Here is a 144,179-nt window from a genome sequence, read left to right on the forward strand (position 1 = left end):
TAGGACTGAGAACAAATTAATTTCTGGACATTCTGATGCATTTATAAGTATAAATTCTTCATGATACCATGTTCAATTCCCACTATGACTAACTTATGTATCTGATATCTGACTTCTACTCATCTAACTTTAATCTTCAACATATTCTCCAGGTAGTTTCATGGAATATGATTGCTATATGCCAGTGGTTCTTAACAGGAGGCAATTTTGCCATATATACATTATTGTATGCATATATACATTAATGCATATATACATTATTGTATTTCCTTAAATTCTCATTTTTCTAAAAAACTGTTATCCCAGTTTCTTTCCTACCGTTCTTCCATCACCTTTTTGTATCCACAAGTTACCATGGGAATAGTTATTTTGTTATCATGATTCTGTCTTCCTAGTTTGGGGATGATCCACTGACCACAGGTGGGCACAATCATTGCTTTTGGTTTGGGGATCCAGACAGACATTCAAGACAGGTTCTTCTTAGTGTCCTTAGTGGCTCAAGTTTTTATTTTTTTATTTATTTTACTTTTTTAAATGTTTATTTTTGAGAGAGACAGACAGAGTGTGAGCAGGGGAGGGGCAGAGAGAGATGGAGACAGAATCCGAAGCAGGTTCTGAACTGTCAAATAGAACCTGATGCAGGGTTCAAACCCACAAGCCATGAGATCATGACCTACGCCAAAGTCAGACGCTTAGGAGCGCCATCAAGTTTTAATATGTAAATCTCTGAGGCTGTTTAGCAGACTGTATGGAAAGAAAGAATGGATACAAACAGAAGCAATGAAAGACTGACTGTTGTCCCTGATACCTGGTTTTATCCCCACCTTTCACATGTATTGGTTTTTTTCCAGAATATATCCTCTTTTTAGCCAATAAGTTTTCCTAGGTTATTTTGAGTTGGATTCTGTAACTGATTCCATGGGTAGGATATTCTTACTATAAAGTTATTTTCATTAAAATGTTCATTATTCTGAAACAGCATGAACAATAATGGCACTAAAACTCAAATCCTTCATAGAGGTCCTTCATAGCATTATATGGTCAAAGGAATAGAGTGTCTTTTTAAGTTTTATTTCCTAAGTCTTGGTTCTCGATATCATCTCCAGCTCTCCCAAAACCACACCCTATGTTCTTAGAACATTTACTTTTATCTTTATTACACAAGTTACAGGTTGACTCCCTACATAAGGGATCATTAGCGTGAATCCCAGGGGTGTCAGGGAAAATTACTCTTATTCAATTTCCATGGCACTGAGTTTCAGGAATGTACTTTGACCAGGATGTTCTGGCCCAAATAGTCTTGAGTGGTGAATGAGCATTCAGTTCATTCCTTAAAGTACCATGTATTCTATTACACATTGTAAAACTTAGACTGTTGAAATGTCCTTGGCAATAGCCAGCAAATGTCTATACTACATTATGTGTAGTATATACTTACCCTTGGTTTAGTTAAGGGTTGGTTTAGTTAAGGGTTGAAAAAGTGTGAAAGACTCACTACACTCCACCAATAAACATTGACATAACATTAGTGATCCAATGCTATCTTGAGTCCTTCATTTAATTGGTCCAGGATCAAGTGTGTCATTCCTTAAAACCAGATAAAGGTAAAGATTGTTGGTTCCTCGACTTCCCATAGCAGTGAGTTACAGGGAGGGTGGTAATAGACACTACACAAAGGGAGCCTAGGGAAGAGCAAGAATGAGTAAAGAATGTTCACCAGGAACAACATACAGAATGGGAATGGGAAAGAAACCGGAGTCATAAGGGCTTGGCGACTGTAGAAGGGGTAGGACATGCAATTATTTAGGATAGCCATGAACTTTTTCTACATAATTCAACATAATGTTGCTGAGAAATCAGGTTGGCCAGCATTGGTAGGTTGGGGTAGAGTGGAGGGCATTGGACAGTGCCTTTTCTTTCCCTTCCCTAGCAGAAGGAATTGCCAAAAGCACATGCCCACTCAAATACAAAGTACCACCTGACTGAGGGAAATAGATTACGGACAGTATTAGACAAGATCTCTAAAAATATTTAAAATCTGAGGAACACTAATGATATTCCTGTTATTAAACAGATTGGATAGGGGTGCCTGGGTGGCTAAGTCAGTTAAGCGTCCAACTTTAGCTCAGGTCATGATCTCACAGGTTCATGAGTTTGAGCCCCATGTCGGGCTCTGTGCTGACAGCTCGGAGCCTGAAGCCTACTTCAGATTCTGTGTCTCCCTCTCTCTCCTCCCCTCCCCAGCTCGCTCTCTCTCTCTCAAAAATAAACATTTAAAAAAATGTAAACAGATTGGATAGACTTCATCATTGGAGCGAGACCTCTGATGGGAGGCTGTATGCTTATATGGTGTTCTATTCCTGTGGCACTCAGGAAACCCACACACGATGATGTTAGCTAAGACTCTCGAGGGCAGTAAAGTCACACTCATACCCAGGAAAGATGTCATACTAAGTGTCTATTTCAATGAGAATGAACCACTGGCTTTTCCAGGATGGAAGGAGTCCAATGTAGTCAACTTGCCAGCAAGTGGCAGTTGGTCTCCTCAAACAATAGTGCCATGTTAGGGACTCAGAATTCACCTCCGTTGTTGGTAGAATCTACATACAGAGGTACTTGGAGCAACACCGATAAATGAAAGTCCATGCAAATGGACCAACGTGTGGCATCCATGCGTTCCATTTGTCTGCCCATCATGCTAACTCTGCATGGGGAGAGGACAAAGTCTAGATAATCTCAACTGATAAATTATTTCATCTACTTGGTCATTCAATGCCTCTGGTGGGCAATAATCTGTAAAAAATTTCTGCACACCATTCCCACTCCCTTGTTTCCATTCACATGCCTCTGCCCCAGACCTTCTTATTTCTCCCCGTTCCATCCTTTTCCTTCTAAACTCCTAACCTCTGGCTATATATTTGCTGCTGTCCATGTGTCCATATTGATTCTCATCTCAAGGCACTTGTGTTTCCATACAAAGTGGATGGTCAGATGTACTACCCTGAAGATTTTCTCTCACTGCTGACTTTCAAAGCCAATCCCTGTGTATGGCTGTAATGCAGCCATTGTCCATTTTCAGCTTGCACCCATATCTTGGACCAACTGATCGATAAATTAAGATTTTACTTTTAAAAATTACCTTTATTTTTAGGTACAAGACCCCTCTCAATATAGTCACAGGTGTGAACTGAGACAGGGATGTTGGTATAACTGATGGGTGAAATTGAGGTCTAGGTTATCTGCTCATGTAGCTTACTCTTGCCCTGTGGTTCCACTTGGATTCAATCACATGATAATGCTTTGGTTCAGTGTCAGCTCAGATCATGTGTCCAGCAGTTTCCCAAATATGTGGATATTCCCCCTTTGCAAATATATACTCATTCAAGTAAATGTCCCTGGGTCCCTTTTGGAAAGTACTAGGAAAATCTTTAAAGTGCATACTAGTGGCCTCCTAGGAACTCAGCCACCTCTTCAGTGGTTTCCCCATGTAAAAAATGGCTCAGTTCCAGTACCTAAGCAAGGGATCATGTTTTCTTACCACTTGCTTCATTGGATCACTACTGAAACCAACTGTGCCATTTCAGATCCTCCTGAAGCCAACGTCAAGACAGAATTATGGGCACACGGGTGGCTCAGTTGCTTAAGCTTCCAACCCTTTATTTCAGCTCAGGTTATGATCTCATGGTTGGTGGGATCAAGTCCCACATGGAACTGACAGCACAGAGCCTGCTTGGGATTCTCTCTCTCCTTCTCTCTCTGCCCCTCCTCTGCTCACATGGGCACCTATGCATGCTCTCTCTCGCTCTCTCTCGCTCTCTAAACTCTCTCAAAAATAAAAAAAATAAAAACAAAAAACTTAAAAGACAAAACTGAAGTATAAGAGGTTTATTAGTTGATTCCTGTAAAACTTGAAGTATCAAAGAATATACTATGGGAAGGAGGGGATAAAAGAGTATAGTGGAGAAACCTGATAAACCCTCCCTCAGACACAAGGTTGACATCAACAGGGATAAGTCATGTTAATATTATGTATCTTTGATATGATATGATGAAAATGGCATTTTATCTTTGTGATCTTCTCAAAAGCATAGAATCCCAGTCAAATCATGAGAAAAATATCAGACAAATCAAATTAAGGGATATTCTATAAAATACTGACCAGTTCGCCTAAAAACTTTCAAAACTTTCTTTATTTCATCAAAAATAAGGAAAACCTGAGAAACCATCAGAACCAAGAGGAGTCTAAGTTTAGACGAATGACTGTTAAATGTAATATGGTATTCTGAACAGGATCCTGGAACATAGGGCATTAGGTGAAAACTAAGAAAATCTGAATAAAGTATGTACCTTAGTTAATGAAAATGTGTTGATATGCATTCATTGATCGTGTCAAACATACTTAAGATGTTAATAACAGGGGAAAGTGGGTGTGAGGTCTTTGGGAACTTTGTATGATCTTCATATTTTTTTCTGTAAATCTAAAATTGTTCTAAAACACGGTTTTTAAGAAAATAAAAAATATGATATATGAAAATTACATAAAATTCAAATTGCAGTATCTATAAATAAAGTTTTATTAGAATACAGAAACACACACAAAGGGCCAGAAGAGCAGGAGTAGATAGGGAAAGACTTCAGACTATAATGCATATCTGACACCTGTGAAATTCAGTCAGAAAGAGGCTCAGACTGCAATGTAACCCAGAAAATCTGAGCCCACAAAGGCAGGGAGCTATGGTACGAAAATCCCCTATGTAAATCTTTTGTGTTAGGAGAAGTATGTGTTGGGCAGTGTGTCAGAATTTTAATCTGAAATTAAACCAGAGGATATGAAATGGAAAATCCCATGCATGTCCCCTCAGGAACACAAAATTTAAGGAGTAAGAGACTGCTTTCCCATAAATGAATGATTTACAGAAAACTCATATTATTGGAATTTGCTTTTTTTAAAAATGTATGTTTATTTATTTGAGAGAGGGGGGGAGGGGGAGGGGCAGAGAGAGAGGGAGAAAGAATTCCAAGCAGGCTCCAAGCTCAGTGCAGAACCCAACATGGGGCTTGATCTCATGATGGAACAAATCAGTAACAAAGTCTGTTAGGAATCCCAGAGCTCATTGTTGGTGAGGAGGGTATGAGTCAGTAGGAGAACCTGCTGCTGCCGCCATGGAGCAAGTGACAGAGGGTTCTTTACGTGGGAACCTTAGAATAGTCAAAGCTGAAAGGCATAGGAGAGTTTAACAACTCAGACCCTGAGGGACACAGTAGGAAATTGTACTTCTGGAAGAAGGCTGGGGAGGGCTACAGGGAAGAACATTGTGCTTTTAGACCTAATGATCTTTGATCCACCTATTCACCACTTTCCCTTTGAAATACAGCCATAGACATTCTCCAGGGTTGAATGCCTTGGCTGAGACTTTGCCTACTCATAACGATCTCCAATAACTTTAAGATCAAAGATTCCAGTAAGAACCTGGGCATTGTCAGAAAAGCATTTGAATAAAAAACAGGCAGCTCATCAAAGTGACCCAATTAAATGGAAATGACACATTTGGAAACCTGTCTGTAAGTAGGGGAAGCCACCTCCCCGGGGCCAAGACAGTCCCCAAAAGATGATTTACTTCTAAAACTGAAAGCTTTTTCCCCACCAGATGAGTTTTTATGTTCAGAAAGAAAAAGAAAGATGGAACTTGATTTGTGGATGGCAATGCTTGACTGAGGGAGGAGATATGTTTCTGAAAGAATGCCAGCTAACAGAAAATTTCTAGTAAAAGAAAAAGAGGTGAGCAATCAGCCAAATGGACAGTTATATACAGTGTGGCTAATACACTTACTGAGATTGATTGATTGATAGATATGATAGATAATGACTCAGTCAATGACCAGTCGTCTAACCATTTGTTTTGGCAAGTGAGACACATGGATTCAGACTTTAAAATACCATCATTTGAATGCTGGACTTAAAAAAAAGCCATGAGCTTTTTTTCTTAAAATATAGATTACTCACATGTGGTTGAAAAACCCATCAGTCACATTCAAAGGAGAAAAATGCTAGTGACTGAAAAAACAAGATATATTTATTTGTGCAAGCTTTGACAGGTTTAGGTCCCTGAGATGAGTGTACATGAAGTTGTAAACCAAGTTTCAATAGACACATTTCCAGGACTTGCTCTTGTTTCCTGTCCAGCTTATAATTTACTGAAGACATGTTTACATTTTAGTCCTTAAACAGACCCCCAAGTTACATGGCTCATCACCCATGGGAATAATAAGTTACAACGAGTTTTTCTCTGCTATTGACAATTTTAGGGGTTTTGACTTTGTGACTGAGGCCTTGTCAAAAACAAGAAAGGCTAAAAGACAAGATTACCCACAAATATAAACCCAAACTTAGATATCAGCCCATCAGGGAATAGCATTTTATAGCACAGACCGTACAAAACACAAAGGAGCAAGAAATTTAATATGAACTGAGCCTCTCAACAATTCATATCGACCACAAAGCAGAGGAATAAACAGAAATTTAAATGGACACTTTAAGTAATTGAAGCTGCCTTGATCTTATAACTAGCATGGTGACCTTTAACAGGTGTTCTTAATTTTATCTGATTGATTTACTAACCCTCCTATTATATCTTCTAGAAGGAGAATAGAAAGCCCTTGCACATCACAGGACAGGAATTAGACCTCTTGCTCAACCGCCAGGCACTGAAAGCTGTAAAGAGGCACCACTAAATCTACATGGAATCAGGAAATGTTACAGGCCACTGCACCCCCTCCTTAATTAACTACACCCAGTCCCTTTAAAGCCCTCTTGGCTAGGCAGAAACCGTGGAGCTGGCTTTTGGACCAGAGTCTGCCTTCTCCCCAGGTGGCCAGTCTCCTGAATAAAGCTCATAGTCCTTTCCAACCAACACGGGCTCTTGGGTACTGAGCAACAGGCAGAACTTGGGTTCCACAACACAATTACTAGACAAAGCAGGTGGGCGGAGAAGGTGCATTGTGATGTAGTATTGAGTAATATCCCAGATTAAAAGATGTGTTTCAATTCATGTTGCAGGGCTATAAAGGTAGATCACCAGGTGAATGGTTTCTAAGAAAGGGAGTTGGCAAGATGGGATAAAGAGGAAGGATGCAGCTCTCTGAATAACTTCTCCAGAGGTAACTTACTTTTCTGGCTCCTACACAAAGCAGAAACTAGCTATCTCCATTGTGTCCGCAGTCTGAAACAGATACCACCTGCCCCTCCTCCTTCTTCTTTGTACTTGGAGTGTGGAAGTGAAGCCATAGATGCAGCAGCAGTCCTGTGACCTTGAAATAAGAAGCATGAGTGGAAAATCCACATGCTAAGGATGACGGAACAGGAAAATAGAAAGAGCTGGAAATAGTCACATCATGTTGCTACTGCACCAGTCCTACACTTCCGACCTTCAGACTTCTTATTATTATTTTAGAAAAATTATATCCCAGCCACCTGGGTGGCTCAGTCGCTTAAGTGGCTGACTCTTGATTTGGGCTCAGGTCATAGTCTGGCAGTTCATGAGTTCAAGCCCCATGTGACTAACAGTGGGGGCCTGCTTGGGATTCTCTCTTTTTCCCTCTTTCTCTCTGCCTCTCCCTGCCTCTCTCTCTCTCACTCTCTCAAAATAAATAAAGTTAAAAGAAAATCTCTTAAAGTATACCCCGTTGTAGTTAAGTTACTGTGGATGAGTTGTTGTGCAACTATCCTTCTCTTCAAAAACAACCTCAAAACACTGAAATTCAAAATACAGCAGAGAGAGGAAACAAAAATTGCCAATATCAGAAATAAAACAAGGGATACAACTAGAGATCCTAGGGGAGAAATTAGAAGGACAATAAATGCAAACAATGAATAACTTTTTGTCAATAGATTCAACAATTTGGTTGGAATGAACAAATCATTGAGTGAGTCCACTTCAAAACCAACATGAGAATAAAGAACAAATCTAAGTAGCCTCCCATTAAAAACAAAACAAAACAAAAAAACAAGAAAGGTCTGAAATTGTGTGTTGCCTGCAAACTAACAAGCTTGTCAACCAGTTTCAAGGATATTGAAAGAAAATACAGTACTCGTGGGTCAGATACAAAGGTCAATATTTTACTCAACAATGGTTATGAATTAAAGCTTTTAAAAACATTTTTGTTTCTTAAATTGTATTTATATTTAAGAAATCAAATAGTCCGATAAAACCTGAAATAAAAATATAGTTGCCCCTGGAACCAGAGCTGACAGAACATGCTGAAGATGCTTTAGCAAAGAAACTGCAAAAAGAAAACAACAAAAAAAGTTAAGACCTAGAACATTCAAAGGAAACACCAAAACCGCTGTTGAACCCACCATTTCCTTTGAGTTGAACAAGTTCAAAATCATTTTCTTCTCAGAATTGAGAAATTACCTAGGCTAAAAGTCTACAGCTACTTGAATAGTGTAAACATTAATTAAGTCAATGCTATGATTATATTGGTTACATTATCTCTTCGAGCATTTATATCTTGTATTCCTACCTGAAACACTTGGGTTATGTTTAGATACCTAAGAGTTTCTAGTGCTCAGGTATGTGACAAGTTTAACTTATGCATGATTAAATCTAGCAGCATTATACAACACAGTGTAAGTACTTCATAAACACCAGCATTAATCTTTTAACATTTATTTTTGTATGTGTATAGATTTAGAAAATGTATTTATCCTTTTTGTATTTATAATAATTTTTAAAGTTTAGCCATCACAATTAAGATAAATTGGTTTCGTGGGACACCTACATGGCTCAGTCTGTTAAGCACCCAACTTCGGCTCAGGTCATGATCTCAGTCTGCGAGTTCACATCGGGCTGTGTGTTGACAGCTCAGAGCCTGGAGCCTGCTTCAGATTCTGTGTCTCCCCCTCTCAGCCCCTCCCCTGTTCATGCTTTGTCTCTATCTGCCTCACAAAAATAAATAAATGTTAAAAAAAGTTTTTTAATAAATATTTTTTAAAAAAGATAAACTGGTTTCAGAAAAGGATTGTTTAAAGGAAATATACTTTATTTTTTAATGTTTATTTATTTTGAGAGAGATAGAGAGCAGGGGAGGGGCAGAGAGAGAGAGAGAGAGAGAGAGAGAGAGAATCCCATGTAGGCTCCATGCTGTCAGCACAGAACCCGATGCAGGGCTCGATCCCTTGAACCATGAGATCATGACTTGAGCCATGTCTCAGTTGCTTAACTAAATGAGTCACCCAGGCATCCCTAAAGTAAATATACTTTAAATGAGAACCAAAAATTCTAAATAAAATGTGGCAAAAATTATTTAAATGGAGTTTTATTTTGAAAAATGAAAGTAGTGAAAATTTGGAAATTGAGCTTGTTTTTCTCATATTTAACAAATATTTAACTGAGAACTGCAACTATGGACTAATTCTTAGAAAAAAAAGATCAGCATAATTTTTCAGGAAAGTTATATGGTACAAAAGAACAGCATATTTCACTTCACATTAGACTTTCAAAGTAGAGAGGATCATTTTAAAAAATAAAGTACAGTAAAACCTTGGTTTGTGAGCATAATTCATTCTGGAAACATGCTTGTAATCGAAAGCACTCGTATATCAAAGTGAATTTCAAGAACCAATGACTCAGTTGTGATCATGTGACATTCAGTGTCGCGTACTACTCTATTGCAAGACATCGCTCATTTATCAAGTTAAAATTTATTAGAAATGTTTCCTCGTCTTGCAGAACACTCGCAGAACAAGTTAACCACACACATACTGATATATCAGAGCTCTTCAGAGTTCTTCATCAATTTTCTCAAGAATTCTTACGATCCTTTGACATTTAAATTGTTCTCTTTTTACAGACGAATAGTCATTATTTTTTCACTTGTTCTCCTTCAAATGTTATAAGTAATTTAACCCTAGACAACATTTTATTTGTCAATATCTTTTGAATAAATTCCTGAAGTCCTAAATCTTTTGCAAGAATTGCAATTTCATATTGCAATTGCATCGTATTGTAGCATGTTACCAGCATTGCACAATTAACAAGACACTTACAAAGGTGTTGACTCTTCCTGCAAGGATTAGGTGTTAGTGATAATGGAATAGGAATATTTGAATTGGAAATAATTGTGTGTAAATTTATAAACAAGTTTTTGTGTATGTTTCATGATTGCTTTAGCTGTCCTTTGCCACCTTGTAATTGTGCTGATTTGAATGTGAATATTTTCACAATGAGGATGTGTATATTTTAATTGTTTTACAAGAATATTTTAGGACAGAATCTATAGTATCTTCTAATAATGGAGCAAGGTAGCATTGTCACCAATATCCTTTTAATCCTATTCTCATATTGATAAGAAACTTGAATTTAGTATGTAGATTTCAGAATTATAAAAATTGGACAATTCCTGTAAGTACAGGTTTATACACAGAGTTCCTGGTTGAAAGTATTCCTAGACTCCACTAGGATGGAGTGTTAGTGTGTTAGTCACTATATTCATACTGTATATCATGGAGTATTTAAAACATTATTAATAGAAATATAATGCAAGCCACACATATTATTTTAAATATTTTTGTAGGTATATTAAAAAAAATAAAAAGAATCAGGCAAAATTAATTTTACTAACAGACTTTATTAATCCAAATTATCCAAAATATTATTTCAACATTCAATCAATATTAAGAATATTAAAGAGAGGGGCACCTGGGTGGCTCAGTTGGTTGAGCGTCCGACTTCAGCTCAGGGCATGATCTCACAGCTCGTGAGTTCGAACCCCGCATCGGGCTCTATGCTGACAGCTCAGAGTCTGGAGCCTGCTTCGGATTCTGTGTCTTCCTCTCTCTCTGCCGCTAACCCATTTGCATTCTGTCTCTGTCTCTCTCAAAAATAAATAAACATTAAAAAAATTTTTTAATAAAAAAAGAATGTTAAAGAGAAATTTTACATCCTTTGTTTTACATAAAGTCTTTAAACTGCAGTATGTATTTTATACTTAGAACACAATTCAATTTAACCTAGCTACATCTCAAGGGCTCAGTAAGCCCCACGTGACTAATGGCTATGACACTAGACAGCACAAATTTAAAGACTGAGACCTTGCAAGTGCCTCAGCTCTAGAGCACATCCTGTCCAATATCCCACCAGGCTTCTGCTTACTTAATGTGATTTGAAGTGAGGATTCTGAATCAGAGGGCATTCTGACGAAATGTTTGCACCCTCTCCAGATTCACACATTGAAGCCCTAACTCCCAATGTGATGGTATTAAGAGGAGGGGCCTTGAGGAAGTAACTAAGTTTAGATGAGGTCATGAAGGTGGAGCCTCATGATAGGACTAGTGTCTTTATAAGAACAGGAAGAAACCAGAATTCTCTCTCTTGCTCTCATTCTCTGCACTATGTGATGACAGAGTGAGAAGGCATTCCTCTGCGGCAAGCCGGAAAGAGGCCCTCACCAGGAACCGAAGCAGCCTGCACACAGATGGTGGCTTGTCCCACCAGTAAAGTTTTGTTGTTTAAAGCACTCAGTCTGTATTTTGTTATAACGGCCTGAGAGGACTAAGGCAGAGGGAGAGACAGTAAGAGGTGATATAATGCAGCCAGTTCGCCTCATAATTTAGCAGAAAAGGAAGACATGTGTGTAAAGGGAATAAGAGAGCACAGAGGAAAGGAAGGTCAGAAAATGCAGCAGAGAAAAGGCAACATTTGAGTTGAGCCTTAAGGGATGAGTAGCAGTTTGACAAAGAAAGGAGTAAGAAAATGACAGTTGAGTCAAAAGGAACAGAAACACTGAGTCAGAGAGGAACTTGGCATGTGGTGCCTGCTGAGAAGCTTAATGAAGCCAAAGTACAGGAGAGCAGCTCTCCAGGGTGGGTAGGTGGCTTGAGGATTGTGAAAGGTTTGGATAAACCACTGCAAAAAAAAAAATAATAATAATAATAATAATAAAAGTAACTGGTTTAAAATGCTGAGGAACAAAAAAAACATTGATGTTGCCCAGCAGCACGGGTTTTCTACTTTCTGTAGTTCTACTTAGTAGAAATCAAACCAACACACATTTTTGGTCAAGGATTGGCTGACCAAGCTCACAGGGAGATCCTAAAGTGAGGCTATGGGAGATACTGGTGTGAACATGCTTATGATTCCTGATCATTGGTGCCTAGGTTAGATAGAAAAAAGGAACAAACAGGTTAGAGGGTGGGGGAGGTGATGGGTGAGAGAGTAAGATGAGAAGCTTCAGAGTCACCAAAAGCACAGCGAGCAGATTTAGTAGCAGGGACTGTGCCAGCGCTTGAGAGGTGGGAGGCAGAAGATTGTAGGAATTTGGAGGTAGGGTATTTCAGTTGGAGTTTGGAAGCAGAGTAGCTCTAGCTGCTACATCTATGTGAGTGATGTGTTAAAATCAATGAAGTAGAGTTGGCTAAAGAAGTTTGTGGGCAGGGTGTTAGATATCCAAACAGAGACTACCACTATGGACCACACATAGTCCACATCTTCAAGGGTTGTAGGGGGCATCTGAGGATGATGAGGGTAAGAATGGAATTCAATGCAAATGAATGTCACGTACTTAGAAAATCTTACTGAGGAAGGAAAGCTCATGTAGCGATGGTCCAGAAGCAGCAGTAGAAAACTAGGAGAATTTTGGCTCCACCGTCCTAAGATACAGGAAATGAGAGTGAATGAGTGCCTTCAGCCTAAGTACTTTGCCAGAGATGAGATGTCATTAGGACAAAGAGAAGCTATGTGGTGAAAAAGAGTGGTTCTCAAACTTTGCCTGTAGCCTAGAAACACTAGGGAGAGATGATTAAAAGCACAGGAGAATTGTCGTGGTGCGGGCCACCTAATGCACAAGGTGTATGAGTCATTGGTACAAAGAAGAGAGATAACCCTTAGTTTAATTCACTTCTTTCATTTACTCACTGTGAGCTTGAGCAAGTTACTTAACACTGAGGCTCAATTTCCTCATCAAAAATTTAGCTGTACGAGACATACTTTCCAGGATCACAATGAGGTAAACATTAACTCAGAACATGGTAGGCCATGATATGCCACGCCATGAAAAGTACACGACCATGGATCTCTGTCTTGTGAAGGGACCATAGTGACCTAGCGGAAGATAGCCATCTTCTTTGTGTAAGTGAAATGGTCCGGGATATGACTATCAGGCTTCTCAGGCTTGGACAAGATAAAAGCCAAAGGGCAGAATGTGCAGGCATGTTGCTATGGTAACTTCATACCAGCTGTCTCAGCCTCTCCTCCTGAGAGCTGGTCTTCCTGCACACAATTTGCAGTTTGTGCAAAGATCTTTGTTGGTTTCCGGAGAGGCTGGTAATATAACTGCTGTAGCCTGTGAAGCACTCTCTGATGGAGTCCCTGCAGAGAGGCCCTGAAGCCGCTTGATGGTATGCACAGTGACAACTTCCTTTTTGCTTTATTCAAATCAGAACAGCATCACTCCATAGAGAAGCAGAAAAGGTAGACCCAGGCAGATTTTTATGCTGAAACTCAGGTCATATTTGGACTCTTACTGAACAAAGAAATGCAGAGAATACGAACCTTCAGTAATGTTTTTCTCGGAAATATGCCCGTGCTAAGGAAAGTTTTTAGAAATATGTATAGAAAGACAAGTTTAGCAATGCTTAAGAGTTTAGAAATGCATGTTACTAATTCTCATGGTAACACCTTTGAGTCCATATTTTTAAAATGACTACTCTGTTTAAGTTTGAGCAGAATTGATTCCAGTGCTTGTAAATTGGTTTGGATGTTGTCTCTCTCGTTATACCAAAGGCAAAATTTAGAAGTTCCACTGTGACTTCCTTTGGAAAAAACTGTTCCTTGAGGTTTGTGTGGCTAAAGCTGAAGTTCGGAAGTGATAAACTAACATCTAACGTACAAAAGGATAGAGAACAGGAAGTACTTAAGTTACATGCATTAACAAGACACTCTTCTTGATGAGACTTGGTTAGACTCCTCTAAGCTGTCCTCTTGACTAGACCTCAACCTTACCCCTACCCCCTATCCTTGCCAGACCAGCATAGCCCAGTTTTATCAACAGTCCTGTCAGTTGAGAGTGTTGGGGAGCAAGAATTCTGTCCCCTTCAAGGTCTTTCTAGCTTACTAAGAATCAGGGGTACCTGGGTGGTTCAGTTGGTTAAGCATCTGACTCTTGGTTTCAGCTCAGGTCATGATCTCATGGTTCATGTATTCAAGCCCTGTGTCTTGGGATTCTCTCTCTTTCCCTCTCTCTCTGCTCCTCCCCTGTTCACTCTCTCTCTCAAAACAAATTGAAATTTTAAAAAGGAATCTAAGAGATTCTCTGAGACAGACTAACAGGAGAAAATCAAATTTAGTAATGTATGTGAAGGGAATCCACATAGACATGGAAATTCCAAAAGCAGTCAGGCAAAATGAGGTATTTATGTCACCTTGAACTAAGGAGAAGGGGGGAGGGGTCTAGGACCTCAGAGGAAAGGAATGCACTTCACAAGGTGATAAGAAGAAGGAGGACTTGGGTGTAAATTTTAAAAATAATAAGTAAGTAAATAAATAAATAAGAATTTTAAAAAGTTAGAATAAATAAATAATTCCCACCACCCACCACCCCCCCCAAAAAAAAGAAGAAGGAAGAGGAGGAAGAAATGTTTGGTAATTAGATGTTTGCCCTTCCACACAGATGGTTCACTCAAGTACAAATTATCTCTGCTAATAAACCTCTATTCTGGAAAAGACCCCCATTTTAGATGCTTCTATTTTGTTAAGGGAGGGGCAAATGGTCTTGATTGCTTGCAGGTCAAAATAATCTTTACAACGAAGTGGCCTTCCCTTGGCCCCGGCAAGAGAAAATCTCCCTCACCCTTGATATATGATTACCCTCAATATCTAATCAAATTTCTCACCTCTCACCCTTGATATCTGATAAGTCTGGCCTGCTCTTTATATTTTTTCATCCACTAACGCCTCCCCCACATCCAACTCTGCTTCCTGTCTGTAAATCCCCAGCTGCCTTTATTGTTTTCAGAACTGAGCCCAGTTCTATACTGGGGCCTCTTTTCCCCTTTTGCAATAGTTTCTGAATAAAATCTACCTTTACTGCTTTAACTAGTGTCTAGCTCTGATTCTTTCAGACAATACGCTCAACCAGGTTCATATATATACATTGTTCCAATATTTAGGGTAATATATGATCTCAGTGCCCACATGATGGTGTCAGAAGTATAAATTAATACAAGTTCTAAGAGGGTAATTGGACACTCCATATTTGAAATCTTAAAAACACTCATACCTCATTATCCAGTAATTCTATTTCTAGGAATCAATCCTAATAAATTTGGAATAGGCCTTATGTATAAATATAATCATGGCAGTGTTATTTATAATAAAGAAAAAATGAAAACAACCTAAATATCCAGCAATAAAAGTACAATGCATTAATTTGAGAAAACACTGTACAGTCCTCAAAATGTTTATGAAGAATTACAACAGCCAAAAATATACTTATGAAATGATAGTAAGTAGAGAAAAATAAGCAAGATACGAAGTTGCATAAAACTATGCCTTCATTTAACAAATAAATCTCTGAATATATATAATTTTATATATATATATATATATATATATATATATATATATATATATAGTAAAACACTGGATTGCAAGTAACTTGTTCTGCAAGTATTCTGCAAGACAAGCAAATATTTCTAATAAATTTTAACTTGTTAAATGAATGATATCTTGCAATATGAGTAGTAAGTGACGCCAGATGTCAAATGATCACAATTGAGTCAATGGTTTTTCTCTCTCCCCCTCCCTCCCTCCCTCTCTTTCTCTCTCTCTCTCTCTCTCACTGCGGGATTGTGGGTGATTGCCTCCCATGCTCGGATGCTCGGTCTCAGGCCACAGTGTTTGGCAGAAATCAGTGATTTTTCAGAACATTGGCAAGTGCCCACAACTGGCATTAGTGTATTTTTTGTCACTTCAAAGCACAAGAGTAAGCTTTTCCATCCAAGAGTAAGCTTAGGAATGCTTTGCTTCATTCTAGGTCAGGCTGCCTGCAGATATAGACCCTTTCCTCTGTTGCCTTATTGCCAGTTACACTAAAAACAGTATATGACAAAAGTTTATTAATACTGTACTGTGCCAACATCCATGCAAGTGTATACGATGGCTTCCATGCAGGAAAAGATGCCATTGAGCCAATAGATAACAGTGATTCCATTAGTGATCATGAAAGTCATCCTACACAATAAACCTCCTCTCTCTGGTCTCCCTCACACCAGTCACAAAGGTTTTCAAAGGTAAGTGCAGGTTAACTTATTTTTCTATATATATTGTATTTTCTTCATTATTTTATATTATATTATGTATTGTAATCATTTTTTTTTAATTTTTTTTTAACGTTTATTTATTTTTGAGACAGAGAGAGACAGAGCATGAACGGGGGAGGGTCAGAGAGAGAGGGAGGCACAGAATCTGAAACAGGCTCCAGGCTCTGAGCAGTCAGCACAGAGCCCAACGCAGGGCTCGAACTCACATACCGAGAGATCGTGACCTGAGCCGAAGTCAGACGCTTAACCGACTGAGCCACCCAGGCGCCCCTGTATTGTAATCATTTTTATATGAATATTTTTGGATTGCGGAATGAACCATCTGCATTTCCATTATTTCTTATGGGGAAATTCGCTTTGATATATGAGTGCTTTGGATTACAAACATGTTTCCAGAATGAATTATGTTCGCAAACCAAGGTTTTACTGTATTTTAAAAACATACATATGTATATGAAACATTGAAAGTACCCCAAAATGTTAAAAAAAGGGGATCTTCTGAGAGGTTTTTTTCTTTCTCCTCAAAAAGTCAAGATTCTTAGTTGCAAACAAAAGAAGTCATTCTGACAAAGTTAAGCAGCAAAGGCACTTATAAGAAATTGACAGGGTGATTGAGGGCACTGAAAACACAGTCTGCAGGCAAAACTTCTCAGAGCAATGCCTAGGTCTGGCTGATAAGAAAACCATCACCACTGTTGCTGTCAAGTAACAAATGCCACCAGCAGGACACAACTGTTGGCTGTCAGAAATTCTAGAAAGCTACCACCTTTTAAACCGCAACCCCCCAGAAGCTGTACATGTCTGTTGCTAATCACCCAGCAAAAAACAAACAAACAAAGGAAACAAGGTGGAGGCTATTTCTTCAAGTTGCTCAACTCCAAATCAAAGTCATGGAGGGTTTTGACATAACTGACTTAGATTATAAAGGGATACTTCTGACTGCTGGCAGGAAAGTATAATGTAGGGGCAGAGGAGAAAGCAAGGAGACTACTGAGGAAGGTAGTGCAATAATCCAGGTTGGAGGTGAAGAGAGGCTGATTGAAAAGGGAGTGGTGAGAAGTGGATGAATTCCAGATCTACTTCAAAGATGAGTCCATCAGATTTACTAATGGAGTACATACATGTGAGGAGTGAAACAGGAATCAAGGGAGACTCCAAGATTTTGTCCTGAGAATTTGGAGACTGAGTTGTAATGTACTGAGATGGGAAAGATCGTGTATGGAGATGACAAGCAGCAGCTGAATACATGACAGGAGCTCAAGGCTGGAGATAGAAATATAGAAAATATTTTTGCATAGTGGCTAGTACCTCTTGAACAGTGGGTAGGGATTTCCTGTTGGGGCCAAGTACAATCTGGACATACCTGGGCATGTTTGGTTGAAATCCCATTTTCTTAAAAATATTTTTTAAATGTTTATTTATTTTTAAGAGAGAGAGAGAGACAGAGCATGAACAAGGGAAGGGCAGAGAGAGACAGAGATACAGAATCTGAAGCAGGCTCCAGGCTCTGAGCTGTCAGCACAGAACCCAATGCGGGGCTTAAACCCATGAACCAAGAGATCATGACTTGAGCTGAAGTCAGACACCTAACCGACTGAGCCACCCAGGTACCCCTGAAATCCTATTTTCATGAAGACTAGGGAGCCCTCCAAGAGGGCACTTAGGTTGAGTTGGAACCAATGGAAAATTATTTAGACTTTGACAGCGAGAAAAGATTATGAACAGCATGGGGACTATGATTTGGATTCATCTTTTAATCTAAACCCCGTAGGAACACAGAGAGGGTGTAAATAAAATCTAAAAGGCACCTGGGCATAGAGCACTGCCCTGGGATCCACCCTGATGGCCTGGTTCCTTTGTGGAATGGTGGCCACGCAAGAGAAAAGACCAGAAAAGTAGCACGTGCCTAGAAAAGTAGCACAAACTATTGGTGGAAATGGATTCATTCACCAGCTAATGTAAAACAAACACTTGGACACCATCTTATGGACGGTTTTGCAAGACTTTTTGGTTCTATGTTAGGTAGTAAGGACAAGAAACCAGGGTGTGTTACCAACCTAACGATGCAGTTGGCTCTGCTAGGGTAAAAAAAAAAAACTGGTTAGAGTATGAATTTTTACTAATAAAGAGTTGAGGAAGAGGCACCTGGGTGGCTCAGTCAGTTAAGCATCTGACTTAGGCTCAGGTCATGATCTCACAGTTTGTGAGTTCAAGCCCCATGTCGGGCTCTGTGCTATCAGCAGAGTCTGGAGCCAGCTTCCGATTCTGTGTCTCCTTCTCTCTCTGCCCCTCTCCTACTCATACTCTGTCTCTGTCTGTCTCTCAAAAATGAATAAACGTTAAAAAAATATTTTTAAGGAGTTGAGGAAAATGAAGGAATTCAGAATATTTTTCCAAAATGTGCCACTTTGGCATGTGGACTATTTTGAGCTGAAAACAATCAAGACCTGTGGTCTCAGGGAAAAATTTTGACCCTCCATTAGCTGCCTAGAAAAATAACATAACAACCATACTCTTGTTTACTGTGCCTTTCCTAGTAACCTCTCATAACTGGCTTTCCCCTCCCCAGTCTTTGGTCTTTACTGGAAGATGGTGTTTAAGGCAGTGGCTTGGGCCATTTTAGGGAGCTACTCAGTTTTCCTGGGTATCTTTCATGTGTACAGGAGGTATACATGTTATTAAACTTCTGCTTATTTTCCAGTGTTAATCTGTCTTTTTATTATAGGAGGTATCTCAGCCAAGAATTTAGAAGGGTAGTGGGGAAATAAATCTTCCTTCTTCATAGTTCCAAGAAAAGTTTCAAGATAGTTATAATTATTCTTGAATACACAAAGATAATTCACCCAGTCCTGAGAACTGCACATAACCTCAAGCCCCCAATCATCCAAGCTAGGCAAAAGAAATGAAAGTAAAAATAAACTTTATAAAGTTACAGGTTTCAAGAAGGCAATTTTTAAAAATTTTTATTTATTTTTTGAGAGAGAGAGACACATACAGAGCGTGAGCAGGGGACAGGCAGAGAGAAAGGGAGACACAGAATCTGAAGCAGGCTCCAGGCTTCGCACTGTCAGCATAGAGCCCGATGTGGGGCTTGAACTCACAAACTGTGGGATCACAATCTGAGCTAAAGTTGGTGCTTAACTGACTGAGCCACCCAGGCACCCCAAAGAAGGCAAATTATATTTTGAAAGTGTATCTTCAATTGTTGAGTAGAGAAAAGAAATATATTTTTTTAAAAAAAGAGAGAGAGAGAAAGAAAGTGGCATTTGCCTACCATTTTCCATTTAATCTCCAAAGTTGTTTAAAAACTAATTATAAAATATCAATTTGGGTGAGTCCATTCATTTTAAAATTAGGAAAATAAATAATTTAGTCTATCCAAATGAATATCAAATGCAGTGGCATAAAAAATCAGAAGATAAAGAATTTATTAAGAAACAAATTAACACCATTCTGAATAATTTGCATCAAAATCCACAGTGAATCTATAGCATAATTCTTATACTGTCAAGATATATTTTTTAAGCAATTAGCCTATCTAAAGGTAATGCTATAAAGTATGAAAATGTTCTAGGTTAAACTTAGTCTCAGTTGTACCTATGGGAAGCATATATGCATGCCTAAGTTATTAAAGGGAAGTAATAATAATAGTTAATAGATACAGTACTTATGTGTGTGTTGCACGCAGTAAACATTTTTTTAACGGAGTCCATTTTTTTAAGTTTATGTATTTTGAGAGAAAGAGAGAGTATGAGTGAGGGAGGGGCAGACAGAGAGGGAGAGAGAGAATCCCAAGCAGGCTGTGCACTGTCAGCACAGAGCCCGATGTGGGGCTCGATCCCACAAACAGTGAGATCATGATCTGAGTGGAAATCAAGAGTCAGATGCTTAACAAGCCGAGCCATCCATGCACCCCAAACACTGTTTTTTTTACAAATAATTTCTTATCAATTCAATGAAGTATGTTATTACTATCCCATTTTTTTGAAGATAAGGAAGTCAAGGCACAGAAAAGTAAAAATGCTCAGTCATTTAGCCAGTATATAGGAATTGATTTGAACACGGACAGCTTAAAGAAATTGTGCTCTTCACTGCAAGTAGGATTTGCAATCAGGCAGACCCTATATTAATATCAAGTGAGGGCAGGAGACCGAGGCCTCTGTAAGACAGCTGTACTCGGCTCTTGCTCTCCACCTTATTCATGCAATGGCTGGAGGGCATGTTTAACCTTCCTACAAACCATCCATCTTGAACAGTGTTCATTTTGCCAATGGAAATTATTCGTAAACATCCTTATACTAATTAACAAACTCTCGGGTGTCAATTTTCATAACCGTATCTAAAATACTAAGAGCACCTTTGGAGTCTGGATTCCTGATTAGAGTGCTTCAGTGCTAACTAATTGTTCCTAGGATTTGGATTAGACTTAACTTGTACACACTAGCGTACATAAAACCGGCTTATACCAAGTTATTATTGTGTGAGGTATTGTGAGAAGTAAGGGAGATGATTCATTTTCAGAAATACCAAATAAAAGCTGTGTTGTCTAGTTAACAGTAGGTTTACAACCTTTTGGAAATTTATATGAACACCCCCCCCCCCATAATGGAGTCCCCTATTTTAGACACTTCACTCCCTGGTTCTTCTTCCCTTCTCCATTTCTCAGGCTTATTTTCAAGGGCTTTGCAATGAGCATGCACCAAAGAACAAAGGGAGGGCGTACTGAAAGTCGCTGCGTCACCTCAGGGAATGTACATTTGTTCCAGTCAGACTACTTTTTGCCTTCCATGGGCACAGGCGATGTCCAGGAAAGGCTGTAACCTCTGTAGTACTCAGCCAATGAAGAACCAGGGGAGGGACTTGCATGCCAAGAGACAAATTGTCTGCTATAACTGCCCTGAGTGTGCCTATCCATTAGACACCCACTCTTGCCATAACATTGATTAAAGCCTCGCTTCACTGAAGTCCAAGTCTCCCCGTCCCTCCTTTCATTGGGTCAATAGGCTTATTATTTGCTTTTTTTTTTCATTGTTCTTTTTATTTATTTAAATCCAAGTTAGTTAACATATACTATAATAATGATTTAAGGAATAGAATTTAGTGATTCGTCACTTACATAGAACACCCAGTGCTAACCCCAACAAGTGCCCTCCTAATGCCCATAACCCATTTAGCCCATCCCCCGACCCAACACTCCACCAGCAACTCTCAGTTTATTCTCTGTATTTAAAGTCTCTTATGGTTTGTCTCCCTCTCTGTTTTTATGTATTTTTGCTTCTCTTCCCCTATGTTCATCTATTTTGTTTCTTAAGTTCCACATATGAGGGAAATCATGATATTTGTCTTTCTCTGACTCATTTTGCTTAGCATAATACACTCTAGTTCCATCCATGTTGTTGCAAAAGGCAAGATTCCATTCTTTTTGATCATCAAGTAATATTCCATTATATATATATATATATATATATATATATATATATACACCAATCTTCTTTATCTATTCATCGGTCAATGGACAATTGGGCTCTTTCCATAATTTGGCTATTGTCGATAGTGCTGCTAGAAACATTGGGGTGCATGTTTCTCTTCAAATAAGCACTGTTGTGTCCTTTGGATAAATATCTAGTAGTGCAATTACTGGATCATAGGGTAGTTCTATATCTTAATTTTTTGAGGAATCTCCATACTGTTTTCCAGAGTGGCTGCACCAGTTTGCATTCCCATCAGCAGTGCAAAAGGGTTCCTCTTTCTCCGCATCCTTGCCAATGTCTGTTGTTGCCTGAATTGTTAATGTTAGCCATTCTGACAGGCATGAGGTGGTATCTCATTGTGGTTTTGATTTGTATTTCCCTGATGATGAGTGATGTTGAGCATTTTTTCATGTGTCGGTTGGCCATCTGGATGTCTTCTTTGGAGAAGTGTCTATTCATGTCTTTTGCCCATTTCTTCACTGGATTATTTAGTTTTTGGGTGTTGAGTTTGATAAGTTCTTTACAGATTTTGGATACCAGCCCTTTATCTGATATGTCATTTGCAAATATCTTCTCCCATTCCATCTGTTGTCTTTTAGTTTTGCTGATTGTTTCCTTCACTGTGCAGAAGCTTTTTATCTTGATGAGGTCCCAGTAGTTCATTTTTGCTTTTGTTTCCCTTGCCTCTGGAGACATGTTGAGTAAGAAGGTGCTGCAGCCAAGGTCAAAAAGATTGTTGCCTGATTTCTCCTCTAGGATTCTGATGGCTTCCTGTGTTACATTTAGGTCATCCATTTTAAGTTTATTTTTGTGTAAGGTGTAAGAAAGTGGTCCAGGTTCATTCTGCATGTCACTGTCCAGTTTTCCCAGCACCATTTGCTGAAGAGGCTATCTTTGTTCCATTGGATAGTATTTCCTGCTTTGTCAAAGATGAGTTGGCCATACATCTCTGGGTCCATTTCTGGGTTCTCTACTCTTTTCCATTAATTCATGTGTCTGTTTTTGTGCCAGTACTATAATGTCTTGATGACTACAGCTTTGTAATACAGCTTGAAGTCTGGAATTATGATGCCTCCAGGTTTGGTTTTCTTTTTCAATATTGCTTTGGCTATTCCTGGTCTTTTCTAGCTCCATACAAATTTTAGGATTGTTTGTTCTAGCTCTGTGAAGAATGCTGATGTTATTTTGATAAGATAGGGACTGCAATGAATATGTAGATTGCTTTCGGTAGTATTGACATTTTAACAATATTTGTTTTCCGATCCATGAGCATGGAATGTTTTTCCATATTGTTGTATCTTCTTCAATTTCTTTCATAAGCTTTCTATAGTTTTCAGTGTATAGATTTTTCACCTCTTTGGTTAGGTTTACTCCTGGGTATTTTATGTGTTTTTTTGGTGCAATTGTAAATGGGATCAATTCCTTTATTTCTCTTTCTACTGCTTCATTATTGGTGTGTAGAAATGCAACAGATTTCTCTACATTAATTTTATATCCTGCCACTTTGCTGAATTCATGCATCAGTTCCAGCAGTTTTTTGGTGGAGTCTTTTGGGTTTTCCACATAGAGTATCATGTTGTCTGTGAAGAGTGAAAGTTTGACTTCCTCCTTGTGGATTTGGATGCCTTTCATTTCCTTGTGTTGTCTGATTACTGAGGCTACAACTTCCAACACTATGTTGAATAACAGTGGTGAGAGTGACCATCCCTGTCATATTCCTGAACTTAGGGGGAAAGTTCTCAGGTTTTCCCTATTGAGGATTATATTAGCTGTGGGTCTTTCATATATGGCTTTTATAATCTTGAGGTATGTTCCTTCTACCCCTACTTTCTTGAGGGTTTTTATCAAGAAGAAATGCTATATTTTGTCAAATGCTTTTTCTGCATCCATTGAGAGGATCATGTGGTTCTTATCCTTTCTTTTTTAATGTGATGTATCACATTGATTGATTTATGGGTATTGAACCAGCTCTGCGTCCTAGGAATAAATCCCACTTGATCGTGGTGAATAATTATTTTAATGTATTGTTGGATCCGGTTTGCTAGTATCTTGCTGAGAATTTTTGCATCCATATTCTTCAGGGAAATTGGTCTGTAGTTCTGCTTTTTAAGGGGGTTTGGTTTTGGAATAAAGGTAATGCTGGCATTGTAGAATGAGTTTGGATTTTTTCCTTCCATTTCTATTTTTTGGAACAGCTTCAAAAGAATAGGTGTTAACTCTTCTTTAAATGTTTGGTAGAATTCCCCTGGAAAGCCCTCCAGCCCTGGACTCTTGTTTGTTGGGAGATTTTTGGTTACTGATTCAATTTCTTTAGTGGTTATGGGTCTGTTCAAATTTTCTATTCTTCCTGTTTCAATTTTGGTAGTTTATATGTTTCTAGGAAGTTGTCCATTTCTTCCAGATTGCCCAACTTGTTGGCATGTAGTTGCTCATAATATTCTCTTATTATTGATTGTATTTCTGTGGTGTTAGTTGTGATCTCTCCTCTTTCATTAGTGATTTTATTTATTTGGATCCTTTCCTTTTTCTTTTTGATCAGTCTGGCTAGGGATTAATCAATTTTGTTAATTCTTTCAAAGAACCATCTCCTGGATTCATTGATCTGTTCTGTTTGATTTTGATATCATTGATTTCAGCTCTAATCTTTATTATTTCCCTTCTTCTGCTGATTTGGGGCTTTGTTTGCTGATCTTTCTCCAGTTCTTTTAGGTGTAAGGTTAAGTTGTGTATTTGAGACCTATCTTCCTTCTTTAGGAAGGCCTAGATTGCTGTATACTTCCCTCTTATGACTGCTTTTGCTGCATCTAGAAGTTTTGGGCTGTCGTGTTTCCATTTTCATTGGCTTCCATGTACTTTTTAATTTCCTCTTTAATTTCTTGGTTAACCCATTCATTCTTTAGTAGGAAGTTCTTTTATCTCCAAGTATTCATGGTCTTTCTAAATTTTTTCAAGTTTCATAGCATTGTGGTCTGAAAATATGCAAGGTATGATCTCAATCTTTTTATACTTGTTGAGGGCTGATTTGTGACCTAGTATGTGATCTATTTTGGAGAATGTTCCATGTGCACTAGAGAAGAATGTGTATTATGCTGCTTTAGGATAAAATGTTCTGAAAATATCTGTTAAATCCATCTGGTCCAGTGTGTCATTCAAAGCCATTGTTTCCTTGTTGATTTTCTGCTTACATGATCTGTCCATTGTTGTAACTAGGATGTTGAAGTTCCCTACTATTATGGTATTATTATCAATGAGTTTCTTTATGTTTGTGATTAATTGATTTGTATATTTGGGATTCCATGTTGGAGGCATAAATATTTACAATTGTTAGACCTTCTTGGTGGATAGTCCCCTTAATTATGATATAATGCCCTTCTTCATCTCTTGTTACAGTCTTTATTTTAAAATATAGTTTGTCTGATATAAGTATGGCTACTCCAGCTTTCTTTAGATGACCATTGGGATGATAAATGGTTCTCCATCCCCTTACTTTCAATCTTCAGGTGTCTTTAAGTCTAAAATGAGTCTCTTGTAAGCAGCATATGGATGGTGTTGTTTTCTTTTCCATTCTGATACCATATGTCTTTTGATTGGAGGATTTTGTCCATTGACATTTAGAGTGAGTACTGAAATGTATGAATTTAGTGCCATTGTGTTGCCTGTAGAGTTGGTGTTTTTGGTGGTGTTCTCAGGTCCTTTCTAGTCTTTGTTGCTTTTGGTTTTGTTTTGTTTAATTTTGCCTTTTCTCCACTCAAAGAGTTCCCCTTAAAATTTCTTACAGGGCTGGTTTAGTGGTCATGATCTCTTTTAGTTTTTGTTTTTCTGGGAAACTTTTTCTCTCCTTCTATTTTGAATGACAGACTTGCTGGATGAAGAATTATTGGCTACATATTTTCCAATTCAGCACGTTGAATATATCCTGCCACTCCTTTTCTGCCCTCTCAAGTTTCTGTGAATAGGTCTGCTGTGAGCTTGATCTGTCTTCCCTTATAGGTTAAAGGCTTTTTCCCCTTGCTGCTTTCATAATTCTTTCCTTGTATGTATATTTTGTGAATTTACTATGATATGCCTTGGTGATGGTTGGTTTTTGTTGAATCTAATGGGAGTTCTCTCTGCTTCTTGCATTTTGATGTCTGTGCCCTTCCTCAGATTAGGAAAGTTTTCTGACATAATTTGCTCACATAAATCTTCTGCTTCTTTTTCTCTCTCTTCACCTTCTGGGACTCCTATAATTTGGATGTTATTTTTTTAATAAGTTACTGAGTTCTCTAAGTCTTGTATCATGATCTGTAGCCTAGGTTTCCCTCTTTTTTTCTGCTTCATTATTCTCCATATTTTTTTCTTCTATATCACTCATTCACTGCTCTGCTTTGTCCAGCCTTACCATCATGGCATCCAGTCGAGATTGCATCACAGTTATAGCATTTTTAATTTCAGCCTGGCTAGATTTTATTTCTTTAATCTCCACAGAAAGGGATTCTCTGGTGTCTTCTATGTTTTTTTCAATGCAAGCTAGTATTCTTATTATCGTGGTTCTAAATTCTAGTTCAGACATTTTATATCTGTGTTGATTAAGTCCCTGGCTTTCATTTCTTCCTGTTCTTTCTTTTGGGGTGAATTCCTTCATTTTGTCATTTTGGAGGAAGAAAAAATAATAAAATTAAAAATTAAAATTAAAAAATTAAAAATAAAACAAAAAATCAAATAAAGGAAGCTGGATCCCAGGTATGTTTTGGTCTGCTTGTTGAAAGAGGCTTGATAGAATAGAGAAGAAAGAGAAAGGAAAGAAGAAAAAACAGTAAGAAAAAAATGTTTTAAATTACAGAATAAAATAAATGAAATAGAATAAAAAGTTAAAAATAAAAAATAAAGTAAAAAAATAAAAATTTTTTAACTAAGAAAGAGAAAGAAAAGAAAGAATGAAAAAAGAAAACTTTAAGCAAATACAGAAGCAAAGAAAATGAACAAATAATCGAACCAGTGAGCAGAATGAAATGTGAATGGTTACATCCAGTATCTCCTAGAACTGAAACTATGAAGCACTCTATGGTCCATATACTAAGCAGGTAGAGTGACTTGCAATGGTCTTCTGGGGGGTGTGCTTAGAGGGCACTGTTAGGCAGGGCTTAGTGTAATGGTTCTGTTCTCCACTAGGTGGCGCTACTTAGCTCACTGAGGTGGATCAGTGTACGTGTGCCCATGCACCGGTACCTGAGAGGTGGAAATGGCTTTACCCAGCTTCCTAGTCACTGGCGTAGGAACTTCATGCTCCCACACACCTTGGATCAAGCACCTCTACTTTGTCTCAGGTTTCTATCCACTCCCCACCTATAACAGTGGGCTTATTTCTGGCAATTTGGGGGCTTGGCCGAGATTAACGTCAGCGGGCAGGGTCCAGGTCCTCTTGTGAGAGGGGAGACGTGTCCCACCTCAGTTTGGGTGGCCTTTTTGCAAGAGGGCCCCTGGCCCTTGGGGGATTCGTGGAACTCAGGAACTTTTTTTACCTATGGAGATAGAAGAAGTGATGCTGGGTGTAGCCTATGGCAGCGACCTGGTAATTCTGTGCAGGGACTAAGGTAGGCAAGTTAGCCTATAAGTATTACCTTGGGAGTCCGGAAATCCTCAGAGGCTGAGTGTGTTTGACTGAGACGTATCCTAGATATAAAGCGAATACTGAGTCTTGAGTATCCTAGATACAAAGGGAATGCTGAGTCTTGATCCAAGGTTCCCTTCTCCTGCAAGGGAAACATCTGGAGACAGACGAAGCGGGTTCTGGAGAGTTCAGGAAACCTCCATTAAGGGTGGTTGAACATCCCAGAGAAACTCAGAAGCAGGAACTAGCCTGGTCAAGGATGGGGAACAGAAATTCTAGTATTAGGGGTAAGAGAAGAGACACCCAGAAAGAGGTGGGGACTCTTCAGATTCCCCCAGATAGTCCACTGGGACAAATGTTACAGTACTGGGAGGACGCTCCTTGTCTACTGGTTTGTGTCCAAATCTGAGGAAAGAACTGGAACAATGTGGGAAGGACATAGAGAACTTCCCTCTTCCCTCCAGGGGCTCAGGAAAGGGTTCTAGGTTATTCTCATTAAGGGAGGTCCCTTTGGGACAGGTAGAAATTGGCTTTGTCAGTGCCCCCCTCACCAGTTCTGAGGTAAGGAATTTCAAGAAGGAAATAAAACCACTGTTGGAAGCTCTATTGGGCTTGGCAGATCAGGTTGATCAGTTCTGGGGACCTAATGTTTATTCTTGGGCTGAGCTGATGTTTATCACAAATATCTTATTTACCGAAGAGGAAAGAGGAATTATCATGAGGGCTGCAATGTCTATTTTGGAAAGAGAGCACCCACCCAGCCTGGGTGTTAGGCGAGCTCAACAAAGCTGGTTGTAGACCTGGTTGGGATGACCATGATCCTGGGGACAGGGTTAGGATGCAGGATCTAAGAGAGCTAATAAAGGGATCAGGGAATCAGCTCCAAGATATCAGGATGTCGCCAAAGCTTTTGAGATATAGCAAGAGAAGGAGGAAACCCCAACTACTGTCTTACAGAGGCTTAGGGATCAAATGAGGAAATATTCAGGCCTCTACATTCAGAGAACCTATTGGGCAGGGTCTCCTGAAGGTTAATTTTGTCACTAGAAGTTGGCCTGATATTGCCAGAAAGTGCAGAAGACGGATGGATGGAATGAGAAGCAAATGGAAGGATTGCTCAGGGAGGCACAAAAGATATTTGTAAAGAGGGATTATTATGCCCAGAATTCGTGATCCCCAAATACCGCCAGGGAGCCGAGTCCGATGCAAAAGCAAAAGAGCCTTTATTCGAGCTAGCTCGAGCTCAATCCACTACCTGCACCAACGCAGCGGTGAGATCCCGGGGAGAGAGAGTGAGTTTCAAAAGCACAAAGGTTTTATAGGGGTCTAAGGGCAGTTGGTGAGGTAATGGCTGTGGCCTCAGCTGATTGGCTGGGGAAGGGTCGGAGTCCTGTTATGCAGGTCGCTGGGTGTGTTTTGATCAGGAAGTTTGAACGGGTGAGCGGGAGGTTACTCAAGGGGAGGAGGCGTGGTCTAGGTGAAGGACACAGAACAAGATGGAGTCCACTGGCGTAGGCCCGCCCTTTCAGGATGAGGAGAAACAAAAACAGAAAGCAAAGATGATGGTAACAACTGTGGAGGAGATGATTGAAAGGAAAGGAGGAAATAGAGGAGGGGGGAGGGGGGAAGGGGGAATGACGAGGAAAACAAAGGCTAGAGAGATGTAACTTAAATAAATCTCCTTGCAGATTGCAGCCCACTGATAAACACCTGAAACATGCAGAGCATGACCCTCCTCGAGGCTGCCTTAGTGCCTCAATGTCATTTTATTACCTAGGCTTACTAAAGGTCAAATAAGCTCGTGTTATCTCTGTTGCAATTTGTTAGCAAAAAGACTTAAAATGATGGCCAATTCTATTTATTTATATTGAGAGAGACAGCATGAGTGGGGGAGGAGCAGAGAGAAGGGGAGACAGAGAATCCCAAACAGGCTCCATGCTCTCAGCGTGTCAGGGAAATCAAAGAGCAATGTCCTGGGTTAGAAGATTATAGGGAACGCATTGCAAAGCAGAAAACTGCTTTTTGGCCTTGCTGAAAACAGCGGCCTTGCTTTGCTTATCTAGTTAGTGTATATCTACGGGTTAGTTAATGTATATCTATGGGTTAGGTCCTGCCTGTGTTCATAAATTCCTTAGACTATGTTATCTCATGGGATATTTTATCCTGCCTTGTTTTTCTGCATGCTTTCTATACATTCTTACTGGCACGTAGCCCACTGATGTATTGTGCAATGTTTCCCTAAATGCAGACTCAATGAATACGGGAGCTTGGGAGCAGCTGGGGGAAACTTCCCTTAGCCTCCCTCTCACCTCTCTTGACTTGAATGGAGTTTTGAGTAGTCCTTTCTGCTCTCCTCAGCTTTACTGGACAAAGCCCGAAGCCGAATCCACAACTGGTGACACTGACGCAATAGTGATAGACTTGAGAGGAAGATTTTCAGGGGGCAGAATGGACACATTCAGGCAAAGAAAGTGAAATTGTCCAGACTTCTGACAGCCCACATCGCGGTAAGGGACAGCAGTACCCTCTTGGGATAGCTGCCAACGTGTCTAGTTTTCAGTGAGAATATTTTTCTCTTTCTCTACCATGGGCCAAAAAATGCCAAAGGAACAGCTATTATATTTAAAAACTTTACAGCAGCTTTTAAAGGCAGCTCATTGTATGGTTACAAAAGATCAATTAAGTAAATTGTTATGAGCAATAAGAGATGCCTGTTCCTGGTTCCTCAACCATGGTACAGTTGATTTGGATCTATGGGAGCTAGTGGGAAAAAATCTAACAAGAAAACTTGAAAAAGGAGAGAAGCTTCCTGATTCCATTTTAGTGACCTGGAGTTTAGTCCGTACAGCATTATGTCACTTACGTGTATCTCCAGAGAAGGAACAAATTAAGAAAGAAAGCCTAACACCCACCTCTCCTATGACACCTCCTACTATGGATGATGACCCCTCCACCGCCCCTTCTGTGCCTACTCCTCCCAATCATTCATTCATTCATTCATTCATTCATTTTCCTGGTTAATGACTATGATAATTGGAGCCAACTGTGGTTAGTGTACCTCAGGACAGGGACTTTAAGGAATATCTCCAAGCAGCTGCTGAAACCCCATTTGGTTCAGGGAAATTCCCTGTCTTCTCTGGCCTGACATGGATTGCCTAATTCCACTAGCTGATGGAAAACAAAACAAAACAAAACCTGGCGTCTGCTCCTCTGAGCTGACAGGCTTTAGGACCCGGAGACGTCTTTCTCTGCTCTCTGGGCATTTATCTGCTTCCAGACTTCTTGGCCAAACCTCACTGACTCATCCTTCCCCTCCCCCTTCTGTTTCTGCAGCATCTGGGGTGCGGCCCCTGCATAACTGGTTCCTATCCCACCCTCAGTGCCTCAGGCACCACTAGTTCCTCCTCCTACCCTCCTGTCCGGGAGCAAAGAGCACCCCCTTGGGCCCCCCCACTTCATATTCCCCACCAGCATTCCAGGTAAAAATTAACCATGGAGAACAAATTGTCTTAAGTGGACCCAAGTAAACCGTATTCAGTGTTTAAGATAATTTAAGTTTGTTGGGTTTTGATAGACCTGTTTATCAGCATTAAATATGGAATTTATTTTATCTAGGTTTGCTGAAAGTCAAGTAAGCTTGTGTTATCTCTGTTGCAATTTCTTAGCAAAAGGATGACTTAAAATAATGGTTAATTTTGTCTGTCTCAAAGTTGTCATGGGTAATTGTGGAGATAGCTTTCAGTCCTTGGTAACCAGACGTTAAAGTTTTGTTTGCACAATAAATGGGATTGAATTCATTGGCTATCTAATGAGATAAAAGGCTAAAGCACTGATGACTAGATGTAGGTTTGTGCTTTTGACTTATTGCAGAGAAACTAAGACTATTTGGGTCTGATAAACATGCTTCATACTTTATTAAAATTTTACTATGGAAAACCTGCATTGCGCTCACTTGATAAACTTACCATCTGAAAAAAATTCTGATATAACAGTTCTCAATTGGTTACTGATGAAGTTTTGGGGTGATAATGGGGTGGTCTAGAGCCGAGAGTCAAGAAAGAATTCTTGAACACCTCTTTGGTGCAAAAAGGTTATTTTATTAAAGCATGGGGACAGGACCCATGGGTAGGAAGAGCTGCACTGGGGTTTGACAGGTAATTCATTATATACCCTCAGGTTGGGAGGGGGTCAGGGATAGAGTAAGTCTCTACGGAATTTTGGAAGCAAGGTTTCCAGGACCTTGAGGGGCTAGCTGTTGCTAGGGAAACTCCACTAATTACAGTTTAATATCACCTTAGTTATGAGACCCTTCAGATGTATATTAGGGGACCATAAGCTTGGAGTATGATTGCCAGCATATATTTTGGGGCAGTTGAGATACAGGAAGTAGATTTACAGGATCCTCCCATTTGGGACACTGTTAACCTAAGGTTCTCTTTTGCCCCCAGCAAAGTGTCATCATTGAGTCAGCTGAGCTCCTAGAGAGAGGTCACTCTGCCAGTTTCAAGGACTTGTCAATGGGCAGTAGGCAGTAAGGGAATTTAATTTTTCATTTACCTTAGTTTCTCACATCAGCATGGCAAGCACTTCAACCCCTTTCCTTTGTTCTTGGGTAGCCGGGAATGTCACACATATTACACCTGGGGTGGGGGGGGGGGGAGGGGAGTGTGTGTGCCAGCCTGTATTTTACCCTCAGCTTGCCCCACACTCCCTCATCAGTTATGAAGTTTTCATTGGAGACTAAGGTTTCTAAGAACTAAAATTCTGCTAAGTGTACTAAAGACTGATGGAAATAAGGAAAGCAATTCCATATGTAGAAAAGTAGGAGATATGTAAGAAAGATATAAAGAATGGAAATACACTTTTTTGTTGAAGGTAAAAGAAAGTAATTTTGTCCTAAATGAGACTCGTTGTTTGGAGAGAAATGGCTTGGGACAAAATCTGAATGCAAAGGAAAGTTGTAGAAGGTTCGTGAAGGGAAATCTTTGGAAAGGAATTGTATGTGTGGTCAGGATGGACTAACGTTGAAATGAATAGATTTTAAAAGTACACTGGTATAAGATTCAAATTCTGCTTTTCTCTGTGTTCAAGAGACTAAGTTTTCTTGGACTGTTGATCTGCTCTTGATAAGAAAATGTAAACAAAGTTGTTCGTTTTTTTTCTCTTTTGTCTGCTGGGAAAACCAAAGCTTATGTTTTGTCTTTTTCAGGTCTTTATTTAGTTAAAACTTCTCTATGTTAAAGGAGCTAAGTTTTGCTAACAACCATATAACTCTACTGGACAAGCTATTATAGAATGTACACATGCCACTTTAAAACAAATGCTTCACAGGTGCACCTGGGTGATTCGGTCAGTTAAACGTTCAGTTTCAGCTCAGGTCATGATCTCATGGTTTGTGGGTTCGAGCCCCATGTCTGTCTCTGTGCTGACAGCTAGGAGCCTGTAGCCTGCTTTGGATTCTGTGTCTCCCTCTCTCTGACCCTCCTACGCTTACACTCTGTCTCTCCCTCTCTCTTTCTCTCAAAATAAATAAACATTAAATTAAAAAAAAATTGCTTCACAAACAAAAAAGGGTGAAACTGCACAATGACCCCCCACCTTGGAATTCACTGTATAAAGCCTTACACACTCTAAATTTTTTAAATTGTGATTCCCATGGCCTCACAGCTGCTGAATGGCATTTTGCGCCACATCTCCTGGCTCAAGTATCAGAGCCTAAGTGCTACTTAAAGATATACAAGGCAATAATTCATGGAAAGGACCCTATGAACTGATAACATGGGGATGGGGACATGCATGTGTTCTCCCATCAGGACCGCACTGGGCACGTGCCCATCTGATCAAACCATACCATGATTTGGAAGGATCAGCCTTTCAACCCGCTTCCTCAGATGGCCGATTTGTCTTTGTAAGGGGAGACCATGCCCACAAACAACCAAGGCAAGTGATGTCACCTGGGGACAACTTAAGAAGCTTGATCAATATGTCAGTGAGGTCATAGGCCGTGTCTGAGCGCCACCAACCCCAGAAAACAGATTTTTAGCATATTTAGCTGTAGTTTCTCAAAACTCGGCTAATGTAATGATTTGCTGAATCTTTTTCTTTATCCGGACCACTACTGCTTTTTCCTCACTGTATTGGGTTCATATCATAGACCCCCCTTTATTTAAGCTGTTTACATGGTGGGATGCAGACCGTCCACTAACCAGTAATGATTCTTTTTGGACTGGAGGCATCTGGCTTCTGCCAAAAGTCCCTCTTACTAAATGGAGAGATTGGTTAAAGCTGAATACTTCTGTTCCTTTTGTGTCCTTAATGAAGTTTTGGGATGATGGTAGGGTGGTCTGGAGCTGACGGCCAAGAAAGAATTGTTGAAGTCTTTGGTGCAAAAGGTGATTTTATTAAAGCACGGGGACAGGACCCGTGGGCAGAAGAGCTGTATGGGGTCATGATGGGTAACTCATTACATACCCTCAGGTTGGGCGGGGGTCAGGGATAGAGTAAGTCTCTGAGGAATCTTGGAAGCAAGGTTTCCAGGACCTTGAGGGGCTAGCTGTTGCTAGGGAAACTCCATTTATTACTGTTTAGTAAAACCTCGGTCATGAGACCCTTCAGATGTGTATTGAGGGCCATAAGCTTGGAGTATGATTGCCAGCATCTATCTTGGGGCAGTTGAGATAAAGGAAGTTTCTAAAGGAATTTTTATATGTCAAAGTAGACTTACGGGATCCTGGGTGTCAGGATAATGTTAAGCTAAGATTCCCTTTTACCCCTAGAAAGTGTCATCATTGAGGCAGCTGAGCTCCTAGAGGGAAGTCACTCTGCCAGTTTCAAGGACTTGTCAATGGGCTGTAGGCAGTAAAGAAATTTAATTTTTCATTTGTCTTAGTCTCCCACATCACCATGGCAAGTACTTAAACCCCTTTTCTCTGTTCTTGAGTAGCCAGGAGTGTCCAAGGAATATCACACATAATCCACCTAGGGGTGGATGGGGTGATGTTAGCCTGTGCTTTGCTGTCAGCTTGCCCCATATCATCATCACATTTCCCTCCTTTTTGTGTAACCTGGATGTTTGAAAACCTTCTGGATGTTTAAAAATCACAGCACAGATGTATCTTCACCACGTGCCTAAAACACAGGACCACAAGGCAAATTTGACATTCATTTCAGTAGCCTCCTTCGCTACATCCACCTCCACCAAGGAATCTCATCCACTTCTCCCCACTGATCATTGCCACATAAAGAAGATATGGCCCCCTTGTGGCTCTTCAGTCATCTAGCAGCCCTGCCGGACCTCCCTTGCCCATAAAGAGGAATTTTTTTCAAAATCTTACTCTCATTAACTAGGGTCCTAAAGGACACAACCTCAGTGGGCAAACCAATTGGGTTTTCAGAACCTCACAGCTTCTCCATCCTTTGCACTGATGGTGGACTTTCAGGGCCAATATTAAGAATTGAAAACAGGTTCACATAACCTGTGGCATCACAACTTACAGCGTCTTAGCCTTCCTGTTTTGTTATGCCATCTCCCTCACAGGCATTATGCTAATAGTAATGGTACCTTTCATATGAATCTCACACAGATTGTCCCAGACAGCGTCGTGATCTGTACACCTCATCCCTATGTTTTCATAATTTCCACTAAGCCGGTTAATACAAGATTCAACAACCCATATTGTTTTTGAAGTACCTCCTCTGGCTTGGTACACAGCCTGTAGCAGCCATTATAACATCACCAAACTTTCTGTCTCGCCTATGTTTATCTTAAAAGGATAGCCTCAAATTTGGTTGCCGGTAAATCTAACAGGGCCCTGGGAAGGGTGCAACGGTATTGCTGAATTAGCCCAAGCCATTTCTAAGTGGAGACCTAAAAGATTTGTTGGATGGCTCATTGCCTTCCTTATCTCATAGGTTGTCATCTTAACCATAGCCTCTGTTGCCGAGGTCTCCCTGACAAAGTCTATCCGCAATGCTAAAGTAGTCAATCACGTAATGACTGATATCACCAAGGCAATGACTACTCAAAGGCAGGTTGCTAACAGTATTAGGCAAGACGACAAGCTGCTGAAGCAGCCCTCGAATGCTTGGGGGACCGCCAACAGGCACTTGTTGATCATCAAAGTATACAATGTGACTGGCGACATAACAAACTTTGTGTCACTCTCTTACAATATAATATGTCTCAGCACTCCTGGGAGTTAGTGAAAAAACACCTGCAAGGAGCTTCTTCCCCCAATTTACAATCTGAGATTAATGCTCTGTCTTCCCAGCTACATCAAAACCATTAGATATTCAACAGGAAACACAGATACAAGTTGAACAGGAGTTATCTGACAATGTGAAATGGTTAAATCCAACCAACTGGTTCCATGACCTCAATTTATTTGGATTATTGGAGCTCTCCACTTATTAATCTTTTTTGTCTTTCTCATAGCCCTGTGAATGATCTACACCTTAGTGGCCTCCTCATGACATCGTGAACAATGACTGGTTACCCTCCTCAATTTTCATTTATTTGAGGCCTCTTCAAACAAAAAGTACAGGGATACTCGATAATCCTTTAGCATTTTATCTATGAAGCCTTTATCAGCAGTGTATATCAGTTAATTTGTGTACGATTATAAAGATCCCATGGTTCTCCAAAATAAAAATAGTTCTAGGGTGTTCTTTTTTCCGATTACTATATGCTTACTGTAAAAAAAAAAAAAAAAATTCCACAATAAAGAAGAGGAAGGAAGTAAAGAAAAAATCTAAACTGCCACCATTCAGAGAGATTAACACTGAAAACAAGTTTCTTTCTTAACACACATGCGTACTTTTCAAGGACACGATGGCAAAGACCAGGGTAAGAACAGGAAAGACTCAGCCAAGTTGTAAGCCTTCTTGAAAAGAAGCAGAAGCTTGCATTTGCTCCTTGCTAAAAGTTCCTGTTCTGAGCAAACCCTCTTCTGTGGGCTTTTGTTGTGGAGACCTCTTTGTTTGTGAAAATTAAGAAGTGTTGAGGGTTGTAGCTCAGAAGGGCTAATTTGCCTGGCATAATAATGTAAAAAGAGTCTCTAAGGGCAGACATTCCCTTTTGCTTGTTATTTTCAAGAAATTAGAGAAAAAATTGATTAGTTCTTTTCAATACCAAGATAATATTGCTTATTCTTGGGAGTTGTATGTGTGCAATGGGGATTGCACAAGCAATCACAAAATGTCACTAAATTTCCTTGTTTGCAAGGTCTCATTTTTCTTGTTCTGGTGTTCAAAACTCAGACAATCTAGCTCACAGAGACTCAGAAGAAGGTGGGAAGCAGTCCCAGGCCTGCATCTCACCTCAAGCTGCAGGAATGTCTCACTGTTGACTACCTTGATCAAAAGGTTACCTCTGAGCCCTAGACAAGAAGTCTTAGGTCAATGTAATGGAATGAAATGCTGGTACCAATTAGGCAGCCTGGACACAATTGAGATTATTTATGAGTATTTTGTGAGGTTATCGGGGGTGGGCAATACATTCACCTCAGAGTTCTATAATGTTTCCTTTTAAGAGTTTCCATCAAAAATAATCACCCCAAACCTGTTCCATTCTCCACATCTCTTGGTTTTCTTAAACACGATTGTTTCTAAAACCAGATCACACCCCAACTACAGCTAAAAAAACAAACGAAAAAACCCTTCTATAACTTCTCATTCGATTCGTGATAAAATCCAAATCATTGGCAGAAGCCAGCAAGTTCTCCCTGATCTGCCTCTTACTGCTGTCTCTGTCGTGAAAGCACTATTTGGATTCTAAATTCCATGAGAACCATGTACCATGTTTCCTACCAGCCATACTTGAAGACCATCTCTGTAGAGACAGACAACGTGCAGTGGCTCTTTCTCTATTTTGTTTCCAACTTCACAGCTGGATATGAGACAGAGAAGCTGAAGAGACCCCATGGGGAAAAAAACAAAAAAAAAGCCATTTTTTTTCCTTTGCTTCTTTTCCAGTTTCTATTCTTGCTAGGACCTGCACCCACATTCTTCTCTACACATGCCTTGTAATGCAAATAGCCTATGTTCTCCTTTGTTTTTTTAAAGTAGGCTCTATGCCCAACATGAGGCTTGAACTCACAACCCTGAAATCAATAGTCATATTCACTACAGACCGAGCCATCCAGGCTACATATGTCTTCCTTGTAAGGGACAAAGAGATAATAATATGTTTGGAGTCTCCCAGCACAATAAATCTAAGGAGTGATGAGGCAGGATCATCATAAACATTCTCTAAGACTACTGACTCCAAACACCTTGGTGCCAAGACCCATGACTTCAGGGAATGAGTGACTTATGAAGGACACCCGGACTCTGTCCTGGTTCTGACCAGTTCCTAGAAGCCTAAGAGGACACAGATCATAATTGACCGTACCTGACCATAATTGACCATATGGTACCTGACCATAATTGACAGTAAAAACCCCAGACCCTAAGCAAAGGTGAGACTCATGCTCTTTTCCTTTCCTGGATACTCTGTCCGAATCTCTCTCCATATATATATATATATATATATATATATATATATATATCTTCAATAAACTCTACTTTCACCTCCTGCTGGCCCACATCTGATGTCCACCTTTCTCAAGCCAAGGACCCTCTGGGTCCTTGGACCCAGCCTGCCTGCAGCAGATATATGGTTCCTATTCTCCAATTCCCTTCACTTCCTTAATTTTTTTTTTTCACTTCAACTCCAGTCTGATTCCAGCTCAGCAAAGACCTCACTGCTATTGTAGGAAGCCATTTCAACCCGTGTCAGAATGGGGTAAGCATCCTCCATAAGTCCTCAGCCTCTGGTGCTTCCCTCCACCCAGACCTTCAACTGTCCCTGGGCTTGTCACCACCCCACAGCTCCTGCTTCTCTTGGCTCCTTGAGGGCAGCGTGTTTATCTCCTATTACTAAACTGAATACCCAGTGCAGACATTTAATATGTGTTAATATATTGGCTAGTTCATTAGATCCTCCCAAATCCTCTCTGATTAAGGGGCTAGAAAAAGTTTTATTTGCTTCATTCAGTAAATAGGCAGCTGCAACTAGTGAGGAACAGAACTTAAACTAAAATCTGAAATTGAGACCAGTGCTCTCTCTACTATTCTCTCTCTCTGCCCTCTCTTTGCCATGGTTACACACACACACACACACCACTGTGAATGAATTCTAGGTCAAGTTAAGATGTTAGCCAGATATTCCAACCACTGTACTGATATGACTCTAAACAAGTTTGAAAAGCATTTTGCAAGACATTTATGGAAGTAAGAGATATGTTTTTATTTAACCACCAGAACCTCCATAAAAATTGAGATTGTTATTTCTGGAGATTCCAGAATTTCCTTTGAAAGTATCCCCCCTAACTCGAAAGAAAGTCTGATGCAGCCTCGTAAATATCTATGTTGTAATAGGTGCTGTGTCACTGAGAACCACTGAAACGGCAGGGTTAAGAGCACAAAAGTGGCAGCAAACCATATATGGCGAAACCCATTTCTTTAAACTTGTGATGAACTCAAGTTCTGCTTTCCATTTTCTCAAAGCTGAAATCAGCCACGCTTTGTCAAACTGAGAGAGGCACACGCATTCAGAACCTTCACTGGCTCCGGTTTCCAGCCTCCGAGGGCTCCATGCCAAACAGACTGAGCATGCGGGCCACACTTGCCATGACAGCCTGGATGGTTTCCTTAGTTTCCAGCTATGAAAACACAGCAATTAGTTTGCCAGGTATCGAAAATGAAGATTTCATCAAAGACTGTGTTCGATTTCATAACAAGTTCCGATCAGAAGTGAATCCAACAGCCAGTGATATGCTATACATGGTAAGGAAAATATCAGTATTTGTGATAGAAGTAAGCTAACGTGTGTTGATTTTAGAGGTCAGTCCTTGCTAATCCTAAATGCCTTTTTGTTCCCGTTGTGATTAACGTGTGCAGTAAATTCACAATCTGTGATCAAAACGAATCCGGTTTAGCTCTGTTGACTCATCTTTTCTAAGCAAGCTCAGCAAGTACATTTTACTCCTCTTTTTAAATGCTTCCTTTCCTCCGGTCAGAAGATGTTACTTTTTTTTTTTTTTTTTTTTTTTTTGGTCACTTTCTTCCCTGTTAATTTTTTGAGGGCTTTTTTTTGTTTGTTTATCTCTAAGTTTACTTTTCTGTTGTTGCTGGCAGAGCATATTGACTTTCTCTGGAAGGCAGCATGGCATCTCAGGAAAGGATAGGATTTTGAATCAGCCAGGCATGGGTTTGAATGCCAGCTCTGTGGCTGTGAGCTAGTTTTTAATCTTTCTGAGCTCCTCAGGATACGGGCTGTTGTGTTTATTTAATTATATATACCATGTGAAACACAGCCTTAAGTATTCTGCACATAACAGGCCCTCAGTGAAATGCTGATCTGTGTCCCTCATTTAGATTCTAAATTCCACAAAACAAAATCATCAAGTTTCCCAGTGGCCTTATTCAACACTGGGAGACCACACGTACAGGGAGGACCCTTCTCTATTCAGTCATCGCCATTATCATGCCTCATTCCCCCCTTCAAATTCTCACTTTGCTCATTCCAGTTACATTTTTTGGTAACAGTTTTCATTCTTTTTGAAAGAATCTTTATTCAGGAGGCCGGCCACCTGGGGAGAAGGCAGACTCTGGTCCAAAAGCCAGCTCCACGGTTTCTGCCTAGCCAAGAAGGCTTTAAAGGGACTGGGCGTGGTTAATTAGGGAGGGGGTGCGGTGGCCTGTAACGTTTCCTGATTCCGTGTAGGTTCAGTGGTGCCTCTTTACAGCTTTCAGTGCCTGGCGGTTGAGCAAGAGGTCTAATTCCTGTCTGTGATGGGTGAGGGCTTTCTGCTCTCTCATTAACTGTATGATGCCACATAACACTCTGGTCATCAGTTCCTCATCTTCCAGTGTCTGTACTGATCCCTCTCCAAATCTTTTTCCTCATTGTAGTTGAAAGATCTTTACAAAACCCAATTTTCATTCTGGACCCTCCTACTGTTTAACGTTTCTTTTTGCAGACTTGGGACCCAGCGCTAGCGCGAGTTGCGCAAACATGGGCAAGAAACTGTCAGTTTGTACACAACGTTCAGCTGCATTCAAGCTACAAGCTGCATCCAAATTTCTCCTCTCTGGGAGAAAACATCTGGGCTGGGTCTCTATCCCTGTTTTCTGCATCTTCAGCCATCACAAACTGGTACAATGAAGTTCAGTACTACGACTTCAGGACTCAGAAATGCACCAAAGTCTGTGGCCATTACACTCAGGTAAGTATCTGCCTGCTCCATATTCTCTTGAAACTATCTCTTCAAAGGCAAAGAGAAAACTGGAATCTGGTGTTAAGAAAATATAGAGTAAGCTGGTGTGCCTGTACATGTCAGAGAGTAGAGCTTACAAGCTTACCTAAAAAATAAAAAAAATGGAGCAGACTTCAATAGCAGAAGGGGTGGTGCTTGAAGAGGTTAGTTACGTGTTTAAATGCAAAAGGTGAGGCTCACCAATCTGGACAGACTTTGAATATTTTGGTAACAGCTGCCTGCCTGGGGCACTTTGTTCCATTTGTGAGCAATCAGAGGACTTTATGAGTGAATGGATTTTCAGGTATGCGTCCTCTATAAAATTTGAGGCAGTTGATTGGGGTCTATAAAATTGGGAGAAACAAGCCTCTCAGACAGAAGCATCAATTCCATAGCCTCCTATTCCTTCAAACATGAACCGAGAGCCTGTGATGGGTCACACAAGGAAGAGAAAAACAATGGTGAGGCCAACATGTAAATTTGTGTAAACCATTCTGTGGCTATTCCGCCCCCATTGAGATTTTTTTTTTCACTCAGGTTGGTTTTGGTTTCCTAGCCCTAAGGCATGTTTGCAACGTGATGTCAACAAGTCCCTAGGGTAGCATGTCTATCGTCTTACTATCCTGCCTCCTGATCCTGGTCACATTTCATTTATTTACTTTTCTTCCTGGCAGTCCTTGTCAAGCCAATAAGTAAGGGTGCTGAACCTATGTCTGACTGCTTCTTATATACAAAAATGTGCTGAAGTGAGGAATGAGGGTACAAACATTTCTAACAAGGCAGTTAACTTGGAATAATAGGTGTTTTTAAAGAGCAAAATGTTGTTGGAAAAAGTCTCAGGGCAGCTCAGCCTCATAGAGCCTCTGATCACGCTGGTGTTATTACAGGTGAAACAAGTTTGGCACAGATATTTACTATTATGATGTGAGGGGAAGGGCGGATTTCAGTGAAATTTTCATCTCTAGATTATTATAGGCAAGAATGAGCTATCAAACCACCCGCAATATTGGTCCCTTTCCTGAAAATATGAGTTAGGTTTCCCCTAGACTCATCCCATAAACAATTAATCTTGGCTTATGTTTACAAAAAATTTTAACCAGAAAAGTGATTCCATCAGAATCCCAAAAGTCCTAGAAGGCAAGAAAGCTAAATCCAGTTTGCCCACAAGCGGCACTGGTACCATTAAACATTGCACCATTTACATTTTTTTTTTAACTTTATTATCTATTTTGAGAGAGAGACAGCATGAGCAGGGGAGGGGTAGAGAGAGAGAGAATCCCAAGCAGGCTCCACACTGTCAGCACAGCCTGATAGGGGCCTTAAACCCATGAAACCGTGAGATCATGATCTGAGCTGAGATAAAGAGTCGAACACTTAATCGACTGAGCCACCCAGGCGCCCCAACATTGCACTGTTTAAGTCTCCAAAAATAATTGTCAGTTTGAGGGTACGGACTCTCATTCAGTGTTTAAGCTTCTATCATATGCCAGGCACTGTGTAAGGCACTCACTGATCATATGTCTTAGTGCAGATTCCTGCAAAACAGAGCCTGGAACAATAGCTTATGTCCTACCGCTTTATTTTTTTAATGTTTATTTGTTTTGAGACAGAAAGCACACAAGCAGAGAGAGGGGGGAGAGAAAATCCCAAGCAGGGTCTCTACTATCAGAGCAGAGACCTGTGTGGGGCTCTACTCATGAATCAAGAGATGCTGACCTGAGCCAAAATCAAGAGTGGGATGCTTAACCAACTGAGCCACCCAGGTGCCCCAGTCCTAACACTTAATTGAGGAGTACAATCATCAAGAAGTAAAAGTGAGGAGAAATGGGGGTGGTACAAGGAATGAGGGACACAGATGGCAATGACCCCTGATCTTTAGGAATTGACCTTCCTTGGGGAGAGACCAATGTGTAAGTGGCTGTAATACAATGCATTGTTGGTGTAATTTGGAGAAACTGACAAGTTGCTATGTGAGCAAAGAGGGCAGAGCAACTTATCTGGCCAAAGGGAGGTATGGAGACATAGGAGTTATTCACACAGCAGGAGCCATATCACTTGGTTCTTGAAAACTAACGGAGAGCTTATCAAATGAAAAAGAAAAGGAGAAGAACTCCAGGCAAAACTGAAAAGGGGTACAAGGTAGACAGTGTGTACAAATGAGCCTTGTACTTCAGAAGCATGGCTAGTAGCTCACCACAACAAATACGCAAAGATCTAAAGACTGTCATATCGGCCACAGACTCCTGAACCATGCAGTTAAGACACTCCATGTCCATCCTTCCAGGGACTCAAAACAAGAGGAGGAAACTTGATTTTACATCCGTCACATAGACCTGAGATTTCAGAGATGGCCCTCCCCAAATTAGCTGGGCTTATTTGTAAATGTTCCCTTTCCATATAGGACAAAAAAAGGAGAGCTAACATTTCAGATATGAGAAAATTCATTTCCTTACATACAGGTATCAGAGCCCAAGCTGAGTGATTCCTAATCTGCTCTCGCAAAGAGACCACTACATTCTACCCCCAATTCTGAAAAGCAAGCCTTTTCCTGGAGAGGAAGTCCAGGGACCCCATGGGTCAGACATAATGCATCCACAGCAACCATTTTTTTTTTAAATGTTTATTTATTTTTGAGAGACAGAGTCCAAGCAGGGGAGGGGCAGAAAGAGAGGGAGACACAGAATCTGAAGCAGGCTCCAGGGCCTAAGCTGTCAGCACAGAGCCAAATGGGAGGCTGGAACCCACGAACCATGAGATCACGACCAGAGGTTTAAGCAACTGAGCCACCTAGGTGCCCCCGCAGCAACCACTTTTAAGTGAGTGTGGTACTCAGCTCTCCGTGGTTAAAGAAACCATTCAAATCTTATCACAAACCTGTCAGAGAACCACTGTCATCCATAGATGAGACAACAGGCTCAGAGAAGTTAGGAAGTTGTTTTCCCACATCTTACGTGCCCACTTGTGTAGACCTAACCTCAGCTGGTCCACCTTAGACCCCCTGAAAACAAACCCTAGTCCCCCTGCATGGTCCCATTTCTGCTCCAACAAGATGAGAGAAACTATCATGAACCAGGAGAAACAAGTCAAACTAAAAGCATAAATATGCATTGGTGGGAAAGGAACTGTCCACCTAAAGAAGAAGGTGATTCTGGGGTGCCTGAATGGTTCAGTCTGTCTACAGCTCAGGTCATGATCTCAGTTCGTGAGATGGAGCCCCACTTGGGGCTCTGTGCTGTCAGCACAGAGCCTGCACGGGATCCTCTGTCTCCCTTTCTCTGCTCCTCTCCCCCCACTTCAAAAATAAACATTAAAAAAAGAGAAGAAGGTGGTTCATAGAACCGCTACAGCAGATGATAAAAAACTTCAGTTCTCCTTAAAGAAGTTAGGGGTGAATGCTATCTCCGGTATTGAAGAAGTGAATATGTTCACAAACCAAGGAATGGCGATCCACTTCCATGAGCCTAAAGTTCAGGCATCTGGGGCAGTAAACACTTTCACATTCCAGGCCATACTGAGACCAAGCAGTTGACAGAAATTCTGCCCAGTATCTTAAACCAACTTGGTGCAGTCTGGCTAGTTTGGGAAGACCAGCTGAAGCTCTGCCCACACAGTCCCTGGACAGAAAAGCACCACTCGCTACCGGAGAGGAGGAGGAGAATGAAGTTCTAGATCTTGTGGAGAATTTTGATGAAGCTTCCAAGAAGGAAGCAAACTGAACGGAGTCAACTTCTGAAGATAGAGCTTGAAGAAGTTACTGGGAGCTGCTATTTTGTACTATGACTGCTTTTTAGAATTCTGTTCATGGATCTGATAAAATCTAGATCTCTAATATTTTTAAGCCCAAGCCCCTTGGACAGCGTAGCATTTTTTAGTTTTTGCTTATACACAATTCATTCTTTGCAGCTAATTAAGCTGAAGAGGCCTGAGAATAAAGTTTGAAACAAGGTTAATAAAGTTTTTTTGCCGGGGTGCTTGGGTGGCTCAGTCAGTTGGGCGTCCGACTTCAGCTCAGGTCATGATCTCACAGTCTGTAAGTTCGAGCCCCGTGTCGGGCTCTGTGCTGACAGCTCAGAGCCTGGAGCTTGTTTCGGAGTCTGTGTGTCTCTCTCTCTGACCCTCCCCTGTTGATGCTCTGTCTCTCTCTGTCTCAAAAATAAACATTAAAAATAAGGGGTTTTTTTTGCCTAGTTAAAAAAAAAAGAAGAAGAAGAAGGATTTGTTTGCCCAGTGTCACAAAACTAATAAGAGGAAGAGCTGGGATCCAGATATCAGTTATGTTGTAAGGATTAAGTAATGGAATGTTTGTAAGTTATAATAAAGTGCTGCTACTTAGGCATTAAACAAAGGTTAGATCTCCTCCATGAGCTGGTTTTCCGCCAATTATATAGGAAGAACACTTTGACAGCTTGGTTAAAGATGCCTTTACATTAAAATTTGATGTTTTCATCCTTGTAAGAAATCTTTTGGGAGATTCAAGACTACTCAGTTGCCATTGTAAATTCTTGCTAGAAATTACCTCAAGTGGCTATTAAAATAGCCCACTTATCCTCATCTTCTATTAATAAAAAACAAGCTATTTTCAGATTTTGGCTGGTGAGGGGTGATTGTACAGAGTAAAGATAATAGATTTAGATCCAATCATTATCTCCTAAAGATGTGATATTTCTTGGCACATGAGGTCCACACATTAGCTTTGTCTTCACTAGAGATAGATTTGCACTAAGAATTTTGGTATATTAATATGGGAGATTAGATATTTTATTGCTGGCAGCTCACCTTTATAACATTTGGTAACAGAATGGTTTGACTTAAGTGTTTGGGCGGGGCAGCAGTTTAGGTGTGGTAGTGCTGAGAATGCCCACTAGATGGCACCATTGATCGCATTTTTGGTTTTAGCCCTACCTCCCCGACCAACCGCTACCCGCTTATTTTTACACTGTTACAGACCAATAAAGTGGGACATGTTTCACAGTTTCTCTACCTGGTTTTATATATGTTGCAGCGTTACCATACTCCTGATAATAGTGCCTGATAATGAGTCGGATGGACTCATACTGAGACTTGAAAGATGGTGGGAAGGGGGTGTTAACTCCAAAGGAGTGACATACCTGCCCCTAGTAGGTTCCCCAGATGTGCCGTTTTTGTTAGAAAGGCTTTTGTTAGAAAAGCAGGCTTTCCCTGCTTCTGCTAGAAGGGAAAACAGCATCTTGCTCAGGGCATGGATTGCCCTCATAGTACTTTGTGGTCAAGTAGAAGTACGTTCCAACTTCCACCAATAAAAATAGAGGCAATACTTCTTTAGTGATGTGTTAAACATGATGTTGCACGTAAAGTGCTTAACATTACCTTGGCACCAAGTAAATTCCCAATAATCAGTAGTTCTCATTATTTTTTTTATAATTAGGTTTATTTTTTTTTTTACCATATTTAAAGAAATGAAAGCACACAATAGGAATCTGCCTGAAACAAGAGAGTTTTCAAAGATTTTAAAACAAGAAAATTAGTAGAGAATAAAACATGAACATTTGCTGACTGCTTGCCATGTGCCAGCAGCTGTTCTAAGCACTTTACTATCCCATTTAAAATGTCAAAATAAGCCTTAGAGTTGAGAGCGTTATCCTCACTAAATAGTCGAGGAAGCAAAGGGCAAGGTCGCACAGTGAGTGGCCAAGCTGGAATATGAACTCAGTCTTTGTGGCCCCAGAGCCCACAAGTTGAAGCCAGAATCTGAGTGTCCATACAGCCTTTAAAAAAAATTTTTTTTAACGTTTTTTTTTGTTTGTTTTTTTATTTGAGAGACAGAGACAGAGTGCAAGCCGGGAGGGACAGAGATAGAGGGAGACACAGAATCCAAAGCAGGCTCCAGGCTGTGAGCTGTCAGCACAGAGCCCATCGTGGGGCTCCAACTCACAGACCACGAAATCATGACCTGAGCCAAAGTCCGATTTTTTGTTTTTGTTTTTTTTAATGTTTATTCTTGAGAGAGAGGCAGAGTACAAGTGGAAGAAGGGCAGAGAGAGGGAGACACAGAATCTGAAGCAGGGTCCAGGCCCTGAGCTGTCAGCACAGAGCCCCATGTGGGGCTTGAACCCATGAACTGTGAGATCATGACCTGAGCTGAACTCAGATGCTTAGCTGAGCCACCCAAGTGCCCTGTCAATGTCCATAAAGGTTTTAACAAGAGACCAACTTGAATGGATAACTAAACTGTGGGACATCCATGCAATCAAGAAGTGAACCCAACAGTATGAATGGGTCTCAAATACTTATGCTCAGTGAAAGATGCCAGAGTGAAAAAAAACTTTTAAACTGACCCCATTTATATAAAATTCTGGGAAAAAGCAAAAGTAGAGAGACAGAGAACAGATTAGTGATTGTCAGGGGGTGGGGGTAGGAGCCAACCACAAAGGAACACAAGGGAACTTTCTGGGGTGATGGAAATATTCTAGGTCTTGAATATGGCGGTGGCTACACAACTATGTTTTTATCAAAATTCATGGAACTGTACACCTAAAAAGGATGGACTTTATTGTGTTAATTACAAGTTGACTTTAAAGAAGAAAACACCAATGAAAACAAAATGGTAACTAACACTGCATGCCCTTGGAAAAAAAGAGACTGGAAAAGAAAAGTAAAAGACAGTAAAACAAAAGAAACAGCATTAAAGGTGTGTGTGTGGGAAGCCCAAAGATATAGAATACTTGAGATAAAACAAACCCCGGAGAAAGTGCTCAAAGACCAAAGGAGAAAAAATAAATACAAAATGATTGATAGTGGTGATAGTAAAAGGAATACAGACAACATTGCACCCAATTAGCATGCATAATAATCACCTGAGGAACTTGTTAAAATATAGATTTTGTTCTTTCTTAGGGCTAAGTAATATTCCTATATATGTAATACATTTTCCTGAAGAAGAAATTCTGGTATTTGCAACAACATGGATGGACCTAGAGGGTATTATGCTAGTGAAATAAGTCAGGCCAAGAAAGGCAAATACCATATGGTCTCACATATATGTGGAATCTAAACAAGAAACAAACTCTTAGAAAGAGAGAAAAGACTAGTGGTTGTTGGGGAGACAAATGAGTAAATGTGGTCAAAAGCTCAAACTTACAGTTATAAAATAACTAAGTCCTGGGGATGTAAAGTACAGCATGTCAACTATAGTTAACATCATATTGTATATTTGAGAGTTCCTAAGAGAGTAAGTCTTAAAAGTTCTCATCACAAGAAAAAAAATTTGTAACTATATGGTGATGGATGTGTCAAATAACAAAAGTTCAACCAAGTAAAATTTAAAGATCTAATTGGTTTTATGAACTAATCCATGAATCAGGTAGCATCCCATCTAGCAAGTAGAGGGGAGCTTTAAAGGGCTATAGAAAGGGAAAGGTGTTTTTAAAAATATATATATATATATATATATTTATTTGGGTTGGGGGCGGGGAAGAGAGTGAGGAGGAGAGAGAGTGTCAGGCAGGCTTGCATCAGTACAGAGCTCGACGTGGGGCTCGATCCCACAAACCGTGAGATCATGACCTGAGCCAAAGTCAAGAGTTGGATGCTCAACTGACTGAGCCACCCCGGCACCCAAAGGAGTGCATTTAATTGCTGGCTTATCTCTAGTGTCTAGATACTAGCTCTTTAAACAGCTTTTTTCGTTAGGCTCCATTGACACCAAACACTCTTGGTTAAGACGAGCTATGTAATTTGTGGGGCCAGGTGCAAAATGAAAATGTAAAGTCCCTTGTTCAAAAGTCAGGGGGAAAATGCCACTAAATGTGGGAAAATAGGTGACAACGTTGAACTAAATCAAGTATGGAGTCTTCCCACTGTGGAGTCCAGGGTGACAGCATAGGCCCCTCTCCCTGAAGAAGCTGGCTCTGTTCTTGGTTTTCCTCCTGTGCCACTCACCACCCTTTTTCCATCTAGCCTTGATCTAGATAATAATCTAGAGACGGTCACATTCAGCAGCAAAGTCACTCTGCACTTGGATGTTTAATTAGGCGTCTCAAAGGGAATGGGACTTGAACGGAAGCCCTGTCCATATTCCCACCCACCCTGCTCCTTCCCTTCCCCCATCTCAGTAAATGTTACTCAGGCCCCAAATGTTCCGTCTCACCTCACACTCAAGGCAAAAGCAAAGCCTTTCAGCGGTACCTAGAGCTAAAGCATGAACGTGACGGATTCCCAGGAACCCGCGACCGCCACCCAAGTGTGGGTCACCGTCTTCTCTTGCTTGCACCCCTGGAACAGCCTCCCAAATGCCCTCCCTCTTTCTTCCCTTGCTCTTCTCAGTCCATTTACTTCATGACAACCAAGTGATCTTTCTGACGCAAAAAGGAGCCTGTGCTCACTTGCCTACGAGATTCCCCACGACCTGCCCATCTGCCTCCTTCCTTAATGCCAACGACTCTCCCCACTCACTGGATCCCAGCTCTGCCTGCTTCTTTCTGCCACTGTCACCGCCGCGCTGTCCCACCTCAGGGCCTCTGTGCCGCTGCTGTCTCCACATGGAAGGCTCTTCCTCCCACGTTGCGGTCTCCTGCGAGGTCATCCCCAGCGCTGCCCCCTGCAGGCCTCAGCTCCAAGGCCTCCTCCAGCGCCCCTTCTCTGGGCTCTCAGGATGGGCCCCCCACCCCAGCACTCTCTATTTTATTTTATTTCAAATGCCAAAATGATCTTAGTATCATTTATATGTTTATTTCACACACCCACACCCCAATAATAATTACAAGTCTTGTTTCTGAGTTCTCAGCACCTAGGAGTCCCCTGGTAATAACTGCTCCACCTAAACAAGAGTGAACACACCTCACCGCGTTTATGAAGTCCTAATCATACTCCAATGTTCACTTTATCGTCTCTCTCTCTCGCTACAAATCCTTATTTCAGGTTGTTTGGGCGGCTAGTTACAAAGTGGGCTGTGCAGTACAGTATTGTCCCAGCGTTCATGGCACCAGTATTTCCCACGGAGCGCTTTTCATATGCAACTACGGACCAGGGTAAGTACCCAAATCGATTCTTCTAAGAAAAACTTCTTAAATCTATTTTAGAAGTATTAATCTTCATTACAGAAAATTGGGATAATAAAGAAAAGGTAAAAAAGAAAATTAATATCCCCTTAATTCCTCTAACCTAGAGATCTACTCCATTAACATCTGGTACATTTTTTAAAAAAATATACATGTGTGTTTGTGTGTCTTTGTGCACCCCTTACAAATGCTATATAAATACACACACAACATATATGTTTAGAGTGGCAACACTAAAATGTTTGCAGGGACATAGATTAATTGGAAATGATAATGATACCACGGAATAGGAGGACTGATGTTACTCTATTGGTTTATTAAAAACTTGGCATGTTTTACAGAATTTTCAAAGCAAAAATAAATTGAGAATTAAATTTCTCAATTTATGTAATTTATTTCATTTACTTCTGAAAGTTTTGTTTTTGAAACGGATACAATTTTTCTCCCTTTGGAAAACAGAGTAGACCCATGATATGCCACCTACCACCTTTCTTTTCTTTTCTTTCTTTTTTTTTTTTTTTTTTTTTTTTTTTTTTTTTTTTTTTTTTTTTTTTACCATTTATTCATTTTTGAGAGATACAGAGCATGAGTGGGGAAGGGGCAGAGAGAGGGGGACACAGAATCCGAAACAGGCTCCAGGCTCTGAGGTGTCAGCACAGAGCCCAATGAGGGCTGGAACTCTTGAACTGCCAGATCAGGACCTGAGCCAAAGTCGGACACTCAACGCTCAACCAGCTGAGCCACCCAGGCGCCCCTCCCCCCACCTTTCTTTAAACTTCTATATGTATGCTTATGCATCAAACACATTATTTCGAAAATGGATATCATACTGGAAATGCACAGTTTCTACTTTTTACTTAAAATTATACCATGAGCATTTTCCACATCATTAAAATTTTAAACGTGGTATCAATAATTATAAAAATATGAGAGTACTGTTTCATGAGGATGATGCCAAAGGTGAAGAAGGAAGTCCCTGCCCCTCCCAAAGCCAAAGCAAAGGCTTTGAAGACCAAGAAAGTGGTGCTGAAAGACATTCACAGGCACTTAAAAAAAGATCCACATGTCTGCTACCTTCCAATGGCCCGAGACACTGAGTCTCCGAATGCAGCCCAAGTATCTTTGAACAAGTGCTCCCGGGAGAAACAAGCTTGACCACTATGTCATCATCAAGTTCCCCCAACTACCAAGTCGACCATGAAGAAAGTAGAAGACAAAACACTTGTGTTCATTGTGGTGCCACCAAGCATCAGATCAGACAGGCTGTGAAGAAGCTCTATGACATTGACATGGCCAAGGTCAACATCCTGATCAGGCCCAATGGAGAGAAGGCATATGTTTGACTGGCTCCTGACTATGATGCTTTGGATGTTCTCAACAAAATTGTGATCATGTAAACTGAATCCAGCTGGTTAAATATAAATATAAATCTTTTCACCATAAAAAAAAAAAATGAGAGTAATACTGATAAAATATTTACCATATGTTAAGCACTTTTCTAAGTGCTTCATACATATTAACTTACTTAATCTTCATGAAAAGTCTTGAGATGGGTCCTGTTACCATCCCTGTTTGGCAGATAAGAAAACTGAGGCACTGAGGAGTGAGTAGTCTACCAGGGTTCCACAGTTGGTGACACTATGTCATAATGTCTGTGGACTGGACATAGTGTCTATGTTACTGGACTGTGACCTGGGCTGTCTGGCTTCTGAGTCTGTGCTTAGGTGGTCACATGACAGCTCATCCTATTGAAGAAGTTAGATTGTTGTCTGCATTTTCTTTTAATATTAGATGAACAACCTTGAATGTAAGTCTTCAGTCACATCTATTTCCCTACAATTTCTAGAAATAGTATACTAAGTAAAAGGTGTGAACATCTTTATGTTTTTAAAAGTGCTTATGGCCAAATTATTCTACACTATTATTATATCAATTTATGCTTCTTCATTAGTACTGGATATTATAATTTTTTAGTATTTGCTAATTTGAAAGAAACTGTTATTTTATGTTTCTTTTGCATCTCTTTGACCACTGGTGATTATAAATTTTCACCTGATTTCTTATTTACATTCCTTCTTTTGTGAACCATATGGTCTGCTCATTTTTCTACCAGAGTCATTTTCTTAATGATTTATGGTAGTTGTTTATATTTTAAAGCTTTAACTCTTTGCCATATATACACCAATCTTTTTCTTTAATTTGTTGCCCTAGAATTATGTTTGGATTTTACCAATCTTTGGGATTCCAGAAGATGTTAGAGGAAGCCTCTCTTTCTTTCTCTGAAATAATGTTCTGAAGAAACGCTGGATAGTCTGATTGAGTGTAGGTGGGGTAAAAGGATTAAAAGCAGGTGTCATTCAGAAGAGAATAGCTTTGACCTAAAATCCCTAAGTCAGAAAACAAGGAAAACCTAGGAAAAACTAGCCAAAGCCATTAAATCAATCAATGGTGACTCTTCATGACATTTATATAGCTTAATGGTTACGATACAGGGTCTTGAGAACCCACCACCTTGGTTCACTTGACCTTGGACAAGTTACTTAACCTCTCTGAATCTGTTTCCTCTGTAAAAAATCGGGATAATAATAGCACCAGCTACTTATCAAGTAGCTATGAAAATTAAACAAGAAAGTTATGTAAAACACCAACTATATCTAATACCTGGCAATGGTATTACATTATTTGAGATTATAGAGAAGTATTCATAGTTACTATTGTTGTTATAATAAAAAGGCACAAATGGAAATTCTCCTGGTTTAGCCTGACTCTATTTGCCTTTTAGTGTTATAAACAAGAAGTTGTAAAGCTTATAACCGGTTTTAATGCTTCTATAGAGTTAACATTCATTTATTCATACAAATAAGTGGATTCATACAATCATCCAACAAATATTTGTTTACTGAGATGCAAAGGAGAACCAGCCAGACACAGTCCCTGCTTTTATGGAATTTCTATTTCTATGGAATATCTATGGGGCAGATAGACAATAAACTGCATTATGATAGGAGTAATGAAGGAAATACAATATGATACTGTAATCAACACTATCAATTGGCAGGACCCTTTGTTGGATAAAATGATGTATTTAAGCACAGGCATGAAGATTAGAAAGGAACCAGACTCATGAAGAACTTCAGGAACAGATGTCTGCTGCAGAAAACACCTGAAAAGCTTCTGTGGAAAGGATGCAAAAACAGATCAGGGTGCTTGCACCACTGAATCAGATGAAACAGGGAAGGAGGCAGTTCAGCCCTTGCAAGGCGGTGTAGGCCATGGTAAATTTAACTTTATTCACATCCCAAGAGGAATCATCCAAGTATTTTCAGCAAGGGAGTGACAAGACCTGCCTTACATTTGGAGATCACTCTGAATGACATGTGGGAAATGGATTGGAGGCCATAAGGGAGGAGCACAGAGACCAGTTAGGGATGTCCTCATTATCTTCTGCCTTCTCAGCTTGTTTTCCTCCTTCCATGTACAAAAAGTCACATAATTAGCCCACATAATTCTAGGAAGTCCAGTATCCTCTCCATATTTCTGAGATTTCCTAAGAGTGGGGTGCGGGGTGCTTAATTCTCCAGTCACCTGTAACTCAATCTCTGGAGTCATTCATTGCCCAGACCGGTTTTGGCCCCTCCTCCTAGCTGCTACGGGTCATTCTGATCTGCATTTTTCACATACACAACTCTCTCTTCAAGCCCCTGGGCCCCTCTGAGCAAGGCTATCTTGTGATTAGTGGGAGAAAGGATTACAGCACAGAAGAGGAAATGACAACCTTGACTATCTAGTATCTACAGGGTACGAATATACCCTTTGAGAACCCTTACTCATATTTATCTTTTTCTTTAAAGATCTTCTCTCAGGGGGCCTGGCTGCTCAGTCAGTAGAGCATGAGACCCAGGGTCCTGAGTTCGAGTCCCACGTTGGCCAAAGAGATTACTCAAAAAAAAAAAAAAAAAAAAAAAAGTCTTTTCCTCAGTCCCAGGGCCCCAACCCTTTCTCCCTCAGGCTGCCAGGGGAAACACTAAAACTTCCTGCTTCTTTATGGACAGAATACATCAGGGCCCTTTGTGTCAATTGTTCCTATCCAGACAAATCCAGGCCTTTCCAGTAGCATGTTTCTCCCAGTATGAATTGTGCCATTTCCCTAGAATTCACAACTGCTTTTTGTTTTTAGCCAGTTTTTGAAGTAGTAATTTCTCCCTCTTGATAGTTTTCACAATTCAACAAAGAATGAAATAGCATAAATGATTTTATTCTAGAACTTGCCCTCTCAAAGAGTATGGTGCTCTTTAACAATGAAAATATCCCCAGATTAATGTGCACTTTGGGCAATTATTATCAGAATCACTATATTCCTTTGACTGTTTCCCACAGTGTAAAGCAAGCATGAGAGTAAACAGAGTTTCTAAAACAACCTAAATTAATTTGGAGCCAAATAAGATTAGAACACATATTTTGGGTTGGAAAGGAGGTGTTAATGAAAGTAATGTGTCCTTAACTTTGGTTCTTAACCAAAGTTTCTTAAAGGTGTTTCTAAAAAAAGTTTCTAAAGTATTAGGGGAGGGGAGTTGAGTCCATGAACTGGGATTAGAAAAGTTACATCTTTATTTTCACTAACCTCTACTGAAACTATTTTGGGGTGCCTGGGTGGCTCAGTCAGTTAAGTGTCCAACTTCAGCTCACGTCATGATCTCACAGGTCGTGGGTTCAGGCCCTGCATCGGGGTCTGTGCTGACAGCTGTGAGCCTGGAGCCTGCTTCAAATTCTGTGTCTCCCTCTCTCCCTCCCCGTCCCCTGCTCATGCGCTCGCTCTCTCTCTCTCTCAAAAATAAAAAACAATAAACATTAAAAAAAACATTTCATTATGAATGAAGACAACACTTCAGTCGTATCAGCAGTGTGTATGACTCTGTTAGTACTACTTCTATCTTTGTAAATATCAGATATTTTCATATCACATTCTACTCGCAGCAGATAACTCAAAATATGGTTTTAATCTTCATTAAAGTTACTGATTATTAAACTTCTTGCTAGGTCTTATTTAATACTTAATAGGGAAGCACATGTTGTTCTATCACAAACTATGGAGGCTTGCTAAACTGAGAAGAGCAAATGTGGGTCATGATACCTTAGGATGGACAGTGTTTTGGATGGTGGTGTATACAGGCCAGATAGTAAGTAGAGGGAGTGTTGCCCTGGAGTCAGACAAATCTAGGTTTTATTGTGACTCGGATATGTGTACGCTGTAATTTTTAATTTCTTAGAGCTTTAGTTTCCTTATGTGTCAAATAAAGAAAACTTCCAGAATTGTAATAATTAAATGAAATGATGTAGGTGAAGACACAGGTTCACAGACATAGTCCCATGGAGGGAACTCTGCAAATATGAACAGGCTTCTATTTCCGCTTCCCTCACCAACCCTCTGAATCTGTGGACTTCCATCCTGCAGAAAAGATGAGTAGTAAATTTCATTGCAACAACAAAAACCCACCTCTCCTAATGGACAGCTTTTTTCTACTTTATAGACAATACAGAAGTTGGCCATACAGAGAAGGGTCCACCTGCAGTGCCTGCCCCAATGATGACAAGTGTTTGGATAATCTCTGCAGTGAGTAAAAGGAAAACTCTACCAATAATACAATGTGTTTGAAACTATTAGAACCTTCTACAGAGCTAAGAATGCAAATATTTGCTTTCTCCTAATAGCTGTTTTCATGGAAGTTGGCATCAGGCAGCAATCAAACCAATGGCTTACTGTCCTAGTAATGAACATATATTTAAGGTGAACTTAGGGAAGCAAAGAATAGCCTTCTTCTGTAGCTCTAATCATTACCACAAAAAGTGACTAAGAAGATAGGAGCTGTAGACCCAAGGTTTGCTGAACTTCAGCAAGATCAAAACAACTGATTTGTAAACACTGAGTTGTCATCTTCAATCCCAGTACAGCAATGCTTTTTTGATCAGCTTTCTGAGCCAGTCATCTCTCTCCCAGTTCGACCATCCTTTATTTCATTCACAGCAGTTTTGTTAAGAGAATTTAGTAAAGTGCAGCCTCTATGCGAGAAACATCTCCTCAGAGTATCAACATATCAACTGAATATTTCCTTTCGTGTTGCTACAACACTACAAAGCATATTATTTTTTTCCAAGTGAGGCAGTATAAAGTAGGAGTTAGAACCACACATTTTATTTTAAGTTTATTTTTATTTTGAGAGGGAGATAGAGAGCAAGCAGGGGAGGGGCAGAGAGGGAGACAGAATCCTAAGCAGGCTCTGCGCTGCAAGCACAGAGCCTGATGCGGGGCTTGAATTCAGGAGCCACGAGATCATGATCTGAGTCGAAGTCAAGAGTCAGACACTTAACCAACTGAGAGCCACCCAGGCGCCCTAGAACCACACATTTTAAAAACCACATGCCCAAGTTCAATTTCCAGTTCCACCACCGTGACCTGGGGCAACTGAACAGATTTCCTCAGCAATAGAATGTAGATGGTGGGGCCTCTTCACAGGTTTGGTGAATCAAATCAATGAAAAAAGAAGAAAACACTTCTATTTAGAACAACAGCCTAGTATACAGTAGCACTCAATAAATATTATCTATTATCCACAAATACATCCTCCCAAACTCAACTCCCAAATGTTGAGTTGACTGTTGGTGTTTTCTTTATCCCCAAACTTTGAGACTTTTTATGCCCATGAACGATTCTCATGATGCTTCTTTAAAATCTGTGGTGAAAACTGAGACAATTATTTTAAATTATTTAAAGAGTAATTTAATTGTTGCCACTGGTTCACTGTCTTTCCTGCTGGATTCTAAATTCCAAACAAGTAGGAATTAAGCGTAATTCACTTATACCCTAGTCTGGCTGGCAAATAAGCACTAATCTGGATGTATGTTTCCTTAAAAAAATCCTTCCTTCTCTTTAAAAATCTAGATAATTAGTAACAACACCTCCACAATGACAAGAAAAGCTCCTTTTGGCTTTTTAGCTTTTCATTTTAGATGTATCTTGAAATGGCCTCTGAAACTTCAGAAAATTAAGGCTGTGGTCCAATAATGAAAAGCTCCTGGGCTCTTAATAAAGGGAAAACGTGCTAATTTGCATGGGGGTAAGGGTTAGAGGACAGAAGCTTTCATTTAACAGGGGCGCCTGGGTGGCTCAGTTGGTAGAGCAGACTGCTCAGGTCATGATCTTGAGGTTTGTGGGTTCGGGCCCCGCGTCAGGCTCTGTGCTGACAGCGCAGAGCCTGGAGCCTGCTTCAGATTCTATGTCTTTCTTTCTCTGCCCCTCCCCCGCTTGCATTCTGTCTCTCAAAAAAAAAAACATTAAAAAAATAAAAGCTTTTAACAGATTCCATCTTTGACAAATTATGGTAAATATTGGAGGAAAAAATTCCTTTCTGGTCCTTTAGGTACTGTTGGCAGGTTCAGTAAATACCCATAGAGGCCAAATCAGCATGGTTTTTACATAATGTGCTGGGTATATCAGTGGTACACGGGATGATTTTAGCTAGTGCATGAATGTCCATTTGTCTCGATATTCAAGAGTTGAATATTTAACATTTAAAAAACGTATATGTAAGAAAAAATATAACTAGCACAGCACATCCTTGATTTCATGGTATTAACTGCCAAAAAAGGTAGAGCAGCAGCAGCTTCCTTGTAATTCACCAGACAAAGCCCAAGCAGGGATGCTTACAAGTACCCAGAAGTACTTGCCAGAGTCCCACAGAATTCAACAGCAGCTGGCATACAACTGGCATGGAAACGTCATCTATTTAATAAAAAAAAGTATCATGAAGGCTGAGGCAGAGGTAGAATTTTCTACCTAGTGCTCTGAATGTCAAAATCTGAATAAAGCTCAGTAAAAGGAGAGGAATAATTATGACAGGAGAGCCAGATCCCTATTGACAATTTAATGACATATTGGAACGGCAGAGAGCGAGGTCACTGTCTCTTTATTACTGACTGATCATAAATAGTATCATTCTTCTCAGGAAAGAACATTATTTCCAGGAAAATATTTTGATACATTGCTCACATTGACTGTTCCTAATATGTAATTCTTTATTTTTAAATTCTCATGGTTTAATTTTCATTTTAATTGTATTTATTATCTGCTAGTTGTGGTATGTAAAATGATTTTCCACTTATAGTAGTATATAAAAAGTTTATAAAGTCAACTTAAAAATGTCAAATTAGTATAGTACAAAAAAATCTTAATGTTTAAAAAACACTGCAATAAAGTCAAAGCAACGGTTAATGGTTATAAATAGCAACTTGGCTTTTTAAAATACAATTTTAAACGTATGTATTCTTTCTTTCTTCTGACTCCACAGTTAACCCACAACGAGACAAAGTCACACGTATGTATACAAATCTTTTAACTGTTCCATTAGATCGATGTGAATTTATTACTGCATTATGAGAAACAACATTTAAGAGCACATCTGATGTTTGTTTCACAGGTTACTACTCTATTGTGTATCCTGACTGGCCAGTATCTGTGCGCAACAGGAACTTATCTCTCTTTCTCATTGTTAGTCCACCAATCCTAATACTGGGTGTCATAATGACCATTTGGGTCAAGCACAGATACCCTCAGTTCTTTTGAACTAAATCCAGAAAAAAACCGCAACTCATTCATGTATGGCTTTAAAAAAAATAAGTTGGTTGTATTTATTTCTTATTTTAAAATATTTCAGAAAAAAATGTTGCAATAAACCCTTCATCAAAAAAAAAAAGTCTCAACTTCCTAACTCTAGAATAAACTCATTTTTACTTCCCACTTATCTGTGAATAAGAATTGTTTTCAGGCTGCCACAGCTGTGACTTTCAGTAAGTAACTCAGCCCGTGTATGTCTCAGCTTCTAAAACTACAAAATGAATGTGCTAGATTTAGGTGATTCTAAACGACTCCACTGGCCCTCATTAGTAAAAACATTTCTACTTAACTTGCTGCATGCAGCTTCCATGCTAAACATCTGGTTTTCCCCACTCTCTTGCAATTTGAGGTCTTTGGTTTCCCATTTTCCCAGACTCAAAAGAGTAATTAAGGGATTTAAGAGGCTTCTGCTTTTGCTTTTTGCTTATGGGTTGTTTAATCTTAAACATAATATAAAGTAAGATTATAAAAAGAAACCTCATGTTTACTCATTATCATTAGAGACAGCACCGCAAAATCTGCATTTATTTTCCTCAAAACCAAGTTGTGGGACGTGATTATATGTAAAGACTAAACAGTGGCAGCAAATACTGGATTTGATGGATAATTACAATAGCCACATTCTAAAAAGATCGTTATATAAACAACCTAAAAAATTACACCTTATATGCTTAGGCAAAACATGCCAAAACAGAAAAGGCGCATGGTATACAAGGACATACATGCCACTATGCAGCATTAAAATTAAAAACTCACACACAGAGAATACAATAATTTGTATTTATAAAGAAACAGCTGTTTATATAAACACTGAGTTGAAGAATGACACAAACTAGAAAAATATGATCAGGGTATTCTTCTCACACATAAGGCTACGAACATCCTAGTATCTCAAAATCCTTTACAAAAGGAGATAGCTTAATGAGTTCTAGTTCAGGGGGTTTATTTAGTGTTACTTTTTCTTCTTCTTTTTTTTTTCATCTGTTTCCATTTTAAGCTTAACTTCTTCAGCTGAAAGAGCTCCCAGTTTCTTATTCTTTGCTTTCTTAACCTTTTCCTTGATGGCGGCCACATCAATTTTATTTTCGGTAGAAGCTAGACAAATTAAAAACAACATATGTAATTCTTTATGCTTTACCAAATAAAACATAAAGAATATGTATTTGGTATAGTAACTTCAGAGTACTGTAATAAGTGAAAGGTCATGTTGTAAAATATAAAGCACCTGCCTAAAGGAATGTTAGACATTTAAGAGAAAAAAATCATAAAATAAATTCCTTTATAAGTACATTAATGAAAGTACACATGAAAATGGCATTATAGTTTAGCTGAACAAATCACTGAATTCAACAATATTAAAACTTCATTTTTCCCCCTAAATTGTACTTGAGATTGGATTATTTTTACTTATATTCTTTCCCATATTTTGGAACTTTAGAGTACTCATTAATATGCCAATTTCCAATTCTGCACACTAAAATACTTTGAAATTATATTTCAATAAGAATATTACCACGTAGCCCTTCCAGCTTGAATAATTTTAATTAACTAATCATGAAGCTTTAGGTCAAATCTACTTCAATACCACACATAAAAACTCAAAAATAAAGTTTTCCAAGTATTAGTTCAATGAATGACTAGTAGTATTTCATTTAACAAGATTTTGGTAATAAAGACAATAATCTGAGCATATTTGGAGATCCTCCTAACAGAATCCAACCATCAATGCCAAAAGCCTGAACAACAAAGACAAAGGAGGAGACAAAAATGCAACTTTTCCTCACCATGTAAAGGACAGTGTTCAGAGCATAAGAGAATCACCAGCTAAAATATCATCAGACAAACTTCCCAGCAACTTGAGGAGCAGAGACTTAAAGCCTCCACTACAGTGAAACAGCTACATTTTAAATCATCATAAACTGAGATTAAACTGGCTACTGAACAACGTCCTAAGCAGAAAACTCACAGGCTGAGCAAACTGCAAATTCTAATGCTTATGACATTTTTAACTTTTATATAACCAGTGACGTACATAGAAGAATACAGTATTTTTAAAGCAGGAAACTAAAATAGTAACGTCATGTCTGGTCTTGACCAATAGGTCATGTACAACAATGCCAGTGACTTCCCTCCCCTCACTGTGCCACTGGCTACTTTGGAAAATTACTTAGGGAAGAGTACAGGTGTTACTAGTGGGAAAGAGAACACAGAAGAGGGCAGGATGGATCAAATGAGACTAGGAATGGAGAAGAGAAGATAGAACACTGTTTTCACAGAGTGTCTTTTTAACAGCCCCTAAGACCTTCCTACTACTTTGATGGTGTCCTTTAGCCCAAGGTGATCAGAAATCCGTCGTTAATAATATAGGAATCAAACTTTAAGCCACAGATCACATAAGTAAAGAGAAGAAAAGCATAACTTCTGATAAGCTCTTTCTGAGAGGTATGATAACAGAGCTTGGGGACCTCATTGCTTTCGTAACTTTGATCTCTACAGAGGATTCACTGCCCTGGTTTAGAGCTTTCACAATGAAGAGTCCTCCTCCAGCACAATCAGAGGTTAGGAGAGGACTGTCAATCTGGAGACTCTGAAATAGGCATCAGCTGCTAATAAATTATAAAACACTTCAGTGGTCTCCTGTCCCTAGGATTAATGATTAATGAAGCAGCAAGAGAACTGATGAAAGATGGTTATTTCTTTAGTTAGCATTCAAAGAGATTCAGACAAATTCATATGGGTTTACTTTTCAAAAACAGACTTTCATATCACATCAAGAATTGGAAAACGAGCACTTACCTTCCTTCGGTTTCACAACTGGTTTTTCTTTAGGTGGAATAAAAGCTTTGTTTCTTTCCTCTTGTCTCTTACTGAGAGCTTCTGCTTGTTTAGCCTGCGTTATTAATAAAAAAAAATACATTAGAGAACACAATTTATAGTTAAGTAGGAATTTAAGTTTCTGTGAATTGTACTATCAATGTTGTGAGCTAGACAGAGTCTTACCTTTATGGCTTCCATTTTCTGTCGCTTCTTTTGACTTGCCTTCAGAAAGTATTCACCACTAGCCAATTCTTTATCAATCTGTTGAAATCAGTATTTACAATTACATGAGAAATAAGGTAGATGAGAAATCATTTCCTAAAAAAGGCACAGTGTCCTTGAGGTGAAGACAGTGAAGTCAAAAATCTGACTAATTCATAAAGGCAGTGACATGAAAAGGAAATATACTCTAAGCTAAAGGAAACACATGCAAAAAGCACAGGGATAGGAAAGGAGGTGATGTGTTCATGGAATATACAGCAGGCTGTTTCAACACAGAAGGGAATGTGTCTACATGCTGAGAACAAAGAACTAGTAGAGAGGAAAGACTTTAAGATATAGCCAAGAGAGTGAATTATGAAGTAAGATCCCTTAGGAGACAGGTGAAGACAGAATTCAAAGAACAGGTAAAGAAAGGACTGGGTACAGATGGGAAAAAAAAAAAAATTACAGGTGAGAGAAAAGGAAGTTGAAGGAGTTCTCACCTGATGGTCTTAAATACTTCCATAAACTGAAATGCAGGGTCATCAGCTAGGAGTGGGAGGGGTGCTTCAAGAATTAAGAGGATGCACAGAACTACCAGACAACAGTGAGGACCTATCTGAGGCTGGAAACGTGAATTTATAGTGGATAGAGTCCAAAGAGAAGACTTTTTCCAGCTGTGTTCAGTAGCCACATTATGGGAAAGAAAACAAATTTTAGAACTGATTAAGTTTGAGGGTTTTGCTGGACAACTATGATAGAAGGAAAAGGCAGTATGAAGGAAACAGTGATGGTCAAGATAGAAAAGGAAATTTGGGGGAAAAAAAGGAGCCAGAAAACAGCTGCTAAAATGAGAGACATTCATAATTTAGAAAAAGGATAGATATTATCACTTAAAGACTTCAAAACTGAGCAGTCACATAGCATGTGGTCATAAGAATGGTGCTGACGCAGAGTGAGAGCATTAAGGGTTAAATCATTAAATGTGTGTATCCATGGGAAGTGCAGGGACTGGAATGGCTGCAGGGACACAAGTGACACCAACCACTCATACCGTGAAGCCGCCACTCCACCCCACGCACTCAGCTCAAAATAAGCCTATTTACACTTACCTTTAGTTTCTTATACCTATACGCACCCAAACACATACACACTCACATACAGAAAGTCCACCTAAATTACTCTCCATGAAGTTTCTGACAAAACAGATTAAAATGGTTTCCCCCGTCATGTGAAGAAATTCAACATTTAATACTGACCTGACTTTCTGGCTGTGGTGGCGGGAAGGGTGTATACTCTTTCTTGACAGTTTTCTTCTTTGGTTCCTTGCGTTTATTCACATTTTTGTGCTTGAACTGTGGCAAAAATCTTTCCCAACTTTGTGATCTTAATTCAGAATCTTTTGCCAACTCTCGTTTAATCATTAAGGTCTTTAGTCATGACAATATATGAACAAAGTAAGAATTTTTAATTTTATAAGCCATATATTTGTCAAACCAAGACATTATAAATACTGTTCCTATAAATAACAAAATTAAAAAGAGGAGTTCTTAATCTCCACAGGAGCAAACCAATTCCATAAAAAAATAAGTAATCTAAAAGTAAGCTTCAGAAAACCATTAGAAATTTAGATTAAGAAATGCAGAACCAGTTTTTAAAAAATTTTAAAAAAGCTTTATGGACAGCTGGGTGGCTCAGTCGGTTGAGTGTCCAATTTCAGCTCAGGTCACGATCTCACAGTTCGTGAGTTCGAGCCCTGCATCGGGCTCACTGCTATCAGCACAGAACCTGCTTCAGATCCTCTGTCTCCCTCTCTCTCTCTGCACCCTCCCCCCCGACTTGCGCTTTCCCCCTCAAAAATGAATACACATTTTTTTTAATTAAAAAAAAAGAAATGCAGAACTGTTAAAATAATTGAGATGAAAATGAGACTAATCTAATTCAGCTTTTCAACCATTAATTCATTAAAACCCTTAAAATTCAACTTTAATAGTAGCAGGGAGAGTTAGTTAATTAGTAATGTCCCCTGAAAGCAGGAAGCTTTTGGTAGTACTTTAATTATCACAGGAAAAGAAAAAAGTAAACTTTCTCATGATCAGACAAAACCCATTTCTCCCACTCCATTGACTTCTGCACACATTGGAACATCCAAGGAAGGAAACCAGGTATCAGATACAAAACTAGCTCTATTTTTAATGTCCCAAAGTAACTCAAAATCATTCCTTCACCCCAATTTACTAGTGACTTCTTAAATATATGTATTTTTTATTCTTTTAAGTGCTTATTTATTTTTGAGAGTGTGAGAGAGAGAGAGAGAGAGAGAGAGAGAGTGAGCGAGCACGAGCAGGGGAGGGGCAGAGACAGGGAGACACAGAATCTGAAGCAGGCTCCAGGGCCTGAGCTCTCAGCACAGAGCTCAACGCGGGGCTTGAACCCAAGAACCCTGAGATCATGACCTGAGCCAAAGTTGGATGGTTAACCAACTGAACCACGCCAGGCACCCCTAAGAGTGACTTAACTTCATCAAATTTAAGTGGACTGCTTAATAAATACCCCTCATAGTCCCTTACAGCATGATTAAATTTCCAAGTACCATCACGAATCCTGTGCGCACAGGGATGTAACAGATCTCTCTCAAAGAGTTTATAATTTTGACTGTTAAATTAAGAAAAAAAGTTTTAATCCAATCTGAAATATTCCAGACTCTATTTAACAGAAAAAGGCAGGATACTGAAAGATCACATCTTTAAATATAGTAATAAGCCCATAATCCAAGAAAATCTGATATTTATCATCTACGACCATTTCTATGAAGCTTATTTCCTCTGTATAAGAACTATGTCATGTGTTTGAGTATCCCCTTCAACAGTTTTCAGACTGTAGGCCAGAGACCTAAGCCTCCAAAGATGTAACAACAGGACTGGGTAGAGTTGAGTAGGCTGAACTATCTCTAATCTACCCCAAATAGTTCTGTTCATCTGTTTTGTGCATTAGGCTTCCATAGAAGATTTAATTTCAAGAAAGGTTTCTGTAGCTAAAATAAGTCTGACAACCACTGTTATAATAATATATAATTAACACTCACCTTAATGTTATAAATTGGATGAATATTCTTCATAGTATCTAGGACTACTTTTCGTACCTGAAATTTGCAAAGAAAAATCAATTAGTCACTTACAAAGATTTTAATAAACTAAATGGAAGGGGATTAATATACTGCAACATATCCTACGGACTAGGCAACGGCTACCAAACTGAATACAGGAGGTCCTTCAACTGCTGAGTGACTTCTAGATTCTTCATAACAGTAAAACTCTCTTAGATACAATGAAGTGTCTCAACTTTACAGCTAAAATGTAACATATAGAATTAATACAGCAACATTTTGGAACTGTGTAGTTTAGGGGAGAAGGCTAGATTTAGAGTCAGAAAATGTGGCCTCAAATAATGGGAAGGGAACGTCACTTAATTGTCCTGTTCCAGCTTTCTCATTTGTAATACGTAAATAATATGGAAATACAATTTTATAGCTTTGCTGTGAAAACTAAATAATATATTTAGATTTTACAAAATTATACAGTATTTAATATATTTAAGTTCCTACTGCCACATGAGAAAAGGGCAGATAATTTATGAGAAAGATGTTCAACAGAATTGCTAATAAAAGTCCTGGAAAGGGAACAATACTTCACAGCAGACAGCAAACGGAGTTAACAGAAATGTGTATCTGCTCCACAGATTTTCTCATAACATTCAATTTGATAAGTTAAAAAAAAGTTCATCAATACATTAAATAAACATTACACTAAAATTCAAATAAAACAAAATATATTTTAAAGGAAAAGAAGTGTATTTAGAATCTGACCTCTACTGGCTTATATAGGTTACTGCAAATAACAATTATCACTATTCAATTCTCCAATCATTTGAGCACATGTAATTACGTATCTCCCATATGTGCTATAGACTAAAATCTTAAATACCCATTTAAAACTTGTAGTGGAAAGAGTGATGATGTGCAGACCTTCTAATTCAGAAACGGATACCTCTTTAGTTGCCGAAGATTGGCCGTAATATGTTAGGATCTAAGAGTGACGATTGCCTCAAATAACATGAAGCACAAAGTATTTATTTACTAATGGTAAATCAAAGGACATTCTAAAAAAGAATAACAATTGCAAAACAATATATTATCCAATGAAGTATTATAACCAAATTACTTAATTTGTTCTCTGCCGAAAATTAACTAAAGATAGTAAATGGTTCTCACCTCTTTTAAGCCACTAAAAGGTCCAATGGCTGAAACTGTGTTTCCCTGAACCATAATGTAACAGTTTGTTAAGAGTTCCAAAGCCTGTTACCAAAAGAACAGTAAGGTGAAGTTCAGTACACTGGAAAACTAATGACAGAGGAAGACACTTAAGTTTTCCACTGATAAAAAATACCTTCAATGTAGATCCTTTGGGACCAATGAGACGTTGTCTTCTTTTTACAAATCTTTCTTTATTTCTTACTAAAGAACCTATTTTAATGATGTCACATGCAACATCATCCTGAAGAATTCGTACTGCCTTTGGGAAAATAAAGAAAATACTCCATCAACATTCTTTACAAATAAATTCATTTTCAAGGCCCAGGCTAATGAAATCTAAGCCGAAAAATGAAAACTCTAAGAGGGAGGCATGCAGTGTTATATGTTGTCTCTGATGTCGATGCAAACAAAACAAAGGTTTTGGAATTCTAAATTTACCTGTTCAAATGAAACGCTCCTTGCTAAAAGTTTTATTAGGTCTCTGGCCCTAATGATGATATACGGATCAAAAGTCTTCTTTGTTGTACAGACAGTCATGCTGCCCTCGATCAGGTCCAGGGTTGCATTAATGTGCTGCAACAAGGAAAGAGCAAATACACAACTGTCTAAAAATCAATTCGATCTTAGATAACCAGAGAGCCTATCCTAATCAAACTATTAATTACTATACATTAAGCTCTCTCAAATTCTATCAACTCCCTCTGTGAGGAAGCTGGGGAGTTGATATAAATAATTAATACTTGATTACTTTCATATTTCAAAATGTTAGAGACTCTGGCACCTGAAACCATTTATACTTACTTGGCTTTAGAATACTTTGTCCTTATTGGAATAAAGACTATTTCTAGTCTAAAAAATGTGTATCAAGGCAAATGAAGACCCAAGGTAAAAATGTAAAGCTACATATAGCTTCCCTATCTTGGACCCAGCTCTGATCGGTAGATCTGCTCCTTAGGGTGAGAATGGACTTTCTCTTTCAAACTTTTTTTTCTAGCTGGTTTGTACTGGGTAAATACAAACTAAAAACAAATCCTCACACACTGAGAAGGAAGCAATCATTGGAACATTATGCATGAATATATGCGTTCATCTTAGTATGAACAGCCAGAATTTGACAAAGCAAATTAAAATGCTATTTCTGACTGAGAGCATCCTCTGAAGAGTATTTCAACATAGTGAGTGATGAACAATTCAACATAAGGTCAGGTCTCTGAGTTTACGAGAGTTCAATCTCAGATGCAGACCACTGTAAAATGCTTGCTGTTTCCTGAAGCACCCCAATACTTAATGGGCACAAACAACTCCAGAACAGTCACATGGTTGAGAACTACATCATATGTCCCAACCTGGTGTGTGCACACGTGCCCCCCCACACACGTAAGTGAGCCAAAAGCTGTACAAAATGGTATTTACCCTTACCCACATATGATACATTCTTTTTCTTTTTAAAGGCTCGTTATATCCACTAAATGGACTTGTTGCTCCACTAACAGATTTCAATCCAGTTTGAAAAACAAAAGCAAATACACTGCTCGAGGGGCATGGCAGCGGCAACAACTAGGGGAAAGTTGGCCACATCCTCGTCTTGCATTTAAAATGAAAATTAAGGGGCGCCTGGGTGGCTCAGTCGGTTGAGCGTCCGACTTCAGCTCAGGTCACGATCTCACTGTCCGTGAGTTCGAGCCCCGCGTCGGGTTCTGTGCTGACTACTCAGAGCCTGGAGCCTGTTTCGGATTCTCTGTCTCCCTCTTTCTCTGACCCTCCCCTGTTCATGCTCTGTCTCTCTCTGTCTCAAAAATAAATAAACGTTAAAAAAAAAAATTTTTTTTTAAATAAAAAAATAAAATGAAAATTAAGCAATCATCCAGGAACATGCCTCAACTCTAACTATACAGAAACATGGCAACTAATCACAGTATACAACAGGCATCCTGAAACCTGGAGGTCACAGGTGACTTTCAGACAGTCCAGGAGATCCCTAAAATTTTAAAGGTATGTGACTATTTCAAAGTAATGCATTACAAAATTAAAAACAAATGGATTATAAGAATAAAGCTTCTATCCAGGCTGTTTAAAATACCAAAGGAACTAAATTAACCAGTTATGCTACTACTTTATAAAAAAGTCCATCGGCATCCATACTTGTTTGAAAGTAAAGGTATAAGGGCAAAATCTCAAAGAAATGTATAAAATGTGCATACATGTTCATTCAAGGCTTTCTGTACCAATGGCCAGCACTCTTTCAAGTAAGCCTCTCTGTATTTTGGGAACAAAGTTGCAAAACTGCTCTCCTCCAAGAGTCCTCTGGGATTGTCCTCTTTGGAAAAAGCTGGTTCTTTCCAACCATCAGGAACAGTGAGGAGTTCCGATTCATCTAAAGAGGGGAAGAAACGTACACATAAAATTTTACCCTTCTTTTGGACACTTTTTGAACACTTACATGCACACATTTACATGCTTCCAATTATTCTCCTTGTAGTTCCTGTCCCCATGCTTTTTAGATTATTCAATAAAGATCATGCCCCTGTCATTATTACCAACACACTGTATTAAAATTATGTGTAAATACTTCAGCCTCATAAGACAAAGGTCCTTAAGGGCAGGGACCCTCTTTGGAGCCACGGTAATTAGCATATGCCTGACAGACACTGGGGTCCTCAAGAAACTTCTATTGCACTACACTCTCTTAGAGTTGAAGATTCAAATACAACTCTGTTTACAACACTATTTTCAATATAAATAATCTTTCAGACTTTCCTGAACTGGAGCCTGCATATGTGCGTGTATATGCATATGTTTGTGTTTGTGTGTGTGCACATGTAAAACTTAAAAGCTGACATTCCAGGGTACACTCTCAGGTACGAATCACTAGTAAAGAGTTTTAGGCTTCCCAAAGGGGTTTCATATGCCTATTTCTGTACACCTTTCATGACAACTGTCATTTTATAAAAGACATTCAGTCCGAAAATATCAGTGACTTGCCTAAGGGGACGCAAAGGTGATACAGTCTAGGTCTCCTATCAATAAAACAAAATGCCTCCTAAACGCCATAAATGATCTCCCACATCATTTATTAAAACTCCTGGTCCTGGATTTTAGCAATCTCTTAAATCTAACAGCTACGCTTTAATTTAGTACTACTCGAAATTATGAACCACAGGCCTGCAGCATCAGCATAAACTAGGGGTTTGTCAAAAATGCAATTCTTGGGGCCCCTGGGTTGCTCAGTTGGTTAAGCCTCCGACTCACATCATGGTCTCATGGTTCCAGAGTTAGAGCCCCACATCAGGCTCTCTGTTACTAGCATGGAGCCTGCTTCAGATCCTCTGTCCTCCTCTCTCTGCCCCTCCCTCGCTGGTTCTCTCTCTGTCTCTCTCTCTCAAAATAAATAAATAAACTTTAAAAAATGTCCAGTTCTTGGGCTCCAGCTCAGACCTAACAATTCTGAATCTCTGGGATGAGGCCCAAGAATCTGTGTTTTAATAATCTCACTAGGAGATTCTTATGCACACTAAGTCTGAGAAAAGGGCCTACGTAGTTCATGTTCTCCACCACACATAAACTTGCTTCGTTTCTAATACTCGTATCTACTTTGCTATTTCTGGTTCAAATCACAGAGAATTAGTCTTCATATATTATTCACTTCCCAATATCCTAAACAACAACAACAACAATAAAAACAAAAACAAAACCTCAAATTCTACAACTGTGATTACTTAGAATGTATTATCTTCCCAAGTCCCTACCTGGTTTAAACATTTTGACAGCTACAGATTAAACAAAAAACAAATTAAACAGCTACAAATTAAACAGACAAAAAACTGGCCAAAGAAATATACAGGAGTTTCACAACAGAGTGGGTGTAAATAGCCCCGAAACGTAAAAAGATGTGTAATAAGGAAAGTTCAAATTAAAACCCCAGCCAGACACCATTTCATACTTACCAAAATGACAAAAATTTGAAATTCAGATAATATCAAGTGTTCGTGTGGGACGTAGAGCAATGACAACTCTCATCCACTGCTAGTGGGAGCGTAAACTGGCACAACCCCTTTGAGAAAGATTTAGTATTACCTCCACATACCCTAACCTTCACGGATTCCAATTCCACGTACATAATCTGGAGAAACTCTTCAACATGCAAATTAGGCGAGACATAAAAGATGTTTATAGGAGCACTGCTTGTAATAGCAAACAATGCGAACAATCCAAATGTCCACCAACAGTAGACTGAAAATACAGATATGTGTATGTTCACAGAAGGAAATGTCAACAGCAAATGAAAAGAATAAACTACAGCTACCAGTATCTTCTTGACTGAATAAGAAAAACAAAGTTAAGCCTAAGAACAATGTGAACAATGTCTACAGCCCTCTTGCATTCATATAAAATTCAAAAACTGACAAAGCCAAACCATTTTGTGCATAGTTGGAAAGATTACGAAGAGAACAGAAACTGCTAACACGATTCAGAATGGTCACTTCACGTCCTGTAAGGGCAAAGAATATGATCTGAGAGGTGCTGCTAGAGGGGTTTGGATTATGGTGATGCTGCTTCTGTGTAATGGTTCTTTCTCCAGAACGTGTAGGTTTTATTCTTCAAGCTGTACACATACAGTACTCCGTGTACGTTGCGTAATTAAAAACAGCAACAAAACTCCTTTAATACCTCCCTAATGCCTACAGAATGACAGTCCAAGGTTTTGAACACTTAAAACAAGATTGGTTGCTCAGGTCTTGAGCTACTTCCCTATCCCCTCTTCCTGTCTTTCATACTGTAGAAAATGTATGAAAACAGACTACAAAGCAAGACGGCAATTTAAAAGTAAGGCGGTCTAAAGTCTGTGAAGACACAGTGCGAGCTGTGTCGTCTAATATTTTAGCCATCTGACCAAGAGGAATAATGATAAATGTTCCAAAATTTCTTCACTAACAGGCAAACTAGCGTTAAGAACACGCCAGATACCTCCTGCTCCGTATCTCTATGTCTGTCTCACTCCTTCATTATCAGCTGCTTCATTATCAGCCACTTGTACATCAGACGCTTCCTTTATCGGCATTCAATAACATACATAAGGCCCTCCTATACCTACTTCATTCCACCCCTCATTTTGTCAACTTGCAGCCCCCGCCTTAAAGCAAGTATAAGGTCCCGCAGCGCCCTCCACAATTTCTTAATCCTCCTCATTTTACAGAAAACAAACTCTGTAATATCTTCACTTTGAAAGGCCTCTAGCAAAAGCGGTCAGGAACACGTGGCTGGCACCATACCCGCCAGTCGGTCCCGCAGGCCTGGCCAACATCGCCAGTCGTCAGCAATGATAGGTACTCAACTTCACAAAGCAGACTCAAGGTAGCGTTACACGTCCCCAGACAGCCAAAGAAAACAATCGCAACTCAATACCCAAATATCAGGCTTCCGTTCTCCCTCAACCTCACCTCGGTTCTCCGGCTTCGGCTTCTTGCTACGAAATTCACTTTTCCCCTCCGCGTTGGCTTGCCCGCTTGAAGAGGAGGACGCCATCTTCAAATTGCTTCCGGTGTTACCGGAAGTGGAACTGTTTTTAAATCCTACCGGATTTTAGTCTTGAAAATGTTTTCAAAATGAGTTCCGCAGAGCTCAGACGGGAGATCTGCGCAATCTCCGTGCGTACGTACGCTAGAGCGCGCGTATTTGTGCAAACTACAAGCGTTTCTCCTGCGTGGCCAATGGAAAGCCGGAGATTTATTTTCTGGGATGCACTGCAACCACGGCGTTTGGTTGCATGCTGGGAATTGTAGTTCAGCACTATGGGCAAGTTGGAGGCCTTCTTACCCAGAGTGTTCTTTCTGCCCCACTGTCTAATTTAGGATCCCGGACTCCAGGATTTGGCCACAGAGTGCAACTGGCCTGTTCCTGATGTCATTCACTCATTTATCCGATAAATATCTTTACGATCCGCAAATAAGTAGTAGGCGTTGGGAAGAGATCCAAATACGAAAATACATGGTCCTTGACAGCCGGGAGTGGCAGTTAATAGCTACCACTTATTGTGAGACTACTTTGGGTCAGGCACTTTATTTGCATTTCCAATTATTTACTTATTTTTATATGTTTCTTTTTGAGAGAGAGAGAGAGCGTGCACCAGTGGGGGAAAGGGCAGAGACCGGGGGGAGACACAGAATCCAAAGCAGGCTCCAGGTTCTGAGCTGTCAGCACAGAGCCCAAGGCAGGGCCTGTATCCAGGAACCATGAGATCATGACTTGAGCCGAAGTCAGATGCTCAAGGCACCCAGGGCATCTAGGCACCCCTGCATTTCTAATTCTTAAAACAGCATTAAAACAAACACAACTCTCTCAGATTGATAATTTTTTGTAAAATAAGTTTTAAAAGTCTTTGTTTCTGATGGTAATTTTCTAGGGTCTTGGTATTTCTCTTTCTAAGCCAGAGGGATAGTAATTAAGTGACACTTATGAAGTATTTCACCTAGCCTAAGATCTCCCAAAATGACTACCTCAGCACTGTATATGGCTGACTTCAAGATGTGAGGTTCATCACTACTACAATTTTTTACATTTCTAAAAATCTAAAAATTCTTAGACATCTTTAGCATGTCTTATTTTGCATCTTTAGCATGACTTATTTTAATGACTGATCTTATTGCTTGTCATTTCTAAAATTGTCTGTAGGACGAATAGGGAAAGACTTTGATAGGTTGAATTTCTTGCATTAGTGAAACTCGGAACATTTATTTGAAATTCACCCATTGTGTGTCTTTCATAAAAATCTAGATTGTTGTATATAAGGTACATATATAAAACAGAGTGTTAATAAGGGACAGAAGGTCCCAAGACACATGATTTTGTTAAAAAAATTTTTTCCTGTGGGTCTTATAAGTGGAAGGCCAGGATTTCATCCCTATATTCTTACAATTTACTCAAAAAGCAGTGAAAAATCCTGGGGCACCTGACTGGCTCAGTCAGTAGACCGTGGGACTCTTGATCTTGGTGTTGTGAGTTCAAGTCCCATGATGGGTGGAGAGATTACTTAAAAATAAAATATTTTTTAAAAAAGCAATGACAAATCCCAAATAACAATAGGCAAAAGTTATAAAGTAAGAAGCAATTCTTCCAGTGTTCCCAGGAACCCTGTGAAGCAGATTTTTATTACTGTTATTTTAAGGAACTCAATCACTAATCAGTGGTGAGTTAGAAATTAAGTCCAGGCAGTCTGACCATTAGCATCTCCAGAAAAGTTACTAAAAGGATTAGCTGTTACAAATGTGTTGGAAGGGAAACTGGGTTTTCAGCCTCATAGCTTTTGAATTTGAGTGGCATTAGCTCTTCTCTGGATCTCCAGCCTGCTGGCCCACCCTGTAGCCTATGGACTTGTAGTAGAATAAATACAAATAGCTGATAAGGATATGATGCTCAACCCCACTACTGTCCAAAAAGCATATAAATGTAACAGTGAAATATCACTTCTCACCCACTAGATTAGCAAAAAAGAAACAATAACACACACACACACACACACACACACACACATAATGAAATAAATAATAAATATATATATATATTAAATGATAATCTGCGAAAGAGTATTTTACACTGCTGGTGAAAATGCAAACTGTCACTGCCTTTTTGCAAAGCAATCTATAAAATATACACATATTCTTCCACAGTAATTCCACTCGTGGGACACTGTCAACTAGAAGTAAAGCACCATTCCATTAGGATCCATGTATACCTGTGTTGATTACTGGCTTGTATAGAAGTAATGCAGTGAGAGGGACAATGGGGCCACACTGAAGAATTTGTTGCCCACTGGCTACATAACCGTGGCTGAGCTTCTTACCCACCCCTGTTCAGTTTCCTATAACAGGAAAAATAACCTTAACTCAGTGACTTTATACATGTAAAAGGCTAAGAAAGAATGCTTCACATGTGGCACATACCCAGTAACTGTTAGCCATTATTTATTTATAGTGACAAAAAAGTAAAAGCATCCTGACAATCAAGTAGAGATGTAGTTAAATAAATTGATGTTACTTTGATAGTGGTAAAATATTATGCAACCATTCATAAGAATTAATTAAATCTAATGAAGAGATTACCTAGAGATATTGAGTAATAAAAGCCAGAAACAGTATAATGTAAATAACATTATTATTTATTATAATTATATATGATTTATATAATTATCCAATTTTTATAAAGCAAACCATTCATTCAATAAATATTGAGCCTCTATAATGCTTTAGCTTCTGTTCTAAACACTTGGTTTTATATGCTAGATATAATAATAATATGCATATGTGTACATATATATGAATATGTTTGTATGTGATTGTATAATGAAAAAGGATTTGGAAGGCTATACATTAAGGTTTTAAGGCTGGCTACCTTAGGGATGAAGGTAGTTAAAAAAGAAAAAGCAAGTAGGCAGAAAGACTAAACAAAATAGGTAAAAATTAATAGTCTTTAGAAAAATAATGTCAGCAAAAGTAAAGGATTCTGCATGAAAACTTAGAAAACCTGGGAATCTAGGAGAGAGACCAAATTTGAGAAACATATTCAGCCAGTCCGGGAATGTTTGCTGTGCAGCAAAATGTTTCATATGTCATGGTGTTGGAATGAAATATCCTTGCAGGATATCAACCTCTTCCTGCAAGGCCCTGTTTAGCAAACTCTGTAGATATGGAGATACGATGTATGGCTTTGGTTGCCACCCAGCTTGAGTAAGCACTTAACCAACCTCTGTTTCTTCAGTTGTAAAATGAGAATGTTGTTATATTACTGGGGTTTTTTTTCTTTCTTTTTTTTTTTTTTTTTAAGCAGGCTTCACACCCAGCATGGAGCCCAATGTGGGTCTTGAACTCAAGACCCTGAGATCAAGACCTGAGCTGAGATCAAGAGCTGGACTCTGAACTAACTGAGCCACCCAGGAGCTCCTAGATTACTGTTTCTTCAACTTTAGCCAACCTCAGAATCATGTGGAGGGATGATCCTATTCTCCCAGTTTATAGTTCAGTAGGTCTGGGGTAGGGCCCAAGACAACAAAGGATTATCCGGCCCCAAAATGTCAATAGTGCCAAGGTTGAGAAACCTGGGTCTGCAGACATTCTTAATTTCTGTGATTCTACTTCAAAGGGTTAGTAAGGGCTTTACTTCTAACCAGGGCATGCAATTAAAGCAAAGTTACTTCTCACATTTTACCTACCTAGAGTAGAACTTGCCTGCTATCAAAAGCCAAAGTCTCCAGCTGGCTGTTCATTATTATGCTGGGCTCCTCGGTGAGCAATCCTGCTCCATTTCCCTCAACTCTGTCCCTGTCATTCTGGAATTCTGTTGTCTCATTACTCAAACAAACAATGATACTGATACATACAGTGGATGCTTGAGGTCTAAAGACACTCATTACTGCTTGAATATTAGTCTCTCTGGGCCCCAGGCCCACAGAACATTAATATTTCATTGGGCCTCTGCTACTATTTCCAAGGCAATCTCCCCTCTTTCTCTTCTTGATTGTTCTTATTGATAAGCAACAGCTTTGATTTAATTTTCAGTTATAATATTCTTCTCCCTAAAGGAAAGCTGGAACACATTTCATAATATGAGGTTCCACCATAGCAACAGAAGGCTTTTTAATGCACGCATGAATATTCAAGATTTAATCAGTGGCACGTGAAATGTATTGATACTGCTGAGGATTATTATTTTATGCAAATAGAACAAACAAAATACAGTCTTTTATTTGTTTACAGGACACCGAGGGAATATGTGAACTTTTCTAGGAAGCGGATTTCTAATCATTTGTTAAATCTATATGCCTCTCCCATCCTTCAGATGGTGGTAACCACAGATGGTCCCCAATGAAAGGAACTTTTTAGAAGACGTATTTCAAGCACTTAATGGGTTTATCTTTAAACAATCTTTTCATGATGTTAACAAGATGGTGACATGGCTTCTCCACTATTTCAAAATCTCAAATTAAAGAAGTCAAGCTATCTGATACACTTAGAGACATGGAAATTCAGAGTTTAACACTGCACTTTTGCTTTTGACCATCTATCAATGATTTTAATATCTTTTGGTTTACCAGTCCCTTTACTAATGTGATGAAATCAATGGACCCTTTCCCCAGAAAAGCACATATATTTGGGTACCCACATCATTTTACCCAAAGTTTGATGGGATGTTCATATATCTGTCACACTCTTTCATAATACCCCTAGAGGGTCAAGATATCAGGTTAGGGACCCTTGCCTTAAAGCAAGGGGAGGAGTGTCTCAGAAGCTTGGATCTGATCTTATGAGCACTCAAGTCCCCCGCTCTTAGAGTTCTTCAGGGGAGGTTGAATTAGAGTTTTAGTATGTTTTAATACTTGCATGTAAGTATACTTTTCAAGATTCCTTTTACTGCAAGTCATAGAAATTCAAACATGTGAAAAAGAGGATTTATTGTCCTACATACCTAGAAACTGGACCTAGTACCTTAACAATGTCATAGTGACATTCATGCTCTTTATCATGATCTCAAGATCTCTCCCCCCCACCCCGCTCATTCTGTGTGCGTGTGTGTGTGCGTGTGTGTGTGTGTGTGTCCTTCCATCTTTTGGCTCTGCTTTTTCTGTGCTGTCTTTATTCTGAAGCAAAGATATCTGTCAGCAGCTCAGAATGAAACCTCAACAGAAGAAGAGTTTCTTTTTCCCCAAGAATTCCATCCAAAGTCCCAGGAAGATTCTTAGTGAGCAGTTCTGGATCACATGCTAGAGCCAGAGGTGGGCCACACCCACATAAACCATGTGGGCCTGGAATGGGAAGGAATGAGTTCTAAGGAGTAGTTGAGAGCTGTGCCACAAGAAGGGGAATGGATGTTGGCTGGAGGGACAAAAACACACAATGTGTACTACAGTAAGTAGAGCGAATTATACAGGGGATTAATGGATTTTCAGGTTTTATCCATCACCATCTCTCATTCCCATGCCACCATTCCATTAAAAGAAGCCACATACTTAAAGAATTACTTAGATCCAGTCTCAAGATAGATGGAGGAGTTATGTACTAACATTTTATTTAGTGTATGTATGCGTAATAACCCTCTATATTTGCTCTGAGGATTCTAAAATGCATTGACTGGTCTGTTAGGTTGATTTATACTTCTCTAGGCACATGTGGTGATACTGAAACAGTGATCTGCTGTAATTGTGTTGACTTGGCATAACCCCTTCTTATAATATTACTCTCTCATGTAGCATATTTCCCTACAGGAAATGGCTATATTTTTTTCTTTTAATTTTGAAAAGAATAAAAAAGGAAACTGCAAGGAACAATGCAACCATCATCCAAGACCCCCCTGCCTAAATTTAATTAGCGTTAACATTTTAGAATTTTGGCCCCAGATTTACATAAATATTTGTATAATAAAATCTCATCCATATGCAAAATGAAGTCACTCCAGAGTCTTGTTTCTCTCTTTTCTTTTCTAGAAACAATAACTAGATGTTTTGGTTTGTAAGAACCATATCAGACTTACTAAAATGCAGATAGACTAATATAACAGATCCTTTTCTTTTTAAGTTTATTTATTTATTTTGAGAGAGTGTGTGGGGGAGGGGCAGAGAGAGAGGGAGGGAGAGAGAGAATCCCAAGCTGAGTTGAGAGCGAGCTGAGAGCGTGGAGCCCGGCGCGGGGTTCAATCCCATGAACCACTCAGATCATGACCTGAGCCAAAATCCAGAGTCAGATGCTTAACGCACTGGGCCACCCAGGTGCTCCTGCTACAAACACTTTTGTAGTCATAATTAAATTTAAGACATAAAATACTGCCAGTTAAAGCCCCTATGTACACCTCCCTAACCCCATCCCTCCCCTCTTCCACCAGAGGTGATCACTTATGCCAAGACAGGTGTCTATCACTTCCATGAAGATTTTTGTTTATATGGCTACTCCACACACATAATCTCTAAGCAAGATAAAGTGGGCTTTAAATAAATGTTTTACATATGACATATGTACACATTACACATTAATAAACTGGTATATAATTACATTAATTATATAAGTATTTTATATTAGTTATATACATACAAGGTATATATTAAATGTATACAAATTTATATACATATGTATGCTGTATGTACTCCTACAACTTGCTTTTTAATGGAATGGTTTGTTTTGAGGTTTATTCGTATTGAATCTATGTGATTCTAGTTCATTCATCCATGGTATATAACTTTTGAATTAGTATGTAAAAGACATGGGAGCTTCTGTCTAGGTTTCTCTCTCTCTCTCTCTCTCTCTCTCTCTCTCTCTCTGATAGCTTGCCCTAGAAGGTGACAAGTTGCCTTGTCTTGAGCAGCCCTATGGAGAGATCCAAAAGGCAAGGAACTGAAGCCACTTGCCACCAGCCTCGTGAGGGAGCTGGGAAGCACATCCTCCTGCCTGATCAAGCTTTCAGATGACCAGAGCGTGCCTGACTCCTTGACTGTAGCCTCCTGAGAGACACTGAACCTGCAGCACCAGCTAAGTTCCTGACCCTCAGAAACTTCATAAATGTTTGTTGTTGAAAGCTGTTAACTTCAGGGGTAATTTTTATATAGACATAACTGGAACAATATTGAGGCAAGCACAAGTGTTCACCAAATATATATATATATATATATATATATATATATATATCAGATTTCAATAGGGATGTGGATGCGAAACTTCTCAGGAGGAATAGTTTTCCTTGATTCTTGCCACTAGAGGGCAAAATGTTCATAGATGATGGCTTGAATGAAGAATTGAAAGGCTTTTGCTTTTTCCATGGAACTGCAGATGTCCAAGATGGAAAAAACCTTAGAAATGATCTGGTCCAGCTCCGTTAATTTACAGATGAGGATTCTAATGCCCAGAGATATTAACCAACTGGCGCAAGGTCACACAGATTAGGTCTGAATGTACAAACTCAGCTGCGTTTAATAACATGCAGACCTAGTAACTATTAATCAACTCTGTTGTTTCTTAAAATCACTAGGTATAGAATAAAGAGAGAAGGCTTTTAAAAGTCCTATTTCAACTAACATACTAGTATTCCTAAGATCCAAAAACTTGTGATAGAGGCATCTGGGTGGCTCAGTAGGTTGAGTGCTTGACTATTGATTTCAGTTCAGGTCATGATCTCACGGTTTGTGTGACTGAGCCCCACACTAGGATCCACACTGAGCATAGAGCCTGCTTAAGATTCACTTTCTCTCTCTCTCTCTCTCTCTCTCTCTCTTTCTCTCTCTCTCTCCCACACACACACTCTTTCACTCTTTCTTAAAAAAAAATAAAGACTTGTGATAATAACCATTCCCACTTACTGGATGCCTATTATAAGCCACTACTCACACATTATGTGCTATGTCTTTTAATCTAATCTGCACAACAGAACTTTGAAACTTATACTCATCAGTGCAGAAGCGCCTGTATAGCTAAAAGGAAACAAAACAGATTTGAAAATGATACAGGTTAAATCTCATTACAATGATTTTGGCGGGGGGGGGGGCAAGTCATAGTGTTTGATTATAGCAGAAGTTTGTTGCTTCTGGAAATCAGTTAGCATGTTAAGACACTTAAGTGGTTGTCATATAGCGTTGGAAAAGAAAAGATGATTTCTAAAAAAAATATTTATTTATTTTGAGAGAGAAAGAGAGAGAGTAGGGGAGGGGCAGAGAGAGAGGGAGGAAGAAAATCCCAAACAGGTTCTGCAATGTCATTGCACAGCCCAACAAGGAGTTTGATCTCATGAACCGTGAGATCATGACCTGAGCTGAAATCAAGAGTTGGACGCTCAACCAATTAAGCCACCCAGGCACCCTGAAGAAAAGATTTTGATGGCTCTATTTCTTGCCTTCCCAGAGAGGACTTTTTCTCTCTCATTCTCCCTCTCATTCTGTCTCTCTGTATGTCTCTGTCCCTGTCCCTGTCTCTGTCTGATACACACACACTGCCCCTCCCCTTTATTCTAGTCAACCAGCTGTGCGATGTTGGATAACCTTCTTAGAGCTTCACTTTGTTGCACTTTCTTCATTTCTAAAATGAGACTACACCTACTTCCTTCAAGCTCTCATCAGGGATGCTGCAATGATTAATGAAGAAGTCTTTGTGAATCTCATTTGGTTTTGCAGAAGGCAGGTGTTTAATAAAGCTGAAGAATCATTATAGTGGCAATTAGTCATATTTGAGGACAGATGGGCAAGTATTTGGCAGTAGTGACTTGGCTGGAGCTGTTGCCACACCAAAGCAATGAAGTAATGTCAACATGTCAGCAGCATAAGTTAGGAGCAAGGAGGCCATACCTTCCTATCCCACACACTGCTTTGTTCATCATCCCTGCCTGGTACATACCTCTACATAGTCACAGCATTTCCAATGTAGTTAGGTAGGCAACCTTGGGAGAAGCACCTCATTATTGTGGTTTATAGTCTCCAAAGATAGCCACCATTGACACCTTCTCTCTTCATATAAGGATGACACTCACACCAAGAGATTGAGCCTATTCCTTCTCGCACTGAATCTGGTCTGGCCCTGTGACTTACTTGGACCAATAGGATACTGTGGATAGGACTTCGCTAATTCCAAGTCAAGCCTTCAGGAAGAGTGGCAGTTTGTGCTTTCTCTTTCTTGGAAGAGAGCTGAAAGGTAAGAAGTTCAACTACCCTGAGACCACCTCACTGTGAGGAAGTCCAACCTAGCTATGTGAAGAGAGAGAGAGAGAGAGAGAGAGAGAGAGAGAGAGAGACAGGGACAGAGAGACAGAGACAGATACAGAGATGCCCGGGGCCAGCTCTCAGATGTTCCAGTCAACATTGCTTGTGTTCTGGACATGAAAACATGAAGAAGCAATCTTAGACATTTCAGCTTTAGTACCTACCATGTGGAGCAAAATAACTGTCCAGCCTAATTACAGAAATAGGAAAATTAATGAATATTTGGTGGTGTTAAGTCACTATGTTTTCAGGATGTTTGTTACACAGGAATAGATATTTGAAACAATTATCACCATTTAAAATAAGGTCATATAAATGGAATAGAATAGAGAACCCAGAATTGGACTCACAAATATATGCCCAACTATTCTTTGGCAAAGCAGGAAAGAGTATCCAATGGAAAAAAGACAGTCTCTTCAGTAAATGGTGCTGGGACAACTGAACAGCAACATGCAGAAGAGTGAACCTGGACCACTTTCTTACACCATACACAAAAATAAACTCAAAATGGATGAAAGACCTAAATGTGAGATAGGAACCCATCCAAATCTTAGAGGAGAAAACAGGCAACAACCTCTTTGATCTCAGCCACAGCAACTTCTTACTTGACACGTGTCCGAAGGCAAGGGAAATAAAAGCAAAAATGAACTATTAGGACCTCATCAAGATAAAATGCTTCTGCACTGCAAAGGAAACAATCAGGAAAACTAAAAGTCACCGGATTGAATGGAAGAAGATATTTGCAAATGACAAATCGGATAAAGGGTTATTATCCAAAATCTATAAAGAACCTACCAAAGTTAACACCCCAAAATCAAATAATCTAGTGAAGAAATGGGCAGAAGACATGAATAGACACTTCTCCAAAGAAGACATCCAGATGGCCAACAGTCACATGAAAAGATGCTCAATGTTGCTCATCATCAAAGAAATAAAATTAAAACCACATTGAGATACCACCTCACACTGGTCAGAGTGGCTAAAATTAATAGCTCAGGAAACAATAGATGTTGGAAAGGATGTGGAAAAATGGGAACCCTCTTGCACCGTTGGTGGGAATGCAAACTGGTGAACAGTGTGGAGGTTTCTCAAAAAATTAAAAACAGAATTAGGCTATGACCCAGCAATAGCACTACGAAGAATTTACACAAAGGATACAGGAGTGCTAATTCATAGAGGCACATGGACCCCAATGTTTATAGCAGCACTATCAACAATAGCAAAATTATGGAAAGAGCCCAAATGTCCATCAACTGATGAATGGATAAAGATGTGGTTTATATATAAAATGGAATACTACTTGGCAATGAGAAAGAATGAAATCCTGCCATTTGCAACAACATGGATGGGACTAGAGGGTATTATGCTAAGTGAAGTAAGTCAGTCAGAGAAAGACAGATATTGTAAGTTTTCACTCATATATGGAATTTGAGAAACTTAACAGAAGATGATGAAGGGAAGGTAAAAAATAACTTCAAAGAGAGAGGGAGCCAAACCATAAGAGACTCTTAAATATAGAGAGCAAACTGAGGGTTTATGGGGGAGGCAGCAAGGGAGAGGGGAAAATGGGTGATGGGCACTGAGGAAGGCATCTGTTGGGATGAGCACTGGGTATTGTATGTAAGTGATGAATCATGGGAATCTACTCCTGAAGCCAAGAGCACACTGTATACTCTATGTTAGCTACAATAAATTATATTTAAAAATTTAAAAACATAAAAAATAAAAATTAAAAAAGAATAAATAAATAAATAAATAAATAGGGTCATATATCTCTTAATGCCCTGTCTTTGCTAAATGACAGAAAATTCCTTCAGAGAAATGAAATGAGAAATAAATATTTTGGTAAAATGGAGGGGTAATTTCTTTTTAGAGGATACAGTTTTTAGTGTCATAAAAGTCCTAATAAAATTAGAGCACTTATTCCTTCCTTCACTCACTCACTCATGCTCAATAAATATTTGTTGGGGAAACCTGGATGGCTCAGTCGGCTAAGTGTCTGACTCTTCATTTCAGCTCAGGTCCTGATCTCACAGTCTGCGAGTTCCAGCCCGAGTCAGGCTGTGCATTGACAGGATGGAGCCTGCTTGGGATTCTCTCTCTCTCCTTCTCTCTGCCCCTCCTCCGCTTGCATGCACTCTCTCAAAATGAATAAACATTTTTTAAAAAATAATAAAGAAGTAAATATTTGTTGAACAAAAAAATTGTTTATTATACACCTGGCACAGTTTTAGGCATGGACTACATAGTGCTAAATGAGAAAGTTAAGGTCCCTGATATCATGGTGCTTACCTCCTAATTGGAGAAGACAAATAACAACAACCATAACAAAAAGATTATTTCAGTTAATGATACTGTAATTGGAAGGGGGGTAATGTGGATAGCATTGTCACTGTCTTTCTAAGGTTGCCTTTCTGATCCATCAGCAATAAACTAACAGACAAAAAGAAAAAAAAAGGAAAAGAAAGAGAAGAAAGAAAAGAACAGAAAAGAACAGAACAGAAAAAGAAAAGAAAGAGAGAGAGAGACAGAGAAAGAAAAGGAAGGAAGGAAGGAAGGAAGGAAGGAAGAAAAAATAATCCCTCTGAGTTACTTGCAGTTCAGTTTAATTGTTGCCAACCTAATTAGCAGTTTCTTGGTATGAGTGTATACTCACAACTCAGGATTTGGGGGAGTGCCTTCCCATTTGGGACTTTATGTCTGTTAACTTTGCTAACACTGAAACAAATCTAATAAGGGAGGTGATTTTCTTCCTACTCTATCAGCTTTGGAGGAGGTAAAGACGGAATGTACTAGCATTGGAGGAATAGGCGTGCTGGCCTGCACCCTGTTTATTAACACAGTCCGGGAGACATGGCCATTGCTGCACTCAATGAAAATGTTTGAATTAGGAAAGAAACAAGGAACTGTATATTTTATAGTCTTAAGTGTCTGGAAGTTTCAGTTACTGATTTTCCTCTGAAGAAAGGGCATTTCCCATAAGAAAATTCCAAGTAGAAAACCACTCTTCTTTCATACATAGCATGGTTCTCTGTGATATCCTACAAATCTACTGCTGAGGCACTTCCATATTCTTTTAAAATCAGTGTTGACTTCTTTGAAGGCAGGAACTCTGACTTACTTTCTTTTCTTCTTCATCCTCTCACACAATATCCCTTCCATCGTACATACTTAATAAATATTTGCTGAAGGGGCACCTGGGTGGCTTAGTCAGTTAAGGGTCTGACTCTTGATCTCAGCTCAGGTCATGATCTCACAGGTTTGTGGGTTCGAGCCCCATATTGAGCTAACACACTGTCAGTGTGGAGCCTACTAGGGATACTCTCTCTCTTTCTCTCTGCCCTCCCTCCACTCATGCTCTCTCTCTCTCTCTCTCTCTCAGAATAAATAAACTTAAAAAAATTAAAATTTTTCTTTTTGCTGAACGAGCAGATACTGGATTAAAAGACCAGGGCCTGCATTTGAATCCCAGCTCTGCAATCTATTGGCAGTGTGTCCTTGGTCAAGTTACTTAATTTTTCTTCATTCCATTTTCTCAATTGTAAAGTAGGAAAAATAACATTTTACATGATTGGTTGTAATAAAAATTAAACTAGGGGCACCTGGGTGGCTCAGTCGGTTAAGCGTCCGACTTCGGCTCAGGTCATGATCTCGTGGTCCGTGAGTTCGAGCCCCGCGTCAGGCTCTGTGCTGACAGCTCAGAGCCTGGAGCCTGTTTCGGATTCTGTGTCTCCCTCTCTCTGACCTTCCCCCGTTCATGCTCTGTCTCTCTCTGTCTCAAAAATAAATAAATGTTTAAAAAAAAAATTAAACTATACACATACATATATACACATATATACGTACATATACATATACACACATATACACAAATACATACTGCAATTAACACAGAGCCTGCATGAGCTAATTGAGTGTAGCTCCTTCCCAAAGAGGTTATTTGCCTTTAGTTAAAATTTGGGAAAAGTGAAGATCACTATAATCTGAATATTTGTATCTCCTCCCATCACCAAAATTCGTATGTTGAATCCTAACCCACAAGGTGATGATATTAGAAGGTGAGGCTTTTGGGAGATGATTAGGTCTACCCAGGAGAATGGGATTAGTGACCTTCCAAAAAAGGCCAGAGAAAGCTCCCTTCCCCCTTCCACCTTGTGAGGACACAGCAAAAAGATAGCTAGCTGTCTATGAATCAGAAAAGCTGCCCTCACCAGACACTGAATCTGCAGGTGCCTTGATCTTGAACTTCCCAGGGTGGAGAACTGTGAGAAATAAATATTTGTTGTTATAAATCATCCAGTCTATGGTATATTGTTATAGAAGCCCGAACAAACTAGAACAATCACTATTGCTAGAATTGCATGTATTTTTATTTAAATAGTGGCTTTTCAAACTCTGCTTTCATCTGAGATAAATTTCTTATTTGGCCACTATTAACACTGGCAACAGCTGAGCATCTATTATGATTTTTCAAGAGTCACTATTTTGGAAACTTATTAATTTAATTTAAATGTTTTTAATGTTTATGTTTTTAAATTTTTTTAATGTTTATTTATTTTTGAGACAGAGACAGAGACAGAGCATGATCAGGGGAGGGGCAGAGAGATAGGGAGACACAGAATCCAAAGCAGGCTCCAGGCTCTGAGCTGTCAGCACAGAGCCCTAGGCAGGGCTCAAACTCACAAACCGTGAGATCATGACCTGAGCGGAAGTCAGACTCTTAACCAACTGAGCCACCCAGGTGCCCCAATGTTTATTTTTGAGAGAGAGAGAGAGCGCGTGCGCGCGCGCGCGCTAGTGGGGGAGGGGCAGAGAGAGAGATGGAGACAGAGGATCCAAAGCCAGCTCTGTGCTGACAGTAGAGAGCCCCATTCGGGGCTCGAATTCAGGAGCCCCAAGATCATGCCCGGAGCTGAAGTTGGACGCTTAACTGACTGAGCCCTTTAGATGCCCCGGAAACTTACTAATTTTAAATGGATGATGCAGTGTCAAAATTTGCTAGCGTTGAAGAGTCAGAGGGACAGAAAAGGTGCAACAAACTTGACTCATTCTACAAACTGTAGGTCCAACTAATTCCAGAAGAGCTAATTTCAAAATGTCTGTTTGAAAGAGGACTTTACTTACCTCCATTTTGACCTCCGTTTATACTTTCTACCTGATTAAGCTCTTTCCAGCTTATCTTTTAACCAAGGCAAAAATCCCAGGGGACAAAGCATCCTGTGATGGGAGTGGAAACTATCCCCCCAAGCAATAGGGAGTGCCCTGATGCCAGCAAGACCCTGTGTGATTAAGTCCAAGACAAGGATCAGCCTGACCCTCACTGCCCACCTGCAAGTATCCACTGACCTTTGTCCCATGTTTTCCTTATGTAACCTGTAAGTATTTTCAGCACTTTGGAGACAGTCTTTGAGTTGTTAGTCGGCCGTCTTCTCGGTGATGGCCTCACAGAAGTAAATTCCTTTCTTGTTTCACTACCGCTCGTCCCTCTGCCTTTAGATTCTGTCGGTGGCAAATGGCAAAAGCTGGTCTGTTTGGGACCCCCTCCCCCCAGGGCCAGGTGCTCTTGCATCCTTGCGCCCCAGTTACATGTTATAGAAAACTCATTAGAAGTTCCCATGATATTAACGAGATACGTCCTTGTATAAAAGGGACCCGGGTAGAAACTTCAAAAAAAAAAAAAAAAAGTGTCTTGAACGAAAGGTAATAGTGGAGAGAAAAAATATGACACAAATGAATAATTTTTGTTCTTTTTTATGTTTACCATGTATTTGTGGAATAAGTGGTTGAGGAATTACTGACATAGACTTTGAAAAACTCAAATAAGATAATTATGATTTTTAGAGCATGGGCTTTATTTGTCAAGATAAGAATATATAATGACTAATTCACTAGTATTATTAAACAAATGATAATGAGATAGAATTGTAGTTAGAACAATCAGTTTAACGTTAAGAGCCGTTTGTCTTAAACTGTAATTTTAGAGAAAATAAAATGATAATATTCGATGTACAGGATAATCTCAAGTGGTTAGAAAACATAGCATTTAAGAGGATTCAATCGTTTTCTTCTCTAACCGCTAGGGAGAGCTTTATTTGTGCTCAGGAGTTGCTGAAATAGCCTTTCTGATCTTTTAAAATCTGTATCATTTCTAATTCCATGGTGCCTCATCCTGCAGTGAATATAAGGATTTATAAACAGATTTAGAAGTAGCAACAAGTGATTCCTCTTTGTGGAGTGCACTCCTACCTTGGGTAACAAATGACAGATTCCCAACTACTCACATGCCTGGATGACCTGGCCATCTGCAGTCTGAGATGTTCTCTAGCCCCCAGCAGACTGAACAGTATTTCAGTTTGGAATAAAATTGAACAGAACAACTTTCTCTGTAACCTTAAAAATGCTGAGAGCATCTCCCAAAAGTAATCCATTGAAAACAAAGTAAACAGCAGACCCCAAGGATGTGGCAAAAATTAAAACGGTATTTTTATCACTGGGCTCCAGCTCGATGTCGGTTATAAGGTAGGAGACCATGTGAACTGGTTACACACTCTGTACCGCCCCAGATGGCTCAGTGAAGAATCCTCAGGATTTAGCATCATGACTGATACTAGTATAGTCTCCTTAGCTCTGCATTAAAATGTCCACTTAGAATTTCTGGGTCTAGGGATGCCTGGGTGGTCGGTTGGGCATTCGACTTCAGCTCAGGTCAGGGTCTCACAGTTTGTGAGTTCACTCTTGCATCAGGCTCTGTGCCAACAGCTCGGAGCCTGGAGCCTGCTTCAGATTCTGTGTCTCCCTCTGTCTCTGCTCCTATCCTGCTCACGCTCTGTCTCTCTCTCAAAAGTAAATAAACATTTTCTAAAATTAAAAAAAAAATTTCTGGGTCTATACTATTGTCAGGTAACCAATATCTTCTCAGATAGTGGAACATTTTAGTGAAAATACGTCTATTTCCATTCATTCCCAGATTCACAAACAGAAAGGACTTAAATGCTCCTTGGTCCTGGGAAAGTGGGTTATTGAGGGGGTCAGGAATGGCATAGGTAGGAAAATCTTCCATAGTCTAATACAGTACTGGCTCTTTACCCAATTTCTGCAGATGACCAGAATATAACAATAGCCTTAAAAATGCTGGTGATTAGGGAAAAAAAGATCATAATCTCTATCAAGTGTTGCTTATCATTTTTTCGGCCATCTAGTCCTTAATTTATACATTCTGTTAAAAAATAAAATTCAACTGAGTAAATTTGTTATGTATGTATATATGTATGTATGTATGTATGTATTTAGAACCCTGAAGGATAGAGAGGAAGAGATAGAATTCTGGTGGGGGGGAGAGGGACAGACTCGAACTCACGAACAGTGAGATTATGACTTGAGAGTCCGTTGCTTAACTTAAACTGAGGCACTGTACCCAGGTGCCCCCTCAACCGAGTAAATTTGAAGATCTAATTTGTTTTATTTAGTGATTCATGGATTGGGGAACCTCAAGTTTAGCAAAGACAGAGATACTCCAAGGAGTTGTACAAAATGGAAGGTTTTCATAGGAAGGAGGGTAGGGCAAAGAAGTATTAGCAAAAGAGGGGCACCTTGGTGGCTCAGTAGGTTAATTTTGGTTCAGGTCATGATCTCACGAATCATGAGTTCGAGCCCCGCATGGGGCTCGGTGCTGACAGCTGGAGCGTGCTTCAGATTCTGTGTCTTCCTCTCTCTGCCTCTCCTCCACTCATGCTCTGTCTCTCAAAAATGAATAAACGTTAACAAACAATTAAAAAAAAAAAGTATTAGCAAAAGAAAAGAAAGTGTTGTTTCAGGCCAGGACAGTCTTCTTTTGTTGGGAGGGGAATTGTAGGGTTTTTCTCATGCAGATTACCTCACTAGTACCAATCAGAAAATTCCAGATTGACTGTTTAATGGGCACATTCCTGGGATAGGTTGAAACTATAATTAAGTCTTGATTTGCTGGGGGGGTGGGGGTACAATGACTCCATTTGCATCTTGTCATTTTCATCCCTTCTCTTCCTCCTCCTCCTCCTCCCCCTTTCTCTCCTCCTCTTCTTTCTTCTTTAATAGCAATTCCATGAAAAATATATGGAGTGCCTACTCTATCTGCAAAATTGCACCAGGCCCTAGAAATAGTGCATTTAAGACAGACATAGTCCCTACTTGCATGAGAGTCTACAGTGCAGAGGTGAAGGACACTAAACAAATGTTTATAGTCAAGTACAGGAAGCACACTGTGCTACGGGGAATACACTGTAGGAGTGTTCCTAATTCTTCCAAATGCTAAAACAGAAAAGGGTACCAAAGTGGTCCTCATCTGGATGTCCCAGTGCAAAGGACTTGATTTCCTGGTCTTGAGTTTCCTCAGATGAAGTAAGAGGGCTTGGGCTCAATGAATTCTAAAGGTCCCTTCTGTAGAGGCCACTTTTAGGCAACAGTCTTGAGCAATAGAATCTTGATCAAGGCCAAAGGGCCCACAGCGACCACCTGGCTGAACACAGACAGGCCCATCAGGTGACCCACCTCAAAACACCCATAGGCCCTAACTTACCAATGGACTACTTACAACTAGACACAGTCACCAAAAAAGGGAAAACTCCATACATTCTGTTCCCATACCTCCTCACCTTCTCACTTTAAATGCAGCCCCCACCCTCTGCCTCAATGCAGTCTCTCCTCTGCTGCCCTGTCCACTGCTCCCTTGCGGTGTATTCAACTGATTTCTACCTCCTCTGTTCTGCCTCAGGTGAATCCTTCCACTGCCCATGCCCCTGGCTTCCACCAGATCATTGCCTTACACTTGGGGGCCCCCATCTCATTGGCGAGACACCACACCTGCCATTGGTAAGGTGCTAACATTTTATTCAAATCTCCCCAATCCCAAATGGCATTATCAAGGGCTTTCTCTGAAAAAATAATTTGAGGACTTCTTGGGGACTAAGTGCAAACAATGTGAACCTTCCTAAAGTGGCAGCTGTGAAGCTCCAATTCAGAATCCTGAGATGCTCACTCACTTCCACTGGAAATACCCTGTGAGTAAGGTCTGGGTGGTATACACCACATGGTCTTACTTCACGTTTCCCAAAGGCCCCCTTTTTTGTGTGTGCACCAAGCTGGGTGGTGAATACTACTGTCTTCTGGTTCATAGTGAGCTGTCACATGCCCCCAAAGTGCCACCTCAAAAGGTTACATCCTATCATTTCCTCTCTGAGGTAACCAAGTGGATTAGCAAAACCCCCAAATTATTCTTCTTAGAAACTTCATAACCAAAATGAGGGATGAGTTACAGAGATGTAGAAACATTCACATGTTTTCCATAGTTTTCAAGATAAATATGCAAAAACCTTCCATAGTTGATGCTGCAGTATGGGTCTTTCAATACCTTTCCCAACCCTTTCCTCTTCTAGTATTGAGGCTAGACAATGAATATGTTCAACTCCCAGCCTTTCTCTCAGCTCAGCGTAGCTATATAGCTCAGTTGTGGCCTATGACATGTAGGTGGAAGGCCTCTGAGACTAAGAGGGCTTTTTGCTGCTTTGCTTTCTTCCATTCTTCCTGCTTGGAACATGCCTGTGATGACTGGAAGTATAGCAGCCATCATGAAACCATAAGGATGAAAGTTATCACTAAGGTTGATGGAGCAAAAGAGAACAAATGTAATTATCTGCTGACATTTTAGAGATGCTGTCTCAACTGTGTACAATCTACATGAAAGTTGGTATTTTAAATGTTTACTGGGTTTTTGTTTCTCATAGATGAATGTCATCCTACTGATCAACTTCTAATAATAATGCTGACCATATATAATTAATCCTGTAATTAGCAGGATCCTGAAGTTGATCAGAATATGCTTATATGTGTTTGGGTCGTATAAAATCATTTTGTTTTGGGGGCACCTGGCTGGCCCAGTTGGTAGGGCACACAACTCTAAATCTCAGGGTCGTGAATTCAAGTGCCATGGTTGGCGTGAAGCCTACTTAAAAAAATCATTTTGTTTTTTTCATAGTATTTTATCTTCTAAGTATGAGGTTTTAATTAACGATGTGATTGCTGTGCTATGTTTTGATTAAAATGAACTCCATGTGGTTCTTAGCTAATTACAAAATTCACTTTCATCCTTAACTAAGTTTTGTCACCATTTAGAACAGTTTAAGAAAGAAATATAGAATGCTACATTGATTTAGGGGAGAATGTAACAGAGACATTGATATAAAAAAAGATTTTTCAAAAATATGTTCACTCCCATTGTGTGTTTGTATGTGTGTAAGTGTCTCCCAGGATCACTAAATTAGAATAGATAAGAACTTTTCATATACGATCCTCTAATTTCTTTTTTATAGTATCCATTTAACAGGTATATTTTCTCAAATACTGTAGGTCTACGTTGAGCAAGTTATGTGCATATGCTTCCCTAAGGGAGCCCTAAATCCATAAACAGAGAGCTCCAAAGACACACGCTATGTGACAAGTGGTAAGGGCCATCCCAGAAGCAAACACAGGCTGGGAGTGGGGGAATCCAGAGGGGCTTGTAGTTTTCTTTGCCAGATGCTGTGAGAGAGACAAGGCTGCAGAGGAGGGGATCCAGAAGGCCTGAGAGTCTTGTGTTACATGGCAGAGAACCAATGCAGCCTCAATCGTTATTCAGCCACACTATGTCTTTAATCAGTTGTGCCGTTGCCACCTTTGAGGCACTTATCTGGCCCACAGAAAGAAACTCCTAAATCTAGTTTATGGTGAGTGAATAGGAAAAGCCCATCAGTCCTTAGCAGGCAGTTATCCCTTTAGCATGTGCATTCAACGCTGCTGGCCTCCATGTTAAACAAGGGGCACTGAAGGATGACTGAGGGAGACAACAATCATTGAAATGCCCCTGCTTTCCATTCCTTCCCCTGCATCCTCATTTAAAAAAAAAAAAAAAAAAAAGTAAACTGAACTCTCTCCAAACATAAATTCAGTTCTGGCATCCACAACTCTGTGCTTTATGCTGATTTGGCTAATAACAATAATTTATGTCTGTGCCCTTTGACATTTTCAGTGATTCAATTTATTAAGAGACTAGATTTATCTGCCACCTATTTTAACTTCTATCCTGTCCATTTTCTGAACCCCCATCATCCTCAGAGAAAGTATCACACAGGGATGTAGATGTGCATCAGGACTGAAAACATGGTTTCATCCTTTCAGTGATCAAAGTTTTGTACCAAGCATAGCTTTAACACTTGGGTAATGTATGTAATATGTCCAGATTAGGGAATAAGAATATTTTAGAAGGATATTTTTTTTGCCACAGTATTTGGCAGAAATTGGTGGTTTTTCAGAACATTGGAAGGTGCCCACAACTGGTACTATTTTATTTTTTGTCACTTCAAAGCACCTATGGACACTCCTTTGCTCTTCCATACAAAAGTAAGCTTAGGAATGCTTTGCTTCATTCTAGGTTGGGCTGCCTGCATATATAGACTCTTTCCTCTGCTTCCTATTGCCAGTTACATTAAATACAGTATATGACAAGTTTATTAATGCTGTACTGTAGTCAACATCTAAGCAAGCATATACAATGGCCCCCATGCAGAAGAAGTTTGAAAGGAAAGGCAGTAAGAAGAAGGAGCTGATTACAGTAGAGGTTAAGAAGGAAACCATTGAGAAGTATGAACAAGGTATGAGAGTGGCCGAAACTGCAAGATTTTATAAGTAGTCTATGTTGGCCATCTGCACAATTTTAAAGAAGAAAGAAGAATAAGGGGGCTAGATGCAGCAAAAGGAGTCACGAGAATATCAAAGCAACGGCCACGTGTTCTGGAAGATGTAGAAAAGGTGCTCCTGCTTTGGATAAATGAGCAACAACTAGCCGGTGATACTGTGACTGAGAACTTTATCTGCAAGAAGGCAAAGGCCTTGTGCACCGACCTCATAAGTGAACGGCCAGGCACATCAACAGAAAACAAAGAAGGCTTCAAGGCAAGCAGGGAATAGTTTGATAACTTTAAGAGGTGAAGCGGCATCCATAGTGTTGTGAGGCATGGAGAGGCTGCAAGTTCAGATGCTAAGGCAGCTGAGGCGTTTGTTACTGAGTTCCAGAAGCTTATGGTTTCTGAGTGTTACCTCATGGAGGAAGTTTTTAACTGTGATGGGATGGGGTTTTTTTGGAAAAAGATGCCAAAGAGGACCTACATTACAGAAGAAGAGAATGCAATGCCCGGTCACAAGCCAGTGAAAGACCATTTCAGTCTCTTGGTTTGTGCTAATGCAAGCTGGGACTTCAAAGTCAAGCCGCTGCTCGTGTATCATTCCAAGAATCACGAGCCTTCAAGAAATGCAAGGTACAGAAGACCCAGTTAAACATTATGTGGAGGTCCAACAGCAAAGCTTGGGTCACTCATATCTTGTTTGTTGAGTGGATCAAAGAGGTCTTTGGTCCTGCAGTGAAGAAATACCTCTTAGAAAAGAATCTGCCACTCAAAGCCTTGCTGGTCATGGATAATGCTCCTGCTCATGCTCCAGGCCTTGGGGATGACTTACTGGAGGAATTCGAGTTCATTAAGGTCAAGTTCCTTCCTCCCAACACCACCCCAATCCTCCAGCCCATGGATCAGCAGGTCATTTTCAACTTTAAAAAGCTTTACACCAAATCACTATTTCAGCGATGCTTTGAGGTGACCAAAGGAACAAACCTTACCCTCTGAGAGTTTTGGAAAAATCATTTCCACAACGAGAACTGTCTCAAGGTCTGCAATAAAGCCTGGAATGGGGTCACCAAGAGAACCCTCAATTCTGCTTGGAGAAAACTGTGGTCTGATTGCATTCTTGGACATGACTTAGAGGGGCTTGCTCATGAACGTAAGCCACCAGTTGTCCATGAAATTGTGTACTTGGGGAAGACCATGGGACTGGAGGTGAATGAGGAGGACATTCAAGAGCTGGTGGAGAAACATGGCCAGGAGCTGACCACCGACAAACTGATGGATCTGTATCGTGAGCAACAGCAAGAGGTTGTGGAGGAGATCTCATCTGCAGAGGAGGAGGAAGAAAAAGGCAGAGGAATCCCTCACTTCAAATGAGATTAGGGAGATGTGTAAAATAAGGGAAACAGTGCAAAATTTTGTAGAAAAGCACCATCCGAATAAGGCTGTAGCAGTACGAGCGATGAATCCGTTTAACGACAATGCAATGTCACATTTGTGTAAAATCCTCAAAAAGAGGCAAAAGCAAGTGCCATTGGATAGGTTCCTTGTTAAAGTCGCACTAAAAGAAAAAGAGTCCATGGAGCTAATAGATAGCAGTGATTCCATTAGTGGTAGTGTAAATTGTCCTACCCAATAACCCTCCTCTCTCTTCTCTCCCTCACACCGGCCACAAAGGTTTTCAAAGGTAAGTGCAGGCTAATTTGTTTATTTTTCTTTATATTTTGCATTTTCTTTATTGTTTTGTATCTTATTACAGCATTTTAATCATTTTTACATGAATATTTTTGGGTTATGGAACAAATCATCTGAGTCCATTATTTCTTATTGGGAAGTTCACTTTGATATACAAGTGCTTTGGATTATGAGCATGTTTCCAAAACAAATTATGCTCACAGACCAAGGTTTTACTGTATTACCAAATTGCTATGCATAATTATTCCCTTTTCTTCACATTCTCACCAAGTTTAATATCCAGCCTTTAAATTTCATCAATAGAATAGTCATAGAATGGTATTGTGTTGCAAACAGCTTCTCACCGTATGTAGCTTCTCTTTTCATTTTATTGGTGTCCTTTAATGAATAGACATTTTAAATTTTAATACAATCTGATTTGTAAAACTCTATGATTTTTAATTTTTGTGTCTTGTTTAAAATTTTTTCTCTTCTTCATAAAATATGATTATAAAATAGTCTCATCTTTTCCCCTAAGGTGTTCAGGGTTTTAGTTTTACATTTTTGTTTTAATTCACCTTAATTGATTTTTGTGTGTGGTCTAACGTGGGAATCAATTATATTATTTACAAGTGGAAAACCAGTTGTCCCAGGACAAATGATTAAAATGTCATTTCTGGTGGCTCTGCAATTGCATTCTCTATAATATTTTAGTTAGTGGGTACTAGGTGACTATTATGTTTTTTCTATACCTTTTTGTATGTTTAAAATATTTCACAATTAAATAAAATCTAAACAGAAATTTACTTTAAAGTTTCCAATATGGGCTTTCTAGTCTGTTCCATTGGTTTATTTATATCTATCCCTGTACGAACACCATGCTTTTTTTTAAATAGTAAGTATTGATATCTACTAGGAAGATGTTCTGTATCTTGTCCTTTTAAAAAATTGCTTGAGTCATTCTTGTCCCTTTGTTAATGAAATGTTTAAAATAATTTATCTAGTTATACACACACACATGCACATACACAAACAAACACACAGCTACTGGGATTGGGATTTGATTTAAAATTAATTTTTAAAAAAATTTTTTAAATGTTTATTTATTTTTGAGAGAGACAGAGACAGAGCATGAGCAGGGGATGAGCAGAGAGAGAGGGAGACACAGAATACAAAGCAGGTTCCAGGATCTGAGCTGTCAGCACAGAGCCTGATGTGGGGCTCCAACTCACAAACCGTGAGATCATGACCTGAGCCGAAGTTGGATGCTTAACCGACTGAGCCACCCAGGTGTCGCATGATTTAAAATTAATTTGGCAAAAGCTGACACCTATATGATATTGACTTTTTCTATCCATAAGCATGATATAATCTCCCCACTTATTTATGTCTTCTGTAATGTCTTTCCATAACGTTTCATACACTTCTGAACATTTTTGTAGGTTTTCCTAAGTATCTAGAAATTGTGTTCTTTTTAAAATGATATTTTATTTTTTTATTATTTTAATTTTTTTAGTTTATTGATTTAGAGACAGAGTGAGAGAGAGAGAGTGCACGCACGCACACAAGCTGGGGAGGGACTGAAAAAAGGAGAGAGAGAATCCCACAGGCTCTGCAACATCAGCGCAGAGCCCGATGGGGGGCTCTAACTCACAAACTGTGAGATCATGACCTGAGCCGAGATCAATAGTTGGACACTTAACCGACTGTACCACTCAGGCGCCCCTAAAATGATATCTTTTAAAGTTAAATTTTCTGAATTGTAGGTAATTTAAAATGTAATTGATCATTATATACTAATATTTTATGTAGCAAGCATTCAGGATACTCTTATTAACTAATTTATTTATTTATTTATTATTATTATTATTATTATTTTAATTTATATCCAAGTTAGTTAGCATGTAGTGCAATAATGATTTCAGGAGTAGAATCCAGTGATACATCCCTTTACATGTAACACCTAGGGCTCATCCCAACAAGTGTCCCTTGCCTCCTTAATGTCCCTTGCCCATTTAGCCCATCCCCCCACCCACAATCCCTCCAGCAACCTTCAGTTTGTTTTCTATATTTAAGAGTCTCTTATTTTTGTCCCCCTCCCTGTTTTTATATTATTTTTGCTTCCTTCCCTTTTGTTCATATGTTTGTGTCTTAAATTCCACATATGAGTAAAGTGATATGATATTTGTCTTTCTCTGACTAATTTCGTTTAGCATAATACACTCTAATTCCATCCAGGTTGTTGCAAATGGCAAGATTTCATTCTTTTTGATTGCTGAGTAATACTCCATTGCACATATACACCACGTATTCTTTATCCACTCATCCATCGATGGATATTTGGGGTTTTTCCAATACTTTGGCTATTGTTGATAGCACTGCTAAACATTGGGGTGCATGTGCCCCTTTGAAACAGCATATGTGGATACTCTTATTAATTTATAATTTTAGTTGTGGATTCTCATGGGATTTTAACATAATCAAGAATGTAGTCTCTGTATAATGGTGGTTTTGTTTCTTTCTTTTTAATCCTTAACATTTAATTTTTTTTCTTACCCTGATGGTTTGGACATTCAGTATAATGTTGCATAGAAGTATCACATATTGTTTTTAAATATCCTCAAATTAATCAAATATAACACACACATGCATACATATATGTTTATTTTAAAGTCAATACTGGGGCACCTGGGTGGCTGAGTCGGTTGAGTGTCCGACTTCGGCTCAGGTCATGATCTCACAGTTTGTGGGTTTGAGCTCAGCATCTGGATCTATGCTGACAGCTCAGAGCCTGGAGCCTGCTTTAAATTCTGTATCTCCCTCTTTCTCTGCCCCTTACCCTCTCACACTCTGTCTCTCTCTCTCTCAAAGATGAATAAGCAATAAAATAAAATAAAATAAAATAAAATAAAATAAAATAGTCAATACCTATTTAGACTGAATTACATGTTTATACATTTCTTTGCTCACTACTGCCCCTCTCACTCTATGGATTTACTTACTTTCTCATTGAAATATATCTTTATATATCTTTATATACTGAGTAATTCTTTCAGTGTGGGGGTGTGAGTGCTCAATCCCCTAGCCTTCTTTATGTGATGTCTTTATTTTCACTCTTGAAGAAATTCTCTTGGATATAGAATTCTGAGTTCACATTCTATCAGTATTCTATGGATATTATTCAGTTTTCTTTCTGCCTTTATTGTTCCTAATAGAAATATGACTATAAATTTAGTAATTGTTTCTCTGTAGGTAATCTATGCTTTTTCTTCTTGTCGGTTTTAAATATTTTTCTTTGTCTTTGAAATTTTGTAGTTTTCTATAATTAGCAATGGATCTATCAATGAGTTTTTTCTTATTATACATAAGACCTGTGTGTTTTCAGTCTGTAAACTCATGTTTTCATTAACACTGAACATCTTCATCTGTTTTATTCTTAAATATTATCTATTCCCCACTCTTTCTTTTCTTTTTGCAATTCCCATTAAAGCTTTATTAATCTCACTATGGCCTTCATTTCCCTTAACCACTCTTTGATATTTGGTATCTCTATACGTTTCCATGCTTCATTCTAAGTGATTTCCTTGGAACTGCCTTTCAATTCACTGTTTCCCCTTTAGCTATATAATTTCTACACAGTTTGTTTTTTAATTTGTCTTCTCTCTTTCAGGTATCCTTTTTTCTTGGTTTCTAGTCTTTTTATCTTTTGAACGCATTAAACATTTATTTTATAGTCTTTTTCAGATTGTTCTTTTAGCTCAAGTTCTTATAGAGTGTTAATTCTCCAAATAGTTTTGTCTACTAACTTTCCCTCATAACAAATATTATCTGTGTAGTAATTTTTCCTATTGTGAACTCATTTTCTTTTTTTGTTGTTGTTGTTGTTGTTGCTTATTTATTTAGTTTTGACAGGGAGAGAGGGGGAGAGAGAGAGAGAGAGAGAGAGAGAGAGAGAAAGCACACAAGCAGGAGAGGGGCAGAAAGAGAGAGGGAGACAGAGATCTGAAGTGGGCTCCAGGCTCTGAGCTGTCAGCACAGAGCCTGACGCAGGGCTTGAACCCACAAACTATGAAATCATGACCTGAGCCAAGTTGGATGCTTAACTGACTGAGCCACATATGTATACTAGTTTGGACTGCATTATTCATAGACCTAGTTTGATTACTTCTTGAATACACAGAAACTTAGACTATATAAAACTTTCCTTCTCGTGAAACTTGTTGTATTTTTCCCATAGGGCTAAGATAACTTAAATAAGCAAGCAGATCCTCAAACACGGGCTTACTAATGACTGTTTAGACCCATAGGACCATTTCTAAATCCTGATTTCTTCACTAAAAAAAGGCTCAAATAAAGTTTCTTCATAAATAAATGTTAGAAAGTTTATTGTTATGATCATGTGTTATAACAGCTATTCATCTTAGGAAGATATTTGAAACATAAGTCTTAGGTCACTGGAGGCAAATTAAGCACATCAATAAGGAGTGCTTGCAACATGTCATTATTTTGCAGGAGAATAAGTGGTTTGAGTTGAATATTATTTGTAAATAAGAGATAGACAAGATCTCCCACTTTCACTAATAAAGTGCCCATCTCATTAAGATAGAAGTAATGGGTGTTTTAAAAAAATTCTGATTTCCTCAATTGTATAATGTACAGACTCCTAAGGATATTGATCTAATGAATTATTTAAAATCCATCTTTTTTATATCATACATTTAAGTGTCCACATGCCCCTGACTGTGGAAACATGAGAATCAATGACACTGTCCCTGATTAAAGAATGACCTAATCAGAGATATAAACATGTAAACACATGATTATACTGTATTTTGATGTATGTTACACTAGAGGTACATACATGATCAAGAGTCATGGAATCATAGGGAGGTGGGTGATTCTGTGCAAGACTTCACCAAATGTCATATTTAAGCTACAGTTTTGAGGGCTAATGAGTGAAATAGTAGAAACATTCAGAACTACTCAGCTTGGAGTTGAAGTGAGGAGTGGCAGAAAGATAGGTTGGGGCCAAATCAGGGAATACCTTGAATGTCATGCTAAAAACTTCAAAATTTATCCTGAGGATGGTGGAAAGCCATTAAAAAATTATAAGCAGGGGAGGGATGTGGTCTGATTTCATTTTAGATAGATGAAAAAATTGAAAGGTCAAATCTAGGAATAAGAAGACAAGTTAGAAGGTTATCTTACCATTCTAGGCAAGAACATTCCCAGTCCAGATAAAGGGCTATAGCAATAGAGATGAAGGTAGAGGGAAGAGAGCTGAGAAATATTTAGGAAGTAAAATCATCAGGGTTTGGAGACTAATAATATGTAGTCAAGAACGTAAGGGTAAAAAGAAGTCTCAAGTGACTCCAAGGCTTTTGGCTTCAGTAGGGGACAGTGGTGCTGTTTATTTTATTTTATTTTATTTTATTTTATTTTATAAGTTTTTATTTTAATTCTAGCTAGTTAACATACAGTGCTATATTAGTTTCAGGTATACAATATAGTAATTCAACACGTCCATACATCACCCTCTGATCATCACAACAAGTGGACTCCTTAATCCCCATCATCTATTTAACCCATCCCCCAACTCCCCTCTCCTCTGGTAACAGTTTGTTCTCTATAGTTAAGAGTCTGTTTCTTTTTTTAAATTTTTTTTTTAACGTTTATTTATTTTTGAGACAGGGAGAGACAGCATGAACGGGGGAGGGGCAGAGAGAGAGGGAGACACAGAATCAGAAACAGGCTCCAGGCTCCAAGCTGTCAGCACAGAGCTTGATGCAGGGCTCGAACTCACGGACTGCGAGATCATGACCTGAGCTGAAGTCGGATGCTTAACCGACTGAGCCACCCAGGCGCCCCAAGAGTCTGTTTCTTGGTTTGCCTCTCTCTCTCTCTCTCTCTCTCTCTCTCTCTCTATTTTTTTCCTTTTGCCTGTTGGTTTTGTTTGTTAAATTCCACATATGAGTGAAATCATATGGCATTTACCATTCTCTGACTTACTTAGCAATATACACTCTAGCTCCATCCATGTCATTGCAAATAGCAAGATTTCATTTTTTTGATCACTGAGTGATATTCCATTATATCTATATCTATATCTATATCTATATCTATATATCTATATCTTTGGGATAGTGGTGCTATTAACTGAGATTAGAAGACAGAAGGAGAGAAGATGTGTGGAAACTAATGAGCTTTAAGTGGCTAGGGGAATCCAGATGTACAACCTTAATGCCCAGGAGAGAAGGAAGGGCTCGAGACTGAGATTTCTGCATCATTAATATATAGATATGATCAATACCACAGAGAAGCCAAATATATCTGAGGACAGGATGCAGAGTAGAAGTAACCTGGGATCCAAATTCTGGACAGCACCAGTGTTTGAGAACAAATGGATGATGAGATAAAAGGGAAGTATCAGGAGGAAAGTCCTAAAAGTCAAAACACAGAATTTCCATAAGAAAATGTGTGTATGTCTTATGTTTCTAATACAGGTCCCATTTTGATACTTCTGAGATACATCAATTCACTGTCTTCACTCTTAATAAGAACTGATGGGTAGCTGGGACTCTGTAGAAATAGGCATTGGCCGCAAACAAAACTTTGAAATTCTTAAGCACAGATAGTTCTAGAAAAGAATAAGAATTTCATCATGCATCTCATTTTCCTACCAGCCAGCAGGGTGCCACCATTATTGTTAATAGCTATTGTTAATAGAAGAGTTAAAAAGCTCTCTTGAAGAGAAACACATCCCTTTACCCAGAAAGTAAGTAACTAAAAATCCCTACTATTACACAAATTGAAAACCAGGAGGCAAATTTTAATTAAAAATATTTATAGCAAGCGGAATACCAGCTGCTAGTTTCTCTCACCACTCATGAATGTGTTTTGCAGCTGGCCATAATTCTCTCTTATTTCAATCAGCTTAACCAATAATAACAGCTGTTCATTAGGCAAGGTCCATTTTATTAGCACCCGTGTGATATGCAGTGACTGGTAAAGAAGTCTTTAATAGGAATGATTTTTAAGAGAACCACCCTTTGATTTGATGGATCATTGTTTGAAGAAGTTTTGTTTCTTTAAGTAAGAAAAAAACTCCTATGACCTTAAAAGCATCTCCATGTTCTGTAAGGCTAAAATGTTTCTATGCATTTCCTGACCTATCCATTTAAAACTATAAGAGCATCTTAGACCACATTAAACATAACGGCGGGGGGGGTGCTGGGAGACGCTAATGAGTGTATATAAGGATAAATTTGATGCAATATATATAGTGTTTCTTAAGTGACGATGTCCTTAGAAATATTAGCAATCTCCTTCATCAGTGCAAAACATCTGAGTCCAGGGCCTAATCACAGCTGTTTGTTTGTTTGTTTGTTTGATTTTGTTTATTAAGTTGCCAGAGTTTCTGTGTCTATCTACTAAGACATTCTGTTCTACTTAGTGGAAAGCAGAAAAGTCAGACAATTCAATGAAATGAACTGAGGTTGCTTAAACCATCAACACATATTACGATAAGGAGTTTAGTGAATTTATGACCCACATTAAGAGAAGAAAGTGATGGGACACCTGGGTGACTCAGTGGATTAAGCATCCCTCTTGGTTTTGGCTCAGGTCATGATCTCACGATTTGTTCATGAGATCGAGCCCTGAGTAGGGCTCTGCACTGGAGCCTGCTTGGGATTCTCTCACTGACTCTCTCTCTCTCTTAATAAATAAATATTTTTTAAAAAAGAGAGAATAAAGTGGTGATTCGTTTGAAGAGAACTCATGGAAGAGCCCGTGGCTCAGAGGTGGCTGGGTGAAGGTGACATTGCTCTCCTATATACTCACGGGGAGTAAAACAGATCTGATTGTATGACTTACTAACAGAAGGAATAAGTGTTTTCTTCAAGAAAAATATATCAAATAAGTAAAAATATGTGAAATCTGAGCAGATTCTAACAGAGTTCATGGTCCTGCTATCAGGAAGACAGCAGAATTGAAGCTTCATTCTCATAAACAGATCAAAGGTACTCATAAATGGGACAGCTCATGTTTTTGTTTCCCCTTATTAGAAACTATTATTTATGGAATTCAACTACATACCAGAGGTCAACTTAATCCCTTGTTGTATTCCCCAAATGTCTTACAAATTAAACTTACTTTTTTTACTTGAAACATGTATTGAATTATAGAAAAGAGTGACAGAAAAATAAATAAAACCTTTTTTTTCTTACATGTTCCTTTTAGGCAAAAAAGAAAGCAGTAAGTGATATTTTAAGATTTTAAGATAGTTTTCTTTTCCTTCATAATATTTAAGCATGATGCATTTTTTCTTTCTTTTTTTTTTTTTTTTTTTTTTTTTTGAGAGAGAGACACACACAAAGAGAGAGACAGGGTATATGAAAGCTCAGGAGAGGAGCAGAGGGAGAGAGAGAGAATCTTAAGCAAGCTCAGCGTGGAATCCAATGCGGACTCAAGTCCATGACCCTAGGATTATAACCTGAGCCAAAACCAAGAGTCAGATGCTCAACTGACTGAGCCACCAAGGTGCCCCAAGTATGACGCTTCTTATGAATGAGCAATCCTTTTTGAACAAAATGAAATGGATTCTGAAATTGTCTGTGAGAACTAAAGAGAGCAGGAGACTGGAAACCAAACAACCGGAGTCTGAACCACAGGTTTCTAATGGACGCTCTTACCCCGGCACAGAGACCCAGCTCAAGCTTTGGGGGGGTCTGTTGCAAAAGTCTGATTACATTTGCAGCCAAGGTCTTTCTGTGTATCAGTCTTTATTTGATGGGAGAGAAAAGAGATTTGCTTCATTTTCTATTTACAAGTAAAATGAAGGGGCTCTAGATGACTTTAAAGGGCTCTTCCTGTTCTAATTTTCTTCAAAAATGTTAAGCGCCTCCATTTGAGTTGCTGTACTAAATTTACATAGGCAGGCATAGAAATAGTCAGTAAGCCAAATTTACTTCTAAATGGGCCAGAAACTTCATTTTAAAATAGGGAATTGGCAGGAAATAGGAATGAAGCCAAAGCAATTTAGAAAGGAGAAGAGCATTTGATTTTTTTAAAGAGGCAAATGGAAAAACAAAATTAAGGAGAATAAGACAGAGGGAGAACTTTTAATAGTGGGACTCTTTTATTATTTCATTTAGGTGCTTACACTTACTGACTGGTCTGAAGCAATTTGACTTCGTTTATTTTTAGTGCAAAGCAAAACATACAAATACGGGGCTTTGAGAGAACAAATTAACAAGCAGAAATGATAATAACAGAACTCCATTCTGTTAAGTTTCACTGGACATCCCCATTGAGAGTACTTACTGGCTTCTGTGTAATCCTCATGTTTATAAAAGGACAAGCTCATGATTTTCTGATCAGATCAAGACAGAATAATTAAAGCATGCAAAGTGCAAGTGGTTATCCCTGCTCTAATTCTGTAAACACCAGGGGGATTATCAATTAAAGATGCCCTCTCCATCTGCTATGAAAACATTTACATGTTGTAAGCCTGCTGAATTTTTATTATTCCAAATTCCCTGTTTCCTAACAATCTCTTCTACAAACTGTTTTTCAATCTTGGATAAACTTTTATGAATGTGATACATGTCTTGGTTCATGAAGTTATAAGCAGACCACAGTCTTTGGAGCAAAATGGGACGTAGTTGAACCATAGGCTATACATCTCCTGTTATCATATCAGAGTTGTATGATCTTAAAGATCAGTGTTTTTCCCTGTCTTTTTACATTTTTTAAAGCCAACTTGTATCTGCATGACTTTGTGTCTACTTTAGTTCTTTACATTTATCCTTTAATTGCATTGTTTTTGAATATGCAAGCTAGACTCCAAAAAAGGTACTAACTCATAGCACTTCTCTAAGAATTATTTTAGCCTTAGTAGAGAGAAAGAGGAGGGAAAAAAGAAATAAGAGGCCAGTTAGAAAGGAAATTTCTAATTATTTTCTTGTTTTCCTTTCTTCTAGCTCTTCCTTCTGGCTCTCTTTGGATTGGAGGTGAGGGGATGGGATGAAAGGGGAATGAATTCCATGCAGCCTAAACTGAATAGAACCTGAGGGGCCTGAACAGTAACTCAACTAGGAAGGAAGAGACTAGATGTAATTAAATATAAGTTGATGAACATTAATGAGCTCTCCCAATTCTATCCTAGAACTCCATAATTTATCATGAGGAATTGAGTAGAAAAAAATCTGGAATTTAAAATTTCCTGTTTACTAAAGATATATTCTTTTTTTTTTTTCATTTAAGTGAAAATTGCTCAAGTTCAAAAGTTCAATTGCTCAAGTTCAAAGGCTCAATTGCAAAAAGTTTCTGAGTAAATTAAAAATATGTCCAGGGGTGCCTGGGTGGCTCAGTTGGTTAAGGGTTTGACTGAGATAAGGTCATGATCTCACGGTTCATGGGTTTGAGCTCTGCATCAGGCTCTGTGCTGACAGCTCAGAGCCTGAGCCTGTTTCAGATTCTGTGACTCCCTCACTCTCTGCCCCTCCCCCACTCGCCCTCTGACTCTCTCTCTCTCTCAAAAATAAATAAAACATTAAAAAAATTAAAAATATACATATGTCCAGAGGCACCTGCGTGGCTCAGTCAGTTGAGTGTCCAAATGATTCTTGATTTAGGCTCAGGTCATGATCTCATACTTCATGGCATCTAACCCAGCTTTGGGCTCAATTCTGAGCATGGAGACTGCTTAGGATTCTCTCTCTCTCTCTCTCTCTCTCTCTCTCTCTCTCTCCCCTTCCCCTGCTCACACACACTCTCTTAAAAAAAAAAAAAAAAGGCCAATTGTTTATAAAAAGAGCCAATTGTGTAGATATAAAATTACCATTGACATCAATCTTGGTCTTAGATTGGCTTTCACGTAACTCATTCTTTCTAAAATTTTGTTTAAGTAAAAACTAAATACCCCTTACTCATTAGTAAGAAAAATATCGTGCTTCATGTACTTTCATCAAGTATTTAGGGACTTTCTGTTATTTTTATCTAGTAAACAGCCAGAGGTTTGTTGTTTTATATTAAATAAAAGCCATTATTTCCGGAACACTGGACTCTCAGCCTGAAATTTGTCTTTCAACTCTAAAAAAGGTAAGGGAAGAAAAAAAAATAGCTGGGGGGAAAAACAAAAACAAAAACAAACGAACACCACTTTAGACACCAGTAAAGATTTAACGTGCATTGTTTGCCTAGCACAGTATTAGGTACTGTGTGATAAGGAGGGAGTTACTGAAAAGTGAGACTATCAAGTTCACCCTCTAGGTGGGAAGTTAAATATATTCTTATCAATTGGATGAAAAACCAGTGCACTAATGAGAGGTGTTGTAAATAAGAAGCTGGGGGATTCAAAGGTCAGGGACTCAATAGTGAACCCTGATGGTATAAAGAAGACCACCAAGAAGGCTTGAGAAAAGGAAGAATGATTCTCACTGAGATGATTATCATTATCTTCCCATGTGGAAGAGTAGATAGGATGACACACTGGGTAAGGAAAAGAGGAAATCAAAAACATGGCTGCATCAAAGAATAATATGGACTGGCCTTGACCAGAGTGGAGCGCCTGGGCTGGTTCACCAGAGCAGACAAAAGCAGAGTGAAGACGGATTTTGGAGGACTTTGGAGGTCAGGTAAAGGAGTTCAAACAGAACAGAATCTAAAATCTGTTTTTTGTTTTTTAAATATTTATTTATTTTTGAGAGAGAGAGAGAGTGGACATTTGTACGCGAGTGGGGGAGGGAAACAGAATCTGAAGCAGGTTCTTTGCTGACAGCAGTGAGCTGGACACGGGGCTCGAACCCATGAATCATGAGATCATGACCTGAGCTGAAGTCAGACGCTCAACCGACTCAGCCATCCAGGCACCCCTAAAATTTATTTTTGTAAATAGTGGGCAATTTCTGAGGAGAAAAAAAAGCAACCTGGAGATATCAGATTATTGAATGAAAGTACAAATATTTTTATTTGGAAAAAACTAAGGAGGCTAGTTATTCCAAAGACATTTGGTCTTCTGGATTTCTTCACTTGCATATACTGAGACTCCTTAATAATCAGCTGATCTGGGCGCCTGGGTGGCTCAGTCGGTTGAGCATCCGACTTCAGCTCAGGTCACGATCTCATGGTTTGTGAGATCAAGCCCCGCGTCAGGCTCTGGGCTGATGGCTCAGAGCCCGGAGCCTGCTTCCGATTCTGTGTCTCCCTCTCTCTCTGCCCCTCCCCCATTCATGCTCTGTCTCTGTCTCAAAAAAATAAACATTAAAAAAAAAAAAATTAAAAAAAAAAATCAGCTGATCTGGATTTACTTAATTAATAAACGTAAATTAGATACCATAGTAAATTAGTAGGTGTTGAAAAATCTACTGTATGCCAGACTCCCTTAAATCATCCTCACAACACCTCATGGTATGTTAATATACCTGTTATGTTAACTTTACAGATGGTTAAATGCTGTTGGCCCAATGTCACAGCCTGTAAATGATGAGCAGAACTTGAACTCATGTCTTCCAAATGTAAATCTCATTCTCTTTCCTCTATTTCACTCCATTCTCAGTCTGTGCCAGGGACTGGGCTGAATACTTCTCTTAAAAACAAAGCAGCAGTGATGCACCATATCTACTAATATTTTTATTTAAAAACCTATCTCCACATAATTGGAGACAACACTAATAATTCTAGGATTTTTCATAACTCACCCAAATCCAGAACTGGCAAACTTTCAGATACTTAAAAAACAACCAGTAAGAAATCAAATGTTTAATCAATGAATGCCTATTTAAAAATTTATTAACTGGCATGTTTACAGAAATTACATTTTCACTAAAAGTGGAAGTTTTATTGTTTGACCCATTTTTTTACTTCATGAAAAGAATCAGACTAGAATATGTAGCACGTTTGCCTCATGCTTTGAGAGGTGGGCCCTACAAAGCATAATGTTTATCAGAATTAGTTTTTATAACTCCTCACATAAAATTAATCCAAGTTTTCTGTGTGTAGAACTAATCAAAATAAAGTAATGCCTGCAATATATTTCATTCTTTCAACAACATTTACAAAATACCTAATATGTGAAAGACACATGTGGTGCTGGGCTCTGGAGGAAAAAAAAAAAACAGATTTTAAGAATTTGGGGGTGGTTTCACAGACAGCAACCAAAAATGTCGAAACCTGAAATTCATCTGGGCCTCAATAACTAAATAAATGAAACAGATTTTATATAATACAATAGGAAGTGGTTCAATTTAGGTTATATGAACGTAAATACCCCCTCCGTTGAAAACAACTAAATTTCAAAGTAACCATTGAAATCAGTGACTAATTCTTTTTTGTTTAAAATGGGCTGCATAGTTGCATGGTCAAAGTCAGTTATGTGCTGGTAAGTGTTTTATGACTGGCAGTGTGGAAAAAAAGTCATGAAGTATAGTATTTGCCTATTTCTGTAGGGTAATGGCCTACCAAAGTCATTAGAGGGTTGTCCATTTTCAAGCCACTTGGCCCTTTTCAAGCCAATAGAACGACATCATTGAACACAAGTAGGGAAGAGATGAATGGTAGCTCACCATGATGTATCACTTTTGCCATAGAGATAAAATAGACATAAATGGGAGCATCCAGGTGGGTCAGCTGGTTAATTGTCTGACTCTTGATTTCAGCTCAGGTCACGGTCTCTCAGCTCCTGAGTTCGGGCCCCGCATCCAACTCCGTGTTTACAGTGTGGAGCCTGTTTGGGATTCTCTCTCTCTTTCTCTCTCTCTCTCTCTTTCTGCCCCTCCTCCACTCTCTCTCTTCTCTCAAAATAAATACATAAACTTTAAAAAAAAAAGACATAAATGACCCCCAGAAGACAGATAACAGTCAAATGCAGTAAAATAATTAGTAAGTGATGAGTTTTGAGTATTCATCAACTTTTTTTTAAATATAAAATTTTGATCCTATGTTTCTTTTCACCCATCGTTTAACATTGGCAGCATTTAATAACCGGATCTCAAAAGTCCCAAAAATGTGACAGTCGGGGGGCACCTGGGTGGCTCAGTCAGTTGGGCGTCCGACTTCGGCTCAGGTCATGATCTCGCGGTCCGTGAGTTTGAGGCCCGCGTCAGGCTCTGTGCTGACAGCTCAGAGCCTGGAGCCTGTTTCAGATTCTGTGTCTCCCTCTCTCTCTGACCTTCCCCCGTTCATGCTCTGTCTCTCTCGGTCTCAAAAATGAATAAACGTTAAAAAAAAAAAAATTAAAAAAAAAAAGTGACAGTCGGCTCTCGTGAGCCAATGCAAACTGTCTTCAGCACAGCACTGGGAGACCAGGAAAAAGAAAGCAGGCACAAAAAGGCTGCGAGAATATTTTTCTAGGCAAAGACAAAACCCCCTAGCGTATGAGAGCCATGTGTATAGCGGATCAATTAGATATTCATTAGTATTTATTGAGACCTTACTAACTGCCAGGCAGCTCTTTATGTCTAATTTTGTATTTATTCTTCACAAAAATCTTATGACGTCGTATCACTAGCATCGCTTCTTAGCAGATGGGGAAACAGACATAGAGAAGGAAAACTTTTCCATTAGGAAAGCAGGGATTAACTTCAGTGTGGTTTAGCTCCAATGTCTCTGCTGTTAAAAAATTATATACCATCCCCCCCGCCCCCGACTCCCCTACCTCATGAGAGACCTTACAACCTTCAAAGGATTATAACCCTCAAAGCCACTCACAGCTCCAACTTGAAGGAGCAGTGAATTTGCTCCCCCACCAGGAAGGTCTAAATTAGCAAACATCATCTGGAGTAAATAAATTACAAAGATTGAAACAAATTTCTCTCGGACCCTCTTCTATCTAAATTCTAAGAACGTACACACTCCTCTGATTACTACACTGCTTCCTTTCCATGCACTTGTTTTCACCGGGGCTTTCTAATTTCCGAAGAAATAAATGCAATTTGGGAAGGCTAAATGCTTTTCTCTCCCATTTCCTAGATTTCCGACCATTGTTCTGGAAAGAGTGGGCTCAGCTCTTGTCTGCCTGTCAGAGTGATTAATTAGATTTAATTTCATGCTGTTTTCTCTGCCATCCTGTCCCTTCCCCCGATGACTAATAATTCTTCCACAAAGTCCAAACAAATGGCCATGGTATCTAGTTTTTATTTTTGGAAGTTTTCGCCAGCCAAAATGCATAGAACCTCTTCACAGACAGCAGTTTAGAAATTCCTGGCTAGGATTCCTGCCTGTAACAGCCGCACTTGATACGGCTAGATGGCCCGTTGACTGATATCCTGGGTGGCATCGTGCCAGATCAAAAGTTGTGAGGCTATTTGAATCAAGAATCAGCACTGGGCAGTGATAAATATAGATGGGAAGCCTACAAAACAGCTCTGCGAGGGGCCATATCTTCTTCAGGAAGTACCTTTGTGCCAGCACTAAAGCATTAACACCACATGTCTTTTTCTGCACTTGACATCTGTGGACACTTAGAGTGTGTGACAAAAGGAGGAAGTGAATGAGGGTGGAATGGAAGACAAGAGAGTTTATAGGTGAAGCTAGCAGCCCAGAGAAGGATGAATTGCAGCCGGGGCCCGGAAGTCTGTTAGGAGCCTCATTGACTTTTTTAGCCTGCGGTGTGGGCAGTAACTCCTGGCGCCTTGTTTCAAGGCCAGAGCTTAGCATGATGGAAGAAAGAGGTTGGGAAGTGGGCAAGTCGAACCTCTGTTTCTGGCCGTGCCACAGACCCCCGCAAAAGGATCCATTAGTCAATATGCCACATGGCCACCAGGTGAAACCTTAGGATAGGAAACAGATCCTTCCCAATGAGTTAAAACATGTCATGAACCCAGATCACTGGCATCTCAAGGGGGCGAGAAAATGCGGCTGTTCAGAAAGTTCCAGACATCCAGACAAGCTTGACATAGTTTTAATAAATTCATCAGTGAAATGAAGATGTCTAGTAGTCTAAATATGTGTGTGAATACGGGAGGACTTCAGATTTGGGATTTGTGGAACTGAAACTCTGCCCTGTGACTAATTTAAGGCGCATGAAGGTTAACAACTGGCCCTGTATCATTTTACAGATAATCCTCAATTTCCTTATCTGTAAGCTGAGAATAAAATTAAAATATCCCATGCAGTGTTGTTATTAGGCTCAAATGAGATGATTTATGCAAAGCACCTTTTAAATGGTTAAAGTTCATTACAATGATCCTTGTGCTCACTCTTGTGAAAATGAGTTACAGCACTAATCTTCGCCATCGGTCCTTTTTTGAAAGCACGTATAAAAGACACTTTACGTCATGACTCTACTATTGGGACTATAGTTGTTCTTAAACTGGTCATGTTTAAGAGCAGTCATCTTAAGATACTATCACTTCAGACTAACAAGGAAGTCTCTGTACTTTCTCGAGTCTTCTCACTGGGTTACCTTCAGAACCTATGTACAAATTGAAGAAAAAATCAGTCTCAAAAATCACTGCTCATTTAAGATCCAAAATAGTCTCTGCTTTATTTAACTGGCATTTACTCTGAATGACTTTTGGCCCAGGTATGAAATTAAGCTCATCCTCCAAGGAAGATATTTGTATTATGTTTTACGGTAACAATTTCACATAACCTTAGCATTCACACCTTCCCATGGTTTTTTAGGCTAGGCAGGGTACCTGTCTATGGACCTGGTTATAAAGAAACTGAGGTCCAGAGAGATAGACCTCTGATGCAAATTCTCATTTCCTATCTCCAAAGGAATTTTTTTTTTTATCTTAGGGAGAAATTTTCCCATATTCCTGACTACTCCCACTGAGGTTTTCAAATCATTAAGTATAGCTGCAAAACATTTCGAACAATACAAACACCACTGGAATATAAGTATAGTTCCCCAGAGTAGCCGTTATTGAAATTTCTAACATTTCACAAGTGTAGGTCCTGACATATTCATTTAAAAATCAGTCTATTAAAAATGTTAAATCTTTTATGTATTATCTATTTCTAAATCTTTCAGTTTTAGAAGAAACTGAGGCTCAGAGGTTTAAGAAACTCAAAACATTCATTGATGTCTGGATGAACTGCCAACTTCACACAGCAACCTGGCATCAAATCATGAAGAAATACGCAATGAACCCACAATGGTTTTTCAGAGAACAAAAACAATATGGTGGTGGAAAAAAAAAAAAAAAAAAAAAAAAGATACTCAAATGTATAAGGCATTATCAGTGTGCTATTATTTTCAAATTTTGGATTTATTTTCCAATCTTGAAAATTCATTTTATATTGCTTCTATTTTTTCTGGACACACCAAAGTTAATTCCTAGCAACTTAATATTACTTCCTCAGAGAAGCCCTGGGTTCTCTCCTTCATCCACTATGAACTGTCTTTCTGTGTGTTCCACTAGCACTTGGTTTATGACTCTGTTACAACACGGGCACATTATCCTTTAGTTTTTTTTTTCCAATTTTTTTTAATGTTTATTTATTTTTGAGAGACAGAAACAGAGCGAGAATGGGAGAGGGGCAGAGAGAGAGGGAGACACAGAATCTGAAGCTGGCTCTAGGCTCTGAGCTATCAGCACAGAGCCCGATGAGGGGCCCAAACTCACGAGCTGTGAGATCAGGACCTGAGACAAAGGTGGATGCCCAACCGACTGAGCCACCCAGGCGCCCCCCACCCTTTTTGTCATCAATCACCAGTTTATATATTGTGAGTTTCTTAAGGGCAGAACTCTTACTGATTTCTCTTTCCTTGCACCTAGCATGGTGTCTGGTACATAATACAGGGTGTTCAATAAATGTTTAATGAATGAATGGATGGATGCAGAAAATTTAAACTATGAGACTGTAGATAAAAACACAAAGGAGTTTATACCATGGTAACATATTTCCAGCCCGACCAAATGCTTATCTATTTACTGTCTTTACTCTCTTCTCTTTATCTCTCAGAAAAGTATCGGGCATTTTGATTCTGCGTATTTTGAAGACTATAAAGGACCTGGGTTGAGGACACTGCATGACGATTATTGTTACTAGAATTATTTTTAGTACTTCTGTTTAGCAGAAGGCATTCCTTTGTGGGGAATTTAAAGTGCTTCATTCAGATGTCTGCTTAATTGTCACAATCCTGTGAGCTGGGTAGAGACAGAATTATTGCCTTATTTCATGAATGAGGAAGCTGGAGAAGCTTGACTCATTTAAGGTCACTCAGGTAGCTTTTAGTAGGAGAAAAATAGAAACGCTTGTCTTATTCTTGGTGTTTCTATTGTGTGGAACTACCACTGATGTTAGCACTGGAGGAATCAAAGCTTGCCTGCTAGTGAGAGACTCAGACATTCATTTGGAGACTGACCCTAGGTCCTTGTACAATTCAAAGCTGCCAGAGTCAAGAATATGCTGTGTCAGATCTGTTTTACACTTACATGGCAGGCCTGGAGCTGTCACTGTTGGTTCCTTCCTTAGGGCAGGCTGCATAATTTGCAGGGCTCAGTGCAAGGTAGAAAGGCAGGCTCCTTGTTCAAAAATTAAGAAATTCAAGAAAGCTTCTGTCAAGTATTAAACCCTTCCGAGGTTGCACGCTAATGAAAGTTGCTTTATCCTTGCTGTTCTCATGTTATCTTACAAAGCCTCCTAAAGTTTTAGGTAACTATTGCTCCTAATAGCTCCTATCTTCCCCACCTGCTTTCAGAAGCATCCTATTCAGTGTATTCTCTATATTGGCATTGTGGTGGGACTTCTTTTTTTTTTTTTAATTTTAATATTTATTTATTTTTGAGAGATAGAGAGAGAGCACAAGTGGGGGAGGGGCAGAGGGAGAATGAGACACAGAATCTGAAGCAGGCTCCAGGCTCGGAGCTGTCAGCACAGAGCCCAACGCGGGGCTCAAAGCCACAAACAGTGAGATCATGACCCGAGCCGAAGTTGGATGCTTAACCGACTGAGCCACCCAGGCACCCCATGGAATTTCTAAACTAAAAATCTGTTGAAGTCCTTATCTTATCTAAAATCTTCCAACAATGCCTCATCACCTCTTGAGTAGAGACTTCTTAGGCATCTCTTTTAGGTATCTATTGCTACATAACAAACCATCCCAAAACTCAGTGGCTTAAAACAACCACCATGTATTCACAGTTCTGGGTTTGACAGCTTGTCCCTGCTCCCTGCAGTATCTACAGGGCAAACTCACATTTTGTGTCAGGTGGCAGATCAACTAGGGACTGGCAGGCCCCAGAGGACAGTCGCCCAGGGCCTGGGGCTGGGGTGCCTTAGTTTCCCTCCACGTGGACTTAGTTCCCCTCCATGTGGACTCTCCAGCAGGCTGGCTGGACTCTTCTCATAAGAGAAGATTGGAATCTCTGGATTCCAAGAGAGTAAAAGCAAAAGCTGGAAATGTTGCCCAACGCCGCAGCCCAGGACAGTGTCACCCATTCTCCATTCTGTTCAGGTCAAAATATTATGGCACTTATCTTCTCTATCATGGAGGTATTTTTTTTTTCTCCCATTTTAGAGATAAAAAAACTGAGATGTTCAGGAAGCACCTGAACTGGGATTCAAACTCAGGTATGTTTGATTCCAATACCCGTTAACCTTTTACTACGCCACGCGGCCACATCAAAACGTTTGCCTTGCTTAGCGTGTACTCACATGTCTTTGTGATTTTCACATGCTGTTCCCTTTGCCTGAAAAAGCCTCTATCTGTACCTTCTCTGTTCCTTGTTCTTTTCATCCTCCTCTCTGCACATCATGGAAAACCACATACACAGCTCTTCTTGGAAACTCTGATTCCCCCAGGCAGAGCTAGGTGACCCACTTCAGTAACCCACACAGCCCTTCCCTCCTCTTTTCCTCTTTCCTGATCATTTGTTCCTTCAGCATAGGAATCTTATTTTTCTTTGCATCTCCCAGGCCTAGGTACTTGATTTATAGGTACTTGATTTATAGTGGTTTCAGAAATGATTATTGAATGGAATTTTTAAAAGCATGTTGACTTTGATAATTAAGATGACATTCGGGCACATTAATAATTTTCACTGAAATAAGCAATCAAAAGAGTCAAAATGATTGTCCACGTAGTTTCAGAAAACCTTTCACACCTACCAGTTGCATCAGGCCATTCATTCATTCATTTATTCAATTAGGGTCTAAGAGGGGAGGGGTGTTTGTTTGGTTTTGGTTTATTCACAGTGGTAGCTCAAGAACTTGGAAGTGACTGGCACGTAGTAGGCATTCAATCAGTGTTTGCTGACCGAATGAATGATGTAACTGTACGAGGAGCTGCCTCCTAAATGGCGTGTCCTCAATTCACTTCTGTGAGATGCATTTTCAGCCATACACCTCAATGGTTCTCTGAAACTCGACTCAGCCACTGAGTCTGAAGTGTCTTGAAGCAAAGTTTCCTGCAGCCTCAGAAGAAGTCAGGGCATAAATCACAGGAGCCCTCTAAATTTGGTGACATTCTACACTCACTTTATTATAATATCACAAAGGCCAGAGTAAGAGGAAATGGAAGAGGGACCTGAACTCTCAGCTCTAAATAAAGAACCATGTCACATATTTTATCTGGGCTCACCGGCTGCGTATGCCTGGATCTCTCACACTCTCTCTCAGGCAGGATGTGATCTAATAAGAAGGCTGGCCCCAAGCACCAAAATGCGGTCATAAAATTTGCAGTTTATTGCCTCCTCTCCACATTTTATCATCAGGGAAATGATGGAAGTTCATGAGGCAGAGAAGTGCTAGTTGTCGAACTCTGGGCTTTATGTACGCACTCACAGGTATTTTCCTCTCTTTCTCATGTAGTATCTCGGAACAGACTGGAAGCATCGAGTGACATCTGAGTGAATTTCATACTTAAATAATTAAACGTGAGTCATTATTCCTCTATCAGGCTTTAAGAGATACTTTAAAGGAAAATTCTTCCTCCTGTGGATCCACTCTAACAAAAACATCTTGCTTTGTTTTCAGGGCTCAATATACCTGTGACAAAATACCTGTTACACATGTAATTAATTCTAAGCTGTCAGTGCAAGGAAAACAACGCTGAGGTAAAAATAACTAGGGATGAAATTCACTATGCACAATTAATCTGTCACCCTCTAAAAGATTTTTATCTGCTACTATTATTATTAGTCCTTTTTAAAGATTTCTAATGAAGGATTCATTTTGATTCTTTAAAACCAGTTCTTTGTTAATCTTCACAACTGCTTCTACTTCTACAGAAAACGATACCAAATACATGACTTCAAGCGGATTTTTGTGCTATAATAGTCGTGCCAGTAATGTCCAAGGAGAGAAATTACTCTCTGAAGAATAGTTTAAACTAGTCTAACAATTTGCTTGAGGAAAGCCTGAAGTAACAGACTATTTTCACTTTGTTTTTAAAAATAGAAACACATGCAGCAGTAGGAGTTCAGTGTCCGTGAACATGCCACATCCCAGCCAGAAGACATGAACTCCTTAGTTTCTTCCTAAGAATTAGTTCCATATTAGTTCACTATTGGGAATTTTCATCTTCCTACTCTCTTTGGAATTCATGGGCTCTACTAAGTACAGTTGTATACTTTGCCATTTCTTTGAAATGTGCCAGAATGTTAGTTAGGGGGAACAGATTTGGGAGTTGTGTGCCTTATTGTGGCCTTCCTTTTTGTTCTCCATTCAGGATTTTGCTCGCCTTACACACAAGCCAGTACATCTATTTTTGGAGATTTGTATTGGGTTTGCCTCTGCAAAAAACTAATTGGATTCCTCCATTGATTTGTGACCCCTGTCCTAACCTCGACCATCACCCTTTCTCTAGCCCAAGGGAGATCTGAGCTTTGTTTATGAGCAAAAGAGCTGTCAAGAGTCAAGTGACAGGTGAGGGTCAGGTGGTAATGAAACACTGGGATCAGGTGGTGGCAGCTTCAGCATCTTTCATGGGACACTGAGCAAGAGTGAAGACTCCCGGGCCCCTTTCATAGAAAAGCAGAGGTGAGGATCGTATTGGCTACGTGGAAGCCCCCACTGGCCATTGTTGTCTTTCAGAAACATTCCCAGCTGTGTGACTGTCCTGGTTTATGGAAGGATGGAGTCGTTTATGGTTGAAATGCTCTGCAAATCATTTTATAACCTTGCAGGGTGTTAGACATAATCTATGAAGCAATGAAAAATATGAATACTTCACAGATTATCTCCCAAGCTTAGCTTCCCAGGAGTTCCCCTTGTAGAAGTCTGCGGTTTATGTGCCTTTGGGCGTGGAGGTCGGATCACTATTTTGGGAACTGACAGTGGGAACAGTCAGCTTGGCTGTGTTCATGCTCTTGAGTGTATATATAAGCAGGCACAAAATTTGGCTTCTTGACGTGAAATGACACCTGATATGGAATGGTCCCCTAAGGAGGTGTCAAACGTAAAAATTCAACAGAAAGGAAGAAGCATAGTGCCACTGAGTGTGCTCACCGAGTGAAGACTGGAACTGGTAAAAGTGAGTGCTGTAATGATTTTTAGTTTCCCACATGCTCTATTAGGATACCGGTTTGGACCTTGGTTAAGGAATAAAGACCTCTCTGGAGGCCATGTCAAAAAAGTTGCAAAAGCTATTTTTTTAAGATATCAAATGTTTACTCAGGGTTTGTGAAGAGCCGGAGACTGTATTAAATATTTTTCAAGCATCATCTCATAGGCTCATGATTCCATTTTTTGAGGAAGGCGTTTCTTTGATCCCCATTTTATAGCTGAGGAAACTGAGGTTTAGAAAGGCCAGCTAACCAACTAACCTGGGTTAACCCAGGTCTTTCTCAGTCTACTGCTCCCAAACCTTAACTGATAGACCCTGTTCAACATTCACGCACAATTTCAGAGTCAGGCCTTGCACCAGATAAAATTAAGACATAATGATCTGAAAATGTGAATTGTCATTGGATCTCAACGGGAAGTTTATACAGACAAATCCTGAATTATCCCATTAGACGGCCAACCAAACTTGAGTTGCACAAGGATTCAAAGAAATTGACATATTTGCCCCATATAGCAATTAATTTCAGAATGGCACTTTGTCAACATGAAAGTCCTTCCTTCGAAGTACTGAGTTTTAAGAATACAGGCAGTGAACCCTGTTTATTATTTTGCCTTTCACCAAGGTCCTTATGGTGGCACTGCATGACCTCTTCTCCCCTCTATTCAGCAGTTTGTGATGTCCTAACTCTGTTAGGTAAAGGCATAGGTGCTGTCAGAATTCTTCTTGTTAAGAGTTTCTTTAGCCCACATTGTTAAAAGGGTCGATTTTGCCCAGGAAAAGCCCAGGGTGGGTTAGTGGAAGGCACTTCCAAAACGCTTATGCTGGAGATGCCATGCTTGTTCTCAAAGCGCTAACATTTATTTTCCCCACTAGAGGACAGTGCTTGAAAGAATAACAGTTCTTACCTCTGAGGTTAGGCGGTACTGAGGACTGGAACAATCCCCTCATTGTTACTTCCCCTAACCCACGTGCAGAGCACAAAAGAATTTATTTCTTTGGAGGAAAAAGGAGAAATAAATATGTTTGCTCTAACATGATGCAGAAATCAATGATGGTGCTGTTTTAACTTGCTGAGCATGGAGAAAAAGAAATGCCAGTAAAATGTAATACTCAGAATTACCAAACCATAAATGAAAGAAGACATCCTTATAAGCGTAGGTGAAATGCTTTTACAATAAACTCTTAAAGGGAGAATATTTGTTGAAGCCATGACTAAGTGCTCAGAAAAATCATCTGTTTGGCTTGATCATTAGAATTTACTGTACTGAGTAACTTATTTCAATAAATATCTTTATTCCCCCTTCACTAGTATAACAGTCACACATGGTATATGGTTCAAAATACAAGCTCAAAAGATGTATAGTATTATGTAATGGTTAAGCTTTCCCCTTTGAAGAAGGGGATGGGTGTTGAAAGGTGAGTGGTTAATACTATTTGAAAATGGATTTAAAGGCTGTAGAAACTTGCTTGCCAAGAACCCCCTTCTGGTTACCTGCTCAAACCTTCCAGGTAGAGTGTCACTAATTAGATAGACTGCCAAAGTGGAGGCATTGTTTCCTTAAACCATAATTAAAGCCCACATTCCCCGGGTCTTGATCTGTCCTTTAACAAGAATGACTTGGGACCCTGAGGGATTAATTGAGGACTCATACTTTTCAAAAGGGGCTCCTGGGAGTGAGGGGGCAGGGGAAGATCAGAATGAGAGAATGAAGTAGTTTATCAAAGGTACCAAATCAAACTGTTCATTTTTCCTGGAGTCAGCCCAGATGAATCACCAATCAGCAAGTAGTTATTGAGTTCCTACAGAGTCACAGAATTGGAAAATATTGGAAAGCCTGGCACAGTGCTGGGAACTGTAGGAGTTTACAAAAATTATAAGCCTTTTCCCTGCCCTGAAGGATAAATAAATACATTCATCAATACAAATGGAAGATGAGGAATACAATGAACGTGGAAAGGAGTCTGATGGGAGGATGAGGGAAGGGAGGGTACTGCTCCCATCTCAGTTCAATAAAACCGGCCACCTTCCTGCTAAGAGCTTACATGCTAATGGAAAAGAGACCCCGACACTCAATTAACCATTTTCTTTCCTACTCAGAGGGCAACCAAATCTGAGGAGTATCCACTCAGTGAATACTGGGTGTTTACTCTTATTCACTTTCTGCTCTTGACTTGAAGGGAATAGTCCTGGGGATCCACAAAGCAAGATTTGTAACAAAAATCACCGTAGTCAAGAAGATCAGCATTTTTGTCCAACCCTCACGAGCTGTGTGACTCTGGACAACTGAGCTGTTGCCCAGTCCGTGCAATACCAACACTGTTTTCCTCTTTGTAGAATGAAATTACAGATACACCCATGTCACAGGATTCAGTGTATGGATGGACAGGAAATAAGGGCAGAAACAACTCTCAGCCCTTTACAGAGCTCTTTCTGTTAGGGACCCATCATGATCTCATAGACTTCACTAATTTCAAAGGAATAGGCTTTACTCAGCCTTCATTTTGGAAGTACAAAAGTTTAGCCTCAGATAAATGGAGACCTGATTATTCACATTTCAGAGGATCCAACTTTAAAAGCTTTAAAGCAGGATTTTAAAAAAATAGACATCCCCCCCCCCAAATAAATTAGCTGTAATTGTGGAATGCTGGATCTGGAGGAGATTTTAGAGATCTTTTAGGCACACACACCCATGTCTCCTAATTTATAGATAAGGAAATAACAATCAGACTGTTTTCCCCTAGTCAAGAGCCAATTTTTAGAAAGGCTGGAATCATGTCCTCTGATCTCAGCTCTGTAGATTGGTCAGCTGAGAACTACAAGCACAAGGTTACAATCATATGTAAAGATAAAATGACTTTAAAACCATCCTGTTATTCAATGAGATTTTCTTGCTAAAGAATTCTACACTGTATGACTATTTGGAAATATATCTTTAAGAAATATTGAGGTGCCAATGTCAAAAGTAACAAAAAATGTGTGAACAAATACCATTTAATTGCATGCAGTCACCAACCTACCAGCTTATTTCTAGTCTTATCAAAATCAACATGGCAATAAAATGTCTCCTTGTCCTTCCAACCTCCTTATTAAAATGCATTAAATTTGTTTTTCTCATACATAGAAAGATAAGGTTATTAATTACAGGAACTGCTTATCAGCAAAATGTAAAATAGCAAGCGAGCCATTTGATGGTTTAGCTAAGAAGAAAAAGAAATGGAGGAAGGAAGAAATTCAGAATAAAGAAAAGCTTAGGGAATGGAATATGAAATTTATATTCATAAAGGATTTCATATTAAAAATTAAAATATTTCCTAGAAAGTATTCTCTGATTTTAAAAGAAAGGAGATACTGCAGAGTAAGTTAAGTATGTATATACTTAAACTGCCATTTAAAATTAAAGGAGTAAACTATTGTATAGCCTTTACTAGAATTTTCACAAATGAAAAAAGATTACCTTGACTCTGGTATGGACCTGGCAAGATTGTGGTTGGTAGGGGGACACACAGGGGAATGAGGGAGAGATGACCTCAGATGCCTCTCCAAATGCCTCTATAACCCTGTCAATAACTGCAGTCTGGGGGCATCTTATGTTGTGAGAACTTCATTTCATAGTGATTTAAAATAAATATGCTTTAATAGAGAGCAGGGGATTATCTTCTCTCCAGAAAGCAGAGAAATAGAATGCTCAATTCTGTCCACTTTGACGTGTTTAGAATACTGCTGTTAAATGGGCAGCCAGCTCACTGCTGTTGTGTTTTCTTGCCCATCAGTCAGAATGTTTGGGAAATTCTCAACATTGGATGTTAGTCAATGACCTCAGTCTTGAAACAGACCGTATCAAGGCTAGACCCACTGTCATTTAGTTTCTACATGCCATAGTCACAGATTTTAGCTTCCTCTGCAAAATAAATAGGTGAAAGCCATTCGTATTGACACAAAGGTTTTCAGCCTAATTCATCTGAAATATATACATATTCACCTGACATACACATACACATTTAGTAAATTTAATCACAGCCCCTAATTTAAAGAAACAGACACTGAGTATTTGGGAGCCGGTAGTCTTCTATTGTTTTTTCTTCAGTGGAAAGGAAAATTTTGAATATATTTGGGTGTTGGTACAGAAGAAGTTTAAATTCACAAAGCCTTATGGCTGGAAGCAATAGCTTTTATGGAAAACTGCAATGTTCTATATATACCATCTGTCTATCTACCCATCTTCCTATTTATTAAGAGTAGTTTTCTAAAACTCTCTCAGCTAGTATCTTAAAAATCTGAAAACATAACATAGAAACAAAGTTGCTCTGCTGTGACTGGGGAGCAGCTCACACCCAGCCAGGCCCTGACGCTCCACTGTGTGTTTGGAAAATGGTTAGTGGTGACTGACGGGATGGCTTGTGATCCCATGGTGGCTGCTTCAGGCAATCCCAAGAGGAAATGCTTGCAGACCAGCCTTTGTAAAAGTCAGCAAATAGGCTGCTTCAGTCTTTGCCAAACCAAAGATAAATAATTCACTATCATTAACTAATTAAAATATACAATCTTCCTTTTTAATCTGCACTGACTGGAAACACTATTTATAAACCCTGTTTAATAAAACAAAATTAGCAAACACTCTAAATAAGAAATCTTATGTATTAAACATCCCCAAATCATAGTCGATGCATAAAAAAGGGCATCTTCAGAGCTGGTGAAAAGTAGAGTAGCTCACTGAGAATCCATTGTTAGCTATTTATAAACAAGATATCTTGATTTATATTTTGTACTGCAGTGGCAGGGGGTAGACTGCTCTCAATTTATTTGCTTGCATTTTAATATTAGTCTATTAAAAAATACCTATTCTGGCTGTTGTTGAATACTTGTACAGCTGGTCAAGTGGTGGTTAGACATGCATTTGAGCCAGTGTTGGTCCAGGACTATGACTTCTCAGAGGATGGAGCTCACAGCTGCTTGACTTGAATTCTCGGCCAACTGTTGTACATATGAAGCAACTAGGGATGGCCTTGGAGCTACGCCCCTTTCTGTTGCTTCCTGTTCCTCCTTGTGCTCTCTCTGATCCCTAGACTTTTAAAAAACAGCAAAGCCCTCCCTCCATAAAAAGATTGCATCTGCAGAACTTTCCTCTTGAGTATCTGTCACAAAGGACTGAAAGCTCCAAGAATGCAGTTGATATTTGGCTTTTGCCAAAATAACTCTAAGAGACTTTGAAGGCATAGGGGCCCCACTAGTTGTACTTTACTGGTGAAGTGTTACTTTTCTTAACTAAACATTGAACCCTAGGGTTAGCTCATCAGACCATTGAAATGACCAGACTTTCCAGTTCCATTGACAACATTTGATAGTGAATGTAAGAAACAGATGAGATAGGTGGGTAGAAACAGATGATATAAGTTATGATTCTCTATGACAATGGAACAGCCAAGTCCGGGGTCTTCCTAAACATAGGCTCAACTTCCTTCTGAAGCCTTTGCAGATTACATCTGATTCCTAGGTGCTTTCTAAATTAGGAAACACAATGTCATCAAAACCCTATTCTTCAACTGCTGCTTCAAGGTAAGGAGTCTTTGTGCTTTCAAAAATCCCTTCAAGTTTCCAAGAGGGAGGACAGTTCTTTGAAACTTATATGTCTCTCAGTAAATTTGTATTGGTGCGCTGGTCCTGGGCAATATAGTTTTTGGCTCTTGTGCAATCAAATCAACTGTGAATGTTTTTATCACTTATTACACATATAAGGGTTCTTACAGCTTTAAGTAAGCATATGCATGGAACAATTGGTGATCCATTCACTCATTTATCAGTACCTTCTCTAGATGTTTATTGGGTGTCTGAGATAACCAGGCACCGTGCCAGGTTTGGGTTATGATGGATAAGGCACATCTCCTTTCATTAAGGGTTTTTAGGTTAGTGCTACAGACACAGAAGTAAGCAATGAGGACTGATAATGTACAGGCAGAAGATGCACAAGGTCCTAAGGAAGGACACACAAGGGGACCTAACACAGCCTCGGATATGAAGGTGGCACTGAGCTTGCTGGGCTATAGGAGTATGTATGAAAGAGTGAGTGGCAAGAAGCGAGGGGGGAGAGATAACCAGGCGCCAGGTTTTGAAGGGCCTTGTACACCAAATTAATTTATCTGACCTCCATCTGCCTTTGTGTTTCTCAAGACTTTGATATCCTGGTGTGGCCCATATCCCAGAACCACAGGATAAACAAGAAATGTCTTCCTGGAGCACTGGTTCCACTTAGTGGTGAATAATCTAAAATATTTGTTACTAAAGGAGTAGAATGCAAAATCTGCACACATTTGTAAGATAAATCATGAGATCCTAAGATATTTTGCTTGTGATACTTTACTTCAGATTGTACCTCTAGGCCCACTCTCTCCTCTGCCATTAGGAAGCCCTTTCAGAAATGCTTGCAAAGCACACTGAAGGGAGCTACTTACGGGTTTTAAGCAGACCAAAGAGAGGAGCCAATGGGCTCCTTAATGGCAGACTCCAGGCGACACTGTAGATAACTAGAGAACAGTGGAAGTAAAAGCGAAAGCAGGGAGAACAGCAAGGAGGCTCTTGTAGCCACCAGCATGAGAAATTGTATTGACGCTAACTAGGGTAGTAGCAGCAGGGATGAAAAAAGTGATTTGCAAGACATTATGGAGATAGAATCAATGGCATAACTATCGATTGATTCATTATGTAATAAACATTTATGGAGTGGCTACCACGTTCCAGGAATCGTGCCAGGTTTATAGCGGGGAATAACACAGAAAGGACCCCTGTTGTCTTGGGCTTATATTCTAGTGGAAAAAGACAAAAACAAGTAAATAAGAAGTTTACTTAATCATATAGATAAATGACAAATACACCGAAGAAAATGAGCTGGGCAATGGGTCATTGCCTTGGAGAGCAGATAAGGTGATCAGAAAATGGACTGGAGAGTGAGTGGGCTGACACAATGGGTGAATGACAGTGTATTATGCTGAGGCCTGGAACACAAGAGAAAAGGAAGATTTGAGAGGAAATAGTGTTAAGCTCAGTTCGGGAGATCCATGAGAACATGCCCATAAGAGATATATGAAGATACGAAGATATAAACGTCTATAGCACATATATATCTATCACACACATGCACACACACACACGGAATCCTTTCATTCAGGTACCAGGAAGTACTGAAGCTAGAGATCAAAACAACAGCAATACGAAGTGAAGGTGAGGTCCCAGAGACTTCTTAAGCATGTGTGAGGGTTTGGATAAAAGATAATTTATTCTTTATTAGCTAAGAATCGTCATGATGCGGGGCATGAATGGCATGTTCCCGCACATTCGGTATCGTGAATAACTCATTCGGCGAGTGTTCCACAAGACAAGCAAACATTTCTAATAAATTTTTACTTGATACATGAGCGATGTCTGGCAATACAAGTAGTAGGTGAGGCCAAATGTCACATGATCACAACTGAACCAATGGTTCCTGCAATTCGCTTTGATATATGAGTGCTTTGGATTACAAGCTTGTTTCTGGAACAAATTATGCTCGCGAGGCAAGGTTTTATTGTATAGTCCATGGTCTCATGGTTTGATCGGCACAAGCACTTCTCTGCTGTTATTAGTGGAAATAACTGTTAGCATGTGCATAGGCAATTCGGTGGATCAGCCTGTGCTCTCCTTGGGGACATGCTCTAGACATCACTTCCTCACTGTCCACCTGAACTTCAAAAACGCACCTGCATAGTCCCCAGAGAGACTCAAAGCCATAATGAGGCCCATGCCCTGCAGCTCAGGGAAGCCATTAAGATAATGAGGGAGTTTGGTGTTCTTCCTTGAAAGTTCCCTGGAGCCCCAATTACAGAATTTAAAACCTCCAATTCCAAGGATGGGTCAATATTGAAAAACCCCAATTGTTTCCTCCCCAGACAATGGTGACACAAAACTCCAGGCTGGAAAAGGAGGAAGCCCAGGAAACTTTTTTGGAGAAGGGCAGGAATAGTACATAAACATTTTTCCCCCTCAACAGTCTTCTACTGCTGCTAAATGTCTTACTTCAACCACTGTTGCTTAATAATGTTAGCATGTACATTGACCCTTAAATTGGTCATTTGGCTGGAGACAGTTTTAGCTAAGAAAGTGCCTGCTGGTTTGTGCTGAAATCCTTCATAATTATAAAAGCCACAGACCTCACTCATGGAGTCTTCCAACATCAACATTAGAAAACCACCCCACCTTCAAGGGAAAAAAAAGCAACCGCATAAAGGACACTTTGAGTAAGTGAAAGTGTCTTTTTCTGATGGGCAGCTTTAAATAGATCTTTTCATGGGTTATCCTATTACAGTAGATGGAAATGAGTGATTCTTTCCCAATTATGGGGTTGCATGTTAGGAGCCGGCTTAACAACCACGGTTGTGCTGGCCAAATCCCGAAAGACAGACATTTTAGGAGGATACTAGTCATGATGAACTGGTAACTGGTTACTCAGGGAACTGAACGAGAGAAGCTGGATGTTAAAAGAAGAGACCAGTGGGGCGCCTGGATGGCTCAGTCGGTTAAGCGTCCGACTTCGGCTCAGGTCATGATCTCACAGTCTGTGAGCCATTGGGCTCTGTGCTGACAGTTCAGAGCCTAGAGCCTGCTTTGGATTCTCTCTCTGCCCCTCCCACTCTTGTGCTCTGTCTCTGTCTCTCTCAAAAATAAACAAACATTAAAAAATAATAAAAAAATAAAACAAGAGACCAGGATATGAAATAGCACATATTTATCCAAAAGCCATATTCTGGAATTGAACACCATCATCCTCATTTTTCTGGGTTTTTTTTTGTTTTTTGTTTTTTAACATGCTCAGAGCCTTAGGAAATTCCTGATGCATGTCCACACTCTGAGGCTGTTTCTGTACTCATCTAGGCTGCCGTGCCACACACACCAAAAAAGCCTCTAATTTTCTAAGTCTAGACATGAGGGGATATCTAGTGACCAAAAAACTGTGCCCATTCTTTGCCTTTCTCCAGGGGGCAAAATCAACTGGACTCCACAAATGCAATTCTATAACCATACCTTTCCAAACCAAAGAACTGGATGCCATTGTCACCTTATTTTATTTTATTTTTTATTTAGTTTTGAGAGAGAGAGAGAGACAGAGTGTGAGTAGGGGAGGGGCAGAGAGAGAGGGAGACACAGAATCCAAAGCAGGCTCCAGGCTCTGAGCGGTCAGCACAGAGCCTGATGTGGGGCTTGAATCCATGAACTGTGAAATCATGACCTGAGCCAAAGTTGGATGCTTAACAAATTGAGCCACCCAGGCCCTCCTCAAATTATTTTTTAAAAAAGAATAAGCTGTATCCCAGTCAGATGTATTATTGAAGGCTACTGTGTGTCAGCACCACATTAGGATGGCATGCTAAAAACAGTTTTAGTTTAATATTCAAAAGAAATACCAACATAGCATTTCCAGTTTAAAGATATGATGAAAATCAGGGCACCTGGGTGGCTCAGTAGGTTGGGCATCCGACTTCGGCTCAGGTCATGATCTCATAGTTCCTGAGCTCGAGCCTCACAGTGGGCTCTGTGCTGACAGCTCAGAGCCTGGAGTCTGTTTTGGATTCTGTGTCTCCCTTTCTCTCTGCCCCTCCCCTGCTCATGCGCGCTCGCTCTCTCTCTCTCTCTCTCTCTCTCAAAAATAAACAAACATTAAAAGAAAAACAAAAACTGGCAGGAAGACTATCCCGGAGGGGGGGCCCTTTAACTAAAAGGACTCCTGCCCCCACCCCCCCACAGAAGGTCTCTTGTCTCTTCAAAGAAAAAAAAAAAGATGAATGAATTAAAAGAGAGCGTGCTATGTTGGAAGTGAGCCAATCACCATTGGGAGCAAGAAGGGGGACAGGGGTTGGCTTTTGCATTGGTGAACTGACCACTGCTGAGGGCCTGGTTCTCAATCTTACAAGCTCAAAAATTTAATCTGGTCTGTATTCCAAAGTTGATCCAGCTCAGGTATATTCTTTTCACTCTCTTAAACATCATAAAGATGTGTATAAAACAAAACCAGTCTTTACATTTATAAAATGAGAAATGTAACACCCAAGTGGAATGGACAATCACGTTAACCTGACCAACACATTCACTTCCCAACACACTCTCTTCCTACCGATTAGCTTTATGATGTACCAAGTTATGGTCAGAATAAGCAAGATTTTGCATATTATTTAAAATATACCATATAAGACTCTGAAAGCCACCCACACAATTGGGAATTGATTACCCCTAGGCTGAGTAATCAATTGTTTTTTTATTATTAGACCAAGATTCAGTCTATCTTGACCACTTGGATCTAATTGCCAATGTTTGCCTCTGCTGTTCTCCTTTCCCAACGTTTTTATGCCTAAATAATTCCTTTTGAATTCACTACCTTAGCACAACTGATTAGACCACTGATAATCCTTGAGGCCGGGGACTCATTTTGATTTTTTTAAGGTTTCTTGAAATACATTTGTGTTTAGCCATTATATGTTCATATCTCAACCTTCAGAGAGGAGCCATTAGCTTTTTCCAAAACTAGCTTTCCACTCCCTGCCTAGGGGGGAAAAGAGGGTCTTAGCTATATCTGAGACAACAAAAAAATCCAAGTGTCATTATATTGACATAATAAAGCAGATAATAAATGAAACTAAAATAATAGTGGTTCTGTCTCTTAATCTGATGCCTCGTTGAGTAAAATCTCAAGCAGCTCATTTGTAGCATGAAACTATCATTCGGAAGAAAATTTTTCTCATGAGTCATTATACAAAAGTTAAACAAAAATGTTGCCACCAAGTAAATTTGTTAAATCGTACTCTTATTGTATCAGGGCCTCAATTTAATTGTCATCTGTCTAAAAATACTGGAGAAGAATTTGCCATCACTTTAAGAAGATAACGGCTGGCAGCTTTCCAGTTGTAATTACTCAAAGACAGGACAGCATAGTGGAGACAGCAAACCTTTGCACAAAGGGTATGGTTTATGTGTGAGGTAAAGGGAAGGCATGGAAGAGGAAATATTACTTTTAAGTCCATTACAAATATCAGGAAAAGATTAGGGAAAGACAGTGCCATTGAGTTGATGAAGGTCACATTCCAAAACATAATTACAAACCCATTTACAGAGAACTGTATGCTTCAGTAGCAGACATCACAGAAACCCATCAAATTTCAATCAGCCTCATGTTATAAATATTAGGGAGGAAGGGGTGGCTTGAGGGGAGGGGTAATTACTTAGATCAGATCACTACTTTTCTAGTGGATGAGGTAATGATGTTAATGGAACCAAATACGCCTGTTTTTCAGTTCCAATGAAATAGAAGCAGGACAAATTTGATATGAATAGAATGATGACTCAGAGAGCCCGGCTTGCAGGTGGAGTAGGCTCAGGGTGTTGCAATCAAGGAACAGGAAGGAGACCCTTTCCCAGAATAACTCTGCCCCTTACTCCCTGCCAGGGAAATTCCTCCCTGGAATTTCTCCATGACAGCGCTATTTTTATTCAGATTCAAAATGCCATTGAGAATGAAAGAACATTAGGCATCTGCCAATTATTTACTTTTCAGTGGGAAACAATTTCACAACATTTATTTCTCAAAAGTTTATTTATATACCAGTCCTTGGAATAGGCACAATATGGAATTAATACAGATATGATTCCTTGTCTTGTGGGTCTTAAATTCTAGCTGGGGAGACAGACATTAATCAAATAGCCCCTCAATGAGTTTTTCATTGCAGTGGGACATAAGACTTGTGCAGAAGAGAAAACTAGCCCTAAAATGCATATGACTTCATCTAAGCTGAGGTCTTGGGGAGGTTTTCTGAGGAAGTGATCACTGAATTGACTGCTAAAGGCTGAACAGGAGAAAACTAGGTGATGGGAAAGATGGAAAATCATTCTGGGCAAAATAACAGTATGTTCAGTGTCCATAAAATGGAACATTATTCAGCTATAAAACAGAACAGGCTACTGATACATTCTACAACATGGATGAAACTTAAAAACATTATGCTGAGTGAAGGAAGTCAGATACACAAGGCCATATACTGTATGATTTCATTTACATGAAATTTATCTCATAGGCAAATTCGTAAAAACAGAAATCAGATTAGTAGTTGCCAGGATCTGTGTATAGGGGAGAATGCAGAGTGACTGTTTAGTAGATACAGGGTCTCCTTTTGGGATGATGAGAATGTTCTGGAACTCAGTAGTGGTGATGGTTACACAGCACTGTAAATGTACTAAAATGCCAAAGAATTATCTACTTTAAAATGGTTACAATACTGAATTGCTGGTTATGCATATTTTATCACAATTAAAAAAAAAATAAAAGGGCAGTATGTTTAAAGGACTTCCTCCTCCTGACGGAGATAAGCATGATTCCTTCTAGGAACTAAAAGATGGCCAGTGCGGACAGATGGCAGAGTGTGGAAGGCAACGTGAGTGGATGGCAGAGACTCGGAGGTAGTACATGTGGATGGCAGAGGACAAGAGAGACGTGGAGAGCTAGGCTGGGCCAAGAGCATGCAGAGGCATGGAGATCAGGTTAGAGTTCGACCTTTATCTTAAGAGTAATGGGAAGCCACTGAAAGTTCAGGAAGGGGGGTGCATTATCAGATATATACTTTGAAAAGATAATCAAATATCTAATTAAGAGTGAGTTTTGGGGGCACCTGGTGGCTCAGTTAATCATTCAACTCTTGATTTTGGCTCAGGTCATGATCTCACTGTTGTGAGATCAAATTGAGCTCCCTTTCCAAGCCCTGAGATTGATTCTGCTTGAGATACTCCCTCTCCTTCTCCCTCTGCCCCTCCCCTGCTTACGCACATGCTCTCTCTCTCAAAAAAAAAAAAAAAAAAAGTGAGTCCTTTTAATGTTTCAAGTTTTCATTTAAATCCTAGTTAGTTAACATAGAGTGTAATGTTAGTTTCTGGGGTAGAATTTAGTAATTCATCACTTACATAAAACACCCAACAAGTGTCATCCCAACAAGCTCATCCCAACACCCAACAAGCTCATCCCAACAAGTGTCCTCCTTAATACCCATCACCCATCTAGTCCACCCCTCAGCCCACCTCCCCTCCAGCAACCCTCAGTTTGTTCTCTATAGTAAAGAGTCTCTTTTATGGTTTGCCTCTTTTCTTTCTCTTATGTTCATCTGTTTTGTTTCTTAAATGCCACATGTGAGTGAGACCAAATGGTATTTGTCTTTCTCTGACTTATTTCACTTAGCATAATACCCTCTAGCTCCATCTACATTGTTGCAAATGGCAAGATTTCATTCTTTTTTATGGCTGAATAATATTCCATTGTTATATGTACCCTATCTTCTTTACCCATTCACCTGTTGGTGCACATTTGGGCTCTTTCCATAATTTGGCTATTGTAGATAAGGAGTGAGTTCTTATAGCTTGAAAGTAAGATGTGGTAAAAGATGAGAGGAAGGAAGGGTAATGCACACAAGACAAATGCTGCCTCCTTCCCAATTTTTGTAGGGCTAATTTTGTCTGTATCTGCTAGATATTCTTGTATAGAGAAGTCTTAGATTATCAACATGCATGAGGATATTTCAGAGTGAGCTAAAGGAGAAACTGACACTGAGAGTAATCATGTGGGTTTGAGTGTAATGTGGTAAATTCTCCTGATATGGGAAAGCAGAAGACTGGATTAGCAGACATTTCATGGGTTTTTACGATAAGCGCCCTAGTTGGTGCTCAATATAGAGGTTTATAAAAGTTCTTCAGGGAGAGGCAAGGAAGAGCAGGCCTCAGGCGAGCTTGAAATCATCAGTGACAAGAATATGATTTCAGGTTTCCATAGTTGGTGAAGTCTCTTGAAGATAGAGGATAACTTCTGGACTCCAGGTCAGTCATGGAATGCTGTAGACTGGCCTCAGGGAGTGTTTGCCATGCATCTCTCAGCATCAGGAGTGCGTGCTGCACAGGGGCAGAAACAAGGCTCTGACTCAGTTTAGAGAAGGAGCTTTAGGAGTAGATATGCTAACTAATATTAGAATTTGAGGGCTGAGGGGCACCTGGGTGGCTCAGGTGGTTAAGCGTCCTACCTCAGCTCGGGTCATGATCTCACAGTGAGTGAGTTCAAGCCCTGTGTCGGGCTCCGTGCTGACAGCTCAGAGCCTGGAGCCTGCTTCGGATTCTGTGTCTCCCTCTCTCTGCCCCTCCCCCACTTGCTCTCTCTCTCTCTCAAAAATAAATAAAAAAAATTAAAAAAATAAACTTGAGGGCTGCTCAACAAACAAATGCAGCATTATAAAGGTATGTGTTCATTCATTTGTTCCTTCCATTCTCATTCAGCAGGTGTTGGCCATTATCTTATGCATAAATTCACAAGACTAATAATCAAAATTAGGTCATCTTACATAATAACTAAGAAATTACTAGTAATGTATAATGTTACAGATAAGATACATGAAAGGACTTTTCTGTATAGATCATAAGGCCAGAACATAACCACTCTTGTTTCCTTTCTAACCGTGTATCTACTATAAAGAACTTTCTCAATGGACATAGTCTTTGAATAAATAGGTTAAAAACACTAATATAACTTTTTGCTCTGATGTCATATTTCCATCAATTGCTATTTGTGGCCCCCGTGCAAGTTGTTTTCTAAAATAATATCAGGAAGTGCAGAAATCTCAGGTAAAAGTTTGAAAATAGGTAAAAGATAAAGACTTCTTTTTGTTTCTATTTATGTACATATAAACTGTGTTGTCATAGTCCACTGTAAAATGTATGATTTTCAGACCCACCCGACAAAGGAAAAGTAAAATGTTCAGTGAAATCCTACAAAGCAATTTCCTTGTGAAAACAGTTCTCAGAAAAGAGAGTGGTCCAAGTTCCCATAGCAATACAGCAGCACTGCATAAAAATCCCCAATATCTTGGCTGTTGTTATCTAGCTCTATAATAGAAAGCCTTTCCACTGTGGCAGAGAGCAGATGGACGGGGGCTGCCTCCTTTCTGTGGAATTGAAGATTGGTCAAAAGATCAAGAGACAATCTAATTGAAATGTTTCCTATTGACTCAAAACCAAGAAGTCAGGGTAGGAATGAAGGGCTTCCCAGCATTCAAGAAGTTTAAAATTCCAAAATGAATGGTGAGATCTTCAACACACAATTCTATGGTTTAAAAATATCTGAAATATTAGAGTCAAAGGAAAAAATTTCATTAATTTAATTTAATTGTGACTAAAGTCAGTAGCATACAGAATCTCTAATAATGGATGCATCCACTTGAAAAATTGGAAAATAAAACTTACACTAAAAAAAAGTATTGTCAAGAAGGTCAAGAAGGTGACTCCTTAGTACCTAGAGAAAACTGATAAGCTTCTTACCGGTTGCTCTGGGGTAAAGAGAAAATTAGAAAGGCAGCAAACAGCATATTGATTCTTCCAGCTGTTATAACTCATTGACACTGATAAGATTAAATTTGGAAGGCATGTTTCCTTAATTGAGTCATTGATAGCATTCCTATTATTAGGAAAGAGATTGGTAACAACGCAGGGTTCGTAACCCATAGCCTATCCACCAATGGGCTTTCAGGGGTCCGTGAACCCCCAACCCCACCAAATCTTATGATAGCATGTGATGAATTTGTATTGTCTCAACTCAGCGAAGTTGGAACTGTGTTTTCCAGAATCCCCTTCTCTGTGGATTTCTAGGATAGTATGGTCCTCCCCAGAAACCCTGCACAAGATTGACAATGTAGAAATAGAGCCGTAGCCACATTATTTTATTTTATTTTATTTTTTTTATGGCTTGAAAGGTGGATGCAGGACACCAAGCACTGTTGGAAATCAGGCATGTTGTTACTTATCTGCAGGCTCACTTTGATGGCCCCGGGGAAGCAGCCGTGGCCCCTGCCAGATCCTCCTGCCGGATCAGCTTCCCTGACTCCTGGACCAGATGCATATTTAACTCCATGATGGAAGGCATCAGCTTCTCCTTTAACCAGCTTGCTCTGCTTTTCCCATCTTCTTTTCCCCACTGCCTGTGGACGTCAGCTGCCAGCATCAGACGCAGGAACAACTTTGCGTCCTCACTTAGACCTCCTAACCAACTCCCACAGTACAATAAAGTCAAACCCCTATAACTAACTCTATATCTGTATATTTATTAATTAAATATTTGTAATTAAGAAACACACACAAAATAAATATATATGGTCTTGCTTAAACCCGGATACATTCTACGCCAAAATATAGTTTTTTAAATGTTTATTTATCTTGAGAGAGAGAGAACGCACACGCAGTTGGGGAGGGGCAGAGAGAGAGAGAGCTCCAAGCAGGCTCTGTGCTTGGAGCAGAGTCCGATGTGGGGCTCGATCTCACAAACTGTGAGATCATGACCTGAGCCTAAATCAAGAGTCGGACGCTTAACCGACTAAGCCACCCAGGTGCCCCAAAGTATAGTTTTTCAAAAACTACAAATGTAACTCTCATACAAGTGCATAGTGAGCATAAAAACTTTACCTACTTTATTAATGAAGGAAAGAGCAAAGTGGCAAAGACTGTTCAAAGGAAAATGCAAGAAATTGATGTAAGTAAAAGAAAGAATGCTAGAATGTGACTAATAATTTAGATTAAAAGGCTGGTTGGTGTCCTACATGACAATCAGAGCATAACCTTTGGGATCATGTTCTTTTGGAGAGAAACCATCTGCACTTCAACCGGACAAAAATCATCTGTGCCTTATCAATTTCTTACAAGTTAAAATGTAACTTTCTAGCAATTAAGCTCTAATCAATAGTAAACAGTAAATCAGACACAGTTATATCCCTCAAAGACAAGCTTGTAAGACACTGCTCTAGCAAGCTTTGAAATGGCTTTGAAGTTGTCCTTTTACTTCATTTCCACTTTGGATATATGTATTTAGTATGTTGAAATGCATTTTTCTGCAGAGAACAGTCATTGTCCACATTAAAGGGGTTTGTAATATTTTTTATTTTTATTTTTAGTTTTTTAATTTAATTTAATTTAATTTTTTTAATATGAAATTTATTGTCAGATTGGTTTCCGTACAACACCCAGTGCTCATCCCAACAGGTGCCCTCCTCAATGCCCATCACCCACTTTCCCCTCCCTCCCCCCCCCCTTCAACCCTCAGTTTATTCTCAGTTTTTAAGACAGTCTCTTATGCTTTGGCTCCCTCCCTTTCTAACTTTTTTTTCCCCCTTCTCCTTCCCCATGGTCTTCTGTTAAGTTTCTCAGGATCCACGTAAGAGTGAAAACATATGGTATCTGTCTTTCTCTGTATGACTTATTTCACTTAGCATCACACTCTCCAGTTCCATCCATGTCGCTACAAAGGGCCATATTTCATTTTTTCTCATTGCCAAGTAGTATTCCATTGTATACATAAACCACAACTTCTTTATCCATTCATCAGTTGATGGACATTTAGGCTGTTTCCATAATTTGGCTATTGTTGAAAGTGCTGCTATAAACATTGGGGTACAAGTGCCCCTGTGCATCAGCACTCCTGTATCCCTTGGGTAAATTCCTAGCAGTGCTATTGCTGGGTCATAGGGTAGGTCTATTTTTAATTTTTTGAGGAAACGCCACACTGTTTTCCAGAGTGGCTGCACCAATTTGCATTCCTACCAACAGTGCAAGAGGGTTCCCATTTTTCCACATCCCCTCCAGCATCTTATAGTCTCCTGATTTGTTCATTTTAGCCACTCTAACTGGCGTGAGGTGGTATCTCAGTGTGGTTTTGATTTGTATTTCCCTGTAACATTTTTTAAAAGAGAGTAAGAACCACTGAACTAAAAGAGCAAAACGTAACTGATCTTATTCAAATTGTGCAATAGTTGCAAAAGTAAGGAAACCTGTCTAATCCTGGAAACTGTTATTAAGCTGAATTTTCTCCTCCCGTTGCTAATAAATTCCCTACACAAACGCTCAAATTTCCTGTATTTTTAATAACAACCATAACATTTGTTCACTTATTTTAAGACACCGCATTCTTTATTTTACTAAAGCAATAGCTTTACTGAGGGCTTACTGTGCAGCCAGGACCTTTGATTACATTGTCTCACTGAAACCTCCTAGTGAGGCTTCACGCGGATGTGACTGGCCTGCTCCAAAGGAGGAGTAAGTTGCCTAAAGCCACGCTATGGCTATTTGAACTCAGGTGTCTCTTATTTGAAGACCACACATTTAACCAGCACTATGCTTTATCACTTCTTTTGGAAAACTCCTTGAAAGATAAATATGTTTATTTCATATCCAATGCTTACCTTCTTCGAAATCAGTATGTAATGTAGGCAAACTGCCATTTTGCTATTTTGGGGTCTGACTCTTAAGAGCACTCCATACATGTTAGCTCTCTGTCTCCCCTTTCCCACTACCAATCCCTCACAGAAAGGGGTCCTAGGATTTTGTTTACCTTTTGTCTTTACGCAACGTCACAGTGTTAAATCTTATAGTTTTAGAAATGACTCCGAAACCTATGTCCTCAAACCCAAATTCACCTCTAAATTCCAGACCTTCATTTCCAACAAATTGTTAGGTTTCTTCATGGGATATCTCTCAAGCATTTTCAAACCGTGTTCCAAATAAAACACACATTCTCCATCTTCTCCTTTCCTGTCTCCAAAAGATAATTGAGTTTCTGTGTTCCCTGATGTTGGTGAGGTCAGATGTGCATAAGCCCAGGGTGCAGAAATACAGGAGCATTAGGATACACTTTCTTAGAACATTAATTTTACTCACTGGTAAGTAAAGCACAACATAATTAATTCCTCTCCCTAAATAGTTGCAGAGCTCATTCCCTCACTTTTAACAATTTTTGATACAATGTCACCTTTCCAATGATCCTGACCACCTACCTCATCTAACACATACTCTGTTGCTCTCCTGGTTTCCTTTATCCTGCTCTATTCTTTTTCTCTAGCATTTAACTTCTAATAACACCCTACATAATTTACTTCTTTATCATGTTTATTGTTATTGTCAGCCTCACCTCTCAGGAATGTCAGCTTCACAAGGGCAAATATTTTTGTTTTGTTTACCAAATTATCACCACCGGATCTAGGGTGGGTCACACAAGTTGGCACTCTGTAAGTATTCATTCAATGAATAAACGAGTCCATGAATGAATTTTATAGCAACACAACCAAAGCTATATTTTGTTGTAAACTGCAAAACTCACGTGAATTAAAAGGTAACACATCAATGAAAATACGTAAATTTTCTCTATAACTTGGTACACATTTTTCACTTAAAAATTTTATTTTATTAAAGTTTATTTATTTTGAGAGAGAGAGAAATAGGGAGAAAGAGAGAGAGAGACAGTAAGAGAGACAGACAGAGAATCCACACTGGCAGCGCAGAGCCTGACGTGGGGCTTGAACTCACCAACTGCGAGATCATGACCTGAGCCAAAACTAAGAGTTGGACACTTGACAGACTGAGCCACCCAGGCCCTCCTCTCTCCAAATAACTGAGGATACGTTATAATACTAGTTTCTACACATAATCAAACCTTCAAAATTTTCAAAGGAAAACTTTTAGCACTACACAAAAATGGAAATCAGGATCACATGCTTTAAATAGAAGGAAACCCTACAAAGGTTATATGATGATTAACATAAATATCATAAATACACCACCTAAAACCTGCATTCCACTGGTAGCACACACTGTCCCATGATTCAGGAAATAGTAGTCTAAGACATCTGACAAAATGTTAGGTTAGATGTTACTAACTCCTAAACCTGGAAGGGCTTGCAGAAATCAGAGTATTTCAGAAATGAAGCAATGGAAGTTGACAGACGTTTAAGTGACTTGTTCCCAGTCACATAATGATGGGTTAGGGCCTCCACCGCCTTATTATATAGCTCCCATGACATGCATTCACCTGTTTATAACTGTACCGTGCCATATGCACTTAAGCAAATCCTCTCCAGCATTCACCTGCCTCTGAGTTTTTGTTCATTTTGAGCACTTCCTTTTGCCTTTCTGGCCCCTTGACCCCCACAGACTAGACTCATCTGGAGTGCCACCTTCTCCACGAATGCTTTATTTGGATTTCTCTTACAGCATTTTTGACCTCTTTTACATTATATTACTCTCTTTCTGTACTTGTTTTATATTTCCTACCTTGCTTGAGCTTTAGTAGAGAGTGTGAGCACAGAAACAGCCTTATTTTTATACTATCCTTTTAGGATACCAACCATTATACCTTTGTAGGAGTCTGTGCTTAGTAAGATTTTTGCAATGAACTATATTGAATCCCGTTACTATTTGGGAACAAAGCAGTGGAAAATGTGATGCTGGTGGTCTTTCCACATTAGGGGGCCCATCTGTTTGCTATTACCTGTTTCCCACCTGCTGTCAATACCAGCATAAAACTCCATCTGCTACTTCTCTTCTCTTCCAACCTGACTTGGCTGACTTGGCACTAACTTTCTCAGACTCTACCTCAGATCTGTCTAGTCAGCATTATTTTCCCTTAGTGGCGTTTTCCTGATTACTAAAGGTCTGTTTTATTTTACTTGCCTCTTGAGAGTATCTAAGACGTGAGCAAGGTATCCAATACTGAATTCAGGACGATATGGCAAAACCATTTGAAAAAAAGCACTAAGCAAGCATTCCGGTTTGGAATTAGAGCACGCATTACAGATGGGAGAGTGTGACCTTGGGAAATCAATTAACCTTTCTAGCTCTCAGTGTTTTCTCCTTTAGGATGAGAGAATTAGGTACAATGTCTCTAAGGTCCCTTCTGAATGTAACATCTCTGGTAGCAAATATTCAGCCTTTATGACAGCCCTAATTCCATTTCAGTTCTATTTCCTTCACCAATCTTTGCTGACCTCTATCACTGTAAAAATGAATCCCTTATTTCAATCCCTACAGGGTTTAATTCTCAACTCTCTTACAGTAATAATGACTTACCCTGAACTGTAGTCAAGTTAGCTATGTTACCTCCGTGTTAGCTTTACTCCGTTACACTGATCCTCCCTTAAGTTATGAGTTCTAATTTTTTTTAACGTGTATTTATTTTTGAGAGAGAGAGAGAGAGAGAGAGAGGCGGAGGGAGAGAGGGAGACAGAGGATCCAAAGTGGGCTCTGTGCTGGCAGCAGAGAGCCTGATGTGGGGCTCCAACTCCCGAACTGTGAGATCATGACCTGAGCTGAAGTCGGACACTTAACCAGCTGAGCCACCCCGGCACCTCAAGTTATGGGTTCTTGAATGCGCTAATAGAGTCCTTGCAACTCCTGCCTAATGCCTGCAAAGTGGGTTATACGTAGTACGTGCAGGATGTGCTGAATGTATCAACTGAGTAAATAAACGAATGAAAAAGCATAACGTCATGATCATTCTGTGCGGAAATAAATAAAAACCCAAAATGCTACTAAACTGATGGTATAATGAAAGAAATTTAAGCTAAGGTTATGAATTTCGGTCACCATGGAAAGCAACTCCAGAAAATAATGTTTAAACATGACAGCAACATACAACATGTTTCACGTAGAAAAGACAAGCCACAGAGTGATCTGGGGCACAGGACCCAAAAATGGCTCCCCGACTTTTACTGTGGCTCTAAAAATTTGTATGACTTTGGGAAAGTTAGGTAACTGTTTCTCAGCTTTATGTTCTGTATCATAAGGGTATCTACTTCATTGAGTTCCTGTGAGAATTAATTGATTGCCTGGCCCATATTAAGTGTTCAATAAATGTTCCCTGTGTATTTTGTAATCGGTACTGACATATTTCAGTATGTCTATCCTTGAGTACACAAAACGGGAGTAATAAAGAAAGTTCTCCTGAGAGCCTTGTGAGATTTTCTTTAGATCTTATGACCATCGAGTATGTTCTACTTACATCATTACATCAGGAAAAAAAATGTTAACTTAAAAATAGCTAAAAAGCACTGAGGTATTATCAAAGTGACCTGGATTCTTCCTCATCCCAAGCCAGTTTATTTTGCCAGTTTAAGAATCTTGTAATCCTTGCTTGTCAAAAAGCCGGCATGACATGAACTGCACACTGTACTTATCTTCTTAATGTATGCACATCGGGCAGAAAATGAATGCACATGAACACTCGCCCTTGATGCTTTAGAAAGCAAATTCTAGAATATTCTTTAAAAATATCTTCCTCTTGGAGACAACTAAATGATTTCCTCAAATCTGTCATTTGATATGAGGCTGAAGCTGATGATTAGGTCACAGGCAAGGGTTTGTATTCTGGCTCCACCACTGTCTATAGCCACATAAAACTGAACCTGTTATTACATCTTTTTAAACCTCAGCTTCTCCATCTGTGATACAAGAATAATAACAACCTCCTTACTCGAAAGGTTACTGTAAGGATTAATTAAGATCACAAAGAAGGTACTGAGCATAGTGTGTGGTAAACAATACGTGATCAATACATGTGATAGCTACTATATTTCCAATGATATATCAATAAATTGGTAAATTTTATAAATGTTTTTAATGTTTTTATTTATGGTTGAGAGAAAGAGACAGAGAGAGCACAAGTGGGGGAGGGGCACAGAGAGAGGGAGACACAGAATCGGAAGCAGGCTCCAGGCTCTGAGCTGTCAGCACAGAGCCAGATGCAGGAGCCCAGCTCGTGAATCACGAGATCATGACCTGAGCAGAAGCTGGATGCTTAACCCACTGAGCCACCCAGCGCCCCTAAATCGGTAAATTTTAAATCCATTTAGGCATACTGCCTTTCATAAAGAGGGGCCAGGTTTTGACAATACCACCTAACTGAACAATCAGGAATATTTTTTATGAAAGGCCAATGTTTGCTTGAGCAGTGGACAGTCCTTGTAACAAGCTTTACATATCCTGGGATAGTGACATCACCACAACAAATCCCACTATCATCTCTTTCATTGCTGAAAAACTGACAGTCTGCAGAATTGCTGCCTTAAATATAGGCAGTTATACTTTTTGAGTAAGAAGAAGAATGAGATATGAGCAAGGATACGGGAGTGTTCTTTTTTTTTTATTATTTCTTAAATTTTAAAAAATATTTTTTAAGTTCATTTATTTATTTTGAGAGAGAGAAAGCACATGCACAAGCAGGGGAGGGGCAGAGAGAGAGGGAGAGAGAGAATCCCAAGCAGGCTGCACATAATGAGCACAGATGCCCAACAGAGGGCTCGATCCCACGAACGGTGAAATCATGACCTGAGTAGAAATCAAGAGTTGGATGCTTAACCAACTGAACCCAGGCACCCAGTATGAGAGTGTGTGTGTGTGTTTTTAATTTTTTAACACTTATTTATTTTTTGAGAGACAGAGAGAGACAGAGCATGAGTGGGGGAGGGGCAAAGAGAGAGGGAAACACAGAATCTGAAGCGGGCTCTGAGCTGTCAGCACAGAGCCTGACATGGGGCTCAAACTCACCAACGGGAATCATGACCTGAGCCAAAGTCAGCGCTTAACAGACTGAGTCATCCAGGCACCTGTAGGGAGTGTTTTTAAAGCAAGAGGATTTCCAGTGTTTTGCCAGGCAGAGGGCTGTAAACCCTGATACCACCTCCACCTGACAGCATCTGGAACAGAGGGGCTGCTTCAAGGTCAGCATATGCATATACATCTGCCTTTCCTGCCCCTGTTCCTCAACTTCTCACTTCACTGATCACTGCAGGATCAAGTATGGAAAAGCATATGAAAAATTCAACAGCACAGCAGAATTCAGTGATACAATAAGATGACTTTTCAGGCAACTTAAACTATAAGGAATGTCTCTTGAAAAATGGGGAATTGTAACCTAGGCAGTTGGAGACAAAATATTTTTTATAAGACTTTTTTTTTTTGGTGGATAAGTCGACGATTTAAGATTGTAAAGTGCCAAGGTAAAAAACAATCCCAGATTTAGTAATGAGCAGAGAAATGACCTCTAATTTTTATGACCCTCTTGAGCTCTGCTTTAATTCACAACATTTCCACTGACAGCTCACCGAACTGTGTACGTGTATCTTTTCATTTCCACATAAAAGTCATGCTCAGAAGCCCACAAGCTGTTTTAAAATGCGATGCTTCCAGCTGTAGTTCCACGACACAGCAGATCTATAATTTCTACATATATTTCCATAAATGGCTCCTATATGTGGGAAAGACTTTATGAGGCCAAGGTTATAATAGACTTCTATTATGAAACAACCCATTACCTATTATCAGCCCCCATCAGCCCCCATCACCCAGTCTGTGCATACAGATGGAGAGCACAGAGAAATGTCACGATAAAGAAATGAAATTGTTCAAAAAAGATGGAACCAGAGACATTTGCCTAGCTCTACAAATTAGAGGTCCCGGAGCATAACTGTATCTCATTCATATTAGGTCATTAAGCCAGAAAGAGCTGAGGGGCATTAAGAACCTTGGTACTTAAAATACTACAACCATTTAGTTATCTCTCTGTCTCTCAATCCCTTTCCCTCTCCATCCCCCCTCTCCTTCCCTCCACCTCTCTGGTCTTCCTCTATCTTGCAAGTTGAAAACCCCCTATTATTCAAAGGACAAAAGCAAACCTGTTTGAAGAAAAATAACAAAACTTCTCTTTCCTTCTACAGTTGTGAAAGCCACTACATGATTCTCATACTGCAGATTACCACTGAGTAATATCAGCGCATCAATAAAATAATAATTAATTAAATAAATAAATAATAAAAATGCAGATAAAAATCATCTGGATTGCATAATTAGCTCTTTTTAATTAAGAAGTCATCTCTAAGCATCATTGTACAGGAAGGTATGAAAATGGATATATTTGAAACTGTATTTATAAACTGAGTTTATTGCAGCATTCTAGAAATTTAGAGATCTGGGAGACAGTCCAGCGGAATCTTTTTATCAAAGGACAGAAGAGTCTTGGAGGAAGAGCTAAGAAGAGAGGCTGGGTCTGGGAGGTGACGTCTGGGAAAATGGGCCAGAGCACAAGGGTGCAATGATTCTGAGACCAGAAGGTGCTGGAGATTCAGGTTATCATGTTCTAGTAGCCTTGGATTCACTTTCTGAGAGCAGCCTCCTTGGGTCTACAACACATACCGTGCTCCCTCTGTTAATTTTCCCCACAGCATCAGCAGTCTTTCTAGTAAAATTATGTATGTGTTGGTGTGTTTACCAGCTGAATGCCTGTTTCTTATACTTGACCAGGGGCTCTCTGAGCCCAGGGATAATGCCTGTTTTGTTTTCCACCAGCTCCCTACCACCTAGTTTATGCACTTGTTAAATGCATGAACAAAAGAATACACGAGTACCAGGGGAAAAGGGGGTTTTGATAAATAGAATAAAGAACAAAATATCAAGTTTATTGAGAACAAAAATCAGTATCTTCTTTAGTTTTAATTACATCCATAAAGGTAGCACATGGCCCTCTTAGTGCAGATATGTGTATCTCAGGCATTAAGCCTCAAGAATTTTCTTGCGGATATTAGATGCCGCCAGCAACAGCAAAGATGCTGTCACTGGGAAAGGGGAGGGGAGGAGAACACAGCTACACTTGTGCTCTTAATAGCAGTGAGAGAAAGCAATCAAGGAGAAAAGAACTTGGTGCTTTGGAGAAAGAAAAAATGGCCAACGAGATTATTCTTAGAATTTACACAAGACACTCCAGGAAATTATTTGGGAAATTTTTGACAACAGCTTAAAATGCACACTTACATATTTGTCTTATGATTTTATAATCACACTTAAAAACAGTAACTGATAGATTGCTAAGATGGGAAAGCAGTTTATAGGTAAGCATGTATAATTTAATGCTTCTATGTGTATGTACATGTTGGAAAGGACAGGAAATTTATTTACAATATATGCATAGTAGTTATTTTGAGAAGTGAAATTCTAAGTGATTCTATTTATATCTGTCTGTCTACATTTTCTTTTTTTAAAAAAAGGTGTTTTGGGGCAACTGGGTGGCTCAGTCAGTTGAGCATCTGACTTTGGCTCAGGTCATAATCTCATGGGTTCGTGAGTTTGAGCCCCGCGTCGGGCTTGCTGTCGTCAGCACAGAGCCTGCTTGGGATCCTCTGTCCCCCTCTCTCTTTCCTCTGCCCCACTCACACACACTCTCTCTCAAAAAAAAAAAAAAAAAAAGCATTAAATTTTTTAAAATGTTTATTTATTTTTGAGAGAGAGAGAGAGAATGAGACAGAGCATGAGCAGGGGAGGGGCAGAGAGAGAGGGAGACACAGAATCCAAAGCAAGCTCCTGGCTCCAAGCTGTCAGCACAGTGTCTGATGTGGGGCTCAAACTTGGGAACGGCGAGATCATGAGCTCAGCTGAAATGAGACGATTAACCGAATGAGCTACCCAGGCGCCCCCCAAGATAAACATTTTTTTAAAAAAGTGCTTTGTTTTTTATTTTACTAACTGAAAAATTATTGTGCAGTCTCACGGAATCTTTAACATATTTACACTACAGTTCATGTTTATTGCAGCACACAAGGAAAACATAATTCCTATCCAACACAGATCAGTTATCACTGCATACCACATCCAAACACACTCATCCATGAGTTCAATAGTGTTGCATCACTGGTGTTTATCTGTATTTCTAAGTTTTCCCCATTGAACAAGGACTCCTTAGGATTGTAAATATTTTAAGAGTTTTAAAGATATGCCTTTTGTGGGGGGAGAGTGGTAAGGAAGGAAAAACAAGTTACACTTTTTTCAGTGTGCTAACCTGAGAAACGGAGATAAAAAGGTAAAAGACAATAGGATCACCTATAAAAACAAGGACATGACGACACAGAGGTACAGTTCCTATTTCCTACGTTCTTGTCTGCAGGTGAGCGCTCATATGTCACCTATCTCCAATTCCTATTTAAGTGGAAAATCAAGGTTTTCTGGAAGGGGAAAAGGTGAATACAATAAATGGAAAATGGAGCTGGATAATAAATAATAATGTGCAGCTTTCTATCTAGATAAGGTAGGAACAGTTCAATTAAGAACACCATCTTCTGGGGCACCTGGGTGGCTCAGTGGTTAAGCGTATGACTTCAGCTCAGGTCATGATCTCACCGTTCATGAGTTCAAGTCCCGCATTGGGCTCTGTGCTGACAGCTTGGAGCCAGGAGCCAGCTTCTGATTCTATGTCTCCCTCTCCCTCTCTGCTTTTCCACCACTCATGCTCTGTCTCTCAAAAATAAGTAAACATTTAAAAAATTAAAAAAAAAAAAAAAGAACACCATCTTCTGTTGGGCAATATGGAACATGGCCACAGGCACTTCTTTCTTTGCTTATGGCAGCTCCTTTACCTAAAATATGCTCCCTGCAGACTTCTTCCTTGCTCCTTCTCATCCACTCAAAGGGGAATTGACATCTGGCAGCTTTGGATCATGCCCCAAGGAATCTGGTGCCATCAAATGGGGCAAAAATTTGAAGGATTGAGAAGTAAACTGCCCAACAGCTGTTCTCACTACAGGAAAAGCCAAAGATGGATTGCCTTGCCCCACCCATCCCCAGTGTTTGCTTCCCATCAAGTTGTCTTAGCTTTAGTGGCGTGGTTCAACAACAGCAGCAGCAACCATAAACAGGATTGGCCAAGCTGAAGGAACAAAGGGTAAACTTTCCTAAGTGCCCCTTCTTCGCAGTGCTAGAGCTTGGACTAGAGTTGAAAACCTTAGAATTTTTGATGGGAAAGCCTCAGGCCTTTAAAAATGCAAACTCATGAGTCACAGAAAGAAATGAAGTTGGCTTTACTGGAAGCACTTTCCACATCTGATGCTCTCAGTTTCTCATCGTGCCCGATGGCCTTATTCGGAATATCTCCTCTGCCCACAAAGTGGCTCAACATCCCTATGCATGAGTGTGTCATCTGTTGATTATTGCTTAATAATATTTCCCCCGAATAATAGCCAAAGGTCCAACAAAACAAAATAAACAAACAAAAACCCCAAACAACCAAAAAGCTAGCTGTCACTGTGAAGAAGAAGACG

The 144,179-nt window shown here is 39.5% G+C and overlaps 2 protein-coding genes and 1 pseudogene across 8 annotated transcripts; 2 read left to right on the forward strand and 1 right to left on the reverse strand.

Annotated features, from left to right (window-relative positions):
• Positions 1-7,059: 7,059 nt before the first annotated feature.
• GLIPR1 (GLI pathogenesis related 1) lies at positions 7,060-91,965 on the forward strand. Of its 7 annotated transcripts, none has more exons than XR_007457005.1 (9): positions 7,060-7,158; positions 29,738-29,886; positions 38,927-39,205; positions 40,402-40,647; positions 49,573-49,682; positions 55,241-55,323; positions 58,055-58,081; positions 78,053-80,361; positions 82,446-91,965. XR_007457005.1 is itself a non-coding variant. In XM_049627456.1 (9 exons), the coding sequence occupies exons 4-9, from the start codon at positions 39,014-39,016 to the stop codon at positions 58,327-58,329; spliced, it is 804 nt and encodes a 267-aa protein (XP_049483413.1). In that variant the 5' UTR covers positions 7,071-7,158; positions 29,738-29,886; positions 38,095-38,162; positions 38,927-39,013; the 3' UTR covers positions 58,330-60,315. The 7 variants fall into 7 exon arrangements, 6 of the variants coding, with proteins under 6 accessions (XP_049483415.1, XP_049483416.1, XP_049483417.1 ...); XM_049627456.1 differs by lacking the exons at positions 78,053-80,361; positions 82,446-91,965 and adding exons at positions 38,095-38,162; positions 58,184-60,315 and having other exon boundaries at positions 7,071-7,158; XM_049627458.1 differs by having other exon boundaries at positions 78,053-91,965.
• Positions 40,654-48,375, forward strand: LOC125920308 (transcription factor BTF3-like; annotated as a pseudogene).
• KRR1 (KRR1 small subunit processome component homolog) lies at positions 59,147-71,248 on the reverse strand. Its single transcript, XM_049627451.1, has 10 exons — positions 71,149-71,248; positions 67,912-68,084; positions 66,149-66,283; positions 65,844-65,969; positions 65,669-65,752; positions 64,484-64,540; positions 62,658-62,828; positions 61,381-61,458; positions 61,177-61,270; positions 59,147-59,475 (listed from the first exon to the last, which is right to left on the reverse strand). The coding sequence occupies exons 1-10, from the start codon at positions 71,231-71,233 to the stop codon at positions 59,333-59,335; spliced, it is 1,146 nt and encodes a 381-aa protein (XP_049483408.1). The 5' UTR covers positions 71,234-71,248; the 3' UTR covers positions 59,147-59,332.
• Positions 91,966-144,179: the final 52,214 nt, after the last annotated feature.

Source organism: Panthera uncia, chromosome B4, assembly GCF_023721935.1.
Source record: "Panthera uncia isolate 11264 chromosome B4, Puncia_PCG_1.0, whole genome shotgun sequence".
Classification (NCBI taxonomy): Eukaryota; Metazoa; Chordata; class Mammalia; order Carnivora; family Felidae; genus Panthera; species Panthera uncia.

Coding starts and splice junctions, on each gene's coding strand:
- GLIPR1 (XM_049627456.1), top strand. CDS start 39,014: ATGCCAAACAGACTGAGCATGCGGGCCACACTTGCCATGACAGCCTGG. Junction 39,206..40,401: donor CCAGTGATATGCTATACATG/GTAAGGAAAATA, acceptor TTCTTTTTGCAG/ACTTGGGACCCAGCGCTAGC. Junction 40,648..49,572: donor TCTGTGGCCATTACACTCAG/GTAAGTATCTGC, acceptor TCCTTATTTCAG/GTTGTTTGGGCGGCTAGTTA.
- KRR1 (XM_049627451.1), bottom strand. CDS start 71,233: ATGGCGTCCTCCTCTTCAAGCGGGCAAGCCAACGCGGAGGGGAAAAGT. Junction 62,829..64,483: donor ATCCAATTTATAACATTAAG/GTGAGTGTTAAT, acceptor TCATGACTAAAG/ACCTTAATGATTAAACGAGA. Junction 61,459..62,657: donor CACCACAGCCAGAAAGTCAG/GTCAGTATTAAA, acceptor TGATTTCAACAG/ATTGATAAAGAATTGGCTAG.